This window comes from Hemicordylus capensis, chromosome 5, assembly GCF_027244095.1.
Source record: "Hemicordylus capensis ecotype Gifberg chromosome 5, rHemCap1.1.pri, whole genome shotgun sequence".
Lineage (NCBI taxonomy): Eukaryota > Metazoa > Chordata > Lepidosauria > Squamata > Cordylidae > Hemicordylus > Hemicordylus capensis.
The window spans coordinates 111,921,759-112,051,939 of NC_069661.1; the positions used below are offsets into that span (position 1 = coordinate 111,921,759).

Here is a 130,181-nt window from a genome sequence, read left to right on the forward strand (position 1 = left end):
ATTTGCCACCAGCCTGTATGGTGGCTACTCAGGGATGGACCTTCTCTGTTGCTGCCCCGAGGCTTTGGAATGCACTTCCTAGTGAAATAAGAGCCTCCCCATCTCTGACAACTTTTTAAAAGTCTTTAAAGACGCATCTGTTCACCCAGACTTTTAACTGATATTGTTCTGATTGTTTTAATGTTGTTTTTAGAATATTGTTTTAACATTTTAAATCGTGTTTTTTGCTTTTAAATTTTTTGTTTTTGTTTTTTTAATTATGTTTTACTTTTAATCTTGTTGTAAACCGCCCAGAGACGTAAGTTTTGGGCAGTATAAAAATATGTTAAAGAAAGAAAGAAAGAAAGAATCAGATCTAATCAGACCTGATTGGGAAGACCAGGTCTAATCAGGCCTGATTGGCAAATTGCATGCTGCCAAACAAGTCTCCATGATATGTCCTTCCTGAGACAAAAGTTCATGAAGATCCAGTTCTGGATTTGTTCCCTTAGACTGGTGGCACTTCTTAAAGAGTCATCTTCATAAGAAAAAAGAATAGTTAGAATTAGTGGATAATCTAAAATTGAATGATTATCTGGTGGTAGTCAGCCCACCTCTGCTTTAAACAATTTAATTCCAAGGAAGAATCCAATGCCTAATACCCTGTGACCCCTACTTTGAAAACAACTGTTGCACCCCAAGGCCTCAATGAAGACAGGATGTGCTTAGTTGGAGTAAATAAGGGCCACTTTATTATTGTACAGCGATAACAAACTTGCAACGAGGTCCCTAACTAATCAAAGTACGGGTATTCCTCCCATGTGGTGGCCCCTGCCAGTGAGGGGCATCCCACACCAGAGCGAAGGGCCGGGTCCTAATTCAGTCAGGCTCCATGTTCTGACCTTCTCTCACCAGGAGGCTTCCCCCGCTGAGGGGGGGGGGTGTGGCCCAACCCACTCCAATCCCAAGCCACCAAAGTTCTGAGCTAGTGAGTCACGCCACCCCCCCCCGAGTGGGGGCCGTTCCCAGCCCTCTGGGCTGCCAAAACCCTGAAGGACTGTTCCTTGACCCCCCCTTCACCCAAACTGGCCCTCCAGCCAAACCCCGATCCTGAATCTACCTACCCAACACCCGCATTCTCCTGCCAAGTGACCAGTTGATTTACGATGCTACAACCCAGCTCCTACGCCTCAGTGAGAAGTAGGCAAAAAAAGGTTGCACCCAAAGCCAATCTGGCATGACCCAAAAAATTCCTGCTTGGCCCCCGCAGGTGTCTGGCTATCTCTCACTGAGTACTGGGAGGGTGGGTAGGTGCCCGGCAGCCGAGAGACTAAGGAAGATGGTGGCTGCCGGGCAGGCTTCTCCCCGACCCATCTCCTGATTGGTCAGCCCTGGACATGTGTAGGGGGGGTCAAGATGGTGGCTGCCATGCGTGCCTCAGAGGCCGGAGGCACAACCCAGCCCCCCGCCTTACCACATGGGCACAGGGGCGAGAAGCGGCATTCTAGAAGATTTCACCTATGGTCTGTATGGATTCCATATTTAAATTATGACAGAGACAAAAAAGAAAGAAAAAAGAAAACTAATGAAACACACAACTAAATTATTCAAGTTATTTAATTTTTTACACCATGGTGGGTAGAAGAAAACTATAGGCTGCTGGTGTACCACTGGGTAATTTCTGGTGGAACACTTTGTGCACTGCTAGTTGCTGGGATTCTTCCAAGGAATTTTGTAATAGGTAGACCTTAATTTTCTCCTGCAGAAAAGGCACTAAATGGTGCCTACTCGGGATCACCTAACGCAGAATAGTTATAATTCCGTTTAAGAGATTCTGAGTATGCACACACTCTTGCATTGTACATTTAAAAATACACCATAGGGTGCTAATAAAATAAAAGAGCAGTCTACTCGTTAGTCCACCTCTGCTTTAAACAAGAAATTGAAGCCAGTTGCTAGATAGCCCTTCCTAATTCCATTGGGGGCGGGGGGGGAGATTTGTTCACATTAAAAATATATGCAGTTCCTCACATAACTGTAATTCTCAGGAGAGTTCCAAATGCAGGGTCTGTCCAGCAGTAGGTAGGTAGGTAGGTAGATAGATAGATAGATAGAAATTTTATAAACCACCTAATTAAAAACATATCTATGTAGTTTACATACAATCCAGAAATTTAAAACAACAAAACAATTAAAACAATACAGTCTATAGAAAATGTTGTCTAGAAGTCTGAACAAACAGGTGTGTCTTGAGAGCTGGTCTTGTGGTAGCAAGCATGAATTGTCCTCTCTGCTAAGCAGGGAGGCAGTTCTCACAAGCAGCCAAACCCAGGCTTAGTTTTCTAGTTTTCTCCTACAAAACCAAAAACCTTCACATACTAGCAGCTTACATTTTAGTCATGCATTTAGGAACACAGGCCGATGCAGATGATTTAAATAGGTGATCTTGGAATCACTGTCTGCAATCCTTGAAAAATCCTTTAGAACAGGTGAGGTGCTGGAAGACCTTTTCTGCAAAAAGGAGGGTGGGGTTGGGAAACTACAGATCAGTCCGCTTGATGGTGATACTTGGCAAGGCTCTTGAATACATTATTAAGCAATCCATCTGTGAGTGCTTCGAAAAGAAACTGATTAGTTGGAGGCAGCATCAATTTGTCAAGAACAAGCCATGCCAGCCTAATCTCCTCTTTTTTTTGATAGAGTTACTAGTATAATAGTAACTGATCATGGGAATGCTGTGGACATAGTGTATCACTGAATGTGGAGCTCTGGTTCCTATGTTTTGCAGTTCCTTTCAGTTCATTTAGCAAACGCCTTGGATGCCTTTGTTATGGTCCAAGCCTGATTTATATACTAAATATGCTCATTAGCTAGCATACAAAATTAGGCCTGTCTCATAGTGTCACCAGGTGACCAAGTTCTTCTATATAGTGACCATGTAGGATCTGGGCGCAAGGAAGAAAGGAGATCAAACCAATCCTGAATGATTCAATGGGCTTTATTGAGTATAAGAAAATAACAACATCGATCTAGCTGAGCAGAAAGCAGAACATTCTATAGCAGTATTTCAACCCTAGCCAACACCAATATTCACCCAGTGTTCCTAACTAACATATTGTGTGTTTTAAATCTTCCTAGAGCCTAATATAATTCAGATATAGACAGAAAAAGGGGGGGGGGGTAAAGAAGGTTGCGGACTGGCATGGTTTGGGGAGATCAGGAATTAGTAGAGGAGAAGGGGGGGAGGAGAAGGAGGGCAAAGGATGAAGGGATCCAAGGCTTGTGGGGTGGCATATTACCGGGATCAGAGGTTTTGAGAACGGTGGATCTTTCAGCTGAAGGAGCAAGGCTTCTGGCTGGAAACAGGAGCTTTTGGACCAAGCATGCAGTTTGCTCAGAGCACGGCTGAGAGTCAGAGCACCATGGCTGGGGAAGTCTTGACTTCTCACTGCGCAGTAGAAGTCACAGACAGTTCCTGTCCATGGACAGAGTTCCTGCTTGTTGCCCCGCGGCTTGGCAGCAAACTCTGGGATTGCTTGTGAGCTGATCTTGCTTGTAGGCACAAGATTGCTAGTCTGCCATGTCCAGAGACTCCTTCTTATAGTGGTTCCATCCTTTGATGTTCATTTGAGTCTTCTGGATCACAAAAGGCGTCTATCCCTGCTGTCCTCTGAATATTGTCTTTTAATTACCAAAAATAGCTCAGGAAATTTGGCCAGTCCATAGAGATCTCAATCTCATCTTCTGTTAGCTGCTATCTTGAGGATGGGACATTGCCCAAAGCAAATCTGCATCTCTGAGTTGCAAATGGGCCCCTTCCCAAAAGGTGTTAAAAGTCAGGAGTTAGTGAGAGAATTAGTTCCATTTGTGTGAGACAGCAATTACATTATTTCTTGTGTACCTCTATCTAGTGCGTAATTATAACAAGAGAATATTTAAAGTAACTTTAAAAGGTGTACATGTGTGAGACGAGTTAATCAATACATTTGACTAAGGCAAAAGCATCCTGTCAGTGAGGTAAGGGAATTACTGGACAGCAAGTTAATTTCAGCAGTGTAAGACTGGTAATTAAGCCTGACCCATTGTCTCTTGTGAGTTCCACAAACACTGATAAACAATGCTAGATTACCCCTGCCTCCACAAATCATTTACCAGGCATTACCCAGGCAGATCAGGGTGTCCTTTCACCCTGAGTCCAGGCATTAATTCCCATCTTAATAAAATGGAACCAGACACAGGCCTGAATTCCACATACTTCTGGGTTGGTACCTTTAAGTCTAAGGCTGGGGTACATGTGCCTGTACATGTGCCACAACACCTTGCCTCGCTTTGCAAGGATTGGCTGGGCCCTGCCCCCAGGAGTGCGTGTATCCCAGGGAAGTCTAACTCAAAGTAGGAGTGTGTCTGCCTAGAGAGAGTTGGAGGCTCAACAAGCCATGATTTCTGCTCCTGGAGTAAGCCATAAGAAACTGGAATGATAGGCTAATTAGTGTCTTTACTATCTTTTAGTTTGGTTGTGTGGTGTTGTTAACTTCTCTTTCCCCCTCACTCCTTTTAAATTGAGACTCTTATCCCTGTGTTTAAATTGCTTTTGTTTGATCATTACCTGCTCCTCCACTCTCACCCCATCCCACCATGGTGCTGTCAGTTCTAAAAAGCTGCGCTGCATGGCTGTGGTGCTGCTCCCAGTGCATGCTCATGCCAGCCATCAACGCCACACATGGGCTGCTGGGAGCAGCACCACAGCCACGTGGCACAGCTTTTAAAAACCCACAGGGCCATGGTGGAGTGGCAGGGGCGGAGAAGGAGCAAGTAAGACCTGTGTGCCTCCTTTTAAAGCTCCCACTTGCCCATCGCCCCAAAGGTTCAACTGTAGCCACTCAAATTGTTTTGGCACCTCTGTAATGAGGAGCAGAAATGTTTCGGGTGCATCCCTACCAGCAGCATCATTCAGCTCCTAAAGCGAAATTCAAAGTTAATTTAGGTGGTTTTCCACAAGTGAAATAGCCAAGAAATTTCAAGGGAAGCCAAAAGTTTAAAGAAGAATCTGGACTGACCCTCTCCTCTAGGGGGTTCCAATCAAATGCAATCAAATGTGTTACTGAAGCAGATAAAAGACAGGCAGTGGGGATTCTGATTTATCAGTCTCAGGAAGGCTAAGGAGATTTTGGTACAGAAAGTCAGTCCTGAGGCATCAGCATGACTCTGTAAAACTGCAAGACCTGTTGCCAGGTTTTGCAGACATGACTTTTCTGACCTCCCCTTTGCCAACATGTACCTCCATCTTTCCTGGATGTCAAAATACAGGTCCTCCATGCCAGCATCGCATAAAGGGGTGCACACAGAGGGGGTGTCCAAAATAGCAACTTCCTGTAACAACACACCTTGGCTCTGTGGGACCTTCCCTATGAAGTTTCAGCAGGGTTCTCTCTGTCTTGATCAAATGTATACATGCAGCTGCTACTTGAGATCATATACTTATCGTAGATGTTATCCTTGTGCTTATGATACTCAGCTTTGCCTCTTCTCTCCGGATTGTGGCCTCTACATTTCATCTCTCAGTGGTTGTGCACTAGGAGTAGGCAGGATGAAAAGTAAAGATCACTGGAAGCTTCTAAGTCTGGAGAACAATAGTTTACCAGGCACTGGTGGGATTCATTTTTCCTTTGCTAGATCTCCGAATCCATTGTTATGCCTCGGCCATAAGGCATAGCCTGAAGACAATGAACCTTGTTGTCAGCTTCAGACCTAACAGGTGCCAGTAATGCCTGTGTAAACTTATTACTGTAATATGCCCTCCACAGGGCTGTTCTTCAAATCTGCTAAGAAGAACCAGCTCTTTCAGAATGGGACTTTTCATCGCTTGATGGGAGCAAGTTATTCAGGGCGACAGGCATCCTCCATTTCCACTGGGTTCAAAAAGGGGAAACAACTCAAGGCAGTAGTTTTAACCAATTGTTTGAGGAATCATCTGACAAGTAAAATATTTTGTCTGACTGGTGTACTGAACCGACATTTCTTGACCCCTATCCATCAGACACACATGCTCTTCCCTAAGAAATTTCCATGGTTGAGCAGCCCTTCTCCAACACACCAAGGTTTTCCACTGTGTATTACCTTTAAAGCCCTGAATGGCTTAGGTCCAGTGTACTTAAGAGTGCGCCTTCTTCTGCATGATCCTCACAGCACATTAAGGTCATCTGAGGATGACTGAGGAGGTCTCCAGCTACCACCGGTGAATCTGGTGGCAACTCAGAGGCGGGCCTTCTCTGTAGCGGCTCCTGGACTGTGGAATGCACTCCCTGCAGAATTATTTATTGGCCTTCAGGAGAGCCCTCAAAACGTATCGGTTTGGCCTGGCCTTCCAGGGTTTTTTAATTGTTTTGAATGTTCTAACTGTTATTGTTTTATGGTGTTTTACAACCTGTTTTTAACTGCTAATTGATTTGATTTGTTTTGTTATAATGTGAGCCATTTTGGAAGGGTGGTATAGCTCAATCAAATAAATAAATAAATAGACAGACATACATAGAAGCCTATTAAATAAATGCCAGTTGGGCACTGTTTGCATAGATGAGCTTCCAATAACCACCAAGTAATGATTTTAATGGAAAAAGCAAAAAATAAAAAATAAAATTTACAGATGCAAAAAGTTGGCATTACAATTCTGACTAGAGCTTAGTTGGATTTCCGTATAGTACTGTAAACAAATATCTGGAACATAGGAAGCTGCCATATACTGAGTCAGATCATTGGTCCATCTAGTTCAGTATTATCTTCACAGACTGTCAGTGGCTTTGTTACAGACCAGGCCTGATCTATATACTAAATATGCTCATTAGCTAGTATATAAAATAGGTCTGGGCCAAGTTCTTTTATATTGGTGACCACGTTTGATCTGGAAACAAGGAAGAAAAGAGATCCAACCACTCAAAGATTCAATGGGCTTTATTGAGTATAAAAGAATAACAACATAATCTAGCAAGCAGAAAGCAGAGCACTCTATCAATATTGCTAACAGTATTTAAACAGAACATCCTAACCAGTACCAATATTCACCGTGTGCCTAACTAATTTATGTGTGGGTAATTAAATGTTCCTAGATTCTAATACATTTCAGATACAGGCAGAAAAGAGGGGGGTGGTTTTGAGAGAGGCTGAGGGCTGGCATGGTTTGGAGTTAGTATAGGAAAGGAAGGGGAGAAGGAGAAGGGAGCAAGGAAGGATGGAGGGGATTCCAAGCTTGTAGGAGCAGCATATTTACCAGGCTTGAGAACGGTGGATCTTTCAGCTGAAGAGGAGAGACTGTAGCTGGGAGCAGCAACAGAGCAATGGTCTGGCTTCTGGTGGTCAAGCAGACAGTTTGCTCAGAGCGAGGCAGAGAGTGAAGGTGCCATGGCTGGGGAAAAGTCTTGACTTTTCACTGTGCAGTAGAAGTCACAGACAGTTCCTGTTCATGAGCAGAGTTCCTGAGCAAATCTTGCTGTAGGCACAAGATAGCTAGCGTGTGAACAGAATGCCCGTAGGCACAGAACTGCTAAACTGCCATGTCCAGAGACTCCTTCTTATAGTGGTTCCATCCTTTGATGTCTTCTGGATCACAAAAGGCATTTATTCCTGCTATCCTCTGAATAAAATCTTAATTATTCAGGATATCGGCTAGTCCAGAGAGATCTCTGAATCTCATCTTCTGTAAACTCTGTGTGCTCAGGAAGGGAGGGGGTGGGGAGCATTGCCCAAGGCAAATCTGCACTTGAGAGCCACAATGGCATCTCCCCAAAAGGTGTTAAAAAGTCAGCAGTTAGTAGGGGGATTCAGGATATTCTGTGTGAGACAGTCATTCCATTATTTCTTGTATATCTCTCATCTAGTGTGTAATTATATTTAAAGTAACATATATGTGCGTGAGACATTCAATACATTTGTAGCATCAGTGAGGTGTGATTAAAATCTACAGACGGCTCTCTGTATGCATTTGGCTATGTTGAACTTCCATGGAGAACAATTGACAACGATTAACACTGGCTTCTTGCAGCAGGAAGGGGGAAAATCAGCCTCTGGCAGACTCTTCCATAGACATAGTGAGTCAGATGCATTTTAGCATATGAGTAGCCCAGGCCAAAGCCTTTGTGTTCACCCAATTTACAAAACAATGCTGGATTCCTCCTGCTCCAGAGAGCAGTTTGACCTGGGTGCCAGTTCACCTCGAGTTCAGGTATCATTTCTTAATAAACTGAAATCAGACACAGGCCCACATTTCACCATACTTCTGAGTTGGTACCTCTGGTTCTGACATATGGGGTTCATAACAGCTTCTCCAAGGTTGCAGGCAGGAATCTCTCTCAGCCCTATCTTGGAGATGCCAAGGAGGAAACTTGGAACCTTTTGCTCTTCCCAGAGCACCTCCATCCCCTGAATATCTTACAGTGCTCACACTTCTAGTCTCCCATTTATATGCATCCAGGGTGGACCCTGCTTAGATAAGGCGACAAGTCATGCTTGGTACCACAGAACCATCTCTCCTCCAAGAGCAAATTCCAAGGCAAATTCAGAATAATTTTACAGTGCTTTAACTAAGGATATCATCATTTATGTAACATTCACCACCACAACATAACATTTATCGCCATCAGATTTTATGACTTAACAGAACATTCAAACTCTTAGTCTAAAGTATTTTAAATGTTCTCAGACACTCAGTATTCAGTTCAACTGAGGCACAGCATTCCTCCTGTGGCTGTTCATGGTATCTACTAGAAATGTGCATGAACTGGTTCAGATGCCCTTTTACAGGTGAACCAGTTCAAACCCTGGCCGGCGTGAAGGTTTGATGGCTGGGGGGGGGGGTGCCTTTAAGGGTAGGGGAGGATGCACTTACTACCTCCACCATGTTTCCCCCGGCAGTGCATGACATCCGAAAAGCCTGTCAGGGCGGCAGCATACCTCCCTGCTGCCCCAATAAATTGCAATGTTTACTGGATATATGGAAGTACGAGGTGCGCCTGCGTGCGTTGAATTTGTGCGCGCAACATGCGCGTGAAACATGCAGGCACCCCTCAGTGGGCTGAAAGCTCTTGGGGGCTTTGAGCACTGCTAAGTTTTCAAAGTAATTTATGTGAAGGGAGGCTTCTCAACTGGACCATCTGCCATTTAACTGGAGATTGTTACAGAGCAAGCCTGATTTATACACCAAATATGCTCATTAGCTAGTATACAAAATCAGGTCTGGCCCATAATGTCATCAAGTTCTTATATGGTGACCCGTGTGTGATCTGGGCGCAAGAGGAAAGGAGATCAAACCACTCCTAAAAGGGTTCAATGGGCTTTATTGAACATAAAAGGCTTAACAACAACCTAGCAAAGCAGAATTGCTAACAGTAGTAAAACAGAACATCTAGCCAGTACCAATATTCCACCCAGTGTGCCTAACTAAATTTATGTGTGTGTAATTAAATCTTCCTAGAGTCTAGTACAGTTTAGATACAGGCGGAAAAAGAAAGGGGGGGGAGGCTGTGGGTTGATAAGGTTTTGGGGGAGATCAGAGATTAGTAGAAAGGAAAAGGGGAAGGGAGCAGGAGAAGGGGAAAAGATGAAGGGAATTCCCAAAGTTTGTAGCATATTACCAGGATCCGAGGCTGGAGGCTGGAGAGAATCACTTCAGCTGAAGCAGTGAGGCGCTGGCGGAGACAGGAGTTGTGCAGTTGCTTCAGATCATAGCTGAGAGCTCCATGGCTGGGGAGCCTTGACTTCTCACTGCGCAGTGAGAGTCATAGCCTCTGAGCACGGGCAGAGTTCCTGCTTAGCCCCTGCGGCTGTGCAGCAAACTCTGGGAAAGCGTGTGAGCAGACCTTGTTGTAAGCACAAGAATGCTAGCGTGTGAGCAGAATGCCCGTAGGCACAGAACTGCTGAACTGCCATGTCCAGAGACTCCTTCTTATAGTGGTTCCATCCTTTGATGTCCCTTTTGAGTCTTCTGGATCACAAAAGGCATTTTTCCTGCTATCCTTGGAATATTGTCTTTTAATTACCAAAGTTAGCTCAGGATATTTGATCAGTCCAGAGAGATCTCACTCTCATCTCCTGTTAGCTGTTATCTTGAGGAGGGGACAAAGTCCAAAAAGCAAATCTGCATCCCAGATGTGCTAGCCTGGTCCCAGAAGGTGTAAAAGTTAGCAATTAGTGAGAGGGAGTTAATTCTGTTTGTGTGAGACATTATTTCTTGTATACCTCTATCTAGTGTGTATTTGCAACAAAAGAATATTCAAAGTATCATCAAAAGGGTAAGCATGAGTGAGGCAAGTTAATCAACACATTTGACTTAAGGCAGAAGCATCCTGATACTGGACACAGGTTAATTTCAGCAGTGTGAGACTGGTAATTAAGCCTGACCCATTGTCTCAGTGAGTTTCTGCAAACCCTGATAAACAATGCTAGATTACCCCTGCCTCTACAAATCATTGACCAGGCAGTCATGAGATTCACCTCCAGTTCAGACATTGAATTGAACTCTTAAAATAAATCAGACACAGGCCTATATTTCACCATGCTTCTGAGTTGGTACCTCTGGTTATGATATGTTATAGATTGTTCATAACAAGATCCCATAGATGGGCACCCCATTTGTTGTCTTATGTGTCTGTAGTGAAAAAGACCTGAGGACCTGATGGGTTGAATGGTGTGGTCCCTGCAAAGGGCTTAAAATTACAGGTGGGACAGATCTGAACCTTGTACAACATTTGTGCCCGTATTTTAACCTAATACACCCTAACCACTGCAGGAATGTAGTGTCCCCCATTAGTGTGAAAGAATTTGAGTACAGCAGATGCACTCCTCTGGGCACTGGTTGCCGCGTATTCACATTGTGGGCCCCACAAACCTTTTTCATGTCAAACTAGGCCAATGTACTACTAGTTCTTGACCCTGCACCCATTAATTTGCCATTTATGTTCTTTTGGTCTCTTGGCAAATACTATGACCTTGGTCTTTGGATTATTTATAACAAGTGACTCATCTTCACAGAACTGTGTGAGTTTTCATAGGCGGTGAAGAGTCCCGAGCTCTGTTTTTCCTTCTGCTTGCCGTCAGACCCGAAGCGTGGCTGCTTAGATTTTGAGATACCAGTGGGGCTGGTATGGGCAAGGACACAGCAGGGGTCAGAGCTGCCTGCATCACAGAGGATACTGCCAGTCTTGAGGGAGCCTGGCTGGCCTGCTCAGAGGGTAGCATTAAGGCTGGAGCCGCCACAGATTTTGGAGCCACCAAGGTGCACTCAACAGGCAAGGCTCTAGAGTTGGTGCTCAAAGTTTCAGAAGCAGTGATGTATCCATCTCCAGTGCCTTGAACAGGACCCTCTCCCACAACGCAGCCCTTGATCTAGCAGTCCTGTTATGGCATGCCTGCTTGGTGAACTTTTGGCAATGCATGCAGGACTGTGTGAGGTGGATTTTCCCCAGACAAAAAAGGAAGAGCTGGTGCTAGTCTGAGGAGGGAAACTTGCTCTGGCAGCTTGAGCAGTGCTAAAAAGAACTATTTGCAGCCATTAATGAAAGAAAGAAAAATGGTTTAAGCCTTCCCCAGAGGGGAAGGCAGGAGGTGGAGGAATCAAGGAAAAATGAACATGCAAAAGGGGAAGTGAGATAAAATGATAAAGGAGGAGAGAGAAAATAAAATTCAACAACAAAAAACAGCAGACAAAGCTAATGTCCTCCTTTTCTGCCAGCAGACGACGAAAAACTGAGGTGGTAAGGATGGTCAGCTGACCTTATAGGTACTGAAGGGGAGGGATAGCCAACCAGCCAAGAGATAGAGGGAGCCTGCAAAACTCCCGATTAGGCCTTCACAGCCCATCTGTGCGATGGACAGAGACCAACCATTATCTTCTTTTTTCTGTGTAAACTGCTTTGCGAACTTTTGTTGTTGTTGAAAAACGATATATAAATAATAGCACTAAGTAGTTAGTGCTAGTTAGTAGGTCTGGTTCATACATTATGCTGGGCTGAGTATCTCTTTGGGTGGTGACAGAGCACTTCCTTCCTTCCACTCCCTATAATTTAACATATGCAGAGGACCCAAATTTGTGCCATCTTTCCCCATTTTTTTTTTTTTTTTGAGGGGCAAGAAATAGTGCAAATCAGGCTGCAGTAGAGCCTTTGCCTCAGATAGTAGAAGCCTGTGAGGGAAGTAATATGCCTGCTCCTCACCACACAAATTGGACTTATGGCTTAGATAAATAGCATACATTGGCTAGAAGTGAGCCAACCCGAAACATTATACTTGCTGCCATTGCTACAAGTTACTGAGGGCTAGAGCCAGCTTCAACAAATGTTTATGGGCTGGTTCTCACGGGGCTGGTAAACCTGTGTCTGGGCTGTACCACTGCAGGTTGCAAGTGGGGGCTCAGGGGTGTGGGACAATGAAGCAAGGGGGGACAAGTGTCCCTAGGCTGCTGGTGTTACAGACCAGGCCTGATCTATATACTAAATATGCTCATTAGCTAGTATATAAAACAGGTCTGGACCAAGTTCTTTTATATTGATGACCATGTTTGATCTGGATGCAAAGAAGAAAGGAAATCAAAACCAGTCCTCAAGATTCAATGGGCTTTATTGAGTATAACAGCATAATCTAGCAAGCAGAAAGCAGAACCCTCTATCAATATTGCTAACAGTATTTCCTAACCAGCACCAATATTCACCTGTGTGCCTAACTACATATGTGTGGGTATTTAAATCTTCCTAGATCCTAATACATTTCAGATACAGGCAGAAAAGAAGGGGGGGTGAAGGCTGTGGGCTGGCATGGTTTGGGGGTGATTAGTGGAGGAAAAAGGGGGAGGAGAAGGGAGCAGGGAAAGAGGAAGGGATGAGGGGATCCCAAGCAGCATATTTACCCAGGATCCGAGGCTGGAGAGAGAAGAATCACTTCAGTTGAAGGAGGGAGGCGCTGGCGGAGACAGGAGCTGTGCAGTTGCTCAGATCAGGCAGCTAGGGCAGCAGAACTCAGGCATTGCTGTAGTTTCTGTTCATGAACAGAGTTCCTGCTTAGCCCCGCAGCTTTAGCAGCAAACTCTGGGATCTTGTGAGCAGCTTTGCTGTAGGCAAAGATTGCTAGCTCTCTGTCTCAAAAAGCCTCATTCTTATAGTGATTTTCTCTTTGATCCTTGAATAGAATCTATTCAAGGATCTCCTCTTTTCCTGGATGTCCAAAAGGTGATAACGTGCTGCTACCTTCTGAACAAAATCTTAATTATTCAGGATATCGGCTAGATTCAGAGAGATATCTGAATCTCATCTTCTGTAAACTCTGTGCGCTCAGGAAGGGAGGGAGGGGGACATTGCCCACAGCAAATCTGCATCTAAGATGCTGCAAATTACATCTTGGCAGTCTGGCCCCCAGAAGGTATTAAAATTCAGAGTTAGTAATGGAATTGATCCCATTTGGGTGTGAGACAGCCATTCTTACTTCTTGTGTACCTCTTATCTAGTGTGTAATTATATTTAAAGTAACATATATGTGTGTGAGACATTCAATACATATGTAGCATCAGTGAGGTGTGATTAAAATCTACAGACAGATCTCTGTATGCATTTGGCTATGTTGAACTTCCATGGAGAACGATACAAATCACTGACAAAGATTTAACACTAATAGGAAGGGGGGGAATCAGCCCCCTGGCTCCTTTCACAGACACTTGGTAGCCAGTGGTATTAGCATATGGATTACAGCATTCAGCATTCAGACCTGGCTTTTGTGTTCCCTTGCATATCCATTTTGCAACACAAAGCTATATTGTCTCCTGCTCCAGAGAGCAGTTTGACCTGGGTGCCAGAGTTCAGGTATTATTTCATTTCTTGATATAAAATGGAGTCAGACACAGGCCTATATTTCACCATACTTCTGAGTCTGATACTTCTAGTTCTGATATGTTATAGACTGTTCATAACACTGGGGTCTGGGGGGCCCAACAAGCCCCTTGCCACTCTTCCAGGGCTCTCCCCTTGCCCCCTCCCACACCCAGCCAGTGAACGAAGTGCTTTTCAGCTGGGAGCACAAAGTGTATCCCTTTCTTGCCCAGCCAGTGCTTTGTTCCACTCTTGGCGGGGGGCTCTTTTCCCTGCCTTGCTCCAAGTAAAGCAGAGAAAGTAAGCCCCAGCCAATCAGTACTGGAATGAAGTGCTTCCTGGGGAGCATCAGGAGAAGGGCCAAGCAGCCCTCTTCTGGGTAGTGGTCATGTCCCCTGTGTGAACAGACACAGGAGGCCTGGGCAGTATCTCTGCCATGGCAGAGGAAGAAGCTCCCAGCCAGGCGAGAACAAAGTGCTGACTTGGGAGAATGGGGAGCAAGGCTGAGTGGCCCCTTTCTCGATACTGGCCATGCGCCCTGCGTCACATCCATTTCACACAATTTTCCCCTGCATCACACCAATTTCCAGTGGTGTGTGGGGTCCTTTCCCCAGGGTCCAGCTGGACCTTTCCCCCAGCTGCCTGTGAGCTTCCTATGTCCTTGTGGGGGCTCAAGTACTAAAGGAATGCTCCTTCATAGACAACATTTTCTCCACATAGAACAGGCCAGGCCCCTTCTATCTAAAATACTAGCTTTCTAATTTAGGGGTGGGTGATTGCAGGGAGGAGCATTCAATAATAATGTAAGCCCTCCTCTGCAACCTGAAGTAGTACAATCTGGACACTAGCTCACCATCTCAGTAAAAACTAGGCCTTTTCTGTTGGACTTTAAGGTGCCACAAAACTCTCCCCACCTCCATCACAGATTAGCTCAGCTACTCTCTGAAAATTTGTTATTTACCAACTGGCTCAGCTTGTGAGGGGAATTCACTGTTAGAACATTGGTAGCATTGTGGAAAACTGAAGCACATAGGCTTGGCTAACTGCATACATAAATGTTCGACATGAACTTTATAATCTATAATACATTCATTGTATTCGCTTTCAACCATCGGCCTTGCTAGTACTAGATACAAGGGGCACATACCCCTCAATGTTTGGCTGGATGCCCCAAACCTATTGGCTAGCTGCCTGCCCCCAAGCTCTCACCACCACGGACTTTGTTTGGGCAAAGCAAGAAATGGTGGTAAGGGAGCATGCTCATGGCTGAAATTAAAAATTCCAGCCAAGCAGGTGATCCCTATCACACTCTTCTCTGTTATTGAGCCTCCAGTTTCCACACACCCCCATCATGCAATCATAATGGAAAGAGGGAAGGACAGAGCCAAGCATCTTCTTCCCCATTTCCTCCTCCACTCTCCTCCTTTTGCCACTTTTACAAGGGTAAGATGGTTGTGATAGTGCAGGGTTTCTCAACGTGTGGGTCCCCAGATGTTACTGGACTTCAACTCCCATAATCCCCAGCCCCAGTGGCCTTTGGTTGGGAATTATGGGAGCTGAAGTCCAATAACATCTGGGGACCCACACACTGAGAAACCCTGCGATAGTGGCTGGCTCTTTCAGTGCAGACCACCATCCTCATGCCCAGTGGCAATCCAGCTTCTGAACTCAATGGACAGAAAGTGATGGGAAGTCCTCACATCCAGCAGCAACCCAGATGCTGGGCATAGTGGAACATAGGAAGTTGCCATATTCTGAGCCAGACCATAGGTCCATCTAGCTCAGTATTGTCTACACAGACTGACAGCAGCTTATCCAAGCTTGCAGGCAGGAATCTCTCTCAGCCCTATCCTGGAACCTTCTGTTTTTCCCTAAGTGGCTCTATCCCCTAAGGGGATGTTCACAATTCTAGTCTCCCTTTCATATGCAACCAGGGCAGACCCTGCTTAGCTAAGGGGACAAGTCATGCTTGTTACCACAAGGCAGCCCTCACATCTGGCAGCAACCCAATTGCTAGGCTTAATGGAGGAGGGTATGGCGAGAGGCCCTCACACCCAGCATTAACCCAGCCGACAAGCTCAATAGAGATGGCCCAGGTAGCCTCCCCAAAAGTCCTGTTAGCCTCCCTGAAAAACCTTTTAAAAACATTGGGAGGGAGGGAGGAAACCCAGACCTCCCAAATAGTATGTGATGGATTGCAAAAGGGAGGGACATTTGAAAATACGAGTACTGCAGCCCAGAGACCCAATACTAAAAGGACCTAGCAACATCCATGGTCAAAACATGTCACTTTTGAAGAGAGTGTTGGATTCCTTTAGAGAGTCCATTGTATGTACATAAAGAGTAATACCCATTTGCCATTAGATATAATAGTTCAGCATCCAGATAGTGTACCAAGCTGCAGGGTCTTATGGTTATTAGCAACCACAACATATCCATTGTTGACTGTGGGCAGAAACATAGCCTTATCATTATTAAATATATATTTATACAGTTCATCCATCCATCCATCTTTCTGTACCAAACTTCCGTCTCTGAGCAGTTTACAGGAACAAATTAAACAGAAATCATAACCTTAAAACAATATAAAATCACAAGTCTAGTTAAAAGGCTTGGGTGAATAAATGTGTCACAGATGGGGAGGCTCTTCTTTCAGCAGGGGGCGCATTCCAGAGTCTCAGGGCGGCAACAGAGAAGGCCCATCCCTGTGTAACCACCAGATGAGCTGGTGGCCACTGCAGAACTTCTCAGGATGATCTCAATGCGCGTTGGGGTTCGTAGTGAAGATGTTCTCTTAAATACCCATGGCCTAAGCTGTTTAGGGCTTGATAGGTTATAACCAGCACTTTGCATTTTGCCCAGAAACATATTGGTAGCCAGTGTAGTTCTTTTAATATAGGAGTAATAAGGACTCTTTGAGATGACCCAGAGAACAACCTGGCTGCCTTATTCTCTTCCAACTGCAGTTTCCGGACTAGGTACAAAGGCAAGCCCACATAGAGTACATTGCAGTAGTGAAATCTGGAGGTTACCTGCACATGTACCACTGTTCTGAGGTCATTTATCTCAAGAAACAGACGCAGCTGGCATATCAGCCAAAGCTGATAGAGAGCACCTGAGACACCAGGGAGAGGTCTGGATCCAGAAGCACTCCCAGAATGCGTACCTGTTCCTTCTGGGGAAGTGTGACCCCACCCAGAACAAGCAGGACAGCCAGTTTGTGTTTGCAAAGTATTTTTTTGAATTCTCTTCCAGTCATGATCAGGTTTAAACAGTTCCAGAAATCCTGATGAAAAGGCACTGTTTGAGCAACACAAATATGGTGATGGCTTTGAACAATAAGCCACTGTTTTTCTAAGAACTTTTATTTTGTTACTGAATGTTAATTTAAAACACTAAGATAAAAGCTTGCTGAACATAAGGCTGGTTGCTTTTATTTGAAAGTATGACTCAACTCTCATCTCCATTTTAGGTTCTAAAATGACACCATGCTGTAACAATTTCTGTTTTAAAGTAACATGAAATCTACTTTTCATTCAGATGTTTTAGATGTAACTAAAATGACATTAAAACTAGCAGCAAAATATCATGCAAAATATCATGCAGAGGGATGGATCACACATGCATCTTAATCACTTGATCACAACATCAAGTGATGATTTACATGTGTGAATGGGCCATCACAATTACAGCACCACTTTTATATAGCTTCTCATCACCTCAGACATAATACTTTTTACAGAATCCATTCACACATTCAGCTAGCTGCTAGTCATCAAATGTTATACATAAATGTGCAAAGCCAACCTACCCAAACCAAGTAACTGGGGTTCACATTAGTGCCAAGGATGGCAAGAGGACTAGGGCTGCCATTCTATACATTTAGAAGTAAGATCCATAGAACTGGTTTAATTCATATGTCATGCCAAGCCATTATTTGAGGTGATGTGAATGAGCACTGCTCTTGCCCTCCAAACTAGGACTGCAAGTCATCTTAATACTGTGATTTATAATTCTAGTTTGAAGGATAAATGCACACCATAGTTTGCCAGTTCTGATGCAGTGGTAAATTATGGTTTGTGCTAAAAGAACAACTGAATTTGTGGCACCCAATGGGGAACAAGAAACAGGGAACATACAAGTACAAGACTTGTTCACATAGCACCAAACTAGGGTTTGGCATTATGTCTGAAATGAGCCAGAGGACCTTGCTAAAAGTAAATATGTTTGGGATTTGGCTGAAGATATGCTTTACTCACAGCAATTCTAGTTAATAGGGTTGAGGGGAAGGCTGTGAAAGAATATGTCATAGCTACTTCAAAAAGATGATAGTTTCAAGAATCTAAGGTGCAACATGAACAAGTAATATATACTATTACATCCAAAGAACAATACCTTGGGGAATTTTTGGCTGGAAAGGGGAGTGGCTAAAATCAGAACACAGCAGTGCACAATAATATCTTGAATTTATTATCTTTGCCACAGTACAAATATTCACAAATCAAACATCCTTTTTCTGTCAAAGTATGTAAACAAGTGCCCACAGTTGTCCCTATCCCAATTTTAAGGTTGTGAATGTCTTAAAAAGTCCTTCAAATCAAGTTTCACCTTTTATCACTTGCGTGTGGAATCAGGAGCCTCTTCTCTCGATAAACGTCTTTTTAAAAAAACCATACAGCCTGTGCAATGCAGGAAAATCACAGTGAAAGCCCTGGATAATGATCTTTACAACAGGACCCAAACCATTAGTTTAATAAATGCACTAAAGAAGCATCCTGTAGAAGGTTCCAATTCCAGAAATCAACTATTAGAAATGCTAGTGTCTACATAAAAACGACCTAAAAAATAAGAACGAACCAACCATCTCTTTTGTCATTAAGTCTAAACAGTTTCACTTGAGAAGATACTTTCCAGTCTGGAAAACAGTAGTGCAATTTAAGTAGTTTTACTTCATTAAAAATTACTTAAGTCCAGTATGCAAATGCCATAGCTTCTGTGGAAAGATAAGAAGATGATCCAGTAAACAAGAAAAAACTTTGGCAAGCCCATGCAGGCTTACTAGTCCGTTAAAGCTCGTGTTAAAGTGGGGTTTTTTTTGTTTGTTTTTTTAAAAGTTTTATATATAAACTAAAAAAAAAGCAGAAATAAATAGATAAATGACTAAACTGTCTTGAAATTTAACTTTCTCATTGACAGCACAACTTGACTTTAAAGTCATTTAAAAACAGAAAAGTTGACCTAAGAGATTTTCCTGCCATGGCATCCAGGCCTGGAAAACCTAGATAACTACATTCTTAATTTTAAAAAGAAGAAGAAGAAAAGGAAAAGGAAACACATAGTCTAACAATGCCACTCTTGAGTGTTTCTTCCAGCAGCCTCACTTTGACTTCTTCTTAAAAAGATTTATTATTTTGGAGGACTTTTTGTTTCGTTCTCCATTCTGGCAGAAGTCCTGTGAGGTGCTACTTATCCGAGGAACAACAGAGGTTTCATGGCCAGCTTTGCTTTCGCTGCTGGTGGATGAACATGAGGTGTGGCGAGGCTTGGGGACTGGAACACCACTTGAGAGCTGGTTCATGCTACAGGACTTCTCCAGAATGCCATTGTACACCTTGCTTGCTGGACTAAAGATCATACTTTTAGTCTCTGTCATGCCAACACAGTCAGGAGAACTCCTGGAAATATCAGCAGTTAGGGAGGAAGAGTCTCCAGTAGACGACTCCTCTAATGAGAGTTCCTCCCGCGATGTTTTCTGAGGCGATAAAGGTTGATATATTTCAAGGCTTGAAGGAGGAGATTGTTTCCTTCTGACAGAGGAATTTAAGGAGTCACATTCAAAACCTGTATCTTGTACTTCCCTGCAGCAAAGAGGAAACACAGTTTTAAGTAATCAATCTATTAATGCATATAATTAAATCATCATCTCCCAAACACTTTCAATAATCAAAGAAAATTTCATCTAGATTACTAAACCTTCCAAAGGATGACGCCTGGTAAAGAACCAGCCTCCAACCCAAACATCTGAATCTATTCAATTGTTTGGGACAAACTCAAGCACAAATATGTCTGGAGGCTGAAAAGCTTAAGACAAATTTAGCTGTAGTTCCTTCACAGAGCAAAACAAATACACTGGGAGGATGAAGAATGGTACACATCTCACTCTGAAGAGGATTCAATTTACTGCAATATATTTCATAAATATACTTACTCATAAGTATACTGTACTATATGATTGAACTGCAGAAAAAAACCAGAACAATTTTTCCTGAATAGGGTTGTACACAAAGCATTTCGTGCACACCCCAGGGGGTGGAGAATGAACACTTTAAGAGGGAAAAAGCAGGTCTTCCCTGCTCCTCCATGGCCCCTACTAACTGAGCAAAGAGACATCATTTAAAGTGGTGATTCTCTTATATTTAGTAGGAGGAGATCCAGCCCCAGCACAGCTTCCCCCCAGTGGCTGCTGCTGCTATCTGCCTTATGTTTCTTTTTAGATTCTGAGCCCTTTGGGGACAGGGGACCATCTTATTTATGTATTGTTTATTTTTCCTATGTAAACTGCTTTGAGAACTTTGGTTGAAGAGTGGTATATAAATATTCGTTGTTGTCATCCCTTTGCTGCCCACTCCCACCTCCCCAGCATGACGCTGTTGGGATTAGACACCCCGCCACACAACTGCAGGGCTGCTCCCAGCAGCCTGTGGGTGGCATTGGCACGGAAATGGCATCTGCGCAGGTGCCATCTTGAGTGGCCAGCAAGATCATGCTGACTACTCAAGATGGGGCATGTGCATGCACAGACACTAATTCTGTGCTGACCCTGCCTGTGGGCTGCTGGGAGCAGCCCTGAAGCCACATGGCGGGGCGTTTAATCCCGACAGCACTGTGCTGGGGTGGCGGCAGAGGGCCATGGAGAAGCAGGCTAGACTTGCTTTCCTCCTCTGAAAGCACTCGCTCACCCCCGTTGAAACAATTCAGCAGGGGAAGCTCGAAGTTTTGCGATGCCTTGAAATAGAGGCACTGAAACGCTTCGTGCACATCCCTATTCCTGAATAGTTCCCACACAGTAACACCTTATGTGTTTCATTTATTTGTGCAGGCAGCACAAGGCTGAGAATTAAAATAATATATATTTTAGCAGCTGAAGTGTATTTAGTAAAAGACAACTAAAATAATTCAGGAGCAGAAGTGAGATTGAAATTTATAAACATATATACACCTAATAGCTGGGGTGAGGAGTTAATTTTAATTTTCACTATAATTTATTTTAATCTTGGCTGTCCATTGGGACCAAGCTCTAATATTTTTAATTCTATTTAAACACCCATAATGCTTCTTATTCTTCTACAAGTGGAGATTAGAAAGAAGATATCATTTCCGCAGCACTGAAGAGAGACTTAAGACTGGTCCACTTTTGGGTGCAGGATTGCTGATGTAGTTATGGCTCATGTGTGGAAACAAAGGCAACAACATCACAATCAGTTCATCCATTCTTCTCCCCTTCACTCCTAATCTGTCTGTCGTGTGTGTGTGTGTGTGTGTGTGTGAGGATAATACATAAAACCAATTCACATCCATTTGCAACATCTATCATTCTTTTCTCATGATCTGCCCTGGAAGTCTACTAACACAGCATTCTTAACTGTCACCTTGTGAGTTGTATGTGCTCACACAACCTTTAAACAACAACCATCTGTTGCTGATGAAGGTGTTATATTCCAAAATATCCTTACACTTGCAGAATTGCTGTATTGCCTGCTACCACATATGCAGGAATTGTCTAAAGACAAAAGAAGTACACGCTTTTTACACAAGAATTGTTGTTTTAACTCATATACAACTATTGATTAAATTGATTTGTATACCACCACCTGACCAAAAGACATTCGTTCTATCACATTATAAATAGAAACAAGTGATCTATTCTTCCTCCCTTTTACATCAAAATAAATTTTTAGATCAGACTAAAAGAGAGAAGATACACTTTCACTCCTCTAATCCAGTGCTGTTTCAACATAGGACTCCCAAATTTTAAAACTGTATTAACTGCTCCACAGTTTTTCTCAGGCTCCTGCATCTTCAAGCAAGGAGAAGCCAAATGGCCAGGGATTCCACTGACCTAACTAAGACAACAGCAGCAAACTCAATAGATAAAGGGACCAGAACCATCCCTGTCATTGACTTTCTTATCAGTCATTGTTTCACAACACTGAAGACTGATGAGAACTTGCTTGTTGAAAAGTGGTTTATAAATATTCTAAGTAGCAGCTTTAGCTTTAAGGCTGGACCACTGTTAAAGGGTTCTGTTAGAGATTCCTTTGTGGACCATGCCTAGTACAGTCACCTGCCTGCAATCACAAGCAAGTCTCTGCAGGGACTTTCTCACTGTAGTGTATTAATGCTCTTACCATTGCTTGTCAGCTGTGAAGTAAATGGCCTCCTCCTCCTCCTCTGTACGATAAGCAGCAGGGCAACTTGACACTGAAAGGATATCAGGGTCTGGAGAGTGCAAAGTAGCTTGTGTATGCGGAGTATGTTGTGTTTGTGCTGTGTGTTGCGACTGAGGAGATGCTGGCACGATGTTTCTCCTGGAGCGACACATGCTACTGCTTCTTGCTAAGGTGCTCGTTTTCACAATGGACCCTGAGAACAACAGAATAATGTTATGCAACATTAACTACCCTGAGTTATCAAGTGAGACATTCTATTATTCTGCTTCACACAGAAAAAGCAGGCAGCATACTTTACAGCTAGTTCTGAAACCCCTATGTGTAAGATAGCCCATAGTCCAGTGTTCTTCATTGTAAGGCCCTGAAACCGAAGTGTGGCCCCTTAACTAATTGCTAACAGGGCCTGTGCAAAGCTCTGCACGGTCCCCCTGGCACCATGTGCAGTCAACCATTCTCAACGTGTAGAGCTGTGCCCTGCCCAGTGCCAGGGGGAAGTCCTTTAAGTGAAACCTAACTCCTGAGCTCATGCACCATCTTGGAAGGTGTGTATGAAATGCTGGGAAGTGTAGCCCTTCCCATCACTCTTAAGAGAGGGCTCTGTCTCTCTTAAAAGACCCTCCCAGCACTAAGAAAACTGCAGTTCTGTCAGCACAGGGGGAAATGGCTCTCACTTTGAAGGCTGTTTGCCCAAGTGGCCCTTGCTTGAAAAATAGTGAAGATCACTGCCATAGTCCAAGAGTGATAACTATAAGGGGAACCAAAGATAGAATTCTTTCTTAACGAATTTGAATAAGCCCATATTCCTTCTTTCAAAGTATTAATTTATGCTTAAAATACATCTAATGAGACAGGCAAAGCAGGTGTAAAACTGACCTCTACTAAATGGAATCTCACAGCAGGTTTGGTTACCATTTTAAAGTCTTAGTAGAGAAGGTCACACGGAAAATCACAAACTTATGATGCTGGCAGAACACCTGACTCAGACATTAACAGGAATTTATATCATCTCATTGAACCAAAGTTCAGTTGGAAAGAAGAATTCTTTGTATATCTGCTGTACTAAGAGCTATGATTTTAGAGATTTAAAACCTCTGTTCAAAATGTAAAAGATGACAAAAGCATTTTAACATGACATAAGATAAAGAGAAGTTACAAACTGCAGCCATAAAAATAATTTGTGTGGAATGAGATCTATGACAAAACAAAACTGTCATCTTCCTGGAACCAAGCAGAGAACATGCCTCATATACCGTCTCCCCCTATTATCAATTTTAAAGAGGAAAGTTAGAGTTTAAAGCAGTACATGAGGGCTGAACCCTACTTGCTTGCTGGAAAATGGATGCAGGGGGATGGGTGGCGGGGAGAAGAGTTTTGTGGATAGCTTTCAGAAACGGAGTAAGCAAGCCGATCGCAGCCGCTCTAGGCTGCGCGGCTCGTTTGCCTCAGCCTCCTAGGAGAAGCACGTGACACTGGGAGCTGACTCCCATTGGTCAGGCGTCCTCCTGGGGGCGGGGCTGGAGCAGGCCCATGGCCTGCATGCAGACACCCACCCAGTCCGTCTCTCGGAGCTGCAGAGAGCAGATGAGTGTGGGTGATTCTCCCAGGCCGGCTACGAGCACGTGGCCAGGCCTGCGGAGAATCCAGCTGCCCCGGGGGCTGTGGAGCGGGGATTGGGCTTTTAAGCCCTCCCGCCCCACAGTTAGGTGGCAGAGGAGGAGACTGGGGCTTTTAAGCCCTCCCACCCCACCCCACCGGTAGGCAGCCTAGGCCGCTGCACTTTGCCCTCTCGCCTGTCAGCTGCAGGCAGCTTCCCCCACACCTTATGAGGCCCCAATTCGCGCGCGGCCTGTGCTGCGGCCTATTTCAGGCTGCGCACGGCCGCCGCGAATTTCGGCCTGGCCTCTAATGCCCCACACCCCACTTTGCGGCGGAGCCCGGCACCGCGGACCATTTTCAGCCGGGCCTTCTAAGGCCCTACTTTGTGGCGCGCCACGGCCTGTTTCAGGCCACACATGGCCACCAGGATTTGCTGCCGGGCCTTCTAAGGCCCCGGTTCGCGGTGTGGCGTTGCCTACCGCGACCGCCCCTGCTGCGGCCTGCCCATCGGGCCTATCGATTGGGGCTGTGGCGACCACCCTTTGCCGGGCCTGCTAGGGCCTGGCTCTGGCAGCCCACCTGACATTTGGACCAGCCACCGACTAGCACCATAGCGCCTGCAGCAGAGGAGGAAGGCCCCTCCGGGAGCATTGTATGGCAGGTTTGGAGCAGGCCTGAGGGGGGAGGGTAGTAGTGGTTGGGGGGCATTTAAATGGGCGCCCACCCCCCACTGTGGGTTTGGAAGGGCCTCTGGGGCTGGCATTCTGCAAAGTCTGCAAAATTCCTGCCCTCTCTCAAGCCTTGCTTGGCTTTGCCCGTGGCCACCTTCCGGCCTGGATACTGCGAGTACTGCCCCCCACCCCCAGGGATATAATCCTTGGGTCTTTAAGGCTTGAAAAGTTCTATCTTTTGAAATGATAATGGGCGGGGGGGGAATGAACTGAAGCAAGAGGGGATTTAACAAAAACAGGATGGAATTGAATATGTAGAGCAAATTGTATTAAATGCACTAGGTCCTTTGAAATTGGAGCAGGGAGCAATCATTTAAAATGGTGGACTGGAAGGCCGGGTTGTAGCAATAATGTAGTATGTGTTGGGAGGCCAGGCCATGTCTACTGCTCTATTAAAAATCTCTCTGTCTTTATAGACAGAGAGATGTGTGATAGGGTGTTATACTTACTGCATTCGGGTACTATGTTCATTTCCCAGTAATAGAATAAAAATGACCCTGTTTTATTTGCTAGGCACTCTGTTCCCTGCCAGGTAGTGGTGCTCTCTTCCTGAGTGGCAGTGGTTGGTGTGCTGAATTGTGTCTGGGGAGACCCGAGTTCGAGTTCCCATTCTGCAAGATACTAGTTGGGTGACTCTGGGTCAGTCACTTCTCTCTCAGCCTAGTCTGCTACAGAGGGTTGCAGTGATGAGGAACTCGCAGGTGCATGGTGCACCACTCTGGGCTCCTTGGAGGAAGAGTGGGATATCAATGCAAAAATAATATCATTACAATAATAATATAAGTTAACCGCCAGACCTTGATAATGACCAACTGATTAATCACTGTTAAAATGCATCCATAGTATTAATGGCCTATCTGATGGGTGCTGAACTGCAACACCTTTCTTGCAAATTTAATCTTGGCACGAGTTAAATGTACCCAGACTGAGACCTGAGTTCAAATCCCCACTCAGCCTTGTTTCTTGCTGGGTGACTGTGGGCCAGACTCCTGGCCAGTCACTCTTCTCAAATGCTTGGAATAAATGCTCTCCTCCATGAGAATACCCAGCAGGCTGGGGTACTAGCTGGGAGAACCAGTGTGGTGCAGTGGTTAGAGTGCTGGACTAGGGGCGGGACATGAATGTTAGAATAAATAATAGCAATAATAATAAAGGAGTTGGCAGCCAGACCTTGATAACGAACCTTGGATAAATTGCTGTTAAACGCACGCATAGTAATATGAGCCGGTGTGGTGTAGTGGTTAGAGTGCTGGACTACGACTGAGTTCGGGTCCCCACTCGGCTGCAATGCTAGCTGGGTGACTCTGGGCCGGGTGACTCGCTGGACCTAGGTGACTCGCTGCTCTCTCAACCTGGCCTGCTTCGCAGGGTTGTGGTGAAAGAGAATCTTGTGTGTGTGGTGCATCGCCCCGGGTTCGCCCAGGTTCCTTTGAGGAAGGGCGGATATAAATGTAAGAATAGCAATAATAATAGTATTAGATTGCCTATCTGAGGGATGCTGATCTGCAGCACCTTTCCTGCAAATTTAATCTTTTCGGGAGTTGTAGGTGCCCAGAGTGGGACCTGAGTTCAAATCCCCATTTAGCCATGTATTCTTACTGGGTGACTGCGGGCCAGTCTTTCTCTGGATGCAACCCGCTCCGCAGGGCTGTTGTGTGCTGGCCCAGGAAGGCCAGGCTGCAACACCGTTCTTACTGCAACACCTTTCTTGTTATTTAGTCCTAACATCTGTTAAATGCACCAGGACTGAGACCTGAGTTCAAATCCCCACTTAGCCATGGTTCTTACTGGATGACTGTGGGCCAGTCATTTTTCTTACCAGCTCCTCAGGGCTGCTGGGTCTCCCCTGGTTGCATGCAGGTGGGGGGGACCTGATGGACAAGACCTGAGTTTGACTCCTCATTCAGCCATGATTCTGGCTTGGTGACGCCTGTCCAGTCACCCCTCTCGCAACCTAACCTGCCCCACGGGGTTGTTGGGGAGGAAGAACCAAGTTGTGTAGTGGACCCTTTGGGCACCCAGGGGGAAGGGCAGAATACAACAGGTTAAGACAATAATAAATAAATAAATATTGGGGAGTAACAGCTGCAATTCTTGCTTGGTAACTCCTCTCGCAGCCTAAACCTGCCCCACAGGGCAGCTGGGAGGAGGAACCAAGTAGTGTAGTGCACCCTTCGGGGCTCCCGGGAGGAAAAACAGGATATAACATGTTAAGACAATAATAATAATACACAAACAAGGATTGAGGATAATAATAATTCAACATGATGAAGTTGCACAGGTTAATATTTTTCAGATCCCCACTCTACGGGCTCGACCCTCCATTGGCAGGCATCTCAGCGACGTGGCATGTAACACTGAATGGCCCGGGGTGCGGGTCTCAGCAACATACTGGAAAATGCACAGTGGTCTGGGACGCGGGTCTCAGCCATGTGGCTTTGAACGTGGAATGGAACACCAAATGGCCTGAGACGCAGGTCTCAGCAATACGGTGGAGAGCGCACAGTTGTCGGGACGTGGGTCTCACCCATGTGGCTTTGAACATGGAATGGAACACCAAAAGGCCTGGGACGCAGGTCTCAGCAATATGGTGGAGAGAGCACAGTGGTCGGGACGTGGGTCTCAGCCAGGTGGCTTGGAACATGGAATAGTCTGGGATGTGGTCTCAGCAACGCGGTGGAAAGCACAGAGTTGTCTGGGATGCGGATCTCAGCCATGTGGCTTGGAACGTGGAATGGAACACCAAATGGCCTGGGACGCGTGTCTCAGCAATATTGTGTGGAGTGCACAATGGTCTGGACTCGGGTCTCAGCCACGTGGCTTGGAACGTGGAATGGAACACCAAATGGCCTGGGATGCGTGTCTCAGCAATATTGTGGAGAGCGCACAGTGGTCTGGACGCGGGTCTCAGCCATGTGGCTTGGAACATGGCATGGCTTCAGCAATATGACAGGGAGCACACAGTGGTCTGGGACGCGGGTCTCAGCCACGCGGTGTCTCCAACAGAGCGGGCCAGAGTCCTCGTCTGGGGCCACGCTTTGGTTTGGGGCGTTCAAATGGGCACAGGGCACCGAACCTGGAACGCTGGCAGGCCTGGGGCAATGGGCCTCAGCGGAACAGCTTGGAAGAATAGGCATGCAGAGGGCCCAAGGAGAATCCGGTGCCGGAAATCCTGCCGCTGCATTTTGGGGGCAACAACCTAGTCAGCCAGCCGGGATTCTTGCTGTCTCAGCAGACCATATGGGACCTGGAGGAGGTGCTGGCATGGTGCCTGGAGATGATTATACTCTTGTCTGACATTCCTCAGCGTAGAGTATGGGGGGCGGGGCACGTTAGCAGAACAAGATCATAGGGCTAAATGGAGAGTTAACGTGGCGATGACACGCTTTCTGGCCACCGGGGGGGCAGTTGCATACCGCACGATGACATACTCTTGTCGCTGCCCGCATTCTACAGGGGTGATGGGGTACCCCTTTCACCCGAGGGGATGCAGCTACTCATTGATGACTGAGGTTGGGATTGGCAATGGTCCTGAAGGGCCTGTGGGGTGCGGGGTGTTAAGCTAGGCTAACGCACGCTGTGGCAGGTACAGTGCGGGTAAAAACTGGGAAATAATTGGTGCAGCACCTTAGGTAAGCTTTTGGGCTTCAACAAGGAGGCGCTGATCCCCTGAGGCTTGACAGCTCGGGGATGCAGCTCAACTCCTATCCTGCTCTAGGTGGCTTCCTTCCGTATGGCTGGACAGCGTCGGAGGGATAGTGCCGACAGCAGGGAGCTGACATTAGGTCGGCTGAGAAGGGCGTTCCCGCTTGTCAGCGGTCAAATTGCCTTGAGCCAAGGTGCCAGCGCCCTAGGCCTTAGAGTAAGGCAGCCACATGCATGGCCGACCTGTGAGTGCCCGCACTGTGGGGGTGGAGTGCCAATCCCAGCTGAATGCCTTAACAAGTCCACTGCAACTGGAATGTTAATAAAGAGGCCAGTTTTACCAAAAGTAACTGCGTCCGTGTCTCCTTGGGTCTGGGTGCAAGGGGCTGTTCCTTCCTACTGCTGATCTCCAAAAGTTAAGGGAAGCATTTCTTGTTGTCTTCCCTAAAGTAAATTTTCACTTCCATAAATAGTTTTTTCACATACTATTCAAAGCCTGATCATTTACCATGAAGTGTCTGGCCATCTAAGATTTGCCTTGTATGTCTCTACTTTCTACTTTGCTACTAGTATCTTTGCTCTGCAGGCCTCTTACAAATCCCTCTACTTTATTTTGCATTTATTCTGCCAGTTTCTCAAACAACTTTCTTCATTCGTCAAAGTCCTGTGTATCTCACTTGTCCAATGTCTTTTTAGATAAACAACCACATACCATGAAACTGAGACACTATTGGAGGAGTATCTTCATCAAGGTCATCCACTCCCCCTGCAATTGGATAAGGTGGAATGGAGACTCGTGGCATTACCACCCAACTGTGATCAGAGTACAGAGATGAAGTCAGACTTGGTAATCCTGAGTTATGTGCTATCTGGAAGCCACAAATCTTCTCAATCTGTTGCCATCGGTAAAGACGCTCTCTCAAGCAAGTTGTTAATTCAGAAAGTGCTTTCCTAGGAACCAAAACAATTTTTTTTCAACAGTTACTTACTATGCGACTTATATTTGGAAATATTTATGATTAACTATATTAATATGTACAATACCATATGCTTCAACAGCTGCTTTGTTCTCTGAACAAAAATTTACATGATAGAATACGACATTTTAAATTAGAAATTAAGTCCATATTAAAACATTGAACGTTAGTACTAAACAAATGTAGGGATATAACAGACATCTACATATTCCTCTTACTTTGCTTCCAGAATCTTGTGGTCCACTTCATCAAGGGAAGAGCTGTGTGCAACATGTAATGTTCCAAAGACAGTACTTCTCTTCTTTTTAATTTTTTCTGCCTAAAATAAAACACAAGTATGATATCAAAGCATATATAAACAATGCAATGGTGATATATATCTCACACCATTTTTTATAGACAGTAGTCCATCAGCGGAAGGCATTATTAATAGCCTTCCATTAATGGAAGGCATTACTAGCTTAACAATAGCATATCCAAAGAGACACTTGTCATTTCCAAATACAAGAACACCTTCAAGGTTCTCCACCTTTGTGTAAAGGGAGAGCAGATATGGCACATCCAAAGGTAATAGCAGCTGCAGCACAACTAAGTTCACTCCTCCCAATTGGAGATTTAAGAACATAGTAACAGCCCTGCTGGATCAGGCCAAAGGCCCATCCAGTCCAGCATCCTGTTTCACACAGTGGCCCACCAGATGCCTATGAGAAGCCCACTTGCCTAAACATCTTTTGAAACCCTAGAAGAATGGAGGATATTAGCAATTAAGTTTAACTGGAGAGGCGCGGAGAGAGACTGGTGGTGACCTGTGTTCGGCCACCGCCATGGGCCCCTGGTCCTGCCCGCCGCATCTGATGTCAGACACAGGGGGCCGGCTAGTCACGTCTCCGCATCTGAAGTCAGAGGCAAGGGCATGATCTCCCTCCCAAACAGGGCCATGCAGCCCTATTTGGAAGGAAGATCAGCCCACGCTGTGTTGGGCCAATCTCCCTTCCAAACCCAGTTGGGAGGGAGACCACGCCCCCATGTCTGATGCCCCCACATCTCTCTGCCTTTAAAAGGCAGGGAGAGTTACTCCGGCTGCATTGCCAACACAGCACGAGCCGATTTCAGTACCAAATGGGGCTGCACGGCTTGTGTCTGACATCAGACGCGGGGTGGGTCTGGGTCTGTGGGTCTGGGGCCGTGGGTCTGGGTCTGTGGGTCTGGGGCCGTGAGGCGCGGCACCTAGGGGTGCCGCCCCTTGTTCTTTGAACCCATTCATCGAATGGTGGCTCCACCCCTGTAACTGGATATATTGTCTTTGTTATCTATCAAATATCATCCATAATGAGCTTTCAGTGCAAGGGAAAATTATCAAGTTTAGAATATTAAAGTTGGACTAAACGTAGAAAACAGGTTGGTGCAGCATTGTGTCGGGGCAGCCACCTGGGGTACAGTTCTAGGTAGGCAGATGTACAGCACAGGAGCAGGAGGTGACCAGAATGTAGTGGTCTAGAATTGTGATTTTTGAAATGGAAAATAATGTATGTGAGTGAGTGGAGGTGAGTGTTGGACACAGACATATCTGGCTGCACTTCTGCCCCCTGGGAATGTATCAGTAACAACAAAATCAACCAGCTACAGACCTTGGCTACTTTAGACTTATCACTCAAAAATCCACATTACCTCTTCCTTGGCAATTGCTAACTGCATTTCTGCATTCTGTCTCTTAATGTTGTAATACTGTACTTCCACTTCATGTGTCAGCTGGAGCCATTTCTGCAGCGCATCAGGAACAGACCAATTACTTCTCAGCTCAAACTCCTTCTCTGCCTTTTTTAAAGCCATGCGGACCTAGGGGTTAAGAGATATACACACAGTGGATACTAAGGCTAACAACTAGAATATATTGCTAGAAGCCTTTTGTGTTTAGCACACAGAAGTCACTGAGTAATAGGGCTTGAACTTTTAACTGACTAACTAACTGATCAACTAATATAATGTTTAAAAGGTGCAATTAAATTAATTGCACCTTTAAATAAAATTAAATAGGCAACAGATTTTAAAATTTCTTAAGATTGTATGTACTAGTTGGCATTTGAAATAATTTGAACAAACACTAACTGCAGCAAGCAGCATCTTAGAAGAGGCATTTCTCCTCACAGAGGAAATACCTCTTATAAAGTGTGGCCTGCTATTCTATGTACATGCATCATCTAAAAACAAAGTACACTTTCCCCCTTCATAACTATTGCCTTTACCCATATGCAACTTTATGCAAGTTTGATTAATGAATTGATTAGAAGTTAGGTTATGATTAAGTTTTCTTTTTTTAAAATTGGGTAACAGCCCTAGCATATACACACTAAAAGTCCCCTTAAATGTGTACTGCGTTTTCATCTTCTTTCTATCCATTTTCTTAGAAAGAAATCTGAAGCTTCAAGTTTTACTTGTCCTTCTAGCAAATGTGAAGCATTAGCAATGCTACTTACAACAAAGAAAACCTTAAATCGCCAACCAATTGTTATTCCAATTCTTACAGCAATGTTGACACTTTGATGGCCTCAATTTACTTTGCTCATTAACAAGAGCATGGAATAAGCATTAAAAATTATATAAGGCACAAAGAACTACATGTTCAATGTTCGCCTATTTAGATGATATTGGGGCATTGGCCACAAGTAGAATCAAATTGTGGGCTTTCTAGATGCTGGGCTGGAGCCTTCCTCCTTGAGCCATGATATCAGTTGGAACCCATATGTTTCCTGTGGCCCAAGGAGCTTTATGGCTCTTTGCCTTGCTGCACCTCTCTCCACTGATTGGAACCTTTCCTGTTCCTATGTAAAAGCTCCTTCCTGTTAGCAGACTGCTCATGGAACAAAGCAGTCACTGTTTCTCACTCACAGATTCCATGCTTTGCCCCCTGGCCTTGCAAACCCTTCCCTGGTTCTTCATTTCCACTGGCTATGTTACCCACTTTTCTCCCAGCTTCAATCTCATCTGCCTGGACTGACCTCAGCTTGCCTCACAGATTAACATCTTCATCTTTGGCCAAATGTTACAGTATGACTACCTTGCTGGAAGAAGCCTAGCTCTGTGAAGATTCAGATCCTTCCATTCTTCCTCAAAAAGGCCCTAGGCCCACAGTGGGGACAGCCTTATCAAAGGAAGCATAGGATGTCTGTGTTAGATCTATGCTTCTAGAGTAGTTAGAGTTATGCATTTTCTAAGTTCAGTAAATTTACTTTTTAAATGCAGCTATAACTGCAAAGATGGCATATTTCAAAAATCCAGAAGGAAATGGAGAATTAGGATGCAAACCAGAATGTATAAATACCTGCACTAACTCCTCTTCTGCATATTTAAGCCTGCTGAGTTCACATTCAGCTCCTTCCCTCAACTCTCTCAGTCGACACGCTTCACGTTTTGCATCGCTGATTTCATCCATCATCTTGCGCTCTAGGTTTTGCTTTTCTACAGCAACAGTCCGATTCTCCTCCTGTGCTTTTTCAAGCCTTCAAAATAGACATTTTTTCCACAAGTTAACAATGTTTGTTTAATTCTGTTCATCTCTCAGTAGGTTAGTTTACATGACTTGTGATATCACCAAGGGACACCTCCCTATGTCAGCTGTATTATGAAGTTCAGTGCTGGAAATGGCTGGATTGTGTGGTTATATGACCCCTAGAACACTTACATTTGAGGAAAATGGCACAATTCCCTAACTTCATAACTTCACAAGAGACTTGGTATAGCACAGTGGCTATGAGTAAAAGCTGAAAACCTCAGCCATTGACTCACTAGGTGGCATAGGCAAGTCACTATCTCTCAGCCTCAATCCTCTGCAATCTGATGCCTGCCTTCCTTGCAAGATTGTTAGAAAGATTTGAATGCCCCAAAGTGCTCTAGAGACTCACTGTTCCCCCTGCCACACACCCCACATACCTTTCTTGTAATTCACATAGGCTCTGCTCTGCTGTCTGAAGACTTTCCAAATCTTTCATCATTTTGGTGACATGCTCTTTTGAAGACTTGTTCTGAGTATATGCAAACCAGCAGCCTCCAACACCAATAACTATAGATATTGTTAGTATGAAATCTTTCATCCAGTTGTGAGGTGGTCCTGAAAAAGGAAGCCATAGATTTAGATGGCACTTATTTTCATCCAGACATTACAAGAATCCACATATCTCTCACATACAAATGCTCACTTGAAAAATTGGTTTGGGTTCACTATTTAAATAGCACAATTAGAAACAATATATCATCACAGACTTCAAACACACACACACACACACACACACACACACACACACACAATGTGCAAGTAACTGGTTCTGTGCACTCCGGTGGGGGGTAGTTTCAAGGCGTGTGGAGCGTGTCCTTACTGAGAGGAGAGCAGGTCTTGTGGTAGCAAGCATGACTTCTCCCCTTAACTAAGCAGGGTCCGCCCTGGTTGCATATGAATGGGAGATTATATGTGAGCACTGTAAGATATTCGCCTAGGGGATGGAGCCGCTCTAGGAAGAGCAGGTTCCAAGTTCCCTCTCTGGCATCTCCAAGATAGGGCTAAAAGAGATTCCTGCCTGCAACCTTGGAGAAGCCGCGGCCAGTCTGTGAAGACAATACTGAGCTAGATAGACCAATGGTCTGACTCAGTATATGGCAGCTTCCTATGTTCCTATATTACCTCCCCTGCCATGTTTCCCCCTCTGGCACTGCTTCCAAAACCTCTGTCACAGGGCGGCTGTATACCCTCTTGCCGCCCCGATCAGCATAATACCAGAAGTGGCCAGTGTGTGTGCACGTGCATGACGCGTGCACACACGCTGACCACTGACAGTATTATGCTGACCAGGGCAGCAATAGGGTATACAGCCACCTCATGACAGCGGTTTTGGAAGCAGCGCAGGAGGGGGAAACATGGCGGGGGAGGTCATGACACACTCCTTGCACCTTAAAGCTACCCTTCTACACCTTTGAACCAGCTTGAATGCTGGTCTTTCAAACCGGTTTGGCAGTCTATGAATAGACCGCCAAACCAGTTCATGCACATTCCTAACACACACACACACACCACTAGCCGGAATGACTCCAAATCTGTTGTTGCTTCCAAGAATACCTATGCTTGACCACAGGCAGGCTTGGGTCTGCACCAATATATGCCCAGGATTCAAACAAACAGGCACCACATGAAAAGACTTTTTTTTTAATGGGAGGGGGTCTCAAAAGCAGTTTGTGTCAGGGCACACTGACCTGCTGTTCAAAGAGTCAAACATTTAATTGGGCATGTGCAAGCCCTCCCAATATGCTAAAGCAGCCATACAAATAAATCCACAAAAGTATCCACAATATGCCATAAAAATATTTACTAAATCATCTGCACACCTAGATCTAAATTAATCATTCATGGCTTTACAAAAAATCAAACTATTTTTGTAAGGCTTCCATAGCTGACCACCTAAAGGCAATTAGGCTAACTGTAGGCAAGTGTATGTACAGTTCTGGCCTAAATTAGATTTTTGGATTCCAGCCTTGATATGCAGAAGCATAGCAGCAACTTAGAACAGTACTTTACCAGTTTAAAGGAGATCTTCAGTACAATTCAGAGAATGATTCCCCCACTCCCACCCGACTTTTGGCAGCACAATTGTGCGTGCACATCTTAAAAGACAAGCAACACAATTCCGACTGGTAAGGATCACGTATGTGTGACCAGTCCAGGAAACATTATCCTCATTAACTCAATTCTGACTTTTACTACAGCTCTGCCATTGCCATGGTCACCCTGAAGGATGATCGAGGAGGACAGGAAATGTGATTCTGTTCCTGGACTTCTCCATGGCTTTTAAAACCTGGTCCCAGGTTAGGAATTAGATGCACTGCTTTCCAGCGGTTTCATTCCTACTTGTCAGCTTAATTACAGAGAGGGTAGTAATCAGCGACTTGCTTCATTCCATGACAACTATATGCAGTTGGACATGAAAGTACAAGAAGAGATTGCTCAGATTTAGAATGAGGTGCCATCAATATGCTAATGACACCAACTTTTCTCTCTCCTTTTCATCGGAGTCTGGTGAACTTATACAAGTGCTTAACAAGTGACTGGAATCAGTAAGGAACTAAATAATGGCTAATAAAGTGAAACTCAATCCACTAAAGAGGGACTTTGTAGATGGTTCAATGGGTCTGGGAAGTGGTATTTAACATGTGTTCTGAATGGGCTGCACTCCCCCTTAAGATCATTGTCACAGCTTGGCCCTTACTTTGGATGCCCAAGTGGAGGCACAAAGCCCATTTCAACAGCTTCAGCTGGCACACCAATTGTGGCCTCTCTTGGACAGTCCTGCCAAAGTTATCCATTTCCTGGGAACCTCCAGACAGGGTGGATCAGAATAAATAGTATAATTTTAAATATATTTCCTGCCTCTATAATGAGGTAGGAAATAACAAGAGTCACTTATTATAGACCACCATTTTTGTTAGTCTAATGAGGGCGCAGCGGGGAAATGGCTTGACTACCAAGCCAGAGGCTGCTGGTTTGAATCCCCGCTGGTATGTTTCCCAGACTATGGGAAACACCTATATCAGGCAGCAGCGACGTTGTTGTTGTTGTTGTTGTTGTTATTACATTTATATTCCGCTCTTCCTCCAAGGAGCCCAGAGCGGTGTACTACATACTTAAGTTTCTCCTCACAACAACCCTGTGAAGTAGGATATAGGAAGATGCTGAAAGGCATCATCTCAGACTGTGAGGGAGGAGGCAATGGTAAACCCCTCCTATATTCTACCAAAGACAACCACAGGGCTCTGTGGTCACCAGGAGTCGAAACCGACTTGATAGCACACTTTACCTTTAATGAGGGAGGAAGCGACTCTTCCTGCCTCTTTATAGACTCTCTTTTTTAAGGTGACTAGCAGGAGCTGGCGCTACCATAATCTGAGTGCTTCTAGGTACTGTTTGGGAGTGGTGAGTTTCTGTTAGGGGGCTTAGTAACAAGGCTGATCAATTTGATTTTAAAAACTAATGTCTAAAATGGTTTCAGATCATTTTGTGACTATGCATCCTACACAGACAAAGACCATCAGAAGGTGAGTCAAAATCCCATTGTTGCCTCAGCTAGTAATTGTAACTACTCTGTCCTAGCCTGAGAAGGAAGCAGGGCAATTGCTTTCAGTTCTGGCCTGCTGCCTTGTACAGACAGAGAGAGCAAGAGCAAGTTTATATTTGTGTAGCCATTCAAGGACATAGCTGAATGATATTTTCTCAGTGGAATCAGCCTAAATATGGGGTAATCACAGTTCTGCAGAACAATGCATTCTACCATCAGCTACAAGTTAAAGTGGGGGAGTAAATGAAAATTGTACTGACGTGTGAGAGGTCCAAATAAAACAACATCCAAGGCCTTCAGCTGAAGTTTCTGCCTGTGGCTCCGATCAATTATTTTCAGTTGAGATATCATAAATGCAGGTTCATTAACTGCTATCCTGTGCACAATAAAGTGGAGGTTTTAAGTTTCTTATCCTGCAAGTGACAGTTAAAACGACTCTAAAAATGCACATTCTGCTTTGTGCGCAATGCATAAACTCAACAATCACACACTGAAATAGTTTATATTTCTCCATTTTCCAGTAACATAAGCTAGTCTGACATGCAGACTAAGGAAGCACTAGTACTTCCTATGAAGCGTTGGTGCCACTGTGCTAAAGACTAGCACAACTCTGCTATTCACATGCAGGAGGCTGGATATTCACTGATTTCGCCTGGCCCTGGAAACACTCCCTGCAGCCTAGAAGTAGGTCCCTGACAGATGCATGACCTTCAGAGATGTATTTGAAAGGGGATGCTGATGAAAAACACCTAATGCAGGCACAGTACCAGCACTTCATTGGGAGTGCTGGTGCTTCCTTAATCTGCATGTCAGGCATAGATTACATATACAGGGAAGACAGAGATAGCAGGATGTAACATACTAATCTAATATCATAATTTAAACAAAGTTATCCCTCTATACCAAATTTATCATGAAATTAATACATTACTTATTATGTTATTTCTTTTTATCTTTACTTGGTCAGCAGTTCTGCAAAATGAATAATTGTAATGGCTTTATTTTTAACCCAATGGTAACAATTAGTATAAAACCAAGTGCTACTATTCAAGCACATAAATTGCATTACTATTCAAGTGCAAAATTTTGCAGCATGTTTTAAAATACAAATATCAAATAATTTAACTAGAAAGAATATATGACTGTAGCACCGCACAGATTTATATTCATATCTCTATACCAGTTTTCAATTTTTAAAATGTCTAATTAAAACCAATTAGCAGCCAATAAAACAATATTCAATTGATACAATCACCAATTATGACATGACTAATACACTGTTAGTGCAATAATACACCACTAAGTAGTAGACTATGGAGGACAATGATGTTTTAGCAGAAGAAATATTTAAAACTACATTGTTCTTCTGAAGTTTAATGGGCCACCTAATGGCGCAGTGGGGAAGTAACTTGCCTAGGGAGCACGAGGTTGCTGGTTCGAATCCCTGCTGGTATGTTTCCCAGACTATGGGAAATCCCTCTATTGGGCAGCAGCGATATAGTAAGATGTTGAAAGGCATCATCTCATACTGCGTGGGAAATGGCTATGGTAAACCCCTCCTGTATTCTACCAAAGAAAACCACATGGCTCTGTGGTCGCCAGGTGTCGACACCGACTCGACGGGACAACTTTACTTTAAGTTTAATATATTTCAATGAGCATGTTCTACATTACATTGTACCAGCTCACCACAAACTTTATATTACAAGAACCGCACTGCAGATCTTGCTCCTCTGAAGATAATGCTCACAACAGTTACCCTAAAAAGGTACATGTACAGAATGTATCATGATTGAAAAAAGTCACCTTGGCAAAGTTGTTCCTTTGACGTTGGTTTCTCTGAAATTCTTCTCATACTGAGGAAGTTCAACAAATTCCACCAGCCACTGAAGGGTCTCTTCTTGTGTCCAGTTGTGAACTACAACATACACAAATATGTTTTACACAAACCAGATTATCAAGAATTAAATCAAAAGCTCAAATAAAAAGCTATTGGCAAGTTTGCCGCCTTCATCAGAATCAAGATTACACAAAGATTATAAGCAAATAATTCTTTAAAATATTCCTTTATTAAAAATTCCACAGCATGAATGAAAAATAAGAAGATCTTGTGATCAGCAAAGTGTACTCAAAGTTCTTGATCCTGTTATCCCTCGTCCTTTGCAACAGAATTGACCATAAGCAAATTGGTGTTTCACCCATGTAAGGTAATAACTGAGGTCTCAGATCCCATTCGATGGAGTCAGTGTATTTGCTTTGGAATCTCATATGGGCTCATGCCATTTTGATGTGAAAGGAGAGGGGGGCATGAAAAAAATAGTTTAATCAGGCAATGAGGAAATGAAGGAAAGAAAAGAACATACAAATACTGTTACCTGTGATGTTTAATATGGCAAACAACATATCCACTAACAGGCTATGTAACAAATTAATTAAAACAAGCATTGTTGAACAAGCTAAAGCGGTTATCTTCACATTCACATGAAGTGGCTATCCATGTAAAAAACACAGCTTGGATGGGATAAGGCTCTCAGTGTTCCAAGACCTCTCAAACAACAGGAAAGTACAATGACTAGAGGCCTTAAATATAGAAGGAATTGTAACCTTGGCCTCAGACGACAGCATTAGGAATTGCATGATGCTATTGCTACAAGCCAGCAACATTCTTACCAGGATACAAAGAGCTCCTTTTGGCATGCCAAAGGACTCTCTCCCACCCAATACAATTGCTCCCCGCCCCCAACAGACCCCTGATATTTCATAATCTGCTCAGATTTAAGTCTTTTGCCAGGTAGCAGGAGGTGGGGATTTTAGGCAAAATAATTCAAAGTCCAACACACCCTTGGTCACATGGTACTAGTTGAACAGATTGCTAGAACCTGATCCTGGATTCTAACTCATTCAGCAATATACTTAAAAAGGCTTTCAAGGTTTTGCATGATGAAAACTATAATATGTTTAGGTTTTAATCATATGTTGTTATGATGAAATAATATATTATGATATCATGAATACTATGATATTAACATTATCAAAATATGTTAATATTAACATGTTATTTGGGGCATTGACGCCTATGGTTTCTACACACTGAGTACAGGGCAGAGATGTGAGAGACAAGATGGTTTTCATCTTCCAAATAGAAGCCTTTCTTCTCTTCCAAATACAAGCAACTTCTAAGAATCCTCCAGTTTTAAAGTAAAGTTTGAAATGTAACGTATGGAAAGGCACCTCCTGTTCACAAATTGAAAACAGAATCTTAGCTAGCCACATTTTAAAAAGAGTTTGATATTGCTGGTCACATTCCCATTCAGATATTCACTTCTATAGATACAGAAAGCTAACACTGGATGCAAAACTGTTATTTTCAATATTATTAAGTTCTCAATTTCCAACTGTAATTTTGCGATACAGGAAAAAAACCTTTTAGTTCAGTTATTCACTTCAAGCTATTGACTATATTATGATGACTACTAAAGATAGTTCAGATATATAAGGAATGAAATCCTTGTTTTGAAGAATAAAGTTCACATACTACCTTCAGAGGAGTTTTAACTTTCGTTTCCTTTTCCAACACAGATATCTTAAAATTAACAGGGTGTATGTTTCTTGGTGTACATTTGAAAAGATGCTCGGACCCTCCATTACAATGTTTGCAATAAAAGTTTTAGTCTAGTCATAGCATTACGTTTATACCAATCAATACTTGAACCCTGTTTTTTGCCTCATAATCCTGTGGAGCTGGGTAGGCAGAAATAGCACAGCAGGGGCATAACTAGTGCTGTCCTAACATGTTCAAAGAACACAAGCCCACTTTCCCCTGGGGCTCCTAACTCCCCTCCCCATGGCCTGCCCACTGCCGCCTCCTCCTCCCTCCTCCTCAGTACTGCTCCTGCTCCTACTCCTGGCTCTGACATTGTGTAAAGAAGCGTATCTTTTATTTATACAATGATATATATTCTTTACACATATCTTATTAGGTATCAGGGCGCATGTGTACCCACCACCATTCCCAGCCAGCTTTAGAATTGCTTGTTGGGCATGTGTCTGACTGTTCCTTTACACGATGTTAGAGCCAGCAGTGGGGGCAGGGGCAGCACTTAGGAGGAGGATCAGGAGAAGGAAGAGGCGGTGGCAGAAATTTTTTTTTTGTGGGTGGGGGGTCTTTGGGGTGGCGGCAACAACAGTGGTCACCACTCAAAATTAAAATGGGGGGAAAGGCCCTTGTTCATTTATCAAACACAGGCCCTCACAGACTTTCTTCTTATGCCACTGTAGCACAGCTTGCCCAGAACAACAGAAGCAAGCTTCCTAGTTGAGCAGGGATTTGAACTGAGGTTTCACACAGCTAACCCTAAACACTCTAGCCATTATATCATGCCTGCTCTTTATACGTAAACCCATTGCATCTACAAAACCAAACAGAAAACAACAACCCCCTCCAAATTCCAGCATTCCTGAATAGAAATAATTTCTTAATAGAACTGATATCTTAAACACATGATATATGAGCATATTCCACACAAAGGTGGGGCACAACAATAAAACTTTTGTAATTGATAAACAATAAAGCTTTTAAAAAATCATATACACACCCCAACTTTGGCTAAGGAAAATATCATAGCTGTTTGGTTTAGAACTCTGCCTTTATAGCAGTTAAAACTGAATACTGAAATCATAAAACCAAACGGCCCGTAACAGAGAATAAGTAAATAAAACGATTACTACAAAAACAGAAACACAGCCCTGCTGGATCTGCTGATCTATGGACTGGCTCACACATGCATGTTCATCACCCTGATGGCTGCAACATCAAGGTCAACAGACTAGATTTATGGCACAGTGGCATCTGTGTCATGTTGCACCATATACGAGATTATGTTGCAAACCACTGTCTTTATGTTTTCCATTTCTGTGTGTCTATGAATGCTCCATCAGCACCACACATAGAAAAAAAGATGTGGGGAGGCTTTTGAATATCAGCTACCAAGTCCCAGTAATTCCCAAGGTCTTCTGAAGGAAGTACACGAATTACTGTCTCCACCCAGCCAGAAATGAAGCTAGGCCCACATGGTGTACAAAGTGATGACTTGCACATATAAATGTGTCCATGTATACAACATCACAACTGAAAGTTTCATGTTATCTCTGTCATGATGCGTTTCAGTAAAGAAAGTGCACACATGTGACAGTCAGTCATCAAATGGAGCAAAATCAAGCAATTTGCATGCATTTGTGAGCCAGCACTTTGCTTACTGCCATTCTCACTCATACATCACACAGCAAGCACTGTTTCACAGCCATTCCCCTAAAGGATGGATATTTGATACACAGCTGCAAATTGGCCAGTCATCAGACTTACCACAGTTGTCCAAAAAAAAAAAAAAAAGGCAGGGGCATGAAATAAACTAGCCTAATCCTCTTCATCTAGCATGTCACTACTCGCCGCATCAAATCTGCAGCTTACACCCTCATTTTATCCTTTGAAAACCTCCTCACTTTCACACTACTACTACAACTCAAGCTCCACAGGCAATGATTCACTTCTCTCCTACTTCTGAATCCTTCCTAGCCTGTAGCCTTTGTTCTCCTGCAGAAATGCCTGCTTGTGTCTGAACTGTTCCTTCCAACCACTTAAACTCCACGCCTGCAGGCAGGATTTGTTCTTTTTTAATTCAATTACTGCCTTTGAGGCACTTAGTAAGTGGCAATAATAATATTATTATTGCCTTGTAACCCCTTCATGCTTCTCCTTATGCTTTCCAAGTTGTGCTTTCCCCCAGGAGAAAGCCATTCCTTTACCTGCTTCTTCATCTCTAGTACTTTCAGGCAACTATCCTCTGGGAGATATTGGCATGGGAAATAAATTAATAACAATAAAAGATTTTACTTTAAAAACAAGTCTGGGATTCTCAGGACTTTCAACAGTCAAGTTAATTTAAAGGCGGGGATGATTTCAGGGCAACAAGCAGCCATATAATAATAATTACCCACACCTGGCTACTTGGCTGAATTAATTCAGGCTTGAACTTGCAAATGCAAGTAACAAAACCCTGCCTCAACAGTGGGGGAGCGGAAGAAAAGTAGCAGGTATTTCATTAGAAGATGGGGTTATTAGGTTTACATGCCTTTGGATGCAACAAGCTAAAATGTAGAAGGGGGCATACTATGATCGGATTGTTCAGATAACTCCTAAATCTTATTACTTCCACTGTTAGAATTCTAGGACAAGTAAAAGTGCATCAAGTTCAATGAAAATCCACTATGAATTAAAGCATAAACCATGGCAGGCAATTTGGTGAAAGTCATAGAATAAGTTGCAAAACAGGAGCTCATTATTTAGTTAAACAGGGAGAGTTCTATTCACCACAAAATTAATTTCCTGTGGAATCTGATGGGAGATTTTGCAAGGATTAACATATTGGTGGTGTTGAGACACTAATCCTGCTACAGCACATTTCCAGAAGTCACCCAACCAAAAGCACAGAAGTGTCGCTGGGAAATACACACACACACACACGCTTCCTGTAGAAAGCCCCAAGCTTCACGCTTCCAAATATGACGTGGGACACATGGTCCATGTACAACAAATGAGGCAACTACTAGTGACTGGCCATCACCCATATTGGGTAAGGCTGCACACACTGCTTCCATCTACTAAAGCAAGACTTAAGATTATAGTAGTTCACGGAAAACTATAAAAACACTGTTCTACATCGTGAATGTGATGATCCATGAAAATACAATGTAGCCAGTTTTTGATACATGACCATGCCACAAAGTTGTAGAATGCAATGTTTTCAGGAAGCAAGAAATGCTCCCTGCCTTCACTCTGAATTGGTGAACATGTTTTGCCTTGTTCACAGTTCACAAAATTTCCTGATGGAGCTTTCCACAGCTTTTTCAGTAACAATCTCCCACCCTTTGGCAGCCCTACTGAAAACCAAGAGGTGGAAATGGTTCATTTCATAGCAGTCTATCATCGCTCAATACCACCAGTTACTTCTTAAGTATCAGAATTTATTGCACATCAAGATGAATGTATACCTTAGTTTACATATTAGTAGAACTCTGCAACCACATTGCAGCTGCAGCAAATGTGCTTGGTTAGTTCAGAGAAGTATCTGCAGAACCATGAGGAGGCTCAGGAATGAGGTGTCTCTCAGTAGAGGATGCAGCATGAACAGACTTGCATTGTGAAGGAAAAGCAACAAGGCAAATGGCCTAATGATGTTTGCCCAAACAAATGAGGTATGGTGCATGAAAATTAGTCCCTGTTTAATGAGGTATTAACTTTCACAGGAAAAAGCCTAAAATATTAAATGTCAATAGGAAGAGGGTGCATACTGTACTAAACATTTGTAGGAAGAGCACCAAGGCTATGGAATTCAACTGTAGCTCCACACTGGCTTGTCACCTGACTCCACAATTAGGCTTGAGCCCGAAACATTTCGGCGGCCATTGAAAAGGCCACCGAAACGTTTCGGGTGGTGGGGGCGATTCGGCGTTTCGGCGCCGGCGGGGGTAGGGCTTTAAGGGCGGGGGAGAGTGTACTCACCCCCCCCGCCGCATTTCCCCCGCCGGCGCTCTCGGAATTAGAAGCCCCTCGGGACGGCAGCGTTCCTCCCTGCCGTCCCGTTGCCCCCGTCGGCCGGAAGTGGCCGGAAGTCCCGTTCGCGCGTGCGCCCGCCGTGCGCGCGCGCGTATGGCCGCGCGCGCGCACGACGGGCGCACGCGCGAACGGGACTTCCGGCCACTTCCGGCCGACGGGGGCAACGGGACGGCAGGGAGAAACGCTGCCGTCCCGAGGGGCTTCTAATTCCGAGAGCGCCGGCGGGGGAAATGCGGCGGGGGGGTGAGTACACTCTCCCCCGCCCTTAAAGCCCTACCCCCGCCGGCGCCGAACAACCTTTCGTGCACATCCCTATCCACAATCCAGCCACCTCCAAAGCTTACTTATCTGACTTCTCTCTTTCCCCAGCTCCCTTATCTATCTGGCCCCTTGTTTTTAAGGTGGTCAGCAAGTTCAGGTCCATATGGAGCTCTTCTCTGCAGAAGATTTGGTTCATACATTACATGTATATGGTGGTGGTAATGTGTGTTTGCCACTGCACATACCCTTGCAATGGGAATTATTTAGTTAGTTACTCTGTATCTTGCCTTATAGCCACAATGGGAATCCTCAAAGCAGTTCACAATAAGCAACCTAAAATCACAAACAGAAGTAGAAAACACAGAAAATAATGACAAAACAAATACCTTAGAATGGGCTCCACAACCAAACCCTTTGCCTAACCCTTTTCCCAATGCTGTGTACCCTGTTAACCCTGGCAGCAATCTCCGCAGTCTGACAGTGCTGCTGTTAAATGCCAAATTGGTGAGGAATACATTCATCTATGTCATCCAGGATTTAATCCTGGATGACTATGCCAATCTGGTGTCCATCACTGAAGCCTGAATGGACAAGCTGGCTTTGTCCTTCATAGCTTTGTTTCATAGCTTCATAGCTCCTGGTTTTGGGATATTTCAGCAACTTCACTTGCAGGGGTCTGTGTCACAATAATCTGTAGTGAATCCATCCTCGTATCTAGGTGAACTCTCAAGCACTTATCAGGGTCTGCGTGCCTGAACCTGAACTGTCCTAGAAGCTGGGGCCAAGATAAGGAGTTGGTGTATTGCCCACCCTGATGCCCAACAATCTACTGTCTGGGCTAGCTGGGGTGTTGGCCAGTGTGGGAGTGTGGCTATTTAGTGCGGAGGGATTTCAATGGCTATGCCAATGCTCCTGCCCCTAATGAGACTCAGGATTTCAAGGCTGCCACAGCAACCATAAGCTTGTTCCAATTAATACTGACTCCCACTTATCATGCCTCGTGTTGTCTGCAAATACTCCTTTGCCATGGGCAAAACACTTCCTGATAGGGTTTAGATTTTGGGGGACACCCAAAAATCTGCAAGGGTGGGAGGCCTATTAGGATGATCTGCCCTTCAGACTTATGAATCCAGGTGGGTTCCTGATGGCTCTGGGGGAGTGTTCTGCTGACAGGATCAAAATGTCTACTGAGGCCCTGATTGATCGAGGGATGAGGGATGAGGAAAATGACCTGCAGTGATTCCACTCTTTCCTGCAGAGTAGATTATAGAAGGTGGAATCGGAGGATTCCTGCTTAATGCAGGCAAGGCTTTCTTCATCAGGAAAACTACTGACTCGATCCATCAACCTGTTCTGGATGAGGTTGCAGTTTCTTTGAAGGACCAGCTTTGCTGCTTGGGAGTTCTCCTGGTCCTGGCTTTAGACTTGCATGCCCAGGGTCTGCCATGGGCTAAGGGGTTTTTGTTCAGCTTCAACTGGTCCACCAGCTGTGTCCATCTCTGTCTTGGTCAGACCACAGGTTTGTCACTGAAGACTGTTCAGAAACTGCAACTAACTGGGTAAAGAGGCACCTTTTACCGTGGTGATTCTCTTTATTTAGCAGGGGGAGAGTAACTGGCCCTATCCACCCCTAGCACAGTACTTCCAGTGACTGTTGCTGGTGTGTGTCTTATGTTTCTTTTAAGAATGTGAGCCCTTTGGGGACAGGAAGCCATCTTATTTGTTTGTTATTTCTCTTTGTAAACCGCCCTGAGCCATTTTTGGAAGGGCGGTATAGAAATCGAATTAATAATAACAACAACAACAACAACAACAACAACAACTGCCTCCAGAATGCAGAAGTGAGAGTCGTGACTATATTCAGAACATATAAGCCTGTTTTATATGGTCCTTGGAACATATAAACCTGTTTTGCTTCAGCTGCACTGGTTACCAGTTTGTTTCTAGGAACAATTCAAGGTATGGTTTTAACCTTTAAAGCCTTAAATAGCTTGAAAGGGCTGCCTCCTCTCACTTGAATCTGCCTGCCCCTTGAGAATCTGCTTGCCCGACTTGCAAAGAGGCCCTCTTGGGTTTTCCTCCTCTTTCAGAAGTACAGTTTGGTTCCACAAGAGAGAGAGAGCCTTTCTGGAAGCATCTCCCACCTTGTGCTCCCCCAGGAATCCAGCTGGATCCAAACTTGCAAGCATTTCACTAGATTGTTAAGACTTTTTTGTTTTAGTTGGCCTTTCCCCGCTGACATTAGTTGTGATTGCTATGCTTCTGTTTGTCATGGTTTTGGTTTTTGAGCTTGATGTTTTATTATATTTTCACTTTTTTCTGTCATCTTGAATTTTATTTTTAAAAATGACAGGATATCCATCTTTGATACGAACAAATAAAGCCAACACAAGTAATTTAACAATACATTTGTTGGCCAAGACATGTTTATCCAAAGTATCTCTTTTTTATGTTTAAGGTGCCTTATGAACATAGGTGTTTGGATAAAAAGAAAGATCATGTTAAACAGTCCTTAAATTCCAACAGAAACCCTTTCTCTAGTACCATCAGACTGTCTTTAGCATCATTTTGTGCTCTCAGCTGCAATCCTATGCATACTTATTTGGAAGTAAGCCCAATTGAATATAATGAGACTTACTTCCAAGTAAACATGCAAAGGCCTAAGCTGTAAATGGCTCAAATCACCATATCATTTCTCAGCCTGCAAGCTGTAGTAGAGCTTCACATCTCAAGGAACATATTTTCCTGGACCATGACTCCAAGACTGACCATGAAACATATGACCAAAGGAACATATGGAAGTGGAGATTCTATATGCAGATAGGAAGAAGGAGCCTACGGTGGTTAAGGTCAGTTGGAATGCAACTGTTACTGGTCAGAAGATGTTCTTGATTGTAGAGGAGAGGAATCTATATCTTCTATATTATTAATTCTCATAGCGGACTGTGGGGATTCGTGCCAAGCTCTTCACAGAGGAACTCTCGAAAGCTCACATGAAAGTTCTGACCATGGAGGAGGAGGCGGCCTGGCCCGGGAAGGCAGAGGGTGGCGGTAGAGCACACCACCGAGAGCAGCCCAGCAATGGCTGTGGTGGGGAGGTGGTGGTTGTGGAAATAGAGGCGGCAGCAGCGACACAGCCTGGCCCGGGGAGGCAGCTGGGCTGCCAGGAAGTAGAGGCACGGGCGGCGGTAGAGCCACACTGCTGAGAGTAGCCTGGCTAGGTGGGCGGCGGAGCTGCACCTGGCCGGGAAGGAAAGCGCTGCTGGTGGCCAGGGACGAAAAGCTGAGATGACTGGGGCAGAAAGTGGGAAGAAGGGCAGGACAGTTTGGGGCAAAAGGTGGAAGGGAGGGCAGGAGAGACTGGGGCAGAAAGTGGGGAAGGGCAGGAGAGACTGACGCAGAAGGCAGGAGGGAAGGCAGGAGAGATCAGCGCAGAAGGTGGAAGGGAGGGCACGAGAGACTGGGGCAGAAGGTGGGGGGAGGGGGGAACTGCCAGCCCCAAAGAGTGCACATATGCTCTGTGCAGGCTCAGCTAGTTATATATAATTCTCTATGCTAATCCCATGTGTGGCAGCTCTCGCGAGAGTTCGGAGAGCTTCCGGATAGGACAGCAATGGTGATGGGTGGGTGGAAGAAAATGGCGGTGGCAGCCAGCCAGCCAGTGGACCCAGGAAAACGACGGTGCCACTGCTGGGCGGAGAAGGCAAGGAGAGAGGGAAGGAGGAAACAATGGCAGCGGTGGTGGGCAGAAGGAAGGAAGCAGTGGCAGAGATGGGCAGACATAGGGGAGGAAGGAAGGAAACAATGGTGGCTGGAGTGGGGAAAGGAAACAGCAGCAGAGGCAGGTGGAGGGAGGGAGGAAACAGTGGCGGAGGCGAGCAGGCAGGTGAGAAAGGAAGGCTTAGTGTGTGTGTGTGTATAGATAGATAGATAGATAGATAGATAGATAGATAGATAGATAGATAGATAGACAGACAGACAGACAGACAGATAGATAGATAGATAGATAGATAGATAGATAGATAGATAGATAGATAGTGGATCTGTGAAGAGAGGGGTCATGAGGGAGGAAAGAGCCCCTTCAGGAGAAAGAGGCTGCCGTGGTGTGAATTAGATGAGGGGAAAAGTTGAACAAGATCTGTTAACTCAGGAAGGGGTCAGGGGAGAGAAAGAGAGAAGAGCCAGTGGAGAAGAGAGCGAGAAGGGGGGAGAGGGGGAGAGAGAGAAGGGAGGGAGGGAAAGAGAGAAAGAAAAAAGGGTGAGGGATGGGCCCAAGTCTGTCAATGGCCTGAGGGGAACGAGCAGCCATGGTGGTACCTATTGCCAGCAAGGAAGAGCCCAGTCAACCACTGCTGCTGTTTGGGACTACCAAGGCCATTGGCAGAGGAAGGCAGGGAGGCAAGGGACGGGCCCAGGCCTGTCAGGGGCCTGAGGGAAATGAGCAGCCATGGCGGAGGCAGCAGCAGCAAGAAAGGGCCCAGTCAATTGCTGCTCTTGCTGCTCCAGTGGGGAGGAGCAAGAGCAGGGCTCGAATGAGGGTGGGGAGGTCCCTGGAGATAGGGTTCTGCAGTTTGGCCAATAGGCACTAACAGTGCTGCAGCCGCAACCAAGAGGGGTGAGGGGGAGATGGAAGCAACCAGATGGAGGAGTGAATAAGAGGGGTGAGGGGGATGGAAGCACGGGATGGAGGAGGAGAAGGAGTGTGGCTGGGGTGAGGGTGGAAAGATCTCTGAGGTGAGGGAGGCTGTGGCAGGGGGTGAGGGGAGCAATCAAGTACTAGCGTGCAGATGTTCTGTGTGGGTTAAGCTAGTACTATATAAATCATGTAGCAATTTCACCTAAACACTTAAAATTTGAGCGACGTGAGATTTGCCTTGAGTAGTTCTCTGTTCAGTAGAGAGCCAAGTTGTTCTTTTCTGCTCAAACGGATGTCAAGATTTTAAGTAACGAGACCATAGTGATGATGTACTACTTTATGATACGCTCATGATACTTAAATTAAATCAGCAAATTAACAATATAGGTAAAGGCTCTTCTTCCAAGCAATGGGAACTGAAATTCTGCATTGGTCTTTTCTGAAATGGAATTTCAGTACATCCTCAGCAGTGCTTGGCTTGCATTCATTTCCACTGTCTGGATATTTAAAACCCAAGGCTGCCAATAATAAAGAATGTGCAATGCAACCATAACATCCCTTGATGGTATGCAGCTTATTCCCAGTTGCTGTTAAGAGCACCTGCTGTGCAATGCCAGATCTGAGCTAGTCAGGCTAACAGAAACATTCTTTGAAAATGCTAATATATTCCCTTGGACATATTTGTGTTTGGTCTGCTTCCCCAGCATTAGCCCAATACAGCTCTTTGCACATTTGCTGTACTTATGCACTCCCCACCCCACTGAAGGCCCTGTGATCAAGTTCATTTTTCTTAACTGGAAATATAATGCCCAATGTGAAGAGACACAGCTCAGTGGTGGAACACATGCTTTGGGGGCAGAAGGCCCTGTGTTGAGTCCTCAGCCTCTCCATTTAAAACACTCTCAGGTAGTAGGGCTTAGGGAAGGACAGATCTCTGTTTCCATTCCATTGGAATGCCGTGCAGGTTCCCCTTATATTTGTTCCAATCTCTTTTACTAAAAACCCCTGCATTTTCCACTCTCAGAAAAGAAATCAAATTTAAATGTGTATTTAATTATGGTTTTTTAAAAAAACCCATATTTAAATTCACATTTAGATCTGTATTTTAGTATTTTCACTTGTTTTCTACCCAAACAGCTGGTGAAATAATACATTGCAAGTACACATTTAAGGACATATTTTTCAACAAACATAAGGAATGTACAGAATTTGTAGACCTGTTTATATTTTATATCTATATTTTATAACACCCAATCCACTGAGGGGTCCAGAACAACATGTTCTGTTGCAAATTTTGACGAGAGGAACCCAGTAACATTCCTAGCAGGGTTGGAAAAGTTCTCTGCCTGGGACTGCAAAGAAATACTGCAAATCAGAGTGGATAATAGCAAACCAGACGCAACAATGTTCTGACACAGTGCATTATAGAAACTTTGCTGGGGTATGCTATGCAAAAAGAGAGAAAATATATAACACAAAAATAGGAAAGGAGGACGTTAAGAATTCAACAGGATAGCAAACTAGCTTCAGTTGCTCAATACTGAAAAGGAATGAGAGGTGTCTTCTTAAGGATTGCTGCATGGACGGAGTTGCAGTGTGAAGGAAAAGCAGCTATGGTAAAGTTAACACCTTTTTATGTTTAATGTTTGCTTAGTGGTAGAGCATCTGCTTTGCATGCAGAAGTCTCAGGTTCAATCTCTGGCTTCTCCAGGTAGGGCTGGAGGAGACTGCTGCCTGAAACTTTGGAGAGCCGCTTCCAATTACTGCAGACAATACTGAACTAGATGGACCAATGGTCTGTCTCTGTATAAGGCTGCTCCTATGTTCCTGTACATGTTTAATGAAAGTACTAACTTTCACATGAAAAAGCCCAAGAATTGATTGCACATTAAACATTTTTAGGAATACAACCAAGATTTAAGAATGTGATTGTAGAAATCACCAACACCATCTATTCCAAAAATTCAGGATTTCTTCAGATTGCATCTCCTCCCAAAGCATCAAAGAAACAAGAAAAGATTTGAAGAAGAGAAATCTGGAAATTAAGGCAGAAAACTTCACCTTCCTCCATCCATGCTCGGTCTGTGTATCTCTCTCAAAGGGCAATAATTCGTTTAATTTATCCAGTACATCAATAGCTTCTTTAAAATAAAATAATAAAATAAAATAAAATAAAATAAAATAAAATAAAATAAAATAAAATAAAATAAAATAGCATTGCCTTATGTACTGGACTTTGCATCAGACATACAAGCACTGGTAGTGATATCTTTCATGAAAGACATTTTGTATCTAACTTACTTTTGATTATTAAGTGCAGGAAGGAAAGGGAACGAGAATATACACATACATCTGTACAAACAGAAGCATAATAGCACTTGTGTTTCCAAGTTTGGAACAGAATGCACATTTTAACAGGCAGGAGAGGGACACTAATTTATCAGTACATAAGTGATGTGGTGTAACAATCAAAATCATATTCACAGTTCATCTGATATTATGTGTATCTTCAGTACAAAGCAGCCAGTTTCTCAATAAAATACTTAGAAAAACAGCAAACTCATATTCCCCATTCAGCTATGTAGCTCAGTAGGCAACAGAGAGACATTCCCAATCTCTCAGCCTATATGTAATTGTTGCAAAGCTAAATATTGCTCTGCATTTCTTGGAAGAAATGTGGGATTCAAATATGCTTCATAAATATGTTCTGAGATAATAACCAGAATGGCTTTTTCCTCTACCAGCTTTCTCATCAATACTTATTCTGTCTAGGATACTGTTGCATTCTCACACACAAGTATCACTAAGCAATGAATGCTCTGAGGTAGAACATTATTTAAATTTTATTAGCAAAAAGCAAAAGCTTAAGTTGCGGCTATGACATATGTTAATCAAAGAATAGACTCATCATGATACAGTATTCTGGGTACAGCTTACTTAGTGCTTAATCGGACATGATCAGTACTATTTATGGCCTGTGACTGACACAAATGCCTTTCAAACAGGCTCAAGGAAGTTGGTGTTACTGACACCATCCCTTACACTAGCATTTTAAATCAATTTAATTCCATGTCAATTACTGGCTTACATGAGGCCATTAATCGAATGACCGGAAAAATAAAATTTACACTAAAACATAGTGGTTGTCCTTTTCTGCATTTTTCCCAGTTAGGAAAGGAGAGCTAGTCTTGTGGTAGCAAGCATGACTTGTCCCCATAGCTAAGCAGGGTCTGCCCTGGTTGCATATGAATGGGAGAACTGATGTTTGAGCTCTGCAAGATATTCCCCCCCAGGCGATGAAGCCGCTCTGGGAAGAGCAGAAGGTTTCAAGTTCCCTCCCTGGCTTCTCCAAGATAGGATAAGTTTGTTTGTTTGTTTGTTTGTTTATTAATTAATTAATTAATTATAGGACAAGATTTTTTTATTGAACCAACAAACTACCAAAGCATACAGTACGTTGCCAAAGCACAATTATATACAAAGTGGTTGTTCGTACATGATATATCTACAAAGATTTACACACAAGGATTTGGAAACCCACAAGGTTATGAAGTATATGCCGGTAGTACTGTAACTCGGGGGTGGGGGATTTCAAGGCACATCAGGTAATCGGGGGGGTTACGTCCGACGTCCATTTCCACAATTTGTCCCATTGCTGTTTAGAAGAGATACTCTTGTCTTTCTGCACATAACCATACAAACTTTTCCAGAAGAGATTTACTGTCTCATCTGCGTGAACCTCTTGGTCGCGTCTTCCCTCCCTATTCCTATGCACGAGCATTGCATAAGTGACATACAGATAGGGCTGAGAGAGATTCCTGCCTGCAACATTGGAGAAGCTACTGCCAGTCTGTGAAGACAATACTGAGCTAGATGGACCAATGGTCTGATTCAGTATATGGCAATTTCCTATGTCCTATGTCCCTATAGTGTTTACGTCACCATGAAGGCCAAAAATACTTTACAGGGCAATAGTGTTTTAAAACTATGCTCTCTTTTAAATAATGCTTTAAAACTATCATATTTTGCAAGGCCCAAAGCAAAATGCAAACTTACTTTGTAAAGGATAATATTGAATTTATGCAAATTAAGCTATCAAATGATATTTAGAACAAAAGGCTGGCGTGCTTTTAGCACCCCAAGGGAACTTGTTTACAGCCCCATTTTGCTGGTTAATACCTGAAAGTTAAAGTAGAGGTTAATTAGATCTGTCTAGTAGAAAAGGGCTGTGGAATGCTAATAGAGTTCTGTGTAACAAAATCCCATTTATAGAACAAAGTAAATAAAATCCTGTTCTAAGTAATAAAAGGACTTGCTTACAATGAGGCAATCAGAGATACACTATGCATGATATTCATTTAGGAACAGAACAAGAATTTCTGCAATTACAGCACAGTGAATATTTCAATAATAAGTCAAGATTAGATCCTGATTTTTCCTTTTTGACCTCAGGAGGAAAACAACCTCACAGCAACATCTGACCAAAGGGGCTTGAGTGGAAAAATTGGAAACAAATCTGGGAGAGAATGCCGATTTCACTGATTACTATGGAAGAACTGAACATTTTAGTTAGAACTGATATGCTGCAGAATTGAGAACATGGCTGCAAAGTCTTTATGTAACAAAGACTCTGGTTCCTCTGTGCTCTCACTGACTTCAGTTTCCTCATCTTCAATATTACATGTAAGAAACTGTAATTTGGAAATGCACAGGTGAAAATCAAACTAATATAAGAAAGATTTGACAAGCTTGTTTTAATTCAGGGAAATCTTCAGTGTTCCAAGGATCCAAGCGGATGTTTATATTTAATAAACCAATGATCTTTCAGATACAATCTGTCTAAAATATTTGAACTGTGCTAATAGTTTCAGAAATATTAGTCAAAATCCAAAGAACAGGATTGCTTAATGGAGTTTTATACTTATTTATTATTTATTTATTTAATTTCTATACCGCCCTTCCAAAAAAGGCTCACGGTGGTTTACAGAGAGAAATAATGAATAAGATGGATCTCTGTCCCCAAAGGGCTCACAGCCTAATTGTGCTTCTCAAAACAGCAGCACCCCAAGGCACATGGAAAATACTTCTCAAAGGGGATTTCTCAAAGATGTTTTGTGATATGGCATGGGGGATCTGCGATGTGACTGGATGTACGGTTCAAAAATAAAAAGGTAAAAATTCTACTGAAATGTGATGGTGAAAAAAACATTTGGGGGGTGGGGGTGGATCTAGAAAGATTGACAGGCAGTAACTTCAGTACTGAAAAAGCTGTAGCAGGATAATAGCCAAAATATAGTGTGAGTTTTCTATACAGACCAATCACACTAAATGATGTACTGTAAGTATTTTAAAATGTTATGTATCAAAAAGAACAGGATGTTAGGTTCATAACAATGACATAACAACATACACTGCAGAAAATGCCATCTATTTGCATGATTTTCTGCAAGTGAGCATACAGAAAACTGTCCTAGCACCCAAGAATGAGCTGTAAACCAGAATGTTCCATGTTAAAATGTATCCAATATGGGGATAACTGGCTTAATTTATGGGGCTGCTGTAAAAATTACTGAAATAATGTATCTGAAGCATTTTGGACATTCTAAAGTGCTGTATCATTTTTACTGGTTTTGGACCACATTAGTTCAGCAGCTTGATAGCTCTGAAGTTTCTCTGCAAATCAGACTTAGCTACAATCTTCTGATTACCTCTAAATTGCCCAAAAAACTGTGTTGTGATATGCCACCCAAGGGTGAACTCATAACCACTGCTGGAAAACTCAATACTCTCCCACAGCTTCCAACCCAGAGTCAAGGTACGACTCTGTTGCAACCACAGTAAGAATCTGTTGCAACCACTCACTCATGAGAACAATGATTGTCCCAAGAGTTTAGAATTGGTCATTGGATGGTCACAAATTAGAGCGAGTCAAAACTTTAAAATATTTTGGCATCGTTTTTCACACCTCAGGCAAGCACAGTGCGCACCTTCAGTATGTGATCCAAAATACCCCAAAGTCTGCACTAACCATCCAATCCTTTTTATCCCCGCGGTGGTAAAATTATTCTTAGCAAAATCCCACTCTCAATTCCTTTATGGAGCACAACTTGGTCCATATAGTAACTTCCCTGCACTAGAGGCAGTGCAAACAAAATTTCTGAGAAACATTTTTCAAGTTCCTCAATCCATACCCAATGTAGTTCTCCACATAGAAGCAGCCACCCCCAAGCCTGAATCCAGGCTGAGTGGCTTTGATTGCTGGTTAAGGCTAAACTACCATCTTACTGGCTTGGCTCCCCTGATACTGGCAGACAATTTTGATTCATCTTGGAAAAGAGCAGTTCACCTAAAGTCAAATTTATATGGCTTCTGCCATTATTAAGAATGGGATATGCCTGAGCTAAAGTAGCTCTCAAGCAGCGTCTCTCTGACATGGATACAACAATCCTTGATCTCCAGGGATATTTTTCTTGGAAGCCAGCCATTTAATCTCAATCCTGCCAGATATTTATCTCAAATCACAATTCCCAAATATCGCAGGATGTCTACACTAGCCTGCTTTACTGTGTTATCTACCACAGTGCTTGAAGAAAAGTTTAGGAAAATCCCATATGCCCAAAGACTCTGCCCTTGCACCTACAGCACATGTTTTATTGTATTGTGAGCTATACAGGAATTTCCGCCATCATTATATCCCCCCACTTTTATCCAGCTTCCCAGGCCATTCAGATCTCATTTCTGTAAACTTTTTACTATCTGACCAGAAAGACGAGATATCTCTAAAGATTGCCAAGTTTTGTTGGACTGCTAGTAAAATCCAGCAACAAACATTAGCCCACACACAATGAAAGTGGCTCAAATTTACTCTGCACAGGTGGATATTGTTGGATGCAGTATTAATTGTGCTCCTGTATTATGCTTAATTACTTTGTTTTTCCCAACTTGTATTGAGTATTCGCTGGGCTGTGACCATATCAATAAAGACTGATTGATTGATTGATTGATTGATTGAATAAAGAATATGGGGCAGATATGGTTTCCAAAGCCTTACCTTCAGAAGTTTTCCAGCGTTTCCACAGATCTTCAATTGTGATGTGTTTATCTTCCCTGTGTAGGTGGTTGTGTTTATTGGAAGCATCTTTATATTTCATATCTTCTCTGATAAACTAGGAGAAGAATAAAATTAGATCAGAAAATTATTGCAACTAAGACATTAGCAGTGGTTGGTGGCTTACGTCTCTCATTGGTAATGTTTAAACACTCACCCCTATGTTTACCCCCAAATTCCCTCTTACCTCCACTTACCATTTTCAAATCTTTAGCTGCAGTTAGACATTCACCAAAGTTGAAAGAACAAAACACTAAACCCAGCGGCTATAGGCCTTCATATAATTTCAAGTTCTTGTAAACCGCCCTGAGCCAGCTCGGAAGGGAAGTATAAAAGTCAAATAAATAAGTAAATAAGTAAGTAAGTTCTACCATTTATTTCTTTTTAAATCAATCTCTCTCTCTCTCTCTCTCTCTCTCTCTCTCTCTCTCTCTCTCTCACACACACACACACACACTCTCTCTCTCTCACACACACACACACACACACACACACACCCCTACCCCTTGACAATATAAGGGAAGAGGGGGGAAAGATCAGAATGTGGATGGAAAGCACTGAAACCACTCCAGTAGGAATTCCTGGCAGCTTTGCTAACTCCCAGTTCCTCAGTCAAGGGCTGAAAACAGCACCAGTCATCTGAAACTGGCCAATTCAATCCAAGCTTTTACTTCATAAGAAATACCATTGGGCAAAAAATACCATTCAAAACTAGCCCTCTGCAAACAATGAGAGCGCTAAAAGAACACTATCTCTTCCCGTAAAAAAAAAAAAAAGCCACTTTCAGGTGTGCAATTTGTGCACCTAGGAATGTACAGGTCTCATGTCTGCCCAAATAAAACTAAGGAAAGTTGAACAGGTTTTGAGAGTGAAGTGGTAGTATAACATTCCATATGCTCAGAGCAAGAAAGTGGCAGTTAAACACTGGTGTTTAACCCATGCTTCAGAAAAGGAAATGGGTATGGGAGATATGTATTGTTCCTGCATTGGGGGTAAATTGTATTCTTTATTTGGACCTTTAAAGAAATCAGCCTTTGTAATGAAGCTAGCACAAAGCTGCCAGGAAGCCTTATGAGAACAAGAATAGACTTGCAAAGGTATGCAGCTATTTTAACAGTGTGGCTAATGTGCTCCAAATATTTAAAGTTGTGCCGTCGAGTCAGTTTCGACTGCTGGCAACCACAAAGCCAAGTAGTTTTCTTTGGCAGAATACAGGAGGGGTTTACCATTGCCATCTCCTACACGGTATGAGGTGATGCCTTTCAGCATCTTCCTATATTGCTGCTACCCGATATAGGTGTATCCCATAGTCTGGGAAACATACCAGCAGGGATTCAAACCAGCAACCTCTTGCTCCCTAGGCAAGTTACTTCCCCACTGTGCCATTAGGTGGCTGCCTCCAAATATTTACTTCTATTCATTGCCAGACCCTGAACAAGCAACACTCCATGCCATAACAACTGTACAGACACTTCAAGATCTAGCAGACATTACATTTCTTTAACCACATTTTAGAAGACATGTGTACAGAACCAAATACAAATATGTCCCCAGACATGAGCTTTTTGCTACAGATTGTCATGACCCCCAATCTGAAAATAAGTCCAGGATCCAATCCTAAAGAGGGAGGACCAGTCAAGCCTGAAGGTCCAGCCTCAGACCCAGTCCCAGACACCAGTGCAGAGCCTTGACCTGTGGGCTGGGAGCCTGAACTCCTCAAAGAACTGGTCCTTCCACACCTTGTACTTGAAGAACCTTGTACCTTCTTTCAAAAGATTTCCTGGCAATCAGTGCTGGCAATGGGCCAGGAGAGATGTTATGGAACAAAGAAGTACCACTGCCCAGAGCCTTTGGATGGATAGGGCAGTATAGAAATGTAATAAAATGAATGAATGCATGAATAGACTCTAGGGCAGGTTGCTGTCCCTTTAAGTTTCTCCACCCTCCAGGAAGAGTGATGGAGCCTGAGGGGCATAGTCTGATCCTTGAGGGATTTAAAGCTTCAGTTCACCTTTGAACCTTGTCAGAGCAAGCTGGAGTGCTCTATCTACAGTTCTGTACCTCAGACACTTACTATACTAACAAACTTTGCTGCCTGTCAGACTGCCTGTTGGACTGCTTGCAGGATAGGGCAAGACAAGAAAGTTCTCATTGAAATCTAAACACACTCTGCAACTTGATTTGGTAGATCAGCAAGAGTCATCTAAACCAAATAAAGAAAGAAGAAATAAAGAAATATGTTGAATCTGTGCTGCAACATTTGTGGTAGCATCTTCAGGTGGTAGAGTGGACTACTATTTCCAACTTGGGGTGGAACACTATTTTTTTTTTAAGGGTCTTGTGCAAATTTCAAAACCTAAGACAATTATTTCAGCATGAGCTCTTCTGGACTAGAGCCCACTTCATCAGATGCATGAAATATGAGAGAGAGAGAGAGAGAGAGAGAGAGAGAGAGAGAGAGAGAGAGAGAGAGAGAGAGAGAATGCACACATACTAATATACAGAACATCATTCTCTGCATGTGTAGAAACACACACCCCATACACTCCCCAAACACACACACTTTGAAATGGTACAGTATGCTTCAACATTTCATCACTTCAGTCTGCTGTATGAGTAGATCCAGCCAAAATTTCAGGTCTATCAGCCTCTTACAAAAATATATCAGAATTCTCTCAATTTTTGTTGTCTCATTAAAAACAGAATCCTGCAAAAATCTTAAACCCATCTTAAATCATTTTCCCATCATGAATCTCCTACTATAGAAAATACCAACTGGAAATTCAAATTGGGACCAATTCGGAGAGGGAGCCATCTAATTGTGCAGTGGGGAAATAACTTGCCTAGCGAGCAAGAGGTTGCTGGTCCGAATCCCCACTGGTATGTTTCCCAGAATATGGGAAACACCTATATCAGGCAGCAGCAATATAAGAAGGTGCTGAAAGACATCATCTCACACTGCGCAGGAGAAGGTAATGGTAAACCCCTCCTGTATTCTACCACGAAAACCACATGGCTCTATGGTCGCCAGGAGTTGACACCGACTCAAGGGCACAACTTTAGGAGAGGGAGTAAGAAGAAAATAATGCTACATTTCCTTTTTTCTACATGTCCAGCTATTGAGCAAATACCAGGTTCCACTCCATTAAGTCTTAAACATTTCAGTCCTAGGTTCATTATGTTTTCCTTTTTCTAAAGATGATTACAAGAGCTACTATAAAGCACAGAAGGTCCACAAATTAAATATCAATTTCCAGCAAAGTATTTGTCCACAGAAAAAGCTTATTTTGGATAGTGTTCTGCAGTATATGACTGGAAACGCTAGGTTTCCCACTCCCTCACAATATAATCATTGCTATCAATGATCTGTACCATGCCTTCATCTTCCTAGCCTACACTTCTGCTTTGATACAGGTGATCACTCTCCCTCCCTCTCAACACCCTTCATGCCTTAAGTTTCTTTTTCCGCTGCCAATTCACTACCTACCTAATAAATTATTCCCACAGAAGGATGCTCGTTCTCTCATTTTCCCTTCTCTGGGGAATGTTCTGAATGCGAATATTCAGAGATATGTTCTCATTCGCTTGCTATTCTCCCTCTACACACAGTCCCCAAGCAAATGAATCAATGAATCAGTTTGCATGCAGGGATTTACCATTGCCTCCGCGTGTGCAGTATGAGATGATGCCTTTCAGCATCTTCCTATATCGCTGCTGCCCGATATAGGACCAGCGGGGATTCGAACTGGCAATCTTCTGCTTGTTAGTCAAGCTTTTCCCCACTACGCCACTTAAGGTAACTACTGTATACCCTCTCATAATGTCACCAGTTACTGTGCTGATTTGACAAGAAAGAAAAAGCCTTCGCTTTGACTTCTCCATTGCTACCCATATTCAGTCTGCTGCTAAGATACTTAGCTTCACCTTGCAGAGTGTTGAAACACAAACACACACACACCCTCCTCTCAGATCCTTTGAAGATAACTCTGGTTCATAATCTAGTTATTTTCTGCCTTGAGTACTGCACACCCTTTCTGTGTGCCCTTAAATTTTTACACCCCAGCCCTGTCACCTTTATTCGGAATTTTGCCACCAAAATCACTCATCTATCCTGTCATGATGAACATGGTCATTTAGCCATGTTCCTAACCTAGCTTCCTGTCCACGTCTGCATAACAACATGCATGTATGTAGTGCAATCTCTTTGGGTAGCATCCACAATTCCTAGTCTAGAACAGGAGTCCTGAAGGACAAAGAACAAAGGCTACCCTTTGTTCTTACCATCAAAATCCAGACTGCCTTGCCCAACCCCCCACCTCCAATCCCTCCACCCTCATATTCCTTCACATGACCTTCATTCATATGCATTTTCATTCTTTCAGAACTCTGGGTTAATTGCTTCTTAACCTATCAGTTAGTTAAAACCATCTTTTGTCAACTCTCTCTGACAGGGTTCTTCAAATGCACTGCCTGAAAATCACAGGGTAGGCTGTGGATCTCTCTGCAACATTTTTTTCAACGAAGATGTTGTGAAGAATTGTGTTCCAACATCTTTCTTCAGCATTCCTTTAAATACCCTTATCAGATGGTAGTGTTTCTGAACTATTTAAAGCAAGAGTGCACAACACAAATGCTCTGGTGGGCCAGAACAAAAAATTACTTGATGTGCAGGGGCTGAGGTCAATTTTCAGTGCATTCATTATTTTAAAATGAATTACTGAAACTATTATGAAAGCACTTATTAATTACTCATGTAGTTTCTCCCCACCCCCCACATAAAACCCCCCACAACTTTAACCAAGCATAGGGTCTAGGAAATAGGCCCTATCCCTACGCAGTCAGTGGGGCACCTGGAATGCAAGCCAGCCCCAAATCAATGCAAAGTCCTCTTCTCTCCCCTAAATCATTATTGCTTTCAGGCTGGCCCCCACCAGTGCCAAGGAACAGTATTTTGCACCTTGCCTCAGGCACAATATCTTAGAACACCCCTGGGGCCAGCAAAAGAGTCTTTGCGGCCAGGTCTGGGCCCTGGGCCTTATGTTGTGCAGGCCTGATTTAAAGCAATGTTACAATTTGTTTTTAAATATCTTCTATGGAAATTCATTGGGCTTGTAAACATGCTCATTATATATTGAGCCCTTTCTCACAATCGGGAAAGGGCTCAAAAGGGGTGAGGAAAAGAAGCCTCAAAATGCTTACCTCCCCTGCAGACCATCTTTTTCTTCCGAGTGAGTGGATTGCTCACCCAGATGTTCGCTAGCTGCTACTGGCAGCCAGGAGGTTTGGGGCCCCCAGCAAGTGTGTGGTGCATTATGAGCAATTCTTACACACAGGCAAAACTGGGCTGGGCTTCCTTAGCCTGATTTTGCCTGTGTGTGGGAATAGCTTCATTATATCAACAGTTTCTTCTTGGCTTGCCTCATTGTCAATCTACAGCTTGTCTTCCCTCGAAAGCTGGGCATTCGTTTGGACTGATTTGTCCCCTTTCTAATTTTTGGCATAGATTTTATCTGAAAACCTATTTAATAGGGCTGTTCACCAAGCAAACGATCTGTATCAATTCTGATCTGTTATCAATTAATTTGTTGCCACTGCACAAAATTTTATGCATGAAATCAAGCCAATGGATGTTAATGGATCTGCTCCAGAGTGCTTGGCAAGGACACTCTGACTATGCTTTTGGGTTACTGTGGGGAATTAGCTTGGCTATGGGGGAGCAGTCTATCACAGTATTAATCTTGAGCAAAGCTTTGGTCTGGAAATGATGAGGAAGCATATATGCAATACAACGTATTTATTAAGGGATAAAATTGGGGTACAAGAAGTGAAAAAGATTGGTTAGGCAAAGTAATGAAATGTTAACTAAAAAGTCTTTGCAAGAATCTTATGAAGAGGAATTTTAGCTTAAGGTTCAAATTGTAGATTTTTATTTATTTATTTATTTATTTATTTAAGCTGTTTTATGCCCCACCCCTCCAGTACACTACTGCTCGAGGCAGTTCACAACAATAAAATAAATACAATGTAAAATAAAACTAAAAAATTACCCAAATTAAGTAAACAAGTTAAAAAATCCAGGCTAAAACCACAATCAGAATTAAGTTCCAAATTAAAAGTCATTTAAAAAGCTGAAAATTGAGAAGAAGATAGGTCAGCTTAAGGCTTGCTGTAGAGAGGACTGGAAAACGGAAGAAAGAAAGGGAGCAAGGAGATTCAGAGAGGCTGAAGGTTAGTTTTACCTATCCTTATCTGGTAGTGCATTTGGTGCACTTGTAGAGGGGAGCGCTCAAGCAGGCCTCCTCGCAGCGGGGAGGCAGCAGAAAAGCGGGGAGGAAAAGAGGCGGCAACTGGTGTAAAGCTACCACCCTCAAGAACCTGTGTGTTTTAACCTGTTGTATTGTTTTTATTTGTAAACCGCCTTCGGGTTGTCTTTTAACGAAAGGCGGTATATAAATGCAACAATAAATACAATAAATAAAATCAGACTGATGTAAGTCCAGGCAGACTTCCATATAGACCCTGATTCTGGCTCCGATTCCAGTTCTGATTATGAGTCCATATGGCTGGGCCAGGAGTACTTGTACTCCAAAACATGGCCGAGGATAATGCATAAATTATGCTCCCTCCATGGAGGGGCTAAAACTCAGGTAGAACAATGAAGTTCATGGTTGCAGGAATTGGTCAGTTTGGGTGTAGATCCACTGAACAAACGGCTGTGACTTGAGTGAAGTGTATGTAGAGGTCTGAATGTGTGACTTTTAAAGCTTATCTAAGAACCGGGATGTCTCTCCAGGTGGAGAGGTAAGTTCTTCTTAAATCTTAACATCACAAGCTCAATAGGTTGTTGACAGTGCGGTGTGGATGTACCGTGCTTATCTGAGTAACTGAGGAGGAGAGTTATCTATCAGCTATTCCCTCAGAGAGTATGCTTTTAACCTGAGGTCTACTTTGCCAGCATTTCCTTCTCCTTGAAAGTCAGACAAAGAGAGGCTTTGGGGATGATTCCCTTTAGTACCCCTGCTAACTCAGCAAAGAGTCACCTTTTTAACTGGTGATTCTCTTACATTAAGCAGGGGAAGATCAACTGGCCATATCCAACCCCAGCATAGCATCCCTCCAGTGGCTGTTGCTGGTATCTGCCTTATGTTTCTTTTTAGATTATTATTCATTTGATTTCTGTACCGCCCCTCCAATTGTGAGCCCAGATTGTGGCCCTTTGGGGACAGGAGACCATCTTACATATGTCTTATTTATTTTTCTATGTAAACTGCTTTGAGAACTTTGTGAGCTCAGGCATCCCAAAATGGAAGCTGCCCCACAGTTCCAAAACATATAGCAGGGTGCTGTTTTGGCAACATATATCAGACTGATTCAATGAACTAGAGTGGTGGCTTACTTGAATTCAGTAATTGAATTCTATCATCTAGTTGTATTGGAAAATGGCTGCCTTCCAGCGGGAGCTTTTTAGAATTCCCCCCTGGTACTTGCTCCACAATGCTCTGAGAAAGAAAGCAACATCACAACATTGAATTGTTTCCCCAGGGCATTACTGGGGGGAAATGGTCTCCCTTATAACTATAGGCAGTAGCCAATCCACCCCACCCCCAGGAATTGTGCCCCAGGGGAAAGGACACAATGTCATTATGTTGCTTTCTTCTCCCAAACATTGTGGTATGAGTGCTGGGGGGCGGCAGAGGAAGCATTTTAAAGCCCCACCATTGTAGCTGCCCAGAAGGCAGTTGACTGAAGACAGAAGCAAGTTCACTTTTTGAATTCTGGAAAGCCCACTAAATTGTATCTGATGAAAAATTATCCAATAAGGCTTGCCTCGTGTCAGTTCTGATAAATGGCCTGATGCAATGCTCAGATCTACTATTCAGTGATTTAAAACAATCCCCAAATATTCCCAAAGTGATTTGACCATGACTCTCCTTTTTAGCTTCCCTTTAATTCTCATTTTTTGAGAAATATTTTCTTTGTTATTATTAATTATGTCTAAAGCATCAAGTATTCTTCTTTTGAAATTAAGCATAACTGCTGGACTTTCCCAGACAATTCCCATTCACATGTGTGGAATTTAACAACATTGTCAAACAAAGTGGTTTGACAATGCCATCGCCTATGATGTCCTGTCACAGGCTCAGACGTTAATGTGACTGCCATCTGGCATATGCAAAACTCTCCATACATTTACTTTTGTACTTTATTGCAACTGACTGAAAAGCAGCAATTGCAATAGAGTGCTAAAACTGAACAAGTGCAGAGGTCTGCACCAAGTTAGTAACCACATAACCACTTCAGCCTATGGCATCAGGCTAGGAGTCACTACAGGCTAACTAAAGATTGCCACAGAGGAAGTCAGCTGTGTCATTTGGCTTCAGAAATAAAATTGTATGAAGAATGTTCCAATGACAGAACAAACAGTTTTTCTCTTCACACCCACCATAAAGTTATACTTAATATTAATTAAAGCCTTAACTAGATCTCTATATAAATATACCTTGGTACAACTGATTAAGTTTCTTAACAAAAAGCACAGGACTTACAATAAGGGGGAGGGGGAGAGTTACTGATCCTGTCAGCAAGTCATAAATGTGCCTACTATTTGCATGTTACTTTGATTACTCCTCAATATTCTCCAACAAAAGCGGCAATTTATGTGAACGTATTTCCTGGTTTTGAGGTCTAGTTACTGTCCTTCTTTCCTTTAACTGAATTTCATGAAGTATTCCAATGTCTGAAAAGGTTTCTCAGTTCTTTTAAAACCAACACAATCCCAGCAGCTGCGGCTTTACCCAGCTTCATTTGCAGCTTCTTCTGCAAATCCTCCGTCTCAAAGCCAGCAAGGAAGATGAAGAATGGGGCCCAGGAGAGGGCTGCAATGGAAGAGCTGAAGCAACCTGGAGTGTGTGTGTGTGTGTGTAGCCACCCCCACCACTAACATAGAGATGGAGATGGTGGGAGGAATTGCATGCTTTTATTTTATTTTATTTTATTTTATCGTTTACTTCATTTTTATTAGTTTTCTGTATACCAATGTGACGTCTAGTTCATCTTTCAACATAGTTATACTAAAACATCCATATTTGCTCTCATGTAAATATTTCCTTCATATTTATATATCTAGTTATTATGTCCTAGTCCTTATTTTCATCACCTTTTAATTTCATTACTATAACAAATTCTCCAACTGTTATTTTTACATTTCAACCTGTGTTAATAAATCCAAATTCACATTATTTTTCATATGCCGCAGAAAGGGTTTCCAGTCTTCTATAAAACTTTCTATATGACTATCTCTTACTAATATAGTAAGTTTTGCCATTTCTGCATATTCATATGCCTTCATCAACCATTCTTCTCTTGCTGGAATTTCCGCAGATCTCCATTTCTGAGCAAGAACCATTCTAGCTGCCGTCGTAAGATATAGAAATAAATTTCTATTTTCTTTTGAGATTTCTTCATTAATCATGCCCAACAGAAAGGATTCAGGTCTCTTGTGCAATACACATTTAAAAATCTTTTTAAATTCATCATAAATCATATCCCAAAACCTTTTTACCTCCCTGCAGGACCACCACACGTGGTAAAAGGACCCCTCACTTTCTTTACATCTCCAACACTTATTAGATACATTTTTATACATTAAAGCTAGTTTCTTAGGTGTTAAGTATCACCTGCACATCATTTTTATAAAATTTTCTTTTAAATTAAAACACGCTGTAAATTTAAGATCTTTCTTCCATAGCTTCTCCTAGGCCTCTAAATTAATATTATGACCTACATCTTATGCCCACTTTACCATTGTTGATTTTACCACTTCATCTCTTGTTTCTTCACATAATAACAGATTGTACATTTTAGTAATTAGTTTTACATCACTTTCACATAACTCTATTTCAAATTCTGATCTCCGCTCTTCAAAGCCTATTTTCAAATCTTTTTTGAAAACCTCATTTAACTGATAATATTGAAACCAGTTATTCACTCTGTCTTTTAGCTCTTCCTCCTTTTTCAATTCCCATTTATTATCACATTTATTCAACACTTCGTTATATGTCGGCCATCTGGTTTTCATATTCACTTCTTTGCACATAACAGCTTCTAGCGGAGATAACCACAGAGGTACCTTGTTTTCTAAATATTTCTTATTTCTTTCCCAAACTATTATCAAACTTCTTCTAATGTAATGGTTAAGAAAATCCCTATGTACTTTGGTCTTATCATAAAATAAATACGCATGCCAACCAAATCTTCTATCGAAGCCCTCCAAATCCAGAATTCTCACGTTTCCATTCTTTCATCCATACCAAATATGCTGCATCAAAATACAATCTTAAATTTGGGAGGGCAAGACCTCCTCTTTCTTTAGCATCAGTTAAGTTTTAAAAATTAATTCTGGGTCTTTTCCCTTGCCAAATAAAATTAGAAATATCTTTCTGCCAACATTTAAAACATGTCAAAGTATTAATTACAGGTATCATTTGGAATAAAAATAACATCTTTGTTCCAAATGATACTTGTAATTAATACTTTGACATGTTTTAAATGTTGGCAGAAAGATATTCCAAAGAAAGAAAGAAAAGAATTGCATGCTTTTAAAAAGTGAGAAAGAAAGCCCACTTCAGGCACAGAGATGTAGCGCAAATGCTTTCAAAGCTCACATACAAAAATTAACACAAAGGGAGTCTTCCAACAGATCACTGAAACCTTTTTGTAAACCTCATAGCCAATAAAATTGCTGCATCTGATCCAATGTGGACCCCCCCACACTTTTTTTTTTTACAGTGCAAATACCAGATCTTATTGGAGAACAATGGGGTTCCATTTGTTTGGGCAAGTTTCAGTTGTTACAGTTTAGTGTGTGCAAGATACTTGGAAGATACGTTAACCATCACTTTGCTTTATCCTTACCGATCTTGGCTGATTATATTTATCCAGGGGAGGATGACCAACTGGATCCAGGAGGTAGTAATGCCTCCTTATGAGAGCAAGGATTCTCAGCCACTCTGAAGGAGGCAGTTGATCTGTAATTCCTGAAGAAACCTTCCTTAGATCCAGACAATTGCAACAAACTGGTTTCAAGCATTCTCTTTTTGATATAAGTTACTTGAGCAGGTGGTGGGGACCAACTCTAGAAACTCTGAATGACCCTGATCATCTGCAGCCTGCACCCATTTCAGACTGATTTCCCAGTTAGTTTTGGCACCAAGCATGCAATAAGTCATGATAGATGACCTACAAAGAGAATGACACGTGTCCAACGGTATTGATTCACCTAGGCCTCTTAGACTATCTATCTATCTATCTTTCATTCTCCTAAAGTACCTGTAGCTAATCCCATGTGTGACAGCTCTCTCAAGCGTTTGCAAGCAGCTGCCTGGATAGCGACAGGGAAGGAAACAGTAACGGCAGCCAGGCAGGTGGCTGGCGGGACAGGCGGGTGGCTGGCAGGCCAGCCACAGGGAGGAAGCATGGCAGCGGGCCAGAGGAGGAGGCAGGCTGGCCAGCCGCCAGGAAGAAGAGAGGCAGTGATCTGGAGGAGGCAGCAGGCCGGTGGCCAAGAGGAAGCGCAGCGGCTGGCCGGAGGAGGCAGCCAGCCACAGCTACTAGCCTTTAATACTAGACACTATGGTATCTTTCTAGATAGTCTATGGAGGTTGGAAGGACCATGTTAAGGTGGTTCAGCTCCTTCCTGGTGGAGTTGATTACAGATGGTGGTGCAGAGGGGCTATAGTTCAGTGCCAAGACACTGGAGCTAAAGTTGTTCAACAGGGCCCTATGCAATTAATTCATTCAATTTATAACCACTCTTCCTAAAGTGGCTCAGGGTGCTTTACATTAAAACAAAACACATAATAGAACAATTTTTTAAAAATTAACCAGATTAAAATTAAAAACTAGATATCATTAAAAGCCAGGCTAAAAGGCTCTCCTGAAGGTCTCCAGGGAATAATATCCTCTCACATCTACGGAGAGTATGTTCCACAAATCAGGGGTGACAACTGAGAATCGTGTAGGGATATGCATGAACCTGTTCGGAGGCCCTTTTACGGGACTCCGAACCAGTTCAAATGTCTTTAAGGATAGTTGAGGGTGCTCTTACCCCTCCTGCCCCTTTCCCCCACCGGCACTCTCTTTTAAAATGGTACAGCACATGCACACCAGGCACTTCCAGCCGAAGGAGGCACCGGGGTGGCAAGCAGGTATGCTGCTGCCCCATTGGACCGTTTTGAGTGACAGCACCAGCGGGGAAACACGGCAGGAAGGATAAGAGCACCCTCCCCCATCCTTACAGATATCCCCCCCACCTTCAAACTGGTAGGTGCCTGTTCCATGCACACCACTACTGATAATGCCCGATCCCGGGTCACTACAAGATAAGCTGGTGGCACTCGAAGACAAAACCCTCCTGATGATCTTAATGAGCAGTGGGCATCTTGTAGAGAAAGGCACTCTCTCAGATAACCTGGACCTAAGCCATTCAGGGCTTTAAAAGGTAAGAACCAGCACTTTGTACTTTGCCCGGAAACATCTCAGCAGCCAGTGTAACTGTTTAAGAACAGGTATAATGTGGTCTCTCCAGGATATCCGAGAGACAAAACTGGCTGCTGTATTTTGGACTAGCAAAAGTATCCCAACTACGTACAAAGGCAGCTCTACATAGAGGGCATTGCAGTAGTCCAGCCTGGAGGTTACCAGTTGGTGTACCACTGTTTTCAGATCATTCTCCTCAAGGAACAGGCAGATTTGCCAAATCAATCACAGCCGGTAGAAAGCGCTCCTGGACAATGGAGGCACCAGGGTGAGACCCAGTCCAAGAACACTCCCAAGCAATTAACCAGTTCTTTCTGGACGAAGTGTAAGCTCGTCCAGAGCAGGAAGTTCTATCCCATCTTGTAGATTATGAACCCCAACAATGAGCACCTCCATCTTGCTTGGATTCAGCTTCAGTTTATCTCTCATCCAGCCCATTACTGCCGGTAGGAAGGCCTTTTCCAGATATTGATGACAACGGAAAATAAATTTGGGTGTCATCAGCATATTGATAGCACCCAGCACCAAATCCCCTGATGACCACACCCAGCGCTTACATGTAGATGTTACAAAGCATTGGTGGCAGTACTAGGCAAGGCTGCCCAAAGATTCTGAGTAGGTGCCATAAGTATGCTGATTAATTAGCTCCTAATTAGGAAGGGCAGTGGAAGTGCTGAACAGGTGCCTGGAAAAAGTAATGGGACAGATGAAAGCCAATTTATTTTGAAGCTTTACAACCAGCCTTTTAATCAAATGACCCTGTAACGATCTCAAGCCCAATCCAGACAAGATGGGGTTCTGTTTGTGGGTGATTCAATTGGCTATGGAGATGGTATTTTAGCTGTTCTGTATGTGGTTACACACCTCGTTGTTGTTTGCAGCCTGGGGATGCGGTAAGATCAAGCCTCATCACTGGATGGTCAAGTACTCTCCATGGCATCAAATGCCTTTCACCAGCTTCAGCTGGCACACCAGTTGCAGCTCCTCCTGAACAGAGGTGGTTGTCCAAGCTACAATTACTCATGCTGCTCTTACATCCAGCTTAGATTACTGCAATGTGCTGTATGTGGTACTGCCTTTGAAACCTGTTCAGAAATGTCAGCTGGCTCAGAAAAGCCAGCATGGTCCTTTACTGGAACATATCAGGCTAAACACCTCTCAGTAATCCTGAAAGACCTGCACTGTCATCCAAAATAGTTCCAGACACAATTCAAGGTGCTGATTTTGACTTTAAAGTCCTAAAGAACTTGAGATCAAAGTACATGAAGGGTCACCTTTTCTTATAAGAACCTGACCAATCTTTAAGACCTGCTTCAGAAGCTCTCCTCTAGGTGACTCTCCATTTAAAGATGAGGCAGATGGCAACGAAGGAGAGGGCTTTCAGTGGTGGTGCCCCATCTGTAGAATAGCCTCAAACAGATCCATGAGCCACCAACACTGTTACTATTTAGACAGGTTAAGATGTTTTTATTCTACAAGACTTGTAAGAGGCGATTTGTGGTTTCATTGCTTTTATCCAGTTGATTGTAATGGATTTTTTACTGCTCTCCCAATTATGGCTATGGATGATTTGTCAATGTTTATTTGTGTGTTTTTATTGCTTTAACTGGAGACCTTATGAGCAGCTCTGGATACTTTTAATAGAAAAGTGTTCTGTAAAAAATTTAAATAAATAACCAAAAAAGACCAGTTACATTCTGTAAAGCTAGGAACATTTTTAATTAAAATAGTAAAGATTATGAACAGGAATCCATTTTAAATATATTGAAAAAGACACAATTCCACATCCCAATGCAGAATTTATATTTTTGAAATGTTATATACTGGCTATGTTGTTAGTCTGGCTAACAACATGCATATTAAAAGTTTAAGATACAAATTCATCATGCTGACACTATGTAACAGATATTGCTAAATGCTCTCATATTCATATATATACAAATATTTACGAATATTTTATAAATAAAAGATATACATCTGTAAAATTAATACATACATAAAACTGTAACTTGAAGCAAAAATTGTCAGTATTGCTGATCTGAGTACCACTGCCAGTAAAGTCAACCTCAATATAACCATATTCATGTGCAGTTTGGATTGTGAAATACAACTTTATTTACAAAATGCATTAACTTTTTATAGAAGTACAGCATTAAAACAAACATATGAAGCTGCCTTACAGAATCCGATCATTGGTCCATCTGGCCCAGGATTATCTATTCTGACTGGCAGCAGCTCTCTGGGGTTTCAAGCAGAGTTTTCCCAGCACCTAACATACTAAAGAAGGCTCATAAAGGTTGAGTTTTATCATTTGTAATGTGACCTTAATTGTTTTCATTAAGATGTATCTCAGAAAAGCCCTTCTCAATAACTCAGCTAAAATATATCCTAAAATACAGTCACTCACACATATACTCCTGATTCTCTAGCGTGAGCTTTTAGTCATTTAAAGAAACCAACAGAAACTAAAAGCACTCCACTGTTTTGTATGGTTTAGAATCAAGCCTTTGCTTAGCATGGAGGAGAGGAAGGGAATCAAAAATCACTCCTCCTCACACCTCCCATCTTGTTATGCAAGCTGCCCTAAATCAAGAGCAGCAGAAGCAGCTAAGCAATTCACACCTTCTGCTGTCTTTCATAGGGACTGCTGCATTCAGCCAGGCCAGAGCATGCATGCTCCAGCCCAAGGAGTGAGGGTCGAGTTCGTGCCATCTGTGGCCTTCCTGTGCCATGGCCTATATTCTGCATTCCTAAATATGCACCTTTGTATCAGAATTATTTTCACCATGTTCCACGGCCTAACCCAAACAGCCACCACTGCATTATATTTTCAGGGTCAGAGTAAAATTTTCACCTGAAAAAAAAATCTCCTTAAACATACTTAAAGAAATATTCATGGTCCCCAGTACATCAAAAGGGGGAAAAAGAACTGGTTTTTAAAATTACATATTAATTTCCAAACAAGCAATTTCATTAGCTTTCTACAATACATTTTAAATATCAAATTGTTATTTATCCAAAGTTCACTACATTTTGAATATTTAATGTTAAATATTATAGACATCAAGTTGGATCCATAGAACTGCAAGTGGAATTCTACCTGAACAAAAAGGTTCTCCCATCAACTCCTCTCCACTGCAGCCTATCTGCCCGCCCACCACAAACACTCTTCAGTATGGCATGACAAAACAGGTGGCACTTGTGTGTTCCCATTTCAAAACAGGAAGCTGAAACACATGGCCAAGCTGGAATTTAAGCCCAGATCTACCTAGTCCCATTTGAATACAGTCCTATCCAGCAAATAAAGCAGTAGCTGTGGGTTAACCAAGTTTCCTTATTAATTAGAATTTGAAACCAGGTTACGAGTGAATCTTGGTTACCTTAATTGCTGTTAGTATTGGTGCCCACAAAGTAAATGGGAGCAATTTACTACTAGTAGTACTAGTACTACTAATACGCTTTTCGACAAAAGTTCCCAAAGCGGTTTATATAGAGAAAAAAAAATATGTATTTATTATTTATTTATTAGATTTATATACCACCCTTCTAAAAGGCTCAGGGCGGTTTACAGCACAATAAAAAAAATTAAAACACGTTAACAATTAAAATCAAACTATTAAAACACAATTAAACCAATTAAACAGCTAAAAACTCTGAAAATCAAGGCAACAATTTAAAAAATTTAAAATAGTAAATCATTTAAAACCCTGGAAGGCCAGGCCAAACAGATAGGTTTTAAGGGCTCTCTTGAAAGTCAGTAAAGAATTAAGATTATGCATTTCTGCCAGAAGTGCATTCCACAGCCCAGGAGCAGCTACAGAGAAGGCTCGCCTCTGCGTCGCAGACAAACCGGTGGCAACTGGAGACAGACCTCCTCAGATGACCTTAACATGTGGTGGGGATCATGTAGAAGAAGGCGCTCTCTTAGATAACTCAGACCTAAGCCATTCAGGGCTTTAAAGGTAATAACCAGCACTCTGTAATTTGCCCAGAACATATTGGCAGCCAGTGTAACTGTTTCAAAACAGGCATGATATGGTCTCTGCAGGTTGCCCCAGAGACCAATCTAGCTGCCACATTCTGAACTAACTAAAGTTTCCGGACTACGCACAAAGGCAGCCCCACGGAAAGCGCATTGCAGTAGTCGAGCTGGGAGGTTACCAGCTGATGCTGTTTTGAGGTCATCCTCTTCAAGGAATGGGAGCAGCTGTCGAATCAGCCAAAGCTGATAGAAAGCACTCCTGGCCATAGCCTCCACCTGAGATACCAGGGTGAGGCCTGGGTCCAGGAGTACTCCCAAGCTGCACACCTGCTTCTTTTTGGGGAGTGTAACCCCATCCAGCACAGGAAGATCTAACTCACCCCTCAGATTCTGAGCCCTCACAATGAGCACCTCCGTCTTGCTTGGATTCAGCTTCATTTTGTTTTCCCTCATCCAGCCCATTATTGCCTGTAGGCAGGCATTTAGACAATGAGTGCCATTTCCTGAAGATGAAAGGGAGAAGTAGATTTGGGTGTCATCAGCATACTGATAACACCCAGCACCAAATCTCCTGATGACCTCACCCAGCGGTTTCATGTAGATATTAAAAAGCACCGGTGACAGAATGGAGCCCTGGGGGACTCCATATAACAGCTCCTGTTTTGAGGAGCAACTGTCACCAAGCTCCACCATCTGGAATCTACCCAAGAGATAGGAGTGGAACCACTGCAAAGCAGTGCCCCCTATCCCCAACTCCCCCAGGCAATCCAGAAGGATACCATGGTTGATGGTATTGAACGCCGCCGAGAGATCCAGACGAACCAGCAGAGTCGGGGAGTGTGATTCCCCCGTAGAGGGCATCTGTCGATTCCCCCATAGAGGTCATCCATCTGGCCGACCAAGGCTGTCTCAACCCCATAGCCTGCTCTAAAGCCAGTCTGAAATGGGTCTAGATCAGTTTCTTCCAAGACTGCCTGGTGCTGGTTGGCCACCACTCTCTCAGTCACCTTGCCCAACCAAGGGAGATTGGCCTGTAACTGTCTATCGCTAAGGGATCCAGGGAAGGCTTCTTTAAGAGTGATCTAACCAATGCCTCCTTCAAACAAGGGGGCACCCTACCCTCCCTCAGTGATGCATTTATGATATTAACGAGGCCATCTCCAACAATCTCCCTGCTAGATAGAAGCAGCCAAGTCGGGCAAGGATCCAGAGAACAGGTGGTAGGCCGCACCACCCCAAGCAGCTTGTCCACATTTATTAAAATAAATAAAGACTGAGCCCCTGGTGGCGCAGTGGTAAAACTGCCGCCCCTGTAACCAGAAGGTTACAAGTTCGATCCTGACCAGGGGCTCAAGGTTGACTCAGCCTTCCATCCTTCGGAGGTCGGTAAAATGAGTACCCAGAATGTTGGGGGACAATATGCTAAATCATTGTAAACCGCTTAGAGAGCTCCGGCTATAAAGCGGTATATAAATGTAAGTGCTATTGCTATTGCTAAATAATATGGATTTCTGTCCCCAAAGGGCTCACAATCTAAAAAGAAACATAAGAAAGACATCAGCAACAGTCACTGGAGGTACTGTGGTGGGGGTGGATAGGGCCAGTTACTTTCCCCCAGCTAAATAAAGAGAATCACCACGTTAAAAAGGTGCCTCACTGCCCAGTTAATAGGGGCAAGGATCTCCTTGCTGACTATTTTTGCATATTTTCCACATTCTTTGCTTTTTATGAGACAACCTTCTGTCCTAAGGAAAGTACAGTTTTACTTGAAACTGTTTTTAACAACAGCCTATACTAAGTAGCTCCAGGAACAACTAGGGGTGTGTCCGAACCGGTCTGGAGGCCATTCTAAAGGCCTCCGAACTGTCCTGACCGGTTCGGACCTGGCCGGTCCGGGTCCGGGTGGGGGGTCTTCCTTTAAGGGTGGGGAGGGCTTACTTACCCCTCCCGCCTCTTTGCCCCCTCCAGTGCCCGTATTTTACTGTGTAATTGGGGCGCTGGAAAGACTGGTAGGTGATTTTTTCTTATAGTTTGTATCCAAAGCTAGGCACAGTCTGCCTTTCATGGTGAGGAGCGGCGGGAGGGCTTTAGTCCTTTCCCCTATCCTGTCCCCACCTCAAAGCAACAAGAACCAGACATTGTTCAACATGGCTCTTACACTTGCTTTCTCTACAAACAGATTTCATGACATGCAGTTTTTACAGTGTACCAGAAAGGCTTTATCCCCATGTGATTTTCTTTGGGTAATCTACCAGGAGAGCACTGGGTAGCTCTACAGCAGACCTAGATGAGCTACAGAATTGCTTTTAATGGGTGTAAGGCATAACCACTCCCATCCCGGTTGCAAAGACTGTGACAAAGCACTGCTAAACAGTATTTTTGTGTTTGCTACTTTTCATATCACTTCAGTTTTTAAAAATAGAAAGTAGAGTATTTTCTACACCCACCTCATCACTTTCATCTACTTCAATACCACCATCTTTGTCATCATCCACTTGTTTATGAATTGTGCGGAGAGCTTCCAGACTGTATTTATCTTCTTCAGTAAAGCATGGTGGACTCAGTAAATGGCAAGAATCTAAGGACAAAAATAAGAAATTATCAGCATCTTGAGCTTCACATGTCAAAAGAAGGAAGCAAGATAAATTAGTCCTTCAGGTTTCTTAATTTATAACATCAGTGCAAGATTCAGACTAAGTTAGTCATAATTCCCATTGAAATTAATGAGATTTATTCATGACTAATTTGTCTCATTTATTTCAGTGGTGCTTAGTCATGTCTAAGACACAATAGGCAGGATCCAGACTAAGCTCCATGCAACTGAACTGTCATAGGTTCTGTTCACACACACCCATACTTCTCCATGGTACAACTTCATGCTGTTACTACAGTAAGTGTGTGAATACTAGAACCACGTGGTCAGAACCTGTTGCACAGATCTTTCCAACCAGATCATCATCTCTCCTTCAGTCAGATGCCAGTCAGGTGAGAAAGCCCTTCATGACTGGTGATTTCAGTATATTGCCCCTCATGCATGCAGCAGCTTGGGATCATATCACAAAGAAGCGTCCCCCATGCCACCTTCAAAGCCTAAGTTTTTCAGGACCATGAACAGCCTTTTAGTTCATATTTGAACAAAGAAGAGGAGTCTACATGCTGAAAGGCAGTGAAGAGACGGTCATTTTGTAAATACGACTTGTGGTTTTTTCAGAGGTATATTATAGGTCTATCTCCTTTAAGATTTGCTAAATTTTTAAAAACAAGAAGTGCAATTGGAAAATGGTTTTTTCATACCTTTGTTTGGCCCCTCACTGGATAACAAAAAATAATATGTTCAGAATGCTTAATAGATTATCCTTTTCTCTGTTACAGTTAAGGAGAAGAAATTAATAATTCTGTACATATTAATTCTTGTCATTCAGTGAGAGGCCAAATTTAAAAGCAAGAAAAAGTTGTATTCCAATTGCAGTTCTTGCTTTTAAAAATTTAGCAGTTCTTAAAAGGAGACACTGAATAAATCCAAGTCGTATTTATCAAACAGTCTATTCACTCTTCATGTGTATTTAAAGCTGGCATTCATATGAACACCAGAGTTGAACCTGGATAAATGGAATACACTTAGGTTTGTTAGTTACACTTTTTATAGACACAGTTTCCTGACCCCTATAGTCCATAATCCAGTTTAATCTGCACATCACTCATTTTTATTAATGATCTAAGGATCAGCTATCTAAAAGCCATGCTCAAGGGTATATATGTGCTTTCTTAGAAGCACAAAACCAAGGAGGCCTTTCATATTTTCAAATAGTTCAGTATTTCTCATTAATGTGTCAGTGGGCCAATTCCCACATTACATATCTTAGGTGTGCATTAAAAAAAGGTCAAAGTGTGAAATGTGATAAATGTCCTCACAACCATACACATCATACAGATATAGTCATCAGAGAGCCAAGATTAGGCTCAGGATCCATTGAGTACACTCTGGGCAAGTTCAGACATCACACAGAGCTACAGTTTATTTTAACTAAGGTTTGTTTTACAAATCTGGATTGCTATCATGGACAATCACCAAATGTGGTTTGTTTCTCTGTAACAGGATTTGTTCAGGTCCCACAGTCTCCTCACCGCCCACTATGCAATAGCCTCGAGAAGGAAAAGCTATTGTAACAAACCAAGATTAATTAACCACAATTACAGGTTTGAACAACATGTGAGACCATGGTTAGGGTAAAGAAATCAAATTCAAGCCTTGGGTTCAGATCATGGTTTGATTATCTGAAATAAGCCATGGTTTGCTCACTGGCACAGGTTCAAACATACAAAGTAACCATCGTTATTAAAAATAAGCCATCTGTCCTTGTGACATCTGAACCTGCCCTGTTGCATAGCTGCCTTTATTTAATATGTGAAGTGGCCCTCTTCAGACGAGTATGAGTATTTATACTTGCAAAACTGTACGGTTTCAGTAAAACAACTTCTAGAGTGGCTTGCAAACCAGCTTAAATATATAAACTGCTAACAAGATGTTACCTAAAGCCAAGGCATTAAAAATGCTAATCCGTGTATATACCATAGTGATATTTGCTGTGAACAATATTACTCACACAAGTATCTGCTACCTTGGCTTGCAGATACTTATTGGAGTTCAAGTTTGAAACATTAGGCTTCATAAACCGTCAACTAATTTCAGGCATCCACAATCCAAACTACAACATGGAAACAAAAAGCAGACAGATCGAAGGTTTCATACATCACACCTGTGTTTACTGTAATGGGATGTCACATGCATCACTCCATAACAGGCAAGGAAGAAATATTAATTGTGAGTAGTAGTTACATAATAGAGGCAATAATAAATAACTCAGCAATGCTTCTAAAATAGTCTCAAAGTTTGCTGCCTTACATGATTGCAATTGGCTCCAATTCTCTTTCCAAAAGTCACTATCCACTTTTAAAGACGCTGGGCTACAGCATGTGATTGTTACCAATGGAGAGGAGTGCTGCACTAAAGTCCTTGTACAGCAACCTCATTACTATACTGACAGGGCTGCCATTGAAGTTGCACAAGAAGCCCAGCATGCCCTTAGTTTCAATGAAGTGCTGTACATCATGTAGCCTGTTGCTAGAGAACTCTAGAAGAAACTATTCTGTCTACTACCACAGTATGTTTTGTTTGCATCTAAAAATCAACATGTTTCAAGATGTAGCAAAGACTCAAGTTGCCTTTTACAACTTTGGTTTGATGTACCAGCTGCACTGCTTCTTGGAGAGAAATGGTTTGGTCACAGTAACAGGCTAGACTACAATAACGTGTATGTGAGGGTCGCTTTTAAAAAACTTATGGAAGCTTCGACTGGTACAGAGTGCAGTTGCCAGGATCTAACAACTACAACCACATTACACCAGTAGTGAATGATTTTCACTGGCTGCCAATTTGTTTCTAGAGCCAATTTGCAATACTGTTTTTATCTGTGTGTACACACACACACACACACACACACACACACACACAGAGCGAGCTTTTCAACAAAAGTTCTTCAAGCAGTTAAATAGAAAAATGAAAAAAGAATGAAGATCTGGGTGGTTAAAAAAAAACACTTTAAATCAAATCTAGATTCAAAAAATTAGTCCATTCCACCATCCATCATCATTAAAGGAAAATCGCAAGGAATTTGCACTACAGCAGGGGAGGGCTCTCTTGCGGAGGCCTAGAAAGGCTTGTGGTCCTCAACAGTCCAAATAAAGAAGATCTGGACAAACCACAGTCACACGAGACATTACAAAATGGACATTTTGCTAATAGAGCATTATTTCAAGCCACTAGATTTCCTTGTTAAAAGGGCTGACCATCATTTCATAAATGCAATGTAGTCCTTTTACTCTGTAAAAGAAAGAGTTCTGTTCTTTTTAATGGGGGTGGGTGGGAAATGGTGTCAGTTCCCCTGAGCACTAGTGAAGAGAACACTTGATACCTCTAACAGAGGAGTGCAGATCAAGTTCCTGAAGGCTCTCAAGAGCAAGGAACATGAAGGGAGGCCAGTGACCCAATTGAATTGAAAAAGAAAAGTCATTTTATGGAAAACAAAAACCAGTCTAATCAGAGCCTCACTCCTTTTAGTAAAGTCAAAATAGGATTCTTAATCAAATACTTAACTCCTCCTTTACTTAGAATTAAAACAATGTCCTTAAAGAAATGGATTATTCAAAGGTTTTGACATTGCGTTTAGTTTGATTCAGCTGCTTTAGTTGTATTCAGCTGCTCAGAATTACTAGTTCTTTTTAACCCATAAGAAAAAAAAATGTTAGAAGAGATGCCATCAGTTATCTACACTGTAGTATCGCAGAAATGCTGGACTGTATATATCTCCCATTAACTAAAATCCACACTAACCGATACAAATGCAATTAAACCAGATTTCAAGGGTTAACATTGGCATATAAAAATGCAATCTAGTTCATTCTTAACTCAACCAGACCAAATATCTCCAACATCAAGTAAACGGTTTAAAAACAAAAAAGCAAAGTATATCCTTTCTTGATTAGTGTACTGAACACAAATGCCACAGTGCTGTCTTGATAAGAACAGAGAGAGAAATTAAATCAGCTACTGCATCAAAACTTCATGTAGCCAGCCCTGTGTTACATTATGTATATATTTTTGTACAAAAAGTATAAAAAGGAGCTGAATAATCTGTGATTTCAATATTTACTTGAACATTAGCATATTCAAGACAGCTGAATTACAAAAGAATGCTGATGTCTCAAAAAACATTTACACTGCTTCTATGTTCTTGGCACTCATTTCCCTGAGTGCAGCTGCTTCCTGCATTGTTGCTCTTCTCCTTCTCTCTGTGACACTTTCCAGATTAGACCCTGCAATGGAGTCAAGCTGGATCTCGGAAGTGTGCTTCCACACTTCCTGCATTGTGACACAGCAGTCCCTATGCAGACAGCAGGGTGCCATGCACATTGCCAATGCCTTGTCCTGAATTTAATTGCTGCAATATAGAGCTAGGACGTCGTATATCTGGTGTTTTTTCGGGTTTTAAGTTGCTGCGAGACTGCTCCCCCTGCTGTTTACGTTTTCAATGTGACTTGCCTGAAGGGAGACATTTTGCTGCTATTGAGCAGCCAGTTTGGAAAGCGCCTCTGCCACAAATGGTTGTGTTAACTGATTTGTTAACAATGGTTTGTTTATGGGCAGGCATCCTTGACATCATCACAACAGACATTATGTCGTGCCATTGACAAAATGACTTGAGTCGCCATCATCAGCTTAAGCATAGAAAGCAAATGGGGAAAACATTATCATCAAGCAACAACCAAGGGAATCGGAGAGTACTGAACAAAATCGTAAACCTGTTTCCAATTGTCAAAAATGTAGATACTTTTCAACATACATGAAAATTAGTATGAAATTTAATGTTGTTTGGGCTCAGAACTAGCCTAAGAATCATGTGCAAATAGACAATGAGCCTCTTCTTATGATCAGTGAGAAGGGCTCCAGAGCGGGCTGTGGGGAAGGCGGGTTATACTTACCTTCCTGCAGATGATCCCGCTTGCGTTTCTGGGCACGCTTCCCACGCGCCCAGATGATTATCCTCGCAGCCAGGCAGTGAGGAGGGTCGGGGGCTGGGATGTGTCATCCCAGCACCCAGAACTACCAGGATGCACCGCGCATCATGGGGATCCCCCCTCCCATTCCCGGGCTCCCCACAGTGTAGCAGCCGTGGCTGCCACACGATCCACAAAACGAGGGTTAAGGGAGCACTCACTCCCTTAACATCGTTTTATAGGGTGGCTATTTAGGCAGGTTTGCTGCCATGGAGCCGCAGGGAACAGCCGTGTAAAACCAGGCTGGGCTCCCTTAGCCCAGTTTTGCATGCTCATGTGAATAGCCTCAATATTAAAAGGTGGCTTAGGGACCACACACTTTTTTCATATGTGAAACACATAACACTCTGAGAAGTACTAATGTGAGATTCAAAAGCACAAGGCTATCTACATCATAACACACACTTCTCTGAGAGAGAGAGAGAGAGAGAGAGAGAGAGAGAGAGAGAGAGAGAGAGAGAGAGAGAGAGAGAGAAGTAAAAGTTAAGACCATAATGCAGTCATAAGGGGTTGTGACTAATGCAGTTCTATGCATGTTCACTTATAATTAAGTTCCATTGTGTTCAATAGTACTTACTCATAGCTAAATGTGCATAAAACCGAAGACTAAGCAAGTTAATGGAAAGGCAAGACATATGTTTAACCAATAAAGACTGAAGCTCTTCTAACAATCTGTCTGAAGAGCTAGTGGGCTATCTGCAGGGAAGGAAGGTTTTACTTACCTTCCCCACAGATGATCAGAAGTGGTTCCCTGGGCGGGCGGATCACCTGCGCAGACGAGCAGCAGCTCTCCTGCGGGCTGCCCACACCTTGCTTGGCCAATCCAGGGGTCGGGCTCAGGGAAGTACCACCGCATGGCACCCCATGCCCTGGAGCCCCAATAGTACACTGCGTGAGTGCACGGTGCATTATTGGGAGCACCCCTTCCTCCACACATGATTTAAAAAATTAGGGTAAGGGACTGCTTGCTCCCTTAACCTCATTTAAGAGGGTGGCTATTTAGGAAGGCTTGCCGCCGTGGAGCCACAGGGCTCACCCTTGAGCCTGGTGGTTCTCAATAGCATGCAAAACCAGGCTGGGATCCCTTAGCCCAGTTTTGCATGCTTGTGAGAATAGCCTCCCTGATGAATACATAGCAATTAAAACCATAAACACATGCAGTAGACTGGGGCTATTCTCACGACCAACAAAAATCGGGCTAGCAGAGGCTAGCCTGATTTTTGTTGGTCGTCAGAACCACCGGGCTCACAGCTGAGCCCAGTGGTTCTGGAGCGGCTAGCCCGCTCGAGAACTCCTGGCAAAAAGCAGGTTTGCGGAGCAAGCACTCCGGCACACCTGCTTTTTGCGATTGTGAGTAGCTGCGGCGCGCATTCGCACCACGCCTACCCATGAGTAGACCCCCGGCCGGGAGGCTTAAAAGCAGCCTCCCGGCTCGGGGGTCTCCCCAATATGCCCTGTGTGCTTGCGCAGGGCATACTGGGGCATGCGGCCCCCGCTCCCCCCACCCCCTGCCGGCTCCGGCTCAGAGCCGGCCATCGTGTGGGCAGCCGATCTGGCCTCCCTTCCCGCTCAGCGCCCTAAACTGGGTCTCACTGATCGTGAGACCCGATCCACTGACTACTATGTCATTGCTGCTTAACCATCTTCATGATTATCTAACTTAAGGAAAACTTGCAGAAGGTCCCTACAAACATCCATAACCTATTATGCTGACTGTGACAAAGGGCAATGAAACACATCTGACTGATATTAAAGCTGCCTAAGGATATGACAAGACAACGGAATCTTAAATCTCCTTGATTTCAAGGTAGCATACTAATCTTGTTTCCCTTTTAGGGGCAGAAGATGGCACAACAACAACAAAATGGTAAAAAGAGGGGAAGTTGCATGACTTCTATAAGATTAGGTCATACCAAGGATCTTCACAGTCTGATCTCTCCTTAGAACAGTCAACTCTTAAAGCTCTCTTCGAAATAAGTGGCATGTCCCATCACTAGCTCCATTGTTTTAGCTGAACACAGCTGTTCAGAGAGTTCATGCTCACACAGGAGAGTTTGTCCTTACATGTAATCTGAGCCAGTTCTACTAAGGGCTTTCAAGATGCTGACTGATGTCTTGGATTTGCCTGGTATTCAACAGGGAAGCTAGTAAATCAATGCAGTAATGTGGTCTCTATAGCTTGTAGCTGAGTAGCTATATTGTGAATCAACTCCATGTAGATATATGTTTAATGTCTATAATTTTTGTGACAATATCTGCCCATTAAAACAAACCTGGAAGACAAGCAATTATTTCTAAGAGTTGGATAGAGCCACTGCTGACCTTAGTGTGCACACACAATTTCTTTTGTCCTACTGTCATCTTTCGACAAGATGTGTCCTGTCCTGGTTGCCCACAAGATGAGATGAGATGAGGCAAAGCAAGGCAGAGGGCACAGCCAAGCCAAGGCACCACAAGGCTACAGGACCTTGGAGAGATCCAAGCGAACAACTCAACTCAACACTGCTCAGAACCCAGTCTACAACTCCAGGGCTCCGCCTCCCTGCCTGGACATGAAAAGTCTTAGAGAGGCCTTCTGGAGTCTGATGCTCTTCCTCTGCAATACTTGCTCCTTTGAAGCTTGCGTTCAGCACTGGTGTGCAGATATGGGGTTGGGGGGGGATGATGGTGTAGGAGAGACCAGCTGTGTGGTTGGTTGATTCCAAAGGTACTGCCTCAGGGAACACAGATTTTGAGGAAGCTTCCTTGGGGATCCCAGACTTAGGGCTTTCTCAGATTCTTGTCTAGGGTCATGATCCAGAGCTTGGGCTAGTACTGGTCTTGTCTCCTCAATGTCCAACTGCAAGTCACTACTGTGAGCACAGATTGCAGAAAGCTGGGCCATAACAACAGGTTTTTTAAATGCTACCAAATTCCAGAGGTGCTAATGGGATTAGGGCTGCATTCCTCCCTAAAGGATCAGGTTCACTCTCTAGGGGTACTGACAGAGCCAGGATTGTAAATGGATGCCCATGGGGCATCCATGGCACACAGTTCTTTCAACCAGCTTTGACTTCTTCTGGACAGTTATCAATACCCTATTAACTTCTCACTTGGACTATGTCTTGTATGTATAGCTAATTGGCAGAGGTGACAACAGGATTTTATGGGCCTATTATATATGGATCCCCCCCCTGCAATCTATTGGCAACAACTGATATTGTGATAGATAGATAGATAGATAGATAGATAGATAGATAGATAGATAGATAGATAGAGTGTGTAGCAACTGCAGCCTATTTTATTTTTGTTTCACCCTTTCTCCAAGGAGAAACAGGTTGCTTATCTATAACTGATTACTTCGAGTGGCCCTACATGCATATACACTATTGGAATGCACCTACACAGAAAGTTCCATAATTTCTCAGGACACTTTGACAAAATCCCATCTGCTGAGTGAGACCGTTAAGGATGTGATTGGAGCATTTGCCTTCAGTTACTGACTAAAAGCCACATGTTGTCCATGTAAAGCTAAAAATTCAACAAGGTAAGCAACTTGTGTGGGTTTCCCCCCCCCACACACACATCTGCAATGGGGCAGAAGGGTGGGTCATGTATATGCACATAGGACCACTCAAAGATAATCAGTTACAGATAAGCAATGTAACATTAGAACAACCCTGCTAGATCTGCCCCAAGGCCTAACTAGTCCAGCCATCTATTTCACACACTGACTCACCACAGGCTTTTGAGAAGCCCACAGGCTTCTCGGGACACTTCAACAACATCCCATGTGCTGAATGTGACCGTCAGGGCATGCCGTCTCTCTTGCTGTTGCTCCCCTGCAACTGGTATTTAGAGGCATCCTGCCTCCAAGGCTAGACATGTTCCATAGTCATTAGATTAACAGTCATTAATAGACCTGTCTTCCATGACTTTATTTAAGCCCTTTTCAAAGCCATCCAACCTAGTGGTCATCACCATGTCCTATGGCAGGAAATTCCATAGATTAATGATGCACTGTGTGGAAAAAGTACTTCCTTTTGTTGGTCCTAAATTTCCTGGCAACCAGTTTCACGGGATGACCCCTAGTTTAGAGTTTATCTTGTTCAGTATAAACAAACTGTATCTTTTTCATGATCTTTTGGTGCATCCATGCTATTGGGAGATAATACTTTGAATTGGGCTCAGAAACAGACTAGATGAAAGGACCAAGTGGCATCTTTACATATGACAGGGGCTGAGATGCCTGAGAGACTGCTGCTGAGGTCCCCAAAGCCCTTGTAGGATGAGCATATGTAACAGGAAATAATGCTTTATAAGTTTGTATGTCATGTTAATTGTATTCACAATCCAACAAAAAAATCTCTGAGAAGAGCAATAATGTTCTTTCCCCCCCTTTCCTTAGTATGCAATAAGGAAATTCTTGTCTTTTGTTATAAATGTTGTTTATTAATATAAAATGAGACGTATCTTCTGACATTCAGTATATGGAGCAATCTTTCCAAATTAAAGTTGAATTCAGAAAATAGGCAGAATGATGTCCTGATTGATATGAAAAGATGCTGATATTTTGGATGGAAGACATCTGGCCTAGGTACTACCTTATCTTGCTGGAATCTCATATATGGAGAGTCTGATCTTAATGCTGACAGTTCACAATCCCTCCTTGCAGAAGTCACAACTATTAGAAAAACTATCTTGAAAGACAGTAATTTTAATGTTATCGTAGCTAAAGGACCAAATGGCTTATATATGAAGTGTGATCACACCAGAGAGAGACTCCATTGTGGGACTAGATCTCTAACTTGGGGTCATAGGTTTGTTATACCCTCAAGAAACTTTCAGCAAAGAATGAGGGAATATTCTTTGTTGATTGACACCTGGATAGAAAGCTGCAACTGCACACATGTGAGCCTTTGGGAGGAATCCAAAAGGCCCAAGTTCTTTAATAAGGATTTGTATAAAAGAATCCTACACAGATTCCATAAAAGACTACTGGCACAGCCTTAGGGTAAAGTCCATGATCTGTTGCATAAGAAAACCTATTCCACTTAAACTGGCATGATTTCCTTACTGAGATTTTCCTTGAATTTGAGTACCATGTTCTAAAAAATGGTGTCATTATTAATTAATTGAGGATCCCCCCAAAAAAACACCTCAATGTTTTCAGTCATAATGGAGAAGCCATTCCTCATCCTGAGAAATTACGCCTTGTAGTATTGTTAGAATAATGAAAAAGTAATGGGAACTAGGCTTATCTTGGTCACCATGGTTTTAGCTGTAAACTTTGTCATCTTTATTTTTCCAAATAATCATCCGTTAAGGCACCAAACAAACCTTCCTTGTCAAATGGAAGGTCTTCTACATCAGGGATTCTCAATGTTGGGTCCTCAGATGTCACTGGACTTCAACTTCCATAATCCCCAACCAAAGGCCACTGGGGCTGGGGATTATGGGTGTTGAAGTCCAATAACATCTGGGTACCCAATATTGAGAATCCCTGTTCTATATGATATCGGGTGACTTGCACCAGAGATGATGATTGAAATCAAGGCTGCACAACTGGCCTTCCAGCTGCTGCTGAACTACAGCTCCCATCAGACCCAGGAACAGTGACCAGTAGTCAGGGGTGATGGAAATTGTGGTCCAACAACAGCTAGAGGGATGAAGTTGTAAAGTCCTGATCTGAACTATGCATTCCAAAAACAACAAACAAATAAAAGCAATCACTCTTGCATTGAGTCACAAGTCATCTGGTCTGCAGACTGGCTTGACCCTTGGGGTGGTTACTTGAAACCAAATGAGAAACATCTCTTCCAATCCAGAATTTACTCACATACCCTACTACAATTTAGGCTACAAAAGGAGCAGATTCCCTAATAGCTCAAAGCATTCTTAGGCAGGAAACATGGAGTTGAAGAATGAGTGGAGAAAAAGGAGGGAAAGGAAACCCAAAAGTGCTGAATAAGTTGATAACTTTATTCAAAAAGACCTGACGCATTTCAAGCAGGTGCTCTTCTTCAGATGCAACTGTAAAAGCATATAACGTATATGAATAATCATGGCTAAAACATACATAATTACAAAACCCTCTATATTCAAAGCATTAAATAATCGGTGCATAATTCTATTGCTTGTCTAAAAATGTTGACAAACTTTTCATATTAGAATAAAGCATAGAACTAAACCATTGTATAGAATAAATTAAGAATAAAAACTATGTCTAGCTGTAGTGTGAGTGTAAGGCATAGCTTCCTTTTGCTAGAAGTGTTTACAGAATTGCAAACATCATTTCACTGTCTTTCTGACAGACTCCAGACACCCAGCAGTTCTTGCATAAGATTGTACACATGTGCTAGCCTCCTGAATCAGCACTTCCAAGGAGGACACAGACATGGGAATGCTGCAAGTTTAGTAAATTGGCAAGACCCTCGTGTATAAGCTCTGTCTGGAACCCCAATTTCTACAACACCTTCCTGCAATCCCCACCAGGTCCACAAGGGCTGATCATGGTTCACCTTTATCATGTACTTGTTCCACCATTTTAATAACCAAACACTCTGCAAATAAACTATAAAATATCAATACATACAAAATATATATGTCACATATAAGTCAATTATCTCCACATCCAGACCAGGTCACTGAAAGCTTGCAGAACCAACTATATTTCTACATGCTCAAATAAATCTTCATTATAGCTTGACTGCATTGTTCTGAAGTTTCCATTGGTATTCAGCTTATTCCAGGAGGAGGAGGGAAACTCAAGTGTCTGACTAAACTTCCTCTGCAAAAGTTCATCATAGCAACTGGAAATGGCTGTGCCAAGCACAGGAAACACAAACAGGGAGACAATCTGTTCTTAGCTTCACAGTGTTTCCTCTATACTGCTGAAAAGGAGAAGGCTATGGCAGCATCTTGACTGTCATACAAAAGAGACTTTAAAAAAAAGTAGGTGGCTAGAAATTTTGTCAAAGCAATAGGATGGAGTTAGCAGGAAAGGAAAAGGGCTGCAGCAAGAACAAGGTCAAACACAGCCTTTAGGACTACATGCTGTAAATTTACACCTTTATTCCCTGGTCACTATAGGTTTACTACACCTGAATGTGCTTGTTTTCCTCCATCATTGCTTCCTCCCTGTGTGTTCTATTTGCAGTATTGGACTGCTTATCATCCTGACAGAGTGGTCTATTTTATTCTTTGAGCAGCACCAGTACAATTTTAAGTGCTTAAATATCAGTTCTAGTCTCTACTAACCTGGAATAATACATAATCCCCAATTCTGTACTGACAAATCACAGATCTGAATGTTCATTCCATCAAGAAATACACCTTGAGGGTTGGGTGTACCGGGCTGGAAAGGGGAGAAACCACCTAAAATTCTGAGCCTTTTCCATTAGGAAGTTGTTGGCAAGCTCACCCAGTTATTAGCTTCTATTTTCATAAGTATGCCCTGTTTGGGGCAGGCTGTTGCTGGGTTCCAGGAGTCCAAGGTCAATAGCGCAAGGGGACCAGATCAAGGCAGGAGGCTGGCAGGGGAACAGGACCAAGGCTAGCTCCAGGGTCAGGACTCGGAGAATTCCAAGTGTAGCAGCTACAAGGCTTGTGAAGGGCATTCACCAGAGGATAGATTGCTTCACAGTAAAGAATGGATCCCAACTGACCCTTGAAGTAGCCCTTCTGGCCTCTAGCTTGGCCCCTTTTCCTGTAGGGTGTATCAGAGCTCAAAAAGGCAACACTCTAATCTACAGGCACCAACTCCAGTGAAGTTGGCAAGACTTTATCTAGGCGGTAGAGACATCAAAGGAGTCCTCCAAGTCCAAAGATGCAGGCAAGGGAACCAGAGAGTGGATCCAAACAAGCTGGAGTTTCCCACCCTGACTCATCCTCCAAATAGTTTGTGTCCTCCTCCATCTGAGTGGTTTCTGGACTTGGGACCACAAAAGCAGTATTATTATTTATTCAATTTCTATACCTGGACAGTATCTGGACAAGTTATATTCAATACATTAGACCTCATACTGGCAAGCCAAAGACAGAGCCAACTATGGAGTCTAATCTAATTAGATATCTAATGAGATATCTTTCATAATTGTCTTTCAAAAGAAGAATTATATGCTCTACAGATACATGTTATTAGTTTTCTAACAGGTGGCGATTTTTCACTTTAATTCAAGTATGTTTTTCTATGATACACATGTAGCCAGCTGCATGGCCACAACTAAACATGGGAGGATGAGCATTCCCCGACCGCCAAGTGCCCCAAGCACTTCTGGGGGCCACCAGAGGCTCACCCCTGCTTTCCCCCACACCTTTTGAGGGCTGCTGGAGTCACTCATCCATCTCCACTCATCTGTTCCCCCACACTGATTGGCTGTATATGCCTGCCCGACCCCGCTGATGTCTGAAAGGATTTAGGAAGATGGAAAGGGGTGGGGAGGAAAGGAGAAGGACACAGAGATCTGCACGGACACAGTGCTCATTCATTCATTCAATTTCTATACTGACCTTCCAAAAATGGCTCAGGGCGGTTTACACAGAGAAATAATAAATAAATAAGATGGATCCCTGTTCCCAAAGGGCTCACAATCTAAAATCTTGTGGGTGATTCCTCCCCTTCCAAAAGAGCGTTTCCTCTCTCCTCCTCCCCAGCTCTAACCTGACCAGCTTGTCTCCCGTTTGTACTGACTAACTGTACTTTGTTTTTATCTACATTTAACTGACAGATTAAGAGTAAATGGGAAGTCTTCTTGGTATAAGCCAAGAGCTCCTCAGTGCTGTTTAAGCACTAATGAGCAGTTATTGGCAGAGGAAAAGAAAGGCCATCAGGAAGAGGAAGCAGCAGTTTCCAGAAGGTGAGGCTCACTGGTGGGTGGGTGGTGATTGTTTTTCCCCACCCCCATTCCAAGCTGATTTTGCTTCCCCAACTGGCTTCTTAGAAGGCCTGACCTCACATGGCTTGGACAGTGGCGCAGACCCCAATCTGCATTCTCGTCTCCCCCTGCCTCCAGCCCAGCACATACACTCACTAGGCTTCTTGCCTGTCTTTCTGCTGGTGACCATGCCACTTGTGTATGACGACATATGCAGGGGGGGTGGCCGGCACACACTAATGCATGAGCACATTGCCACAGGGGTGGTGGGGCTGCCAGAGAAGCTCATCCCGTGTCTGCTAGCAAACTCCCTATGCTTCTGCATGTAGCAGCTGTGCAGGCTGAGGGAAGCACATAGAAAGGTTTGCAACTCTAATCAAGTAAATGCCCACTAGAGCAGTAGATTAATTTATAATCTTGAATGAGAATCTTGCCAAATAAAACAGTATGAGATTTGTCTGCAATATATGTGTGCTCCTGGCCACAGTAGTCACCTGGGCATCTAGGAACTATCTTGGATCCAGGAGTACCCCTAGGCTACACACTCTTTCACAGGGACTGCACCCCCCTTTCAAAACAACTCACTCCTCCACCCAGGGCATCCATATTTCCTACCAAACAACACCTCTATTGTATCTGGATTTAACCTCAGTTTGTTTGCCCTCATTCAAATAAAACTGCCTTCACTGGTTTCCACTGCCTTCCCAGAATTAGGTGGCTGAAATTAGAGCTAAGTATTGATTGATTTACCCAATATGCAAAAGATCTTTTACTACACAGATACAAAAACAATCTTCAGAAAACTCTTATACTCCAAATCGCAAGACTTCATTATCTACCACACATTACAGAAATTAAGATATCAAGTAAAGTACAAAAAGGCTTTGTTTTTTGTTTTAAAATGCTGTAACTTCTTTCTTCTTGAAGGATTTCTTACTAAGGATTTAAGAAAATTAAAACCAAGGCACCAGCATCAAAATTCCTTTTTATAATCCGAAACACATGCATGCCCTGATCTTTTGACTCCCTCCCAAAGTATTCATAAGTAATCTGCAGACCGACCAAAATGTGTTTGCCTTCCAAGACTGAATTACCACCAAAAAATAGATGGGAAATAAGCAAAATGATAAAATGTACTAGACTGGCATGGACTGTATACAAAACTGTATACAAGCTTTTGAATCTTATAAAAACACTTTTATTCAAGCAGAACGAACAGGTAGAACATTTCAAGGATATAAAAAGCAGCTTGTATTATAAACAAAGCATATTTACATTGTGGTTAATAGGCTATTTACAAAGCTAGAAAAACACTACATTGTTGAAAATAGGTTATTTGCAAAGCTAGGTTACAAGCAACATTACATTCCACCCAAAACATTCAGCATCCACAAGAAAACCTTATTCTTACATTCTACAGCACTGCTTCTAAAACTGAAGTTCCCAATTTCTTTCTGGGAGACCCCTGAGACTCAAGAGGAAAATGCTAAAAAAACAAGTATTTCTAAACTCACTTACATCTTCATTGTGTAGTGCTTGGAATTAAGATATGCATAAAATACACTGCTAAATGCAATATTCATGCCACCACCACACATACACCCTTCCCCCATAAATGTCAGATCCATGGCTGAGAGCTCAAAGGATCCAATTCTGGAGACATACACACAGATCTTGCAGTGTTGTATTAAATACATTATCAAACCCAGGCTGAAAAGCAATCACGTTACAGTCATCCCTCTCTAACAGTGGTTTTGTCAACCACAGTTTTGTATATATGCTAATGGATTTGTGTGGCTGTGCTCACTTACCACAACCTAAGTATGCATTATTTCTTGCATGAGTTGGGTTGTGAGACTTGCGACCTGCAACCAGCAGCACACATGAGAGAGGGGAGAGAGATAGCCTTTTGAGCAGTTAATAACATGGTTCCCAAGCATACCAGAAAGGGAGAGGAGGGTGTTATGGCCAAGCAGCCAAGACATGTGATGTCTTTGGAGAACAAGATCAAAGTCCTGGACTGCCTGAGGGAAGGCCAAAGCAACAGCAGAGTTTGAAGATTGTTCAGTGTCAACAAATCCACCATCCACACCATCAAGAAAAATGAGACTGCCATCAGAGGCAGTGTTACCAGTAGGACTCAGATCTCTCTAAAGGTGTTCAGCATGCCACAAAAGCCCAACATTGAAAAGATGGAGAAAGTCCTGAACATTTGGATGGAGGACCAGACCCAGAAAAAAGTTCCTCTCAGCACCTGCATGATCTGCATCAAGGTAAGGACAATCTACAAGCATCTGGTAGGGAGCTCCAGAGAGGGAGACCCAGAGAAGTTCCAAGAAAGCATGGGCTGGTTTGAGAACTTCAAGAAGCATTTCAGCCTCCACAACATGAAATTGCATCAGCAGACCAGGAGATCACTTGTCCTGCAGAGCTGAAGAAACTGATCCATGAAAAGAGCTATATGTCTGACCAGGTTTTCAATGCCAATGAGACTTTTAGAAGAGGATAATTGACCACATCTTCATTCTAAGGAGAGAAGGGCTCCAGGATTCAAGGATGCCAAGGACAGGCTGACCCTTCTTTTCTGCTCCAACACTTCAGGTGGCTTGATGTTGAAGTTCATGCCCATCTACAGCTCCTTGAATCCATGGGCACTGAAAGGCAAGAACAAGAACCACCTCCCTGTGTTCTGGAGAGCAAACATGAAGGTCTGGGTAATGCACACTCTCTTCATGTTTTGGTTCAATGACTGTTTTGTCTATGAGGTGGAGCGCTACCAGAGGAAGAAGAACCTGGCTTTCAAGGTGTTGTTGCTGATGGACAATGCTCCTGGGCATCCACAGGACCTGCTGCTTGCCCACCCCAATGTGGATCTGCTTTTCCTGCCTCCAAACGTCACATTGTTCATCCAGCCTTTGGACCAAGGCATCATCCAGGCCTTCAAAAGCTACTACACCAGGTGCAAACTTTAGCACATTACCAACATGATGGAGAGCAACCCTGATTTGACCTGGAAGGAAGCATGGAAGGGATACAACATCACCCATGCTTTGACCATAATCAAGGAGGTGATGGACAAGATCAAGATGAGCACACTGAATGCCTGCTGGAGGAAGCTGTGGAAGAAGGCCGTGAAGGATTCGAGTTCTGTGCCTGCTGTGGAAGAAGAGGTTGGTAGGATTGTGACTTCAGCCAGATGACCTGACAGCAAGGGATTTGAGGATATACAGCCAACTCCCGTTGCTGAATTCTTGGAGTCACAGTGTGAAGAGCTCACAGAATAAGACCTGAAGGATTTGATTAAATCATCCAGTGATCAGGAAGAAGTTGGTGAAGAAGACGAAGACTGCAAGGCCAGAGCACAGTTGACCCTGGACAAATTGAACAGCTTCCTCAAGCATGCTTCAGAGCTGGCAGATGGACCCTCTTCATGGAGTGCAGCTTGACATTCAGCTGAGAACTGAATGAACTGATTTGCTCCTGTACAGAGGTCCAAAATGACTTGAAAAAGAAGATGGCACAGCCTACCCTGCTGAGCTTCTTTGAGAGGAGCCTGGAATTTCAGGGAGTGGCTGTCAACTGCCTGCAGCTGTGGACAGTTCAAAGGAGGAGGAGGTGGTGGTAGTGGTAGGTGGCCCCTCTTCCCCATCTTCCATCTCCCTCTGTTCTCCAACTCCCTTCACCTTGCTCCGCCCCCCCCCCCCCCAACCATTATCATCATCCTGACCATCGGGATGGCAGTCAGGTAGGAAAAACCCTTCATTCTGATTTTTAGTGGTTTTAATTTGTCCCCTCCCCTTTTCCCCCCTAAGGTTCATTCCCTACCACGGTTCCCATATCCCTGATTCCCATAGGCTTACCAACCATGAGGTTTTCCTTGCACAGAACCCTTGCAGTTGGCAAGGGATGACTGTATTGGGTTGGATCCTAAGTACCATATGCAGAGATGCACAGTCGAAAATTTTCCCACTCTTTATTTTTCCATGGAATTTTTTCCATTTCTAAAAATTCATTATCAATAATGAATGAGTGCCAATGCATTAGGTAGCAATTTTGAAGTTGTAATTCACAGTTGACACAGACTGTGAGCCAGCGTGGTATAGTGGTTAGAGTGCTGGACTAGGACCAGGGAGACTCAAGTTCAAATCCCCATTCAGCCATGATACTTGCTGGGTGACTCTGGGCCAGTCACTTCTCTCTCAGCCTAACCTACTTCACAGGGTTGTTATGAGGAGAAACTTAAGTATGTAGTACACCACTCTGGGCTCCTTGGAGGAAGAGTGGGATATAAATGTAAATAATAATTAATAATAATAATAAACAGTACTGCACAGGTGCAACAGTGCTGACATCCAGCCTAACACAATACAAGATCTGTGGACAAGATCCTGAGCAGTGTGCGGGTGACATCATGTGCTTTTGCCCCTTGCCCTTCATAGCTAATAAAAGCTGCCAGGGAGGGTACAGGTAGATGGTTGGAGGTGATTATTAATGCCTCATTAAGGGAGGGCAGGATGCCATCATGCCTCAAGGAGGTGGCGGTAAGACCATTATTTAAAAAGCCCTCCCTTGATCTCTCCAACCCAGACAACTATAGACCGATCTCTAACCTGCCCTTTTTGGGCAAGGTGATAGAGCGTGTGGTGGCATCCCAGCTGCAGCGGGTCTTGGATGATACAGATTATCTGGACCCTTTTCAATCTGGCTTCCGCCCCGGATATGGTACTGAGATTGCCTTGGTCACTCTAGTGGATGACCTATGCCAGGAACTAGACAGGGGAGTGCATCCCTGTTGGTTCTGCTGGACCTCTCGGTGGCATTCGATACCATCGGCCATGGTATCCTTCTGGGCTGCCTCTCGAGTATGGGAATCAGAGGTACTACATTGCAGTGGTTCTGGTCCTTTCTTGGGGGAAGGGTCCAGAAGGTGGTGCTGGGGGACTACTCCTCAGCTCCTTGCCACTGGCCTGTGGGGTCCTACAGGGTTCGGTCTTGTCCCCCATGCTGTTTAACATCTACATGAAACCACTGGGAGAGGTCATGCGGAGACTTGGACTGAGTTGTCAGCAATATGCGGATGACACTCAGCTCTATCTCTCCTTGTCACCTGTTCCTAGGGAGGCGGTGGATATCCTGAATCGGGTGCTGGAGGCCATGATGGGTTGGATGTGGGCTAATAAACTGAAATTGAATCCAGACAAGATGGAATGTTGGTCAGTAGGAGAGCCAATCGGGATGAGGAGATTTTACTAGTTCTGGATGGGGTTGCACTCCCCTTGAAGGAGCAAGTACGTAGCTTGGGGGTACTACTGGACCCGGCTCTGCTTTTGGAAGCTCAGGTGGAGGCGGTGGCCAGGGGTGCCTTTTCACAGCCTCGGCTAGTGAGCCAGCTGTGTCCCTTTCTTGAGAAGGCAGATCTGGCCACAGTTACCCATACCTTAGTCACATTACAACTGGATTACTGTAATGCGCTCTATGTGGGGCTGCCCTTGAAGAATATCCGGAAACTACCACTAGTGCAAAACGCGGCCGCTAGGGTTTTATCTGGAGCCGCCCAGTGGGAGCACATCACACCCATTCTGAAAGAGTTGCACTGGCTGCCAGTTTGTTTCCAGATCCAAATCAAGGTGCTGGTTTTGACCTTTAAAGCCCTTAATGGTTTGGGACCAGGATACTTGAGGGACCGCCTGCTCCCAAGGGTTGCTGCCCGCTTGACAAGGTCATCTGAGGGGGCTCTGCTCCGAGTGCCGACAATGAGGGAGGCTAGGTTGTCATTCATTCTGGACAGGGCCTTCTCTGTTGCTGCCCCCAGACTCTGGAATGCTCTCCCAGTGGGTATCCGCTCCTCAGTCTCCATCACAGTTTTTAGAAAGCATGTCAAATTGTGGCTTTTTACCCAGGCTTTTATATGATTGTCTCCAATGCTGCTTCTTGTGTTTTGTACCGTTTTAATGCTTGTTTTTATTTATTTATTTATTTATTTTAATCAGATTTGTTTTTATATTTTTAGCTCAATATTTTAATGTGTCTTGTTTTTAAATTTTATTGTGAGTCACCTTGGTTTTTCTTAATGAAAGGCGAGGTATAAATTTAATAAATAAATAAACACCTCTGCACATGGAGGTGAAGGGGCAATTTTCGCCACTCTCCTCTTCCCTATAAACCCCACTGTGCTTCCCAAAATACATCCCTGAGGGTCATGTAACACTAGGCTGGATGTCAGCCAATGTTTTGCAGGTGATTATCCCTAGGAAGTGTGTGTGTGAGACTACATAGCTTTTATTGTGTATTCCAGTAAAAATAGTTTCTTTCAGAATAAAGCTTTGAATTTCAGAATATCAGAACAATACTTAATTTAAGCCATATTAAACACCTGTATTGATTTGTCTCCCTTAATCAAATATTTCAATTCAACTAAGTTTTGAGATGCAATGTGGGGGAAAGGTTGTAATATGGTGGGGGTTGTTCTCTCTCTCACACACTCATTAAATATACTGGTCAAACAACATGCCATATCAGATCCAAATCTATTTAAGGCATCAGGAAAATGTGCACAGAAAAGTTTTCTGAGAAAATATGTGAATTATATGCAAATGAGAAAATCTGCATGGGAGATTTTCTAGATATTTTTCTAGGGGAAGTAATCAAATTCAACTTTTTTAAAAAAATGCACATCTGTCCTCATGTGCAGAAGGAAGTTCCCACAACAGAAGTTCCCTGTTTTTTCTCCCCAAAGCAGCTCCCTACATCCCCTGAAAAGACCCTCGCAGAAGCTGGGAGATCTTTGGGGATGGGATGGAAGAGGGGAGAATCAAACAAAACCAAGTGGAGGCACTTTGTATGAGCAGAACTCTTTCAGAAAGGCAGGCATACAGAAGAGTGGCACTTTACATCCAGGAAGCCAACTAAGAATAGCTGGTGGCCAAAGCTCAACAATGTAGCATAAAAGATGTATCAGGTAGCCTTACAACCGGGTTGTATGTATTCCACAGTAAAACCAGGGTGGATTTGATTTAAATCAAACTGATTTAAATCACGATTTAAATCACGATTTAAATCACTAGCAGGGTGGATAAAAATAAAAAAATCCGATTTAAATCAAAAAAATCCAATTTAAAATTTAAAAAATCCAATTTAAATTTTAAAAATCCATTTTTTTATTTAAATCAGATTTTTTTTATTTTTATCCACCCTGCTAGTGATTTAAATCGTGATTTAAATCGTGATTTAAATCAGTTTGATTTAAATCAAATCCACCCTGAGTAAAACAATAATAAAAACAACAATTGTCTCTAGACAATCTAAACATGCACCAAGAATCAAAGTCCTATAACATCTATATTATGCAAACTGTACCAATTCATAAGATTTCTCTTATTTTGCAAAGTTTATTCTGGTTTTGCCTGCTGCCAGAACAGCTCTATTTTGGGGTAGCACAGAAAGCACTCCTCTATGCAACTGGAACTGTGAGCCCACAGTCTCCATTTTGGATACCTCAGTTCATGGGATCATGAACTCTTCACCTGCCTATGTTTGACAAGGACTTGCAGCTGGCCACTTGGCATGAGCAAAGCATGGGGCAATGCGCCCCAAAGTCATAATAGCTAAGACTGCAAGGGGGCCACCACCAGGCTCCCTCTTTATTTCAAGAGAAGGCACCCAGCCAGCAAGTAGACCAAAATCAAAAGGTACACCTTAAGCGAAGAAAATACTCCCTTTTTGCAAAAGAGATAGTATTGCCAGCACTCTCAGAAAAGAGTGAGCATTTCCCAACCCACCATCAATAGCTTATTGAGGGCTGTCAATGACCCCAGCGGAAGCAGCCCATTAAAATCTAACACATAACTTTGCACCAGAAGTGACATTTCCATCTCAAGATAAGCTTAAAGCTATTCACATTTACACATACTCTTCCCCACGGTGCTCTTGCCTTTTGTTTGGCAATCCACACCCAAGACTGATCAGTTCCATACAACTATGAACTTCACTGTTCTACCCGAGTTTCTGCCCCTCCAGGGAGGGACCATGGATTATTAATTGCCTCCAGGCATGTTTTTGAGTATAAGTACTCTTGGCCAAGCCACATGGCCTGGGAGTCTGCATGGATTTGCACACTCAAGCATGCGAGTGATAGCCCTTTGCTCCTTTCCTTGCCCTTTCTTCTTCCTGCGAGAAGACCTGCCAGTGCACCAACCTGCAAGTGCATTGAATGCACCACTGGACTAAGGATGGGTAAAACTAACCTTTCGCCTCCTTGAGTCTCCTCGCCTCATTTCTCTTCTCGCTATTCCTGCCTCCAAGCACTTTCTACAGCAAGCTTTAACCTGCGATTTGGACCCTAAGCTAAATTCCTCTCGATGAGATTCTTACAAAGGCTATCAGTTAAAATTTTACTGCCTTGCCTAACTGAACTTTTGCCTTCCTGTACTACCTCTACCCTTAAATAAATCTGTTGTATTGCATTTCTGCCTCCTCCTCATTTCCAAAATGCAAAACTTGCTCAAATTGATACTGTAACAGGACTGCTCCCTCCAGCCAAGCTAATTCCCCATGCTCAGCCAAAGCATAGTTGGAGTGTCTAGACTGCACTCCGGAGCCATTCTGATAACATGCCTGTCATGGCAAAAAGCAAGGAGCTAACACAGGGAACTGAAGTGCAACCCCCAACCACTAGTACTGTTATTCAGGAGAGTTACTGGCTTCCAAGACTTCAGATAGCACTGGTCACAGTCACCCCACACTTTCAAGCACATGTTTGCAACCATTAGTACCAAGTTACTTTTCTAAATTAAAAAGAAACAATTGCGTGGAAGCAAAATTTTGTGCCCAGTATTTCTTTTCCTGCAGTCTCACAGAAGCACTTCCTACACCTAGGCCTGCTTATAGTAGTTTCAAAGCCCAAATTATTACATTCAAAGCACCAAGAACAAATATAGAGGCATCCAAGCTACATACTAAATAATCCATCAAAAGATAACTTTTCAGAATTAGTTCAGGTGCAGTTAAGGAAGGTTGACATTCCCATCAAATAAGACAATACAAAACGAGTTGCAAGACCCATGTAAAAAACCCAAATGCAATTGAATTTACCTCCAAATCTTTTTACAGTGCACTGTATACCACACACACACCCCTCAGCCTCAGAAAATGAAAGACACTCTGCTCAATTGAGAAAAGTGTTAACATGTTGCAAATAAACATTAGTCTTACCTTTCTTAGCTAGAAAGGTTAGACCAATCCGCAACTGAAGACAAAGCATTGTATTTTCAGCACCCATCCTTCTACAGATCATCATCAACTACTGAGTTTGCCTATTTCCCCCCTCTAGGTCAACATTATTTATGACTTCAGATTGCTAAAAGGGCCATAAAACAGATTAACTTGCGATAAACTGAGGTTTTCCTTAAGACCTTCCTTAAAACAGATGCAACATTTGCAAATCCTATAAAGGAAAGGAGTTCATCACTTAATTTGTTTTAATAAGAGTTCTCATGTTTGGGGATCTGGATGGGTTCTGACTAATCAAGTAAAAGTCAGGTGAGCTGCCTATCCAGCATTCAACAAAGTCAATGATGTAAAACAACTTCTCAACAATGATCCCTGCTGTACTTCTGCATAAAAATTAAAATAGTATTTTACCACAACCTATCAGATATTATAATCTACTACACTTATCTGAGAGAGAGAGTGAGAGAGATTAGAAAAGTCTGAATGGCTCACCTTGCTTTGTTTTGGTTTTGTTTTAACAAAGGAACTGTTTTGTTTGTTTAGTGATTAAAAGACAGACTCCACATTTTCAGTTATATCAAATGTATTTTTAAAAATAATGAACATGTTTTATAAGCGAATGTACTTCCTATAAAAGAATGAATTTTGTAGACTGTATTCATTCTTCTATAGAAAGTACATTAATTCATAAAACAATTAGCTTTAAAATGACACATTGATTATAGTTTTGCCTCTCTAACTACTATAAACAACAGATGGAAAGCCACATCAAAATGCAATGTTGTGTAGTTGTGACCACAGAAGGTTTTCTACAAATAGAGATTCTGAAATGCTCCATTTCTATTATATAGAGCAGGGGAGGGAAAGCTATTTACAGTCTATAGCTCCATTTACTCTCCTCTTCCTTCTTTGCGAAGTGCCATACCTTGTTTAAAAACTCAAAACATATCAATGCTTTTAAATATAAAAAGTCTGGGCTTTTCTGCTCATCGAGAAATCAGGTTTAACTGGTGCTTAGAGTACATCTATTCTGCATCTGTATTCCCTCCTTCCCTTAAGCACAACTATTGGATATTTCCCAGTTATTAGTTTATCACAAGCTTGTGAAGCATTAAAAGATTTTTATTCATACTTCTGTTTTTAAAAATGGATTTATGTTTTTCAAAAATGGAAATTGAAGACTGAATAGCTTCAAAATAAAAAAGGCTGGTTTCAAAGCAGGTCAATGAGGGGGAGAAATGCTCTTATTTTGACACAACAAAGAGAACTCTTTGCAAGTCCTCAGGACAGTCTGCCAAGAATAAGCCTGACTGGTATGTAGGATGCAAGTATGCTTCCCATCCCAAACAAGCATACCACTGTTGCCCTTCCAACCATTCCTTGTTTCTTTCAGAAAAGTGTAAAGAAACATCAAAACATCCCTCAAAATGCAGCCTTAGCAATCAACACTGGAAATAGACTATTCACAAGCCAATCGTACCAGTGCCAAATGCTTCCATATTCAAAGATAAATTTGACTAATTATGCTCCTTACCAAATAAGCCCATCAAATATCCTTCCCATTATCAAGCTAGGAACCAAATTCAACAATGCATAATACAGTGAAAACATATAGCTGGGCAAGGTATCCTGGATATCAACCATGTTAAAAGTGGACTAATAAGAAAAGAAAACCACTTTAAAATGTTTAGGGCAAGGATGTATTTATGTTTATTTTAGAAGATGTATATTCCTTTCCAGTCAGAGAAAGCTGAAGGCAGGGGAAGAAGCCAACATGATCCTCTAAGGTTGGGCTTGAAAAGATAGCCTCTCTTTTGAGGCAGACTTTTATGAGCCCCCATAGTCAGGGGTCATCCTTGGCGATGTTAACCTGCACCTCTACAAATGCATACTCTAATCCAGAAGCTAATGAAAGCTACTGAAGAAAACCAATGTGCTACCGAAGTAGTATGCTTGATTCAATGAACATTCTACCTCCACAGTTAGGTGAACAAATATCCAGTATTGGATATAAGATAACATTTCCACTAGGACAAAAACTTCACAGTGAGAGCTAACCCAGAAGCTTTGGCCCGATTCCAGTTTGTCTAATTGCATCCTGCCTACCTATAATTTTCCTTTACTATTTCAATGATAGAATGTATTTCTCTGCTTCCTGTTACGAGTTCTTTCAGTATGCACAAATAACAATGCAGCTCTATGGATAAATGAACGTGGCAAATAGCTTGTGTAAGATTGTTTGTATACCTTGGGCTAAAAATCTATCTTGAAATGAATACATTTCATATTACTGAAAACAACCAACCTCTAAATTGTACTTGGATTATCTCTCATGAAATTCCAGTTCAAGGAGCAGACTTGTGGCAAACATGAAGAGAGTGCCTCTAAGAGCACTCTTTCCCTTCCTGCTTTCTCCCACTTAAGAATTCCCAAAGCGGATAGCATCACCAAATACTAGAACAAGTTGTGCTAGTAAGAACTAATCAGCTAACTTTCCTTTCACTGTCTCTACAACAGGACTATATTTGGTTTAAATCTAGGTCCACAAGTTAGTGCACTTGCACCTCAAATGTTCACATGTGCACCATCTTGGATTGGGGTGGATGACATCATCACAAACCATTGGGTCATACCTATGTGTCCATACAGCTGTAGCAAATTTGGTTGAAATCAGTCCACAAGTTAGCCCACTTGCACCTCAAATGTCCGCCATCTTGGCTTGGGGTAGATGACATCATCACAAACTATGCCATTGAGGTGTCCCTATGTGTCCCTACAGCTGCAGCAAATTTGGTTCAAATCAGTTAAGCAGTTCACAAGTTAGCCCACTTGTGCCTCAAAGGTTTACATGTCTGCCATCTTGAATCTGTGTGGATATTATAACATACTACACCATTGAGGTGTCTCTGTGTGTCACTCACTGCAACTGTACCTAATTCAGTTGAAATTGGTTAGACAGTCCACAAATTAGCCGCTTGCGCCTCAGATGTTCATGCAGCCGCTGTCTTGAGTTGGAGTGGATGACATCATCACACACCATGCTATTAGGGCATGGTGTCCCTACAGCTGTAGCAAATTTGGTTCAAATCAGTTAGGCAGTTCACAAGTTAGCCCACTTGCGCCTCAAAAGTTTACATGTCCTCTTCGATCGGGGTGGGTGGCATCATCACAAACTACGCTATTGAGGTGTCCCTACAACTGTACCCAATTTGGTTCATATTGGTCTAGGCGTTGCAGAGTTGATAGCGGGGAGACACACACAGATGTATGTATGTACACACACACACACACACACACACACACACACACACAGAATGCTATGTAATCTCATAAGCCTACTGAAAGGTAGGCTAAAGATAACGTGAAAAAACTTCCACAAACATAAAAAGTTGCAAACTACAAAAAGAGTGGCCAGCCTAAGTTACAAAGTAGGGGGAAACCCCGAATGCTCTCCAATGATCCAGAGACTGAAAGAACAATTTGCAGTATGTTACATTGACTGGCTAAAGAGACAGTCCCATTCTTTGTATTTGTTCTGTATCATCTCAGGTTGTTTCTTTCTGTGGAGTAGGAGTTGCACGTTCTTTCTTCCGTGGATTGGATCATCTTCAAACATGATCCAATATGGATTACCCACAGGTAAGGACTCAGTGTCCCTTCTCTGTTATCTCAGACATCACTCCACTCTATTATTCTACAGGTGGACCTCACTATATGTAGTTCTGCTAATTGCAGTTTCATGTATTCGCAGTCTACAAAAAGGCACCCTACTTCACTATCCGCAGATACGAAAGGATTAAAACCCACATATCCACGGTTCCTACAAGTCCAGAAATGACCACAGAGGTCATTTCAAGCTGCCATTTTGTCCACAGGAGCCATTTTGTGGCTCATTTCATCAGAAAGATGGGGAAAGTGGGAACTCCGTTGTTTCCCTCCTCATTTTGAACTTTTGGGGGGTATCTGGAAAGCATTGCTGGATGCCAGGAGACCCGCAAAGCACAACAGGGCACTTTATTTGGCCCAAATTTATGTTATTTTTCAGGAATATTTTCACATCTGGGAACCTAACCCACAGATCAATGACTCATTTTCCACGGTTTCGTTACCCACAGTAATCTGCGGGAACAGAACCTTCATGAATAATGTGGTCCACTTGCACTATTATCAGTATACTGCTTTACCGAAGTAGAATGATCCCAGAATTTAGGAAGGGATACCTTATTGACATTTTTAAGAAAGGATCTCTTCACAAATATACCTCCTCAGAAGGAACATATAAATAGTCTAGATAGCCTGAAGTACTCTGTGCCCAAAGGGAGATTCTCCTATGCAGAAAATATTGATCCTATAATGTCCCATGAAAGGATGTTCTGCTCATTTAGGGATTCCTAGAGGCTTGGACTCATTTTCTTGGTCTCCAGAGATCTGCGCTGCCGGGAGCAGTGCAGATAGTGTGGGTATGCAAGCAGCACATCCCACACATTGACCGGAATTATCTGAGGGAGAAATGTAAGCTTGATCTTGCCTTCGACCCGCACACTCCCTGCCTGCAGAAAATGGTTGTGTGCACAACCTTATTGTCTTTTAGGGGTGATTTTTCCCTTTCAGTCAAACCAGTACAATGGCAAGAAAGCTCTCTTGCTGTCTCTTTCTCTGGGGCTATGACAGGTAGCCCCAGAGACTTTTCTGTAGTCAATGAAGCACATATTGACTTCTTTTTGGTATTCTTTGGCTTTCTCAATTTTCCAGCGTGCATCACCCATGATGTATCTTGTTCCTCGGCCTTTTCTGAAACCAGCTTTGACATCCGGCATCTCCCTTTCCATGTAGGGCTCTAATCTGCGTTGGATGATCCTGAGCATTATTTTGCTAGCATGTACAATTAAGGATATTGTGCAATGGTTTGCGCAATCAGTTAAGTTTCCTTTCTTTGCTATGGGTATGTAGACTGACTTCTTCCAGTCTGTTGGACACTGTGTTGTTCTCCAGATTTGCTGGCATAGTTTGGTTAGAGCCTTGACTGATTCTTCTTCTGTTGCCTGCCATATTTCTGTAGCTATTCTATCAATTCCTGTAGCCTTCCAAATTGGTAATGACCTGAGTGCTGATCTAACCTGACCTTCCCGTACTAGTGGGTCTTGCAAGTAGGGAATATCTTCTAGAGTATCTTAGATATTGACATCCCTGCTAGGGATGTGAATGGAACCGGCATGAGACAGTTTGACGGGAGGGTGTGTGTATGCAGCTTTAAGAGTGGGGGAGAATGCACTCTCCCCTGCCGGCACTCAGTTTCTGAAACATCCATCGGGGCTGCAGTGTACCTCCTGCCACCCCCTTCGCTACATTTTCCGGAAGTAGCGGGCACACTTGCACACGGATGCGTGAATCCTCCCCTGCTCTTAAAGCTGCACCCCCCACCCCACCGTCAAACCACTGTTCAAACCAGTTTGGAGGCACATAAAGGGCCTCCAAACCAGTTCCATGCACATCCCTATTCCCAGCTGTATAGATTTTCAGTATACTCCTTCCATCTCTGTTTGATCTTCTCTGAATCAATTATTATCTGTCCTTTGGCATCCCTTAACATACTAATTTGAGGTTGGAACCTCCTTCTGAGCTCAGAGATCTTTTGGAAAACCTTCCTTTTTTCTGTGGCTATTTCCATTCTCAAGGTCTTTACAGATTTTGTTGTAGTACTGTTCCTTGTCTCTTCTAACAGCTTTCTGAAATTCCCTATTAAGTTCCTTCCTGAGGTCTTTGTCTTTCTTGACTTTGGCTTCTCTCCTCTTCTTGGCAATTTCCACTGCCTGTTCTGACTTCCATTTTGCTTTCTTCTGTTTCTTGGTCTTTGGCAGTCTCTTTTTACATTCATCCTTCACAACTTATTTGATTTCATTCCACAGTTCCTCTGGTTCCCTATCAATGAGGTTCAGAACTTCAAAGCAGTTCCTGATGTTCTCCTTGAAAATGGTGGGTACATTCTCAAGATCATATCATAATCAACTCCTCACTTTAAAATATCAGCTGGAAAGAAGCTTGCCTCTTCAGCAGCATCTCCAGGATTCCCACCTGTACGCACAGTAATGCTGCATGCATTCCTAGAGCTTTGGGGGATTGCGGCCAAAGAGGGCAAATGCAGCCGCTGTTTTAACTAAAAAGCCTTTCAATGTATCCTGCTGCATTGTGGTCGTAAGGATCTGCAAGCAACAAGTAAACTAGAATTGAGGTCCTCAATACTACAAACTCCAAGAACTAATCTTAAGTTCATATGACACTGAAAAACTGTTAGCATAATTTTTTCTTCAGTTCAAACTTGTTTGTTCAAATTAAGCTATGCACATGAAATCAAGATTTTGATCAGAGAAAGGTCACATAGTTCCAGTTCCATGCCAACAAGTAGGATCATCTTCACTCAGCCCCAAAATTCAATGTATGGCCAGCAAACACAGCATATACATACACAGCATACAGACACAAGCAGAGACCACCTGCAGAATAGAAAGGCATTTCACAGAGCAAACATTGAGACTTTTTTTTTTATACAAGCCAAGCCACAAGCTACAGGGAAAGGTTAAAAAAAAATCCATATTACTAGGTCTGTGTACATGATGTGAACTCTTAAAAAAAGCACACAAGGTTCTACTGAGCACCGAACTTTGCTTGTTGAAAAGCATCTCAGCTTCTATTTTTAAAATCAAGTTTCTAGTCCTTTATGATATAAAGATATGTGTAAAATTCTTGTTCTCTCCAAGGCCATATCAAAAGAAAGGAAAATACTGATTTCTCTTCCTCCATAACAATTCTATCTGCCATAAAACTCCTACGAAAATGCTGAACAAGAATAAGGAATTTGTTTGTTACAACATAAACTACAATGGGACACTCTTAGTTGTTGATTTTAGCACACCAAAATCTCAGTTATGCCATGAATGAGATTAGGTATTTCAAAATTATTCACATCTTTTTGCAAATCTAACAAAGCATGAATGGGTGCTGTCTCCATCACCAAAAGTGGTGGGGGAGGGTTAACTTGGTAGTTTATTAATGTTTAATTAATAAACGTGTGTACCCATAAATTCACACAGGAGACAATTTCTATCCATTAGAGACATGAAGGCTTAAACCCAAAACAAATTTTACTAGAATTAAGCTCCACTGAAATCAAGCCAATATAATTTATTTTCAAGCTTCAATGAGCCCCTGGTGGCGCAGTGGTAAAACTGCCGCCCTGTAACCAGAAGGTTGCAAGTTCGATCCTGACCAAGGGCTCAAGGTTGACTCAGCCTTCCATCCTTCCGAGGTCGGTAAAATGAGTACCCAGAATGTTGGGGGGCAATATGCTAAATCATTGTAAACCGCTTAGAGAGCTTCCAGCTATAGAGCGGTATATAAATGTAAGTGCTATTGCTATTGCTAAAAAAGGTTTAGAAAAGGGGTGTTGACATAACAGCTGCTTAAAAATGCTGATCCCACTTCAAGTTCCCTCAGATTGTGCAGAAAGAAGAAAATACTATACTGTATAGCTATTATCTGTGAACCTCATCAGGTACACTAAGAAGAAATTATTTACCTAAGCATGTCAAGGGTCTCTACTGAAGGTTGTTTTTTTAAAAAAAGAAGCTTACATTGCACAACTACAGGTTACTCACCTGTAACACTGGTTGTTCTAGTGGTCATCTGTGCTTCTACACATATGGGCTATGCACCTGCTCAGAGACCTCACTGGAATCTAACAAGCTCAATTCTCCTGCTTTGGGCAGGAACCCCGCCCACAGCCACTATATGGGCTGCACCACTCCTCAGTCACAGAGTCCAGCTTCAGTGAACCCCGCGGGAAGGATGGGAGGGCATGTACAAGTACAGATGACCACTAGAAGAACCATTGTTACAGGTGAGTAACCTGTAGTTCTTCGACATGGTCTCTGTCTTCTGCACATATGGGCGCATAACAAGCTAACACCCAAGGAGGAGGGAAGAACAGAAGCAATATATAATATGCCAGAACATTTTATTTCAGAAACAAGTACATCAACTGAAAATAGATTGCAGGACTCTCCTGCCAAATACAGCATCATTTCTTGCCCTGGTATCAATAGCTTAATGATGGATAAATGAATGGGGAGAAACCCAAGTAGCTGCCTGACAAATAGTGTCCAACATCACTGCACGATCAAAGGCCACAGAGGCCACCATGGACCTAACAGAGTGAGCCTTAATGGGAGCAGGCAACTGCTTATGAGCCAACTGATAACAAAGCTCAATTGTGGAAACTATCCACCTGGTCATGGATTGGGCCGAGACTTGGAGACCTTTATGTGGCCCATCATACAAACCCTTAGTGCAGCTGTGAGGCCGAACGGCAGGGCCTTGAATTGATAGGAGATCCCCCGCCCCCGATCTAAAAACTGAGGAAGCGTCGATGCTGCGGGTGGATTGAAACGTGGAAGTACGCATCTTTTAAGTCCAAGGATACCATAAACATGCCCTTGTCCAGGATGGGCATAATGGTTGGTACTGATAACATTGAGAACCATTTGTATACTAAATGTCTGTTTAGAGCCCTGAGATCTAGTATAGGGTGCTGGCCACCATCAGGCTTTGGCACCAGAAAGTACTTGGAGTAGAAACCGGGGCTGTCGGGGTTGATGACTCGCTCGATCACGTCCTTTTCCAGGAGGGCAGCAACCTCCTGCTCCAACTCCGGGGTGCAAGGAGTCACCACAACCCCGGACACAGGCCGTGTTCCACAAAACTCCAGGGCGTACCACAGACGTATGATCGTGAGGACCCTTGGTCCTTAGTCACTTTGTCCCAGCTCACCGAGCATGTAGCCAGGTGAGTCCTGTAGCGCCTCAAGTCATTGTTTCTTCTGGGGGACACCTGGGTGCTGCTTCTGAAAGGCCAGCTTACTGACTTGTGTGTCGGTTGGAACTTGGAGCCACAAACGGACCATTCTGAAGGTGACTGTTGCTGGGAAGTGGCCTTCCTTGACTGGTACGGAAACCATTTGGCCGTCCTCTGTGGTTTACAAGTAGGCGAAGCGTACAACATGGAGCGCACTGTGTTCCTCAACTTCTGTACCTTCTGGAGTGTATCATCCGTTTGCTCAGAAAACAGGCTAGAACCCTCGAAGGGCAGATCCTCAATCCTAGATCAGGCTTCATAGTGCAGTCCCGATGACCGCAACCATGGGCGTCTTCTGAGTGCCACCAAAGTGGCAATCACCTTAGCCGCACATTCCACCGAATGGCGGGCTGAATAGAATTCTTGTTTGGCCACCTGAATGGCCTCTTGGGCAAAGGACTTGGCCGGATCTCTCTTATCTTGTGGGAGGAGGTACAGAAAGGGGCTTACCTTCTCCCACAAAAATTGATTATACTGGGTGTTATAAGCCTGGTAATTTGCCACTCAGATGTAGTGCTGATGCAGAATACAACCACCTCCTGAAAGAGTCCAACTTTCTGCCCTCTTTATCGTTCAGTGCCGACTGGCTGTGGCCTCTGGTTTGTTGCAGGGACGCCTCTACAACTACTGAATTTGGGGTTGGGTGATTTTTCAAAAAAGATGTATCCTCATTCAGTTGCACCCAATATAAATTTTCCAGACGTCTGTTGGGCTGAGAAAGCGTCATTGGCTTCTTCTAATGACCTTTAATAACTTTCAGCAATGCCGAGTTTAGGGCTACTACCCGGAGAAATTAGGAAAATAAGAAGAAAACCAAATACAGGTGAAACTCGGAAAATTAGAATATCGTGCAAAAGACCATTAATTTCAGTAATGCAAATTAAAAGGTGAAACTGATATATGAGACGGACGCATTACATGCAGAGCGAGATAAGTCAAGCCTTAATTTGTTATAATTGTGATGATCATGGCGTACAGCTCATGAAAACCCCAAATCCACAATCTCAGAAAATTAGAATATTACATGGAACCAAGAAGACAAGGATTGAAGAATAGAACAGTATCGGACCTCTGAAAAGTATAAGCATGCATATGTATTCAGTACTTGGTTTGGGCCCCTTTTGCAGCAATTACTGCCTCAATGTGGCGTGGCATGGATGCTATCAGCCTGTGGCACTGATGAGGTATTATGGAAGACCAGGATGCTTCATTAGCGGCCTTCAGCAATTCTGCATTGTTTGGTCTCATGTCTCTCATCCTTCTCTTGGCAATGCCCCATAGATTCTCTATGGGGTCAGGTCAGGCGAGTTTGCTGGCCAATCAAGCACAGTACACTGTATACTTTTCAGAGGTCCGATATTGTTCTATTCTTCAATCCTTGTCTTCTTGGTTCCATGTAATATTCTAATTTTCTGAGATTGTGGATTTGGGGTTTTCATGAGCTGTACGCCATGATCATCACAATTATAACAAATTAAGGCTTGACTTATCTCGCTTTGCATGTAATGCGTCTGTCTCATATATCAGTTTCACCTTTTAATTTGCATTACTGAAATTAATGGGCTTTTGCACGATATTCTAATTTTCCGAGTTTCACCTGTAAGCAGGGAGAAAAACAACAACAAAGGGATATCTCGATCTTACTCGTTGACAAGCTGCAGACTCCACGATCTTCACTGAAGTGCAGACAAAAAAAGACTGAGGGGATGAGGAGTGGTGCAGCCACATAAAGCTGACGTGGGTGGGGTTCCCGCCCAAAGCAGGAGAATTGTGCTTATTAGATTCTGACGAGGTCTCTGTGCAGGCGCATAGCCCATAAGTGTAGAAGACAGAGACCACGTCGAAGAACTAAGGAACTTCATTTTGTAGAAATAACATACTATGGACATCTTCACAACCATGTTTCTGGACCTGGAAATTAGCCAGGATCAGCAGGTACACCCAAAGCACAATCAGTATCGCTGTCAGGTTGCTGTGTTGCGCTAGCCATATTATCCCGGTTAGCAGCTCCAGGGGAAGATCGCAGCAGCCACTGGCCTCCAGGGACCTGGATCATATTCCATTGCACATGCTGCCCTCACTCTGGAAAGCCTTCAGCGCTATTCCCATTGGTCCCAAGGCCAGATTTGGTGGCTGAAGCAGCTCTAGAGAGCTTTGGAATGGTCAAACCCATGGAGCTGGTGAAACGTTCCAAGCAAGCAGCAGGCTCTGTAACCCCTCACCTGCCACAGGGAAATCTGTGCTTCATCCCAGCTGGGAGGGAGAAGCAAGCTGGGGAGAAAGGGGTTGTCCAGGATTAGATTGACAGGCAGGCTGAGCAAACAGCTAGTCCCATCTGAACCCTGGAATTGGATAAGTGCACAGACTCTTGAGACATCCTGGACAACACTATCCCACATAGTATCTATCACTGTACTAGGAGTGTGGTCTATACCCATGATGGGCAGGGGTGCATCCCAGGAGGGGGAGGGCAGGGAGGGTCCATTTCCTCCACCCAGCCACTGTGAGTTAGGCAGCTGTCGAGAACACAGCAACCCTGTCAGGGACCCATTGCTCTCTGGCTGGCTTAGCAGGGAGGAGAATGTCCAGCCATCAATTTTCTCCTCCCCATCAACTTGGCAGCTCCTCCCTGCATCAACACCAATCAACTGGCCTTCCAACTTATTTGTGCTGTCCTGGTGCCTTACACAGGGAGTTCAGTTTTTGGTGGAGACTTCAGTCTCCAACATCCACTAGCAAAAAACAACAACAAAGGGGTAACTCCTTCCAACCAAGGGCACCCTTGAGGAAGGGGCATCCAGGGGGCATCTATGCAACCCTTCCTGTCCCCATCTCTCTGTGTTCACATGTTGCACATGTGCACACACTCTGTGCCCTCCCACAAGTGGGCAAGCAGCATCCTACAGCATTGGTCCCACAGGGAGTGGTCCTGGCCGCTGTCACATGAGCAGCCAGGTCTCCCTGTTGGAACCTGTCAGTGGAGCATGGGGCTGTTGTCCCTGTTTTGCTTGCCATGGCATGATGTTTTTTAGCTTGAAGTGGCAGGAGTGTGGGTGTTGTGGCAGGTGTGGGCAGGGCATGTCAGGTATGGATGACATGGGTTGACAGGCAGAGTACAGCCAAAGGTGTTCTTGGTGTGTGGCCATGAAGTACACTGGCAGGCGTGGTCCACTGTGGGCACAGACATTTTTGGTGGCTGCACAGGTGACGAAATGTGTCATGCAAGTAGCCAGGATAGGTGAGAGTTCTCACAATCAGCAGATCCTGGTTAGAGCATCCCGGTAGATGCTTAACCAAGATCTGATCCTAGATCAAATATCCTGGCTAGCTTTACAGAAGCTAGCCAAGATTGCTGCCATGTGCACGTTCACATGATCACACCAATGTTAGTCATCAGATTTAACCAGGGTTAACATAGTCATGAGAACCCACCCTGTGCAAATTGAAACATTTAGATCAAGGGTGGGGAGCCTCCAGCTGTTTTTGAACTACAACTCCCACCATCCCCAGTGGCTGGGGATGATGGAAGTTGTAGTTCAACAACAGCTGGAGGGCCAAGGTTCCCCCCCCCCCCCCCGATTTAGATGAAGAGATCTAGTCTTGGAGTTAGATATTCAGCCACTAGTTCAGGACAAGTAAGAATTACTTCTAAATAACTTGTTTCCCAGCCCTGTCACTCAGGTTACTCTGTGAAACACAGGTACATGCAAACTGGTAAATATTTTTTACCAGTACATGCAAACTGGTAAATATCAATTGCAAGCCTGCAGTGATTAGAATTCCTAATGCAGCTCAATCATCCTTATTTCCCAGGGACAACAGTTGACTCCAGGAGGAGAAAGCTTTTTTAAAAAAAACCCAAACCCAAAAAACCCTTCCACTGCACAGAGAAAAATAAAAATGGGGGGGCCCTAAACCCCCCCCCCCATATACCTGCTTGTCCAACAATAATCAAAGGCCTTTCACATGTCCAACAAGGTAAATGCTGTCATGCTTCCACTGTGGGTTGACTCTCTTCTGTAGCATCTGAAAGATATTTACATGTCTGGAGTCATGAGGTAAACAAGTTCCAGGATGCTTTCTTTGCCAATCAAAGCTCCCAGGGACATGAAATATGGCTAACCCAAAGCAAGAAATATGGCTAACCCACAGCAAATACCTCTGAAATATCCCTCAGACAGGGTACATTACTTTTCTTCTGTAATGGTAACCTCTCTGCTTGATCAATAATACCAAAATTTGGGAAACTCTTGGCGAATTTTACCAATATAAATGTTGAAGCTGCATTTCTATTTTACGTACATTGCCTCCTTTCCATTACACTTCTGAAGTTCCAGTTACTATGGAAATAAATTCAGTAACATTCTCAATTGAATACGGTAGATCTTACACAATCATCTGAATCGTCTATTCGCAATATGTGGTAATTTGATTACTTAGGTTTTGCATGTGTGCTACATGTTAATGAATACCATTTACTGCAAATATAGAATTACTGCAATATTAGATGTATAACTGTTATGTAATGAAATTGCTTTGTGGGTGTCACACAGCTTGGTTTCCATAGAAACCAACACTTCAGAATGATAACTACATCTAAAGAGAATGAAAGACAAGCCATTATATAACTGCTGGAATCCTGTCACCAGTGGAGTTACACCCCCAGCTTTCAGTCCAATAGAAGTTGTTATTGAGAGATCCCAATCAACGGATTTCTATGACCCAGATCAGGAAGAATTTTATTATCAGGAGAGCAGCATACATAAATTTACCGCTTCTCATTCAGTTGCACTCTAGTTTTCTTCTTATTCATTAAAATAATTAAGTGTTTCTTAATTTTGATGTATTATATTTTAGTTCTACTGTGTTGAATATCTGGTATCATCACTTGTCTTAATTTCTGGAGCAGTTTCCATGCTGGACCAAGAGGAGCAATATACCCAGTAGTCTCATGTCACAATGCCAACAGGACTCCAGAATTATTTGGAGCAAATATTAACTCGCCTTACTGCTTTGCTTATGATCTGGTTGAATAATGGAGCAGATGTACCTTGTCATTGATACTCTATCTAGCAAGGTACATTTAGGGGTCCCCAACCATTTTTAACCAGTGTACCCCAGTGTGTGTGTGCACATGTGTGTGTGTGCACAACTACTACTGCACACACAAATTTATAGTTATGAGACAGGCTGCTCCAGTCACAGCTTACATCCAGACCAAAACCAACCAATTGTTGTTCTCCAGTAGAACACCATTAGCATAGTGTTAACTAGGTGAGAACTGTTAAAGGTTGCACCAACCTTTCTAAAACCCCAGCAGAAGATAAGCATATACACACACACTGCACCGTATTATTTGCAAGACTTGACATACAGAGGAATTTGATGCAGAATGCAATTTACGGAGGAGCTGCTGTCAGCACAATGTACCAGATGCCTTCTAGGCACAAATTCAGACGACCTTTGACTTATAAAAGGCTTGAGTCTTCTCTCCACAACAGAGCAGGAGTTCCCCTCTAACTGTATCATTTACGCATACAGCAAGGGCATGCCATAAGGCATTCTTATGGTCCACGGCCATAAGAATGCCTCATGCTCCACGACTCTAAAAGTAAGCCTTCAAGCCTTCAAACTCAAACATCTCCCAAACATACCGCACAGCATCTGGTCAGTCATGACAAAGCACTATTGAAATAAATGAGACAAGTTAGTTATGACTAACTTAAGTTCCATTAATCAGGGTGCGACAATCCCCAAGCACCAGTTTGCTATAGTCCCTGGAAATTTAAGTGTGGCATCTGAGCCTGGTGGACAGGACCAGGTGCAGGCGTGAGCAAGCAAAGCGGGGGCAGTTTGCTCCCTCCTCCTCCTGGTTGCACCCATCTGGCTCAGGCAGGTGATGGACCCACATGACACGGACAAAAAGGAGCAACCTGCCTGTTTTGCTTGCTCACTCCTCTTCCAGGTGATGTCAGTCCATCATATGCCTCAGCCAGAGCAGTGAGCAAATAAGGCAGGAGCAAACAATGCAGGAAGTCTACCCTCCCATGGAATGGAAACTGTTGCTGAGGATGAGCAGCAAATCTGTTTCCCTACCATGGAGCAGAGGGCATTTGTAACGATCAGGCAATAACAGCCTTTCTTTTCCTGTAAAGAGTGAACCGGAAGTGTACCCTGTCCTGACTGACAGGCTAGAGATCAGCCACTCAGCACACACAGTGGGTGGGACATTTAGGGCCTTGCAGCAGGAAGAGAGGGGGTTCTTTGTTTTCAGTTGGAGGCTGGTAGTGCTTTCAACAGGATGGGCAGCCATGGAGTTGGCTACTGAAAAGGACTGCAGATCCTTGAGAGACAGGATTGCAGGATACTTGAAGCTCATCATGTGAGGGGTGAGTCTCCAAGGAAAAGAGGATTTCGTCTAGGGAACAGTTTGGAAGTTAATACACGTCAGAAACTTATTTTCCTTTTTGTGCTGTGCAAATCCTTACAACGGTTTTATTGTGTTTTATCTGTAATGTAACAAGCTAAGCAATGCTGAACCTGTGCCCAATTATCCATCCAGGGCACTGCAAAGGTCTCTGTAACCTTTAAATATGTTTTTAAAGGTTCCTATAATCCTGTTCCTTGCAACTGGGATGCTTTTTGAAGTCTTCTTGAAACTACTGAATGTTTCCTTTACCTGTAACTAAAAGCTGAGAAAGCCTCAGACGGAAGCAGTCTGAAGTATTTTGAATAAAGCTTTTCTCTTTTTGTTCTTTGTATTTTACCTGCCTCTGTGTGGATTTTTAACTCAGGAAAAGGGGTTTTACTCTGGTGAAATCACGTCTCAATTTTAATTGCTCAGCAACCCTACCAGGTTTTCTCATCACATGTAGGCTTGCACGTGGAGGTTTTTGTATACTGTTCCAATATTAAAGAGAAGGAGAGTTCCCTGGAATTTCACCCACACTGGGGGGTGCAATTAAATTCTGTTAAAAAGTGGATGTGGTGGCAACAATTGAGCTACTAGAGGAACGGTTTAAGTTTAAAGGAACAGCCTTTGTGGATGAAAGCAAGAGAGAAGATGATTCAGCATTTTTCTTCTCCTCACATGGGCTTGCTTTGAGACAAAGGCTGGGTTAAATCCACTACAACACTGCTGGAGGCAAGGGGTAATTCCCATTACCCCAACAGAGTGGAGGGCAGTCTGCAGTGTTCCCTCTAAGGCGTGCAGATGAGCACGCACACACATGTTTCTTGATATCAATGCAGTTAATTTTAGATCCCGCTCAGAATGAATCAAGCAGGTCCCACTCTGAAGATATGTGCACACACAATGCCTTGATAGTGTCACCCAGAAAAAAACTCATTCCACACACAGAAGAAAAAAATTAGAGAGAACATTGGTAGTCTGGCTCCTAAATTTTGAAGCTGGCTCGTAGAGTCAAAGAAAATGTGTCAAGGTCTGCATTAATTCCCATGAGACTTAGTTACGGCTAATGCTGCCCATCTTAAGTACACCTCTTTAATTGGACTGGCTTTTTAGAGGCTCAATAGACTGGGGCAGGAGGGAGAGGAAGAGAAAGAGGTTGAGATTTTAACTTAACAGCAGTAGCTTCTTCTGCAGGCGTTGAAAGAATATTCTCTTCCTTTGGACTCATTCATTCTAAATTGAGAAATCGTTTGGGACCCGATAAAGCAGGAAAGCTTGTTTTTCTTTTCCAGATTATGAACAAAGAAGAAGATGAAGATGACGAGTGAGCTACAGAGGACAGTATTTAAGTTTTTCATGTGTAGGCTGGGCTGACAGTCTAAGTTTCTTAAAATATATATATTTTGTTTAGCCAAATTAGTTAACAAACATGGATGTTTGTTTAAGCAAATAACATATGCTGTAATGTTATTGTTTCAGTTGAATAAATATATTTAAATTGTTATTATTAAGGTAATGATTATTTTTCTCCTTCCTAAGTACAACAGAAAAGTTGTCCAAATATGAATGATTAACCTATTAAACTGGGGATAAAAAAACTAATATGAAAAGTTGTTATTCTAAAAATCTTCATCTACTTGCATATTAAAGTTATACCAGCAAGAATTAGTCTTTATGTAGAAAACTATGATTTAAATCAAGCCTTACTGACTAGTGATTTAAATCGTGATTTAAATCGTGAATTAAATCAGTTTGATTTAAATCAAATCCACCCTGTTGGGATCACATGGATTTTTACTTGTATCGTCATTATTTAGCCTAGGCTTATCTTATGTAGTCTATTTTGGTGGTTTGCTTATAACTTGATTTACACTGAAGCATGCCATGAACTTTCAGAATACAAATGACAGTTGTTGACAATATTCACTGACAAGATGCTTTGCATGCAATAACATCCTCTTCCATAATAATGCAGAGAAGAATTTGATTCTGATTTCCATTCCCCACCTCAAAGCTGAAAGACCCTTTACGTGGATATCTAAAGCAAAGTACTACAGATGTTTCCATATCCATTTTTAGGCACTTTAGACTGGGGTTCCATGACAATTTATCACCATCTGTTTTGAACTCAGATTTATACTGTATACTGTCATCTGGCAAATATGGTTACACTGATAAAACATGAAAGACAATCATGCACTTTTACTTCAGAACTACAATGCATATTGCTATAAAGTTAAGATTGCACAGCAGATATTACTCTGCATGAAAATGAAGAAAAACAAAAATACAGTAGAAGATAGTGATAAACAAAGATGCACTCATATTCAACTAGAAATGTGTCAGGAGGAATACATACAAGAATCCTTTGAATGCTTAGATGTTAATATGGTCTAAGCCAAAATATTTTTCTGTAAGTAATTTCAAGGACTACAAAAGGACTACACTTTACACTAAGACTGCTTTGAAAGGAAGAAAACAGAGTTAAGAGATCTGGTTTTCATGTAGAAGAGAGAAAAGAAGTGGGGGTGGGAAGGAAAACAGTGCACTGGAAACTATATCTCGGATTTATATATTTTTAAACAACCAAATCTGCAAATTAACTAAGAGTTCAGCATTAAAGAAACACTTTTAAAAACAGTTTCATTCTGGAAAGACCATAGAAATGCAACCCAAAAAGCCTCTTCAAGGTGCTGTTTTAACAAAATTTTGAACTTATTATTTTACCATTGATAATATTAATATAGTCACCTTAAGTGGTGCAGCAGGGAAATGCTTGACTAACAAGCAGAAGGTTGCCGGTTCAAATCCCCACTGGTACTATATCATACCGCAGTGATCTAGGAAGATGCTGAAAGGCATAATCTCATACTGCATAGGAGAAGGCAATGGTAAACCCCTCCTGTATTCTACCAAAGAAAACCACAGGGCTCTGTGGGCACCAAGAGTCAAAATCGACTTGACGACACACTTTACTTCAATATTAGTATACGAACACTCAACAAAAGGTTCTCAAAGACAGGTCTCAAAAATTTTTCTTTGGCTCTAAAAGCCCGTCCAAAAACTCAGGAGCCAGACTGCCCCCTGTTCCATAGAGAGGTAAACTTACCACTCGCCCCAAGCACTCCATGGGTGGGGGTGGGGCTGACTTCCCACTTTGCTTGCTCACTCCTCCTCCTGGCATCAGTCCACTGGGCCACCACAACCAGGAGGAAGAGGAAGCAACACTCCCTTACCTTGCTTATTTACTTCTCCTGCTAGTCACATCCATTCATCACCTGGCTCAAGGACCACACTTAAATTTCTAGGCGCCATGGCAGGCTGCCACTGGGAATTGCTGAGCGCTGGTTAAAGCTAGGGATGTTCACAAACCTTTTTGGAGGCCCTTTTATGGGCCTCCGAACAGGTTCGAACAGCCGGCCGTTTGGCTGGTTCGAAGGCAAGGGGGACACTTTTAAGGGTGGGGGAGGATACACTTACAGCCCACCACGTTTCCCCTGCCAACACAGTCTTAAAAACTGGTCTCGCAGGGCAGCAGCATCCCATTCCCTCCTCAGTCCGGAAGTGAGCAGAAGTACCCTGGGCATGTGTGCGTGCACGTCAGGCGCGGGCATGACATGCACACGCCGATGCACGGAGGGTACTTCTGGACCGAGGATGGAACGGGGTAGCAGGGAGGTACACTGGGGGGGGGGTTAAGTGTACCCTTCCCCCAGCCTTAAAGGTGCCCCCCGCCTTCCAACTGGCCCCCACCAGTTCCATGCACATCCCTAGTTAAAGCAGCACAAAAAGTAGAGACTGGAGAATGAGTTGAGGATGAGAAATGCTTAATTTTTTAAATTATGAGTTCAGATTTATAGAGCCCTCCACAGCAGAAATTTAAAGTTTACTATCTTTAGTTAAATAACAGGGGCCGCTCTCACACAAACTGAGAGAATTATTCAAAACCCAAACCATTCAATTCTGTTATCTGAACATCCACAACACCATCTCATCATGCACAAACCACAGCCATATACGGGATCAAAATATCACTTGTCCCTGATGCTGTGCTTCTTACAACATCACTGTGACTGAGGGGAGTAATTTAAACAATTCCATATGAGTAGTCCAGAAGCACAAAGCACCTTTCCAGCAGTTTCTGGGTCCAATTTGAGTGATGCTGAAACAGCTTCTCTCAATCAAAGTAACAGTATTGAAAAGCGCAAAGTTGCAGGGCCAAGCAATTTCTGGGCCCCAAGTATCTATGGGATTTGCAGGGCTTGAGCATTAGATGACTGTGCATTTCCCTACAGTGCTAGAACCTATCTCCCAACTTAACATCCATCTCTTCCTGAGAGATGGAATACTGCAATACCCTTTCTCCCCATAAAATTAGTATTCTGGCACACATAAGGTTATAATGGGGGTGGGGGGGGAGCCCAAAACACCAGATAGTGTATTTTAAATATTAACGTTTGTTATACTTTTTAAAAACCCTACTGTAGTCCACATTAGATCCTCATGCAAGGATCATTACTGGAGTTTTCAGACATGAATACTTGTTGCTATCATAGAGAAACAGTATGTAAGCGGCTAGAGGAGCAATTCCATGCAATATCCATCATGGTCACGTAATGTAGTAATGGTTATTGCTTCAAGAACTGTAAACAGAAGAACATGCATTAACTAACATCATTCCCCAGCCTGCTCTTAATTTAGAAGTATGAAAACAATTTACAGTATCAAACAGAAAGCGACCTCTTACCAGGCCTCCTAAAGAGGGGCAACCTCTTAACAGGCCTCCTAAAGAATACAGTGAAAATGTCAGATCGCTCCTGGTTACTTGTATTGCTGCAAGATAGAAAATACCCAAAACATATTGCACACAAGCCTAGTATTGTGGATCCTGTGTTGGACTTAGACAAGGGTTATTGAGTTCAAATCTCAATTCAGTCATAAAGCTCACTGGGTGGTCTCGGCAACTGAGCATGGGGTTGGACTAGACAGAAGATCACCAAGGTCCCTTCCAACTTTAACATTCTATTATTCTAAGTCACCAGCTCTCAGCTAGCCTACCTCACAAGATTGTTGAAATCATAATTTTCATAATGCCCAGCCAATCGCACCCAAGCGGGATACGTACTCATTAGCTGTGTGTTACTCTCCATGCTATCCGTGCTTCTAACTCAGCAAAATCCTTGCTTTGCGTCATTGCTGCTGTACCCAAATCCCAAAGGGAGTCGGGCATGGCAGTGATGACGCAGAGCTTTATTGGCACAGAGCTTCCCATGCCTTCGCTAGTAGCACAGCTGAAGTAAAGAGAAAAATGGAGGCAGCAAGCCCATTCCCATTTGGGTGAGCAGCTGGTTGCACGACATGTAAGCCACTGCCTCCACACACCACTCTTGAGCTCTTTAGCTGAAGCAAATGTAAGAAATATAACAAATAAAATTCCCCTACAGTTTTAGTTGTCTAACTTTTCTTACATTATTACTCTAACAACGTTTTGTCCCACTACACAAACAATAGTTCCATATATCATTTTCCTTACAAGGATGTAACAGCACAATTCTGAATGTCTACTGAGAAATGTCACATTGAATTCAATGGGATTTCGCCCAGGTAAGTCCCTGTATAGGATTGCAGCCTTAGACTCTTAACTTTCCCACAGAAGCAAGTTTGCCTCTCCACCCCAGCTGCCCTGCATGCATGCCATCACTCACAGTACCTAGAGACAATTCCAAATACAGCTTCTGTCTCTTTTCAAAATGTAAGATATGTACACAAGAAAGCCTATCTATTGTCCAAAAGGTTGGTTTTTTTCCTTCCAGTAAGTCACTCTCTGCCAAGGATTTAACTAAAAATCCACAGAACAGAACAACATGCTTTGAACGGTGTCAAAGCACCAGGGCTAAATCTTCTTTTCCATCATGTTCACAAACCTTCGACCAAGACAATTCACATTCCATCTCCTCATTTGCAACACTAGGACAGTGAGTCTCTTTCCTTGGAATGAATTCAACAGTCTCCCAATGAGCCTTCCTGTTGATAATATATTATCAAATCTTCATAAGACTGTTTACTTTGTTCTGACTTCCTTCAGTCTGCTTAAGATTCTACTAATGTGCTAAACAGTGTGGTGTGACTGTGCTCTCTGTGCACAAGACCCAGACAAAAGATAAATGGTTATCACAGCTGGTATATTCCTGAAGACAGCTCCCAATCTAGCAGGCCTCCACAATCACACAAAACCATGAAAGATGTAAAGGGACTATAAAGATTCAACAATTAACCCCGAAACAGAATTTTTGAAAGTAATTCCTCTCAAGCGCTTTTATAGGAACTTCCTGTGGAGTAAAGATGAGTTGGAAGCCTGGGATTGCCAGGGAAGCTTCATACACCAGTCTCAATTCCGCATTGCTGCTGCTCCTTTTGACTAGTAATTCAAACACATACACAACTCCGATTGCCTGCAGACCTATCTGGTTCTTCTGCAGGGAGAACTGGTGGCAGAAACAGGAGCAATGACAGAAGCAACACAAGCATATTAATAGCACTCCCTCTCCTCAAAAACTTAAAAAGAAAAAGAAAAATGAATGTTGAGGATATAGAAAAAACAGTGCCAGTAGGGGAACAAGCACGTGAAGAGCTTGCAAAAAGGTCTTCTGGTTTTAAGATAAATCCTGGTCTCTTTGTTCACAATCTTGCAGATTAGAAACCTCTTGCCTCCACCTGTATTATCATTAATTATTATTACTATTATTATTAACCTGGATTATATATACTGAAAGGGTACAACTGTACTATCCTTTTAGGATATATAACAAGGGTTTTCAGAAGGTTAAGGGACCACTGGTCTTCAGTATGGTCATCTTGGAGTCAAATAGCATCACTACCAGTTCCATTTCCCTCCCCACCACATGCACGCCAATTTTTCAATACAACAAATACTACTACTATACTAAGAAGCTTCTATTGCCTTTTTTGTTACCATTTAATAAGCATCTCACCAGTTGGTGGAGCAAAATATCCTCAAGGTTACTTGGAGACCACCTAAACAATAAAGCTTTCCCTCTTCATCCCTATGAACAAAGGCCACGTTCTAAAGACACATATACATGTGTATATGACTAAAAGCTCCCTTCCTTCCGCACACCCTCAGACATAAACATGCCTCTCATTAAGGCCGTTTCACACATTACAGAGAGGCACACCCAAGTTTGCGGCAGACAGGATACACTCAACAGGGAGCTGCAACCAATCATGGCTCACTGGCAAGCGTGCCTGTCTGGTACACGTGTCTGCAAAACACATTTGTCGCATGCCCACTTTGCATTTCCTCCATTCCACACATTACGTGGCAACAGCCCGGGATTTTGCGCTGCAGCCAATCGGGAGCTCTGCCGGCGGCACCTGGAAGATTTTCCCAGGCATGTGTGGGGCTCATCTATCCGTCCCATGCTCCGGCCTACGCTTTAGAGAGAGTCGAAAGCGAGCGCCCTGGGTGAGAAGCCACTGAGGAACCGGAGATACCCTCCACTGACTGGCCGCCCGCCCTCCGCCTCCACAAACGTCAGAAACTCTCTTTCCTCTCCTGCCCGCCCCGGGGATGCTGCCGCTGCTTCCTTGTCCTTATTCATTCCCCGCCGGCCGGCCGGCCAGCCGCCCCCAAGCCAGCGCTTTACCTGTCCCTAGAGGCGGGTTCTCGGCCGTCGAGTGAGCCGAAGCAGCGCCTCCTCCGCCAGTGGCGCCGCCGCTGCTTTCCCTTCTACCGTCGCTGGCCGCGTCTCCCGCCTCCGGCTCGCACCGCCCGGCAGACGAAGAGAAGGAAGGCGAAACCGAGACGGCGGCATCCGCCTCCGGCAGCGGCAAGAGCAGTAGAAGCAGCAAGAAGAGGCCCCCCGGCCACGGGCTCCTTCGCCGCCGCCTCCTCTTGCCGCCGCCTTCACCACTGCTGGCAGCGGCAGGGGATGCGCTGAGGCAACTTCGGCTCATCTGGGCAACGGGCGCCGGCAGCCACAAGCTCCGCAATGGGCTCCGTCGGCGGCTGAGGTAGCGGCAGCGGCGGCGTTGTCACCCCTCTGCCTCCGCCAGCCCGCTCCTGATGCTCCTGCCCCGCCCCCAGCTGTCCCAAGCGCTGGTGACGAAAAAGGCGACGCGGATGCGGCGGCTGCTCTCGCCGGCACTACGCCGGGTGTAGGGCAGTGCGCACGCGCAGCTCCGAGCCACGTCAAAGCCATACCCAGTCCCTTCCACGCCAGCCCACTCATTTCTCTGCCGCTTGTCACACTCAGGCATACTTCGTCTACCTTGCGGGCATGCGCAGTAGCGGTAGCCGAAGCTACTTTCGCCCTTATCTCTTGCCTTCAGTTGTTTGAAGGGTCTGCCGTCTGGCCATGGTACGATTGTCTATTGCGAGGGAGAAGAGACTCTGAAGGGCTGAACAAAGGGGTGATTGTAGCAGGGCAAAACTCCGAGAGAGAGAGAAAGTGTCTATTTGCGAGACAATCGGAGAAAGCAGAGAGTGTGAAAGAGTCGTAGATCTGTGTTGTGGACTGAGCATGCTTTGTTAACGGATTTGCCATCAGTTGTATTCCTGCCCCATGGTGGAACACAGGTTAATTTACAGGGGATTGTAAATCCGAGTCTATCTACGCCATAGTTTTCGTCAGACTTTAATAAACCTGTTTACTGAGAACTCCTGCTCGGCGACTGATTTCCTGCTAATTTGTTCGGTTGCCTCCCGTTCCTATGGATTCCGTTGATGTAGTCTGTTCACATTCATCTATCTGTTGGCATTAAGCTTGGGTCATCACCAAGTACATATGAGGCATCCCAATCAAATGTGATCAAAGATGGTCAGATTAAAAATAAAACAATCTACTAACACATCAGTTAAGTACCATCTGTAGAGTACCCCGTGATATTCAAAACACAACTAAAATAAAATGTCTTTTATATACCAACTAGAATCCAATGCATCATTTTGCCCATATGTACCAGACCAATAGTAATTCAGAATTCTTAGTTTGGTTTTCTCAATATTAACGGATTTCTTAATCTGGTTCCCAAAACAAGTATACACTGAAAGCTGTTTGAAACTGATTTCACTTTCATGGTTTCCCCCAAAGCATTCCAGAAGCTGTAGTTTTGGTAAGATGAGAGATAGCATTAGTCTATGCTTATTTATATATTCATATTTTCTTTTATTTAAAAGCTGACTTCCTCAAGGCCACCTAGCCAGGGCAAACTAGCCAGACTACTATAAGAACACAAGAAGAGCCTTCTAGATCAGGCCCAAGGGCCTATCTAGTCTAGCATCCTGTTTCCAGGTACCTTTGGAAACCAAACAACCAGAAGCTGAAGGCAGGCCCCCCACTCCTGCTGTTGCTCCCCTGCAACTGGGATTCAGAGGCTTCCTGCCACTGAACCCGATGGTGGACTATAGCCTTCAAAACTAGTAGCCTTTGATAGACTTGGCCTCAATGAATTAGTCTAAATCCCTTTTAAAGCTAGCTAAGGTGGTGGCCATCACAGCATCCCATGACAGAGAATTACATAGATTAAATGATGTGCTGTGTGAAAATGTTCTTCCCTTTGTCAGTCCTAAATTTCCTGCCAATCAGTTTCATGGAATGACTAGTGATTCTAGTTTGTAGAGAGTTAAAAAAAACCTTTCTCTCTATCCACTCTCTTCACATCATGCCTAATTTTAAAAATGTCAATCATGTCTCCTCTTTGTCGCCTTTTTTCTAAACTAAAGAAAGCTCCAAATGCTGTAGCCTTTCTTCATAAGGACGGTTTATTTTGGTTGCCCTCTTCTGCACCTTTTCCATGGATATTTCCTAGCCCTACCTGGAGGTATCAGGAATTAAACCTTAGAAAGATTTTGAAAGGATATATTTCAGGATTTCTTCTTTAAAAGGTGGGGGGCAAAGGTATTCTATATCATGGTTTAAGTTAACAAAAGAAGAGGCACAAATGTTTTACCTTATTGGTAAAGAGCCCCAAAGCAACCAAAGCTCGGATTTCAGGACCCAGAGCACAAAGCATGACTTGGAGGGAAATTGAGGTGAAGAGTGATGGTGGCTGGCAACTCCCTGCTGAGAGCCAACCAGACCTGCAAGCTGCCGCCCCAGTGTGTGGACCCAGAATGGGAAAGACATGTCGCCAAGACTTATCAAGTGCCCTTATCATTATCCCTTCTTGTTTATCCCCATGATACACAAAACACAACTGGGATCAGATGAACTGCCAGGCGCAACTATGAATATATCACATCTGACTATGGGGCTCTGGAAAGGAAGGTGCAGGCCCTTGGGCTCAAGTGGTAAGTCTGTCAATCCTTCCTATAAAAGGTAATGGACTACAAAGAGAAAGAACAACACTTCAGGTGAATTTATTTTCTTTTATTTATTTATTTAACATATTTCTTTACTGCCCAAAACTTGCATCTCTGACCAATTACTCAGATGGTGTTGATGAGAAAGAATCAATTGTTGACAAGAAAGATTCACTTTCTGGAACCACAATCTAAGCTTTTGTAGAATTGGAAGGCACCTTCGGTCTTCCAACCACACACCCCTCAGTGCAGTGCCTTTCAGCATCCCTGACAGAAGACCATCAAGTCTGCATTTGAAAACCTCCAGGAAGTTTTCCACACCCAGCTTTTAGCCCACATCTCCTCCAGAATGGAGGGGGTGCGTCCACATTTTGTCCAGATTTACCCCAAAGTCCCTGCACGCCATCAGGGAGCACTTCACACACAATTCAAGTTTTTCAATATGCATTAGACTGCAGCCCAATTTAAGAACATAAGAACAGCCCTGCTGGATCAGGCCCAAGGCCCATCTAGTTCAGCATCCTGTTTTGCACAGTGGCCCACCAGATGCCGCTGGAAGCCACAGGCAGGAGTTGAGGGTGTGCCCTCTCTCCTGCCATTACTCTCCTGCAACTGGTACTCACAGGCATCCTGCCTTTGAGGCTGGAGGTGGCCCACAGCCCTCCGATTGATAGCCATTGATAGATCTCTCCTCCATGAAGTCATCCAAACCACTCTTAAAGCCATCCAGGCTGTTGGCTGTCACCACATCCTGTGGCAGAGAGTTCCACAAGTGGATCATGCGTTGTGTGAAAAAGTACTTGTGTTTGTTGGTCCTAGACCTCCTGGCAATCAATTTCATGGAGTGATCCCTGGTTCTAGTGTTGTGTGAGAGGGAATAATTTCTCTCTCTCCACTTTCTCCACACCATGCATGATTTTATAGACCTCTATCATGTCTCCCCACAGTCGTCTTTTTTCTAAACTAAAAAGCCCCAGGTGTTGTAGTCTTGCCTCACAAGAAAGGTGCTCTAGGCCACTGATCATCTTGGTTGCCCTCTTCTGTACCTTTTCCAGTTCTACAATGTCCTTTTTAAGATGTGGTGATCAGAATTGTACGCAGTACTCTAAGTGTGGTCGCACCATAGTTTTGTATAAGGGCATTATAATATTAGCCGTTTTATTTTCAACCCCTTTCCTAACGATCCCTAGCATGGAATTGGCATGGAATTTATATCCGGGGTAAAAAAAATCCTCTTTTTGAGTCAGGTTTTTTGGGCAGTTTCAGACTCGCATAAAAGCCTCGCAGTAATGCCTGCTGTCTGGGAAAGCTCCAGTGAAAGAGAGCCCATCGCTGTCCAAGGCAGACTGTTCCACTTGAACAGCCCTGACAGTTAGGAAATTCTTCCCAATGGCTACCTTAAATCTGCTTCCTTGTAATTTCAACCCATTGGTTCTAGTCATGCCCTTAGGAACCACGCAAAACAAGTCTACTCTATCTGTGTAACCTCAGATATCTGGCTGTCATAGCTCCTTCAATTTTCTCTTCTCCAGGCTTAACATACTCAGGTCCCTCAAGTATTCCTCATAGGACTTGGCTTACAAACCTCTCCATTTTTGTTGCCCTCTTTTGAGCCTGTTCTAGTTTATCAATGTCCTTAAAGGTGCCCAAAACTGGACACAGTGAGGTCTGATCAGTGCAGAATAGAGTGGAACTATTTCTCCTTATGATGCCTCTGTTAATGCAGTCTAAGATTACACTCACTTTTTTCAGTGACATCACACTGCTGGGTCATGTTGTCCACTAAGACACCTTGATCCTTTTCGCATGTATTGCTGCCAAGCCAGTTCTCCCTTATGCTATACTTTGGTGTTTGGTTTTGACCCATTGTTTGACCCTGGCCAAATTGGCTTGAATCTTGATTCTGTATTCTATGTTATCCCCCTCAGCTTCATATCATCTGCCAGAGTAATAAGCATCCCCTCTATTCCCTCATCCAAGTCATTTATGTAGACACTAAATAGCATGGGGCTCAGCTCAGAGTCCTGTAGCACTACTCAATATCGCCCTCCAGACTGTGTAGCCATTAATGAGCATCCTTGGGTACAGTTGTTCAACCTAGCTGTGAATCCACCTAACTGTAATATCATCTAGTCGACTTTTTATCATCTTGACATCTAGGATATCATAGGAGACTCTGTCAAATGCTTTGCTGAAATCAAGACACATTATGTCCACACCATACCCATGATCTACTAAACTAGTAACACTGTCAAAAAAAAGGAGATAAAATTAGTCTGACTTGACTTGTTCTTGTTCTGAACTGGAACTGGTTCTGAAGATGGCAACAAAGATAGTAAGAGGTTGGGAAAACAGGCCCTTCAAGGAAAGATAGAAGTAATGGGGTTTGTTTAGCCTGATGAAGACAATACTGAGAGGAGACATGACAGCACTCTTCAAATACCTGTAGGTCTGTCACATAGATGCAGTCAAAGTCTTGTTCTCTGCTTTCCCAGAGGTCATGACTAGATCTAATAGGCTTCAGTTCCAGGAGGGCAGCTTTTGATTGAACAACAGGGGAAACTTCTCAACAGTAAGAGTAGTTCAGTTATGGAATTCGTTACTCCATCACTGGAGTTCTCCATCACTGGAGTTCTCCATCATTTGAGGTCTTCAAGCAGCAGCTAGACATCCATGTCTTGACAGTGTTCTAGCTCTGAGTTTCCTGCTTTAAGCTGGGGTTTGGACTAGGTGCCCCCACCCCCCAGCACTATGGAATTGCTGAAAAGCTGGCTTGGGAGGCAGGTGTTCTTGCCTATTCCAGGCTAAGTTAGCACAGGTGGTGCAACAAGGAAAGGGTGTGTGTGGAAGCCACAGAAGAGAAGTAACAGGTTGATGGTGGGGAGGTGAGCGATAGGTGAGCATGCATGTGAATGAGAAAGAGAGCAAGGAGAGGGAGGGAACAGGCAGCAGGTAGCATCTCACATTCCTGGCATTCATACCACTAAAGTTCCATCATATAACTGGCACAATGACAAATCAAAAGGCCATCCCTGGTCACCTTGTACTTAATGAGACTTCGTTTCAGTTTCCTCTCATAATATGTCTTCCGCAGTTTCATGATATCCATGTGTCTGGATAGGATTCATGCACATGGGTATATAAAATCGTCTAGATGTTCAGGAGAGAAATGACTGCCTCACCCTCCACACATTGGCACAATCTGTACCAATACCTTATTGTGAATATCCTCTCTGTCTCTTGTGCCATTTCATTTTATTTTCAAACATTCCTTGAAAGTCCTTCTTCTGGGGGAAACATTTGGAAATGCAAATTTAATTTAAAGTGATTATGCCATGCTTTTTTCAGGAAATTCAAAGCACCATGAATGCAAACAAACAGCTATTTATATAACATTCAAGCTAGGCTCTGTAAAATAAAAACATTTCCTCTATAATGGGAGAGCAGAATACACAGACAACCAGGATTTCCTTTGCAAACTGTAGCAGTGTCAGTTTTCCATAGACAAACCTTCACTCTAATGCGAACAAACCAAAATAAACCTTTAAAGTTATATTTACCCTTTTTTTTAAATGCCAAAGCATATAAAAATAGAAATAGACATTCCTCCTTGGAGAAGAGACATTGCAAAAGTACTTATTGTTTATAAGTACAAGCCTCAGCTTTATAATTAACAAGAGTTTGGTCTCAAACCCACAGACTGCGGCAGGTCCTTTTAATGCTAGAGCATATAAAGTGGGGATTCCTCTTGTATGTGCATCTCCCCTGAGCTCCAGGCAAAGGAGGGAGCTAGAAAATGAACACTCAAACTGTTGGGGATTATCTCTGTTAAGAGAGACCCTTTTTCATTATAGCAGAGTGCACAGAGGCACAACAGCGGAATTTGGTTAGGCATGTGTGTATGCTGAGAGTAAAATAACTTGGAGCCAGTTCATAGTTTCAAATCAATATAAGTAGTATTTATTAGAGAACTCCATTCTAGATAGGAAAGTGAGGAGATAGGATCTCTAATCTAGCTAGCTAGCTGGATGCAGATGGATTCTGCATCTCTGCACACATGGTGCAGGGGAGAGGACCTTGCATGCTGCAAGGTAGAAGGAAGGGAAGAGGAAGTGGCAGGAAGGAAGGAAGGAAGTCCCTGAGATTAGCATCTACATATCAAAGGGATAGTGTCAGAGTAGTAGAGAAGAGATGCCCAATGTCTTGACCCTCTAGCCCTCTGACTCACTAGTCTGTCCTCCTATGTCATTGAGACAAGAGACAGCGCAGAGTCCTTCACTTCCAACACAAGCTTGGAACAGACAGCTTCATTACTAGGCCACACACACAATCAACCTGTTCTAGTTTTTAGGACAATTTCTTAGGAGGAGGTGTTCTTTAACAAGGGGGAAATATGTCAAAGGACATATGAATTATGTGCCATGTAAAGTATTTGCTCTAGATGCAAGCCTGCTAAATAGCAGATCTAGATAGCAACCTGTTCTAGATGAGCTTGCACTCTCACTGAAGTACTAGGTTCATTGTTTGGGTGTGCTTATTGATCCATCTCTGTCACTGGATGCTCAAATAGCCTCAGTGACATGGAGCACCTTTATCAGCTTCAGCTAATAAAACGACTATCCCTTATATAGCCTGACAACAGATATCCATGCAATGGTAACCTCCCGCCTGGAGCTTTTCCACACAGGGCTTTTAATCGCATCAGTGTATTTGAAGGAGTGCTTTCTCCAATATATACCTGCCGGTTCTTTAAGATCATCTTTGGAGGCTCTCCTCTGGGTTCTGCCACCCACAATGGTGCAACAAGTGGTTAACGGGGGATGGCCTTCTTAGTAGTGGCCTTCTATCTATGGCATACCCGGTTCTCCCCTTGAGAGCTCCACCTGGCAACTTCTTTGTACTCATTTAGGCACCGGGTGAAAACCTTCCTTTTCCAGCAAGTTTTTAATTTGTAATTGCTGCATCTTTTGACTTCAGATGGCTCTGTATCAGCTTGCTGGATGTTTTGCTTTAGAGCTGTATGTTCATTCATTCATTCAACTGCCCAATTTTCATGAATGTCCCTAAGATTATGGGAAACATTTTCCCTATCCACTTTCTCAACACCATGCATCAATTCTGTGAAACTATACCATATTCCCTTTCGTCTTTTGTTTCTCTGCACAGAAAAGGCCCAGATGCTTTATCCATTTCCACAGGGAAATTAATTAAATAAATAAATAAATAAATATGCTCCAAGCCCTTGATCACTTGATTTCCATTTTCCAGCTCTACAGTATCCGTTTTGAAATGGGGTGAGCAAAACAGAGAGCCCATATGGTGTAGTGGTTAGAGTGGTAGACTAGGTCTGAGGAGGCCGGAGCTCACATCCCCATTCAGCCATGGAACCCATTGGGTGACTCTGGGCCAGTCAATGCTCTCTCAGCCTCACAGGGTGGTTGTGAGGATAAACACAACCATGTCCAATGTTCTGGGCTCCTTGGAGAAAGAGCGGGATATACATGTAATAAGCAAACAAACAAACCGTGCACAGTAACTAAATGTGGCAGCACCACAGATTTATATGAAGGTATTACAGTATGGGTTGTCTTAATTTTCATCCATTTCCTAATAATCCCTAATGTGGAATTTACATTCTTCACCTTCACCATACATTGAGTTGGCAGACAATTGCATTGGTTTTAATAATCCTAAATAATTTGTTGGCATCTGCAAACTCTCTACAAATCCTCTCAAAGAACCCCCAAAGGCTGATGAGGTAGGACTTCCTTTGACAGAAGCCATGCTGCTTCTTCCTCAGCATGACTTGTTCGGCTATATTCCGAAGAATACAATCCTTCCATTTCCCCAGAACAAAGCTGAGGCTAATTGGCCTGTAATGTCCTAATCTCCTGTTCAGCACTGTTGGTTATTTTCCAGGCCATTGAGAGTTCAACTACACATGATGCAGATCTGTGATCAGGACCTGCTGTGGGTTTGGGGGATATTCTAACTTCAACTAAAGTGCTTCAGACTGCTAATTTGATTGTGAAACTAGCACTGGCAGAGGAGATGAACTTTCCTCTTCCCTGCCTTATCCCACTACTGAACTAATAGTAGCTTCAGGAAGGAACGGTTTCAATCCGAGAAACAGTGCAAGAAATATTGCCTCCACTGTTTCCCTGATCAAATTAGCATACTTTACCTTACCACATGGTTTTGAAGTTTGTTTGTTTTAAAAGCAACCCAAAAAATAAACTCACAGGAGATTCTGATTCCAGATCTTCTGCATCACAGCTGGTTGACTCCTAAAATTTGTTTCTTACCTTTAGTGACAAGTTGCACATTCTGTTAAAAGACCAACAGCTTCACATTTGGATTATTTAAGAATACTTAAGGCTAGTTGGGCCGGG

General features: G+C 43.2%; 1 protein-coding gene across 2 annotated transcripts; it reads right to left on the reverse strand.

The window, feature by feature from the left end:
- Positions 1–18,267: 18,267 nt before the first annotated feature.
- Positions 18,268–121,652, reverse strand: STIM2 (stromal interaction molecule 2). 2 transcript variants are annotated; one of them, XM_053254892.1, is made up of 12 exons: positions 121,133–121,652; positions 74,897–75,027; positions 55,874–55,988; positions 38,120–38,231; positions 36,574–36,689; positions 33,147–33,324; positions 32,539–32,716; positions 30,888–31,055; positions 29,438–29,538; positions 28,955–29,193; positions 22,229–22,463; positions 18,268–19,678 (listed from the first exon to the last, which is right to left on the reverse strand). In XM_053254892.1, exons 1-12 carry the CDS (start codon positions 121,440–121,442, stop codon positions 19,198–19,200), a joined length of 2,364 nt encoding a protein of 787 aa, XP_053110867.1. In that variant the 5' UTR covers positions 121,443–121,652; the 3' UTR covers positions 18,268–19,197. The 2 variants fall into 2 exon arrangements, with proteins under 2 accessions (XP_053110867.1, XP_053110868.1); XM_053254893.1 differs by lacking the exons at positions 74,897–75,027; positions 121,133–121,652 and adding an exon at positions 65,807–65,811 and having other exon boundaries at positions 55,874–55,990.
- Positions 121,653–130,181: the final 8,529 nt, after the last annotated feature.

Bases quoted from the DNA above. Each gene is read 5' to 3' on its own strand.
- STIM2 (XM_053254892.1), bottom strand. From the start codon at position 121,442: ATGAGCCGAAGTTGCCTCAGCGCATCCCCTGCCGCTGCCAGCAGTGGT. The intron at 33,325-36,573 runs GTCAGTACAATT...TTCCTTTTTCAG, and splicing joins TTTATTTGGACCTCTCACAC to GACCACCTCACAACTGGATG. The intron at 29,539-30,887 runs GTAATGTGGATT...GTTTTATTTTAG, and splicing joins TAGCAATTGCCAAGGAAGAG to GCAGAAAAAATTAAAAAGAA.